This window comes from Oncorhynchus kisutch, linkage group LG14, assembly GCF_002021735.2.
Source record: "Oncorhynchus kisutch isolate 150728-3 linkage group LG14, Okis_V2, whole genome shotgun sequence".
In the NCBI taxonomy this organism is placed as follows: Eukaryota; Metazoa; Chordata; class Actinopteri; order Salmoniformes; family Salmonidae; genus Oncorhynchus; species Oncorhynchus kisutch.
The window spans coordinates 22,280,074-22,424,252 of record NC_034187.2 but is presented as its reverse complement, the minus strand read 5'-3'; the positions used below and the strand labels follow the sequence as shown (position 1 = coordinate 22,424,252).

General features: G+C 43.8%; 2 protein-coding genes and 2 pseudogenes across 3 annotated transcripts in view; 1 reads left to right on the top strand and 3 right to left on the bottom strand.

The window, feature by feature from the left end:
• LOC109903206 (gap junction delta-2 protein) overlaps nucleotides 1–3,423 on the bottom strand; it is a 3,914-nt gene extending 491 nt beyond the window's left edge. The window contains exons 1-2 of the mRNA XM_020499853.2: nucleotides 2,837–3,423; nucleotides 1–2,447 (exon numbers count right to left, since the gene is read on the bottom strand). The exon at nucleotides 1–2,447 is cut by the window's left edge and continues 491 nt beyond it. Of these exons, the coding sequence (XP_020355442.1) occupies nucleotides 1,601–2,447; nucleotides 2,837–2,907 (918 nt within the window). The 5' untranslated portion in view covers nucleotides 2,908–3,423 and the 3' untranslated portion in view covers nucleotides 1–1,600. The remainder of the gene's footprint in view (nucleotides 2,448–2,836) is intronic.
• Nucleotides 3,424–24,878: 21,455 nt separating this feature from the next.
• LOC109904178 (RNA helicase aquarius-like) lies at nucleotides 24,879–118,343 on the bottom strand. 2 transcript variants are annotated; one of them, XM_020501377.2, is made up of 9 exons: nucleotides 118,175–118,343; nucleotides 117,933–118,030; nucleotides 117,112–117,279; nucleotides 101,837–101,906; nucleotides 96,536–96,691; nucleotides 69,921–70,109; nucleotides 67,469–67,640; nucleotides 59,467–59,637; nucleotides 24,879–25,554 (listed from the first exon to the last, which is right to left on the bottom strand). In XM_020501377.2, the coding sequence occupies exons 5-9, from the start codon at nucleotides 96,682–96,684 to the stop codon at nucleotides 25,354–25,356; spliced, it is 882 nt and encodes a 293-aa protein (XP_020356966.2). In that variant the 5' UTR covers nucleotides 96,685–96,691; nucleotides 101,837–101,906; nucleotides 117,112–117,279; nucleotides 117,933–118,030; nucleotides 118,175–118,343; the 3' UTR covers nucleotides 24,879–25,353. The 2 variants fall into 2 exon arrangements, 1 of the variants encoding a protein (XP_020356966.2); XR_004202709.1 differs by lacking the exons at nucleotides 59,467–59,637; nucleotides 67,469–67,640; nucleotides 69,921–70,109; ... (3 more) ...; nucleotides 117,933–118,030; nucleotides 118,175–118,343 and adding an exon at nucleotides 34,106–34,349.
• Nucleotides 71,125–71,927, top strand: LOC109904177 (voltage-dependent anion-selective channel protein 2-like; annotated as a pseudogene).
• Nucleotides 118,344–118,802: 459 nt separating the features above from the next.
• Nucleotides 118,803–139,871, bottom strand: LOC109904565 (RNA helicase aquarius-like; annotated as a pseudogene).
• Between the last annotated feature and the right edge of the window lie 4,308 nt (nucleotides 139,872–144,179).

Here is a 144,179-nt window from a genome sequence, read left to right as displayed (position 1 = left end):
TGGTCAAGGTTACAAGGTCATTAACAGTATAGCAGCCATGTGAACAGTCACGGTCTGGTCAGCTCAGACTGGGAAGGAACAGTACATGCATGTTAGAATGCATTTCACATTAGGGCTTCCCAGGGCACACTGTAATGGGACATGCAGTATTCATGTTTGTCATGGAAGCATCATCCCCATTTAAATGAATTACAGCACACCCACATGGTAACAGATACTGATAGCATCAAAGGACGCTCTCATAGGGGTTTTCTCATTGGATGGAACAATAGACTCGTGGGTGTGGCAAACATTGTCATTTTCACTGAACCAAGCCATGGTCTAGACAAGGCAGCTATAGGATCTAACATTCTAACATTCCAGTTCAGCTTTCAGACAGAAAAGTACTGCACCTCACACGTTTCTGGTGTACATGATTCCCACTTTTATTTTCATCAGAAAGGGATGTTTCTTCTGGTTTATTTTGGTTACATTGAAAACCATTCTGTGAAAAACTGTAGCACCAGAGCAGATACTTATTGCCCATCCTTAGTTTGTTAAAAAGGTCCATTTGTGCTATTTTGAGTTGAGATCAATTGTGATTGTGGAGAAACATTTTCTTCCAGTATATAAAAAAGACTAGCACATTATTTATTTCCAGTCATTTTCTAAATAAAAAGACAGATGTAAATGTAATATATCCATTCCATTTAAATCACAACAAATACACTTAAAGCTAAAAAATTGGGCAGCATTTAGCATAATTCAAGCAGGGAATTATCTTTCATGTTGAATAATATTATATATTTATATATATATATATATATTTATATATATATATGTCTATGTACAAGTATGGCACTTGATTACACGAAAGCAAGAAAACACTTTTCACAAATAAAAGCAGTGGGCGCTTTGGTGTATTGTAAATTAAGGAAGTCACAGACGTTAGCGTTTGCAGCAAATCCACTAGATACTGTTTTGCAAGTCAGCCATATAGCAATGGAATGATTACATACGTTAAGGTCAGTGGTGCGAACACAGGCAACAAAAAACACGAATGAAGCTAATGTATTTCAACTAGGTCAATCTAGCCAAAATTGATTTATATATTTATCCCATATGCCTATATACATCTGGAGATAGGCATATGCCTATATAAATATGGATAATAGATTTTCCTTTGAACACATAGTCAACCGGTGTATTGTGATTCTTAAATAGGTTGTTGTCAAAAATCGGTTTGAAACTGTATTTGAAACACTGTCAATAGCACGTATCGGGTTAGGTTTGGCTCCCCGGTGTTCACCTCTTAGTGCAATTTGCATTTACACTCTTCAAGTACAGTAGAGTAAATGCGTGAACACGTCGACATGATCTAAATGTAGCGCTTTACATAGTATAAACGTCACTACAAAGTTGAATCAGTGCAATGTAATAAGTCAACAAACGTGGAATCCAGGCTTGCCATTGGAGTCCATAAAAGACAAACAAATAAAAAAATCTGCCCACTCGTTTAAGTCAAGAAACGGATGAGGTGTGAGGAGCTGTACATCCCGGGTTCATCTTGGTTTAATCTTTACACATCGCACATTGTCGCTTCGGTAACTCTCTCCATGTGCTACACATAAGCAGAGTCACTGGATTGAGTACGGCCGAAATTAGGCACACTCATTCGGGGCAAGTCCTTATTTCTGATTTCATAAATGGACTTCCGCCTCGCCTGCACTCCTCGCACCGCCGTTTTGATTTTCTTCCACCCCAAATGATTGAGTTCTGCCAGATTCAGCAACACACAAAAGCCACTGACCGCGAACATGAAGACTAGAAACACGGTCTTCTCTGTTGGTCTGGAAACATAGCACTCGACATCTTTTATGCATGGATATCGATCACATTCGTACACCGACGGGACGTTGAATCCATACAAGAAATATTGACCCACTAAAAACCCTATTTCCAGCGCGTTTCTGAAAACCACTTGAATTATGTAAAATCTCGAGATACCCTCTTGCCGACTCTTTTTAGACTTCCCAGTAGTTCTCATGGCTGAATTTGGGATCTCTTTGACTTCCAAACAGTCGGGTTCGGCTTCTTTGGTGGAGTTCTCTGTGTTCTGAAGTACTCCATTCACAATGGTGTTTTTAATCTTTTTGCTGTCATCTCGTTTCATTGAATCTTGATCCTTATCCAGGGACAGAAAGACAGTGGAGTACCGTCGCTCCTTCTGTTTCGCTGACTGATGCACCGAGTATGTGATAAAACAAAGACTCGGGGTGCAAACCATTATGATCTGGAAAACCCAAAATCGAATGTGTGAAATTGGGAATGCCTTGTCGTAGCAAGCCTGGTTGCAGCCAGGTTGTAAGGTATTACAAACAAACATGGTTTGCTCATCATCATAGACCGTCTCTCCAACTATTGCTACGATTAGAATCCGGAAGATCACCACCACAGTTAGTAGGATCCTAAAAAAAAAACAAAGTATTAATATAAGTCCGTAAATGATTTACAATGGCGCTCTAAACAGGCGTGTGTTTGGGAGCTGTCCAGTGCTGAAACCGAACGCTATTCGCTCTCAGCATGGAGTTTGGGATGCTATGTGTATTATGCGTTGTTGTCATTTGTGTTATATACTTTGTGTACTCTGAAGTATTTACTAATTGGCATTCATCTGTATTTGTGTTTTAAAATGTTTTGCCAGTGTTGGTTTGGTAATGTAAGCGGAGCAGGCAATAGTGCACGGTCTCTGCCTCTCAGTTAGTGCATGGCACAGGAACCCATCTATCCTCAACAACAGCCATTAAAACAGGCAGCTCTGTATTTACTGCAAATACAGTTGACATTTTGCTCTTACCTTCCTATCATAGTAGAGTGCTGCTGGACAGCAGCCTCCAGAAGCCTCTCTAGTATGGTCCATTCCCCCATTGTTGTTCATCCGGAGCAGGCGAGAGTCTACGGCACACTGCACGAACTTCTGCCGAATATGTGGAAAATATTTCCTTGGGTTTTTGGTCGTTGTCACTCTCCAGAGGCTGGGAGGTTATCTGACAAATGCATTGATCATGAGCCCGCAGCTGTCCTGCCCTCCTCTCTCGCGCGTCGTGCAATAGGGTTCTGTGCGTCTGCCCGAGCGCTCGCGTGACGCTGTCACTTTCTCGTTGTCTTGGGGAGTCCGAAAGGCTGATTACAATAAACCCTCCTATTGTCGATCTTAAGATCAGACTGATGAGTCGCGCGCTGTGTCTGGATGCAGGGAGGTTGGATTTAATGTCTTGCCAGCGTTAATCCGCCTTTAAGTAGTCCCCTCTCTGCGTCATGTGCAGACAGGTTGGCGGAACGCGGCCAAACGCTGCCAGGATTTCTCATTTTCAATATTCGACGAATGGAACCCGGGGCCGGCGTGAAAGATTAATCTGTGATAAAATGATTGGCGATAAACTCAGTGCACCCGGGGTGTTTCAAGTTTACAACACATACAAATTACTGAGCCAGACCGTATTGTCTCTGGTGCGCGTGCTCAGGGTCATAGAGGTAGAGGGATAAAGGGAGAGAGGTAAATGCGCTGTGTACTGAGCCCTCGGGTCAAGGTTTGGCGCCCAGATATTTTTTCGGATCCCTTTAAGGCAAACACTTGTTGATTTGTAACTGTAATCGTGACAATGCCTGCAATAAAGCAGGTTTTCTTGAGTGCACGTGGAATACCCCCGATTTCAGTACTCGTAGTAACGCCATAGTAAAGCAGGGAAAATAATAATGCTGTGGATACACTGTGACTAAGTGAAAGTACCATCCGAGTTGCTAATCGCTTTACAAGTTTGCCTGCCTGTGTGTGTGTGTGTGTCGATATGATCAACTCAACTACGGAGCAAGGGGCGTGACCTCATTCATTAATATTACTGTTTTAAGACCAAAGACTACACACAAATATTAGTAAATGTTAAGTGGTAGCCTTAATACATCGAGTAGCCTATATTGTATCTTTACATATAAATTAGATAATATAAAAACAAATATTATTTTCCCCCCAAAATGTAATGAAATTACAAGTGAAGGATTGGCCTTTGTTTGATGAGACTACTATGTAATATCAATATGTAAAATATTGATATTTCTGACCATTGTGTGGAAGAGAACAGATATTTACATATAGTAGACTATATGCAAAGGTACCTTCTACTACCTGATCTCAGGTGCATGGATTAGAGTGAGGATCATGTGACTTCATTTTTATTGAATGAAGGGGCGTGGTACAAGGGCTTATCTCTCCCTGCTGTAATCTTCCATAAACTCAAATCTTTTATAACCTTCCTATGAATCATCACGTGATGTGATAGATAAGGTGTGTGTGAGAGAGAAAGATGGGAGGATGCTCTCTAAACTACAGCACATGATCTTGAATAATACAATACATGGATGGCTTTGAGGTCATCAGGAATGCAAACACTGCGTACCAAAACAATTCATAAGACCTATGAAACATGGCATAAACACACCAATCCAAGTCCATAAGTTATGGATTGTGTTTTCCCACATACATCCACATATGAAAATTAAAAATATCAGAGGGGTATGCTCCCTGCACAGTCTTAACAGAACAAGGTATTTGAAAGTGCCATTCCTGTCACCTTTGTCATTGACAGGAGTCATATTGGCTTATAGGTTTAAGCTATCAGCTGTTGTGATTAAGGAACTTGTACAGATGCACCGTCGAGAGCATTCTGTTGGGCTGTATATCACTGCATCTTCACCGCTGGGTTCTCCAGAGGGTGGTGCGGTCAGCCCAGCACAGCACCGGGGACACACTGCCTGCCCTCCAGGACATCTACAGCACCCGGTGTCATAGGAACACCTAGAAGACCATGAAGGACCTTAGCCACCCGAGCCAGGGCCTGTTCACCCCGCTGCCATCTAGAAGGTGGAGACTGTACAGGCGCATCCAAGCTGGGACCGAAAAACAGCTTCCATCTCCAGGCCATCGGACAGTTAAACAGTCATCACTAGCTGACCTCCAGGGTTAGGGAGTAATGGATCACATAGTGGTTAGAGCGTTGGACTAGTAACCGGAAGGTTGCAAGTTCAAATCCCCGAACTGACAAGGTACAAATCTGTCGTTCTGCCCCTGAACAGGCAGTTAACCCACTGTTCCTAGGCCGTCATTGAAAATAAGAATTTGTTCTTAACTGACTTGCCTAGTAAAATAAAATAAATAAATGTAAGGGATTACAAAAAACTAACCCATTACCAGCAAAAACATTGTAATAAGATACTTTTGAAAAACTAGATTACTTCGAGGATTACTTTTAAATTCAGAAAGGATGTTCAGAAAATATCTTTAATGCTTCTGTTCTCAAGGACATTCAAATCAGCATTGAAAAAAGGCGCAAAAGTAATTTGTTCAACGTGAGTGAGTCTGACCACAAGTCAGAGACCACTACGATGACATCAAATGTGTTTGCGGGATCACGGGAAAATAGCAGGAATAGGCTTTTGTAGGCTACAGTCTAAGCTATGTCAGCATAGTCACAACCTGGCTCTTCGATGGTGACCAACAAGGGAGTCCACACATTGGCAGTTAAGGAGTAACAAAGACATTACATAACTAACAAAGTATAAAACTACTGAGGAAAACGAACCTGTGAAGTGTGAAAGTAGGCATGTGAGGGGTGTAATGGAGATGCATGGATGAAGGTCAAATGTGTGTAAGTGTTGACGCGTGCATCTAATCCCAAAACAGAACAATGGAGGGAGAGTGAGGCGGGCGTAACAACCCCTTACATAAAAATCAGGGCCTAACAAGGACCCGAAAACAAAACCCACAACCATACAAATACAACTGATAGCTGTTAAACTTTCAGGAGAAATAGCTAACAGGATGTTCCACACCATCATCTGCTTGAAGCAACACGGCACCTGTCCCACATTACTGGCATCCACATATAGGCTGAAAGGCTGTTCCAATCGTGGGGCAGCCAACACAGGGTCAGAGCTAAGAAGACATTTCATATTTTTAATAGCACTCTGACAGCAGGAAGACCAGATTAAATCAGCCCACTTCAACAGATCAATCAGAGGTGCTACAACCGTGGAGAACGTGCAGCAAAACCCCTGATAATACCCAACCATACCTAGGAAGCTTTGCAGCTCCTTCTTGGTGGTGGGCGGTGGCCACTTTAGCCTGCACTGGGAGAACATGACCCTGCCCAACCACTCTGCCGATGTAGGTCACTGTTGCCTGGGCAAACTCACATTTGGCTAAGTTCACCATGAGACAGGACTCAGCCAAATGCTCAAACAGAGTCTGTATCCGCACCAGATGTCGCTCCCAAGTGTCACTATAAACAACCACGTCATCTAGATGTACAGTCTTCAAGGCCAGAGATCACCCTATTCATAAGACGCTGAAATGTAGCAGGAGAATTGCATAGGCCCAAACTCATGACCGTATAGCAGTAAAGACCTGAAGGAGTAATAAAAGCTGATATTTCACAAGCTCTTGATGAAAAAGGCACCTGCCAGTAACCATTCAGCAACTCCAACTTGCTGACAAACTGGGCAACACCGACCTGGCCAAAACAATCTTCCATCCGTGGGAGTGGGTAATAGTCCTGTTGTCACACTATTAACCTTCCGGTAATCAGTGCAAAATCTAAGAGAACCATCTGGCTTGCTCTCCAAGAGACACGGGGAGGCCTAACTGGAGAATGATGGTACAGCGATATCATTAACTAGCATGTACTTAATCTGAGTCCATGTGACGTAGCTTTTCCAATGAGACGCGATAAAGTTTAGTGGGGACAGCATCCTCAACATAAATATCGTGCACTGCCAAATTAGTACGAGAAAGTGTCAGAAAACAAAGACTGAAAATCAGGGATCAAATCAGTTAACTCTGCTAGACAATCAGACAGGTGACCCAAACGCTCCATGTTTGCAAGAGACTCTGAATTCATCAACCTACCCTGCAAAATACAATCAGTGCCCGGCACCCCCTCTTCATCACATTGCCACTGATTGTGAAGGTGGTGTGGCTGACATACGATCAACAGATTCCACCAAAAGAACAGGACTAACCACATCAGTTTTAGCATGTAGTTCTGATTTAGCTAATTCAGAAGACAAACGAGCATAATAGGGCTTTAACAAATTGATATGGCAGAGCTTATTCATTTTCTGCACTCAGGGGTAGCAGTCAGCTAGTTTAAAAATCAGACAATTGGTAAACCAGTGTATGGGCTGCTGATTTTGGCTTGAAAAGGAGAACCAACATTGGTCAGCAGGGCCAGAACCTGGTCCCATGAACTAGTCAAGCAACCTTTTCATCCTCACCTGAGAGGATTCTAGTTTTTCCATTAGTCATTTCACAAGCTACATGCAACCTGTGTCAGAAACCACTAACATACCACACATTTGGGGGAGGCTCAACCACCTTCCAATCGTCCTTTAATACACAAGGGGACCACACACAGTATAACCAAAAACAAGGTCATTAGGACTGAACCCAGTGCTCTTGCTACTTTAACAGAGTAGCAACCAGGGTAACCCCTCTTCCCCGTCACGTTCTAATTCAGTGTAGTACGCACGTAACAGTGACTTCAAAGTCTGATGAAAACACTCAAGGGCCCCTTTACTCCGCATATGATAAGCACTGGCCTGATTATGTTATGCGCAATTGTCGCAAGACTTCCGCAAATATGCGCAACGAACCCTGATCGCTCTGAATCACCACAATCTCCATGTCTTGAATACCTAGCTGGGATTTAGTGGTAATGTTTTGAATACCCAACTTCAGACTTGGTGATAATATTGCAAGTGGATAGGCTGGAGGATATCTCGTAGCCTGACATCACAGCTAACATGTAGGTGCTAGCAGCTTCAGAACACAATCAATAAGCAAATGCTCAAATGGCTGGAATCCATTTCCTCACCAACAACTGATCTTGAATGTAGTGACCCTGGGCAGCACTCCTTACCTAAACCGGAAGTACTTGATCAAATAAACCTTAAGGTAGGATCAGAGGACTGCTCCATCACAAGAGTGCTACAGGACATAGGCAAAGGTAAATCATTTAATGGATTATCAAACCTGTCAGCTATGTGTTGTGTAAGTTCCGTTTTGACCATAGTGTCAGCACTACTCACAGCACGAGTCACAGCACATGCAGAGAATACCTCCGGGAATCTCTGTACATTTTCATTGATAATCCCTACATGGGATTGGGTATGAGAAATGACCAGAGGAGATGCATCACGCCAGACACGACTACTGGCTGAACATCGTCAATGGGCAGAAAGGGACGTACCACAAGGGAAACCTCACCTTGCACTAGGTCAGATTACAGTTTGACTTTGTGCAAGGGTAGAGCCAATGTATTCAGCCCTTGAGTCAGGACACTGGCTCCTGTATCTGTCTCCAGAGAAGGCAGAACAGACTCCAAAACATATGATTCAGTCTCACTGGATCTTTACTGGCACATCACTTCCCAATAGTGAAACATATCCTTCTGTGACAAACAGCGAATAATCAGTACTAAAAGTTTTGGACAATTCTTGAGCTTGCACAACAGGATTAACATGAGGAACAGGCCCAGCTAACGCAACAGGTTTTAAATTTGTGCTGGCCAAGCTGCTGCCCTTTTACCAAGGACAGGACATTCATTCTTCTAGTGGCCTTTACCGTGACAATAATTGCAGATTTGACTTACATCATTCTGTCCACATGAACCATGTTTGGATCTAGATGGAAATGTGTCATTACCAGAACCAAAGGAATGTACTGACTGAAATCCACTTCAACTGTTACTCTGTCTCCAATCTCACATACAGGACCCTCAAACTGTTTGTGGGTCAGTACATGCTCATCTGCCAAAACAGCAGCTTCAGATGCAGTCCATCCTTTATGTTCATTTATATAGGTAGCAAGACGATCAGGGATAGATTCTTTAAATTGTTAGAGGAACACTAGGTTGCACAAATCTTCAAAACTAGTGACTGCTGAAACAGTACACCAAATTTGAATTGAGTTTCCAAATCCTGTGAAACCTCAATGTGGGACTGTTTTTCACCTTTAACGTTCTGAAACGCTGTCGATACGCTTCAGGGACCAACTTGTAAGCATGCATGCCACAGTTTTAACCTTTACGTAATCATTGCTATCTGTAGCGCTAAAAGATAAGCCTCCTGAGCCCTACCGGTCAAAACACACTGTAGCATCAAAGTACAGTCTGCATCAGGCAAAGCCTGAGAGTCTGATACACTTTCAAATAACGTTTAAAATAGATCAGGATCCTTTTCAGTACATTTAGGCACCAACCAGAGATTACCAGTAACATCAGAAGGTGGAGAACGACCAAGAGAAGAACATTCCATTGGGGAGCTTGAGTCAATCGCAAAAGCAAATTCACCTGAAAGCTTGCCTTCTCTGACAAGTTCTAACCGCTGATGTTGCAACCACAGTTTAGCTTGTTCGTATCCTGCTTCAACCTTTACGGATCTTGGTCATGATTTAGTTGCCATAAAAGTGACTCATTTTTATGCTCAAATGTCAAACCAGCACTAGACACAACTGGTACATCCAATACAGCTGGACTACGTTCACTCAATTCTGCCTTCAAAATATCAGCTGAAAGCAAATTCGCTGACAGAATAGACCTCAGTATCCTTGAGATGTACTAATCTCAACATGATACTCAACCTCAAAAACTGTTCCTTCATAAACTGCATAAGCAACTCATCAGGGGCACAGACAAAATCCTCAATAGAAGCTATAATGCTACTACCAAGTGAACAGAATAGTAGCCCAAACTTTGAACTGCCCGAATGTGCACATCGACTACAGAACAAGTACATAGCTGACTTAAGTGCAAAAACATATGAGTATTACTTGAGATACCCCAAATCCTATTGCTAAACTTAACCCTAGTCTTCAGTGGCTTTGCGGTGGGTAATGATGCACTAGAGCCCGCTGGTACGAGGTAACCAACCCCGGATGTGCTCCCGAGACAACTGCTCTGACCACCATCACAAAAATAACGTCACTATACCTAACAGGGGGAAAGACCATAACTCTGGGCAATGAGTTGTCTGCCTCAACTTCACTGTCATACATTGCAAAGACAACTCACGTCCATAATCAGATGACCCAACAGGGAACATAGGTGTCTAGACAGTACAGGAAAAGAGACTTGTCATCTCTCCACCAAGTCATCAAATCGATATCTTAGAAGGCAATTTCTCTAAACCAATTGAAGTGTGATTAAACACAACTACAAAAAGTCAACATGTAACTCCCAATGTACAATAGCACATACAAATGGTGAAAAAGCCAAACAGGCTTCCGGGACATTACCAGAACTAAGCGAACCACAAGACCAACAAATTAGTGCTAACCAATTACCATATATACTAGGGATAACATCAAAATAGCCAAGGTAAGATCCTGGATGAGACCCCATTTGTCACAACCTGGCTCTTACATGGTGACAAACAAGGGAGTCCACACATTGGCAGTTAAGGAGTAACGCAAATATTTATTAAATAACTAGCAAACTAGAAAGGAAAGCTAACCTGTGAAGTGTGAAAGTAGGCATGTGAGGGGTGTAATGGAGATGCATGCATGGATGAATAGAAAATGTGTGTAAGTGTTGAAGGGTGCACCTAATCCAAAACCATGATCAACCAGATCACAAAACAAAATGGTGCTTGTGAAGAAAAAGAGCTATGACTAGGCACCAGGAACTTTTATCTCATAGTTGAACCCAAACCCAGGTGCAACTTGTCACCTTAACGACCCAATCAGCTCCACCTTTCCCCAATCTGCAAATACAAGCACAAACACAGAGATGGAGGCAGGGAGAGTTTAACAGCATCCAAAGATTATCCAACGTCACTAAATGCTTGGATGTAAGAGTGACAGCAGTGGTGTGGTCTATGGCGATATGGATATCACGTATTATTGATATCTACATAGTGCATTGATGTGAATCACACTACTGCTCTCTCCTTTAGATATTTTCACCTTACAGAATGTGGGTTTTGTGGATGGCTGTTCACACATCTAAATGTGTATTTGAACCCAATAGTGGTTGAATTCAAAAAATTGAAGCTGCCTATTAATCATTGTTTTTGAAACCAGTGGGCAGCCAGTGAAATATGCGCTCTTGAAACAGCTGCATTATTTTGTTGTATTTTTTATTGAACCTTTAGTTAGGCATTTAACAGTGAGGATCCCAGCCTATGGAATAAAAGTGAGGCTTTTATTGCTCAATCTAATTCATGCTGATAAATGGATATATAGGCCTAGTGGACATGCTCAAACTTGCACACTTTTGATAGACTTAAAGGGGAAATCTGTCGTTGCTATCTTAATTAATTAACATCTTGATGTCCTGATGCTGCATGTTTCCGGAACACTGCTATATTGATAATATTCTGGGGAAAATGTAGCAAATTATAGCATTGATTAATTGATTTGTTAATTGATTATATGAATGGAGAAACGTTTAATTACAGCTGATTAATGGACATGCTACAATTTCTATTGTGCATGGGATTTACAAAGAGGCCTACCATAAGGATCATCTTCATGTTTTCACAAGAAGCTTGTTATAGTAGTAACATTCTCAGACAATATCCGCTGGGCACACCATCTCATTTCAACATGGATAATTGGGTAATATTTGTTTGAGACTTTGATCAATGACAACCTATATTCACCCACTCAAAAAGACAGCCAAAAGTTAATTGAATTTCCAATGTGTTATCACTATGCTTTCAACCATCTAAAAGCACAACCAAATTCAAATGGAAAAACAATGTCTGATTTTTGGTTTAGTTGTCACACAAATATCACTATGCGTTCAACCATTCAAAAGCAGCACAGTTCAAATGGGAATACAATTATTTTTGTTTTTGTTTCACCTTTATTAAACCAGGTAGGCCAGTTGAGAACAAGTCCTTATATACAACTGCGACCTGGTCAAGATTAAGCAAAGCAGTGCGACAAAAACAACAACACAGAGTTACACATGGAATAAACAAGCATACTGTCAATAACAAAATCAAAAACATCTATATACAGTGCGAGCAAATGTAGTAAAATTAGGGAGGTAAGGCAAGAAATAGGCCATAGTGGTGAAATAAATACAATTTAGCATTAACACAAGTGATAGATGTGCAGATGATGATGTGCAAGTAGAAATAATGAGGTGTAAAAGAGCAAAAATAAATAACAATACAGGGATGAGGTAGTTGGGTGGGCTATTTACAGATGGGCTGTGTGCAGGTGCAGTGATCCGTAAGCTGCTCTGACAGCTGATGCTTAAAGTTAGTGAGGGAGATATAAGTCTCCAGCTTCAGTGATACAACAGATTAATGTGTTATCACTTTGCTTCATCTAATAGCGCAATTAAATGACCTGGATTGCAGTTGAGATTACATTAAAAGTACATGGTGCAAATGAGAAATGCTGTTCGAGATTTTGCACAGAGAATTACAGCAATTGTGAAGATCTCCACAGACCTCATACGACCTATGCATGTTATTATGAACATGCAGTCTTTGGGATGACATAAGAATACATTTATAGTTACAGTAATTTCAAAATGTGTCTATGGATGTGTTACTCATTTTAAGTTTGCAGTTTGTAAGATAGCCTTAACTGTAGGCTATTTATTGTATTTCAAAAGTAATATTTAATTGTGTTTGGTCGACAGTGCAACCAAATATCCACATATGAAGGAGATGAAACCACTGCTTGGATAGTTCCAGCTGTGCCACTGACTTAGTCTGGCTTTAATTCCAGTTTGTTTACTAATTAATAATTGATACAGTATATATTATGTAAATGTGATGTAACTTACAATGTATGTAATGAATCCAGTTTTTAAATAATGAGAGCCTAATTACTTTTTTAAAAAATACAAAAAAAGTCACAAAATAAGAAATGATGCAAACAACTAAATGTATCTCATGAAAGAGAAAATAAACGGAGAAAGATGTTTTTATAGCTTATCTTGTTTTAAACAACAACAGCAAAAAATGTCAAACCCTGGATGGGAGACCAAAGGGTAGCTGTAGATAGATCAGTTCTCCAGTAGATAGATCAGAAATCCTACTGGAGAATTGTCATGATGACATATCTTGTGGTTGAAATTTTACCCTCAAAACAACAGTTTATGTTGATGACTTCAAATCCAATGTATTTTCCATGTAAATGACTTTAAAACAACGTTGATACAGCCAGTTTCTGCCCGGTTGGTAGCGATTCAGACGGCGATGGGATGAAACAGTGGAGCAGCAAATGGGGAGACAACTTGTGCCACACAGCTGGCAATAGCAGCTGCTTGTCACTATTAGTTGTAGAAATTCCAAACCTGACCATTCTGGATTCTCTTTAAGCAGAGGAGTCAGGTCATTGAGGCATTTTGAAGCAACGGCAAGAAATTGTTGTGAAATATATGATTCAGTTGAATCTGTTTTCTTTGTATAGGCCTACATAGCCTGTGTAGTTTAAGGCAAAAGGTGGTTACTTTGAAGAATCTGAAATATAAATCTATTTTGATTTATTTAACACTTTTTTTTGGTTACTACTTTATTCCATGTGTTATTTCATAGTTTTGATGTCCTCACTATTATTCTACAATGTAGAAAATGGTAAAAATAAAGAAAAACCCTTGAATGAGTAGGTATGTCCAAACTTTTTTTAGGAACTCAGTCAATCTCAGTCAGTCTTGACTTACTATTGAGAGCAAGAATAGCAGAATACACCAGCTGCAATTTTGAAATTTGGTTGCATATCAGCTATTTTTCGCTTTTTATGTCAGTCACTGACAGTCACTCAGTTAGTCATGTCAGCTAAAAAAATGTAGATTGGTAGTTAGTCTAGCCAGCTATCTAAACTTGTAGCAAACATGGCCGAATAGTGACCAGGCACACAGGGGCCCTGACCCCATTGATTTTCAGTCATTCTCACCCAGATATCATATTAGCATGGCATAACTCATTACAACATGTGTAGAATTGCAGGAAAATAGCTGTAAACTGGAGAAAAAAAGATCTCTCTACCCCATGGCAAAATGAGTAGAATTGCGTAAAATTTGTTATAAAATTGCAGTATATGTAGAATTGCAAAAAAAAAGCTTTAAAATGGTCTAATGCAGACATTTTTATCTCAATATCAAATCATTTCTGGTAACTATTTATTCCCTTATTGTGATTGTTTTCAATGTTTTCAAGAATAAAAAATAGCTTATAAGCAAAGATCATTTACTCAATATAGAATTTATCTCGGACTGTCTGGGAGTGGTCTGAGTCAGGAGGGGAAAACTGAAAAATAGCTGTTATTGGCAGAGAGGTTTGGTCTATCAACTACTTTACCACATGGTGATGTCATCATGGAAGGCCAAAACTCCATCCCACTATCCCATCTTTTTAAACAGCCCTTACACTAAAATGGCGTTATCATCATGTTTACAATTTCACAGTATTATTCAAACCTCTTAGTGTGGAAATATATATAAAACAGAGTAAAATCACATTTTTGACTGCACTGGGGCTTAAAAACTGCAATAATTTCCATACTCCTCATAGCAAAATGTGTAGAATTGCAGGAAATGAACTAAAATGTTCTATGAAATTGCTAAATTCTCTCTGAGTGGGGCCACTGAAATATTTACCTGTGAGGTGGAGGGTCCCCCAACCAAATCTCGCTTAGGGCCTCCAAAAGGCAAGGGAACTCATACGGGTGATTCATTTAGCATAAATCAATATCCATGGTCATAACCGTAATGCATTATTTACTGTTATTGAGTAAAAAAATCTAAAATAGGCATTTGGATTATTATTGATAGCTATGATATAATGGCTATATGCCAACATGGACTCTAACATTTGCATTATGTTGTACTTATTCAGTCAGCAATTTCAATGCATATTTGAGGGAGATGTATTGATAATTCATTACCTTGGCAGCAAATACGTTTGTGGTGCCTTTGAATTTCCAAATTAGAATTAAACATAGAAGAATAGAATAAAAAAATCATTTCATGACTACCAGTTCCTGTGTGTGCGTGTGTTGAAATAGGATTTATTTTATTTTTCAATGATAAAAGGACAAGACATTACAGATGATACTGCCGGTGCTCTTGAAACAGAGAAAGAGCCAGTTGGTCTAAAATAACACAGGCTAAGAGCATTGGACGGGTCAACCACAAGCAAGAAAGACAAAAGGGCACAATGAGCCATGAATCATATGCTGCTGTCACCCGACCCCAAGCCATAACCGCATCCTTGTGACTCTTTGTTTTTACATTATGTAATGACTGCTAGCCTAGGCCTGCTTTCGTCATCATTCTGCCCCCATTTTCAAACATGGTTGTCTTCTAAAATATTTTCTGAGCAGAGAAGGGTATAACAACACACAAAATGTTGGGAGGATCGTACAAGCGGAGCACCCAAGGGTGTGCAAGATTCATGGCGGTGCCAGGGTGAGTGGAAGAGACACTTTGGAAGGAGCTCAAATATTCACATACTGAGATTTCCACATTAGCAGTAGTCATTGAGGCTAAATAAACATGACACTATCATATTTCCTGCGTCATCTCCTTAATCACACGCCCCAAAGAAGAAACAATAACACATTTTAGGACTGAAACCACAATCACAGCGGCAAAGCTGTCAGGCAAAAGTGAGTTGATTTGATTTTCATTGGGAATTAGAAATCATTTAAAACAAATGTAAAGGCCCCTATTCACACCCCTGAGGGACACCGTTCGCTTAATGCTTTACATGTGCATTTTCAGTAGATTGAGCAGGACTGGTTTCATAAGATGCAGCTCACTGTGTTTCAGTGCTTTAACGTTTAATCAAAACTGGTTCAATACAAATGATATTAGAGCATTTTGTCCTTTCCCACACTATGTCCTGTGGCGAACCTTAGGGGCCATTTTGAGTTCACATCAGAAAGGGGTCAAAAGCATTTAAACACATTGCACAGTGACATTTCTGTTGAATGCTTGCACATCAACTCTTAACTGAGGAACAACTGGATTGTCTTGAACATGTTTGTGCTTCAGGCCTTTTAACTTGGAGAAGCTATTGGATGATTTCAATACACGTTTATGTGGAAATTAAATCAATGACTTTGCATACATAGGCAGAGCACTGACTAAAATTAGTAACTGATTAGCTTGTGTTGCAAAGTTCATATTTGTATATAATGAAGAAAATAAATGTTTTTGTTGTTGTTGTTGCTTTGATCTCGGATCGATAGAAGGATATTCAGATTAGCAGGGCCGCAGGTAGCCCAGTGGTTAGAGCATTTCTACAGGGTGATAATGGCAGACCCTGGGCATGACCCCACTCTCCAAGGGTGTCTAAGGAGAGTTGAGATATACAAAATCCACATTACCAATTCCCACATGCATATTAATACATGTGTGAAATAGGACAAATATAAACTCCCACCAAATGATTATTATATCCTCATCCCAATGCAGCAGTTATTCATTATGAAAGAACTGACATGCCTACAACAGCATCCATATTAATCAAGTAAGAGAAAAGCAGGTTGTCAAGTTTGTCAAGGGAAATAAAATCAGACCAATAATGCATTGTATAATTCTTCACTCATTTCCATAAAGCATGTTTAATGCTCACACAGCTTGATGTGCTTCATACTTTGTAAACCTGCACCATCGGTCATTACACCTATAGTTTACATACAGTACTGCATGTATTATAATGGACAGTGACATGTGAGTCAGTTGCCCAAAGCTTCAGCAGAAGTCAGAGGCAGATTTAGCCCTTTGGTTAAAGAGACTGACAGAATGGCAAGATGTGGGACAGCACACATAGGAAGGGAAAGAAGGGGGAAAATCATCCTGCCTGGGAAGAACTGTATTAATGCCAAGCAAAACACCCTTTGGGTTGGAAACACATACACACACCAGTGGAGGCTGCTGAGGGGAGGGCGGCTCACAATAATGGCTGCAACGGAGCAAATGGAATTGCATCAAACACATGGAAAACATGTGTTTGATGTATTTGATACCATTCCACTGATTCCTCTCCAGCCATTACCACAAGCCCGTTCTCCTCAATAGAGGTGCCACCAACCTCCTGTGACCCACAGCCATCCACTCTGTCTTCACACAGACACCAACACAACCTCCTGTGACCCACAGCCATCCACTCTGTCTTCACACAGACACCAACACAACCTCCTGTGACCCACAGCCATCCACTCTGTCTTCACACAGACACCAACACAACCTCCTGTGACCCACAGCCATCCACTCTGTCTTCACACAGACACCAACACAACCTCCTGTGACCCACAGCCATCCACTCTGTCTTCACACAGACACCAACACAAAACCTCAAACAAACATACTGTACACAATACAACACAGGTTCCCAACACACATAATTAAAGTTTAAAGACCCCATACATACTTTTTGGTGCACTGTGTTTGTACGATCTTGTTGGTTTAATGCACAGACACAGGTTACCATACCAACCACTCTCTCCTTTTGAAAGACACAGGTTACCATACCACCCACTCTCCTCTCCCTTTGAAAGACACAGACACAGGTTACCATACCAACCACTCTCCTCTCCCTTTGAAAGACACAGACACAGGTTACCATACCACCCAATCTCCTCTCCCTTTGAAAGACACAGGTTACCATACCAACCACTCTCCTCTCCCTTTGAAAGACACAGGTTACCATACCACCCACTCTCCTCTCCCTTTGAAAGACACAGACACAGGTTACCATACCACCCACTCTCCTCTCCCTTTGAAAGACACAGGTTACCATACCAGCCACTGTCCTCTCCCTTTGCAAGACAGACACAGGTTACCATACCATACCACCCACTCTCCTCTCCCTTTGAAAGACACAGGTTACCATACCAACCACTCTCCTCTCCCTTTGAAAGACACAGGTTACCATACCACCCACTCTCCTCTCCCTTTGAAAGACACAGGTTACCATACCAGCCACTGTCCTCTCCCTTTGCAAGACAGACACAGGTTACCATACCATACCACCCACTCTCCTCTCCCTTTGAAAGACACAGACACAGGTTACCATACCACCCACTCTCCTCTCCCTTTGAAAGACACAGACACAGGTTACCATACCAACCACTCTCCTCTCCCTTTGAAAGACACAGGTTACCATACCAACCACTCTCCTCTCCCTTTGAAAGACACAGGTTACCATACCACCCACTCTCCTCTCCCTTTGAAAGACACAGACACAGGTTACCATACCACCCACTCTCCTCTCCCTTTGAAAGACACAGACACAGGTTACCATACCACCCACTCTCCTCTCGCTTTGAAAGACACAGACACAGGATACCATACCACCCAATCTCCTCTCCCTTTGAAAGACACAGGTTACCATACCAACCACTCTCCTCTCCCTTTGAAAGACACAGGTTACCATACCACCCACTCTCCTCTCCCTTTGAAAGACACAGACACAGGTTACCATACCACCCACTCTCCTCTCCCTTTGAAAGACACAGGTTACCATACCAGCCACTGTCCTCTCCCTTTGCAAGACAGACACAGGTTACCATACCATACCACCCACTCTCCTCTCCCTTTGAAAGACACAGACACAGGTTACCATACCACCCACTCTCCTCTCCCTTTGAAAGACACAGACACAGGTTACCATACCACCCACTCTCCTCTCCCTTTGAAAGACACAGACACAGGTTACCATACCACCCACTCTCCTCTCCCTTTGAAAGACACAGACACAGGTTACCATACCACCCACTCTCCTCTCCCTTTGAAAGACACAGACACAGGTTACCATACCAACCACTCTCCTCTCCCTTTGAAAGACACAGGTTACCATACCACCCACTCTCCTCTCCCTTTGAAAGACACAGACACAGGTTACCATACCACCCACTCTCCTCTCCCTTTGAAAGACACAGGTTACCATACCAGCCACTGTCCTCTCCCTTTGCAAGACAGACACAGGTTACCATACCATACCACCCACTCTCCTCTCCCTTTGAAAGACACAGACACAGGTTACCATACCACCCACTCTCCTCTCCCTTTGAAAGACACAGGTTACCATACCAGCCACTCTCCTCTCCCTTTGCAAGACAGACACAGGTTACCATACCACCCACTCTCCTCTCCCTTTGAAAGACACAGGTTACCATACCAGCCACTCTCCTCTCCCTTTGAAAGACACAGACACAGGTTACCATACCACCCACTCTCCTCTCCCTTTGAAAGACACAGACACAGGTTACCATACCAACCACTCTCCTCTCCCTTTGAAAGACACAGGTTACCATACCACCCACTCTCCTCTCCCTTTGAAAGACACAGACACAGGTTACCATACCACCCACTCTCCTCTCCCTTTGAAAGACACAGGTTACCATACCAGCCACTCTCCTCTCCCTTTGCAAGACAGACACAGGTTACCATACCATACCACCCACTCTCCTCTCCCTTTGAAAGACACAGACACAGGTTACCATACCACCCATTATCCTCTCCCTTTGAAAGACAGACACAGGTTACCATACCAACCACTCCCCTCTCCCTTTGAAAGACACAGACACAGGTTACCATACCAACCACTCTCCTCTCTCTTTGAAAGACACAGACGCAGGTTACCATACCACCCACTCTCCTCTCCCTTTGCAAGACACAGACACAGGTTACCATACCAACCACTCTCCTCTCCCTTTGAAAGACACAGACACAGGTTACCATACCAACCACTCTCCTCTCTCTTTGAAAGACACAGACACAGGTTATCATACCACCCACTCTCCTCTCCCTTTGAAAGACAGACACAGGTTACCATACCAACCACTCTCCTCTCCCTTTGCAAGACAAAGACACAGGTTACCATACCAACCACTCTCCTCTCCCTTTGAAAGACACAGACACAGGTTACCATACCAACCACTCTCCTCTCCCTTTGAAAGACACAGACACAGGTTACCATACCAACCACTCTCCTCTCCCTTTGAAAGACACAGACACAGGTTACCATACCACCCACTCTCCTCTCTATTTGAAAGACATACACAGGTTACCATACCAACCACTCTCCTCTCCCTTTGAAAGGTGGCAAACTTTAACATTCCCTGAGTTAGCAGTACAGTAGTATCCTCCTCACCATATGTGTGTGTACAGCGTTTGTGTGTGTACAGTGTGTGTCCTGTGTGTGTAAGGGTGAAATTACAAAGCAGTATGGGGTTAATTAGATGTTGAGCCCTACATATCTTTCCTCTGAGCCCCCCAGGGTGAGGCACGTCTGCCTTTTTCTATCCCCAATCTCACATCCAAATAAAATGCTCTCCAGCCCTTCCGAATCTCTTCCCTCTCTCTTGCTTTCCCTTCTCTCACTCTCTCTTCTCACTCCCTCTCTTTCCATCTTCCACTTTCCTATATATCTCTTTCTTCCTTGCACTCTCTCTCACTTGCAGCCTCTCCGATGTTGGCTTCCATGCCTAGGCTGCTCCAGCCAACCAACAAATTTCAAATTTAAATCAGGCAATTTTTGGCAGAGATGTTTTCTGCCCCAGGATCAGAGTTGAGAGCAGAGTTGGAGAGACAAAGAAAGCTACCTAACTAGGTCTTATATGGCACTCACTACAATTTTGGGATGCATCCATCTTTTCTCAAATAAATTTAAAAAGTATTTAAATTTAAAAAGCATGAGAGAATTATTTTCACATTGTGTATCAGTAAATAGTGAGAACTAGAAAAATGAGGTTAAATAGTGCTTTGGAATGAATATGAAATATTCATGAATCAAATTTGAATTGTTTAATCTTCAAATGCATAGCTCCCCTGAATTTGGTAATGGCATAGGCTACACTCAGCAGTATTTTGGATAAATCTTAATAGGGATTTTAAACGACTGAAACCTGGGCTATATTTTGATGTTGTTGACAAGGCATTGTGTCAATCAAAACAGGAAATACTTTTTAGGAGACAAAGTATGCAAGCACCTCATCTAGCACAACAGAAGAACTTTCGGAATGTACCAAGCATTTGTAGTACTCATGCCTGCATAGCCCACTCTGTTTCAATTGGACTTTTACAGCACTGCAATACATTTGAATTCTTCTTCCTTCAGTGCGCATTTGCACTTACTATTATTCTCAAAGGGGAACATTTCCATGATGAATGGTTTGAACAGAACTCAAGTCTCCCCACAAGTTAACTTTCGGCTAGATATGCTTGGGAAATTGGAATATTCCACTATCTATTCCCTCTGACCTTGTGTTTTTCTTTGAACTGGAATTATATTTCAATGTTCACCTCTTCCATGTCTCAACCACTGTTCTGTGCCACAAGGAAAGTTACATATCACATAGTTTGAGAAAGAAGAACGATCATTGAAAGGTGACAAGGTCATTTGGAACTGCCAATATTCAATTGGAAGTGGCTGTCACACCCTGATCTGTTTCACCTGTCTTTGTGCTCGTCTCCACCCGCTCCCGGTGTCGTCCATCTTCCCTATTATCCCCAGTGTATTTATATCAGTGTTCTCTGTTGCCAGTTAGTTTTGTTCGTCAAGCCTACCAGCGTTTTTCCCCTTGCTCCTGTTTGTTTCCAGTTCCTGTTTTCTAGTTTTGACAATTCTGCCTGTCTAGAAACTGCCTGCCGTTCTGTACCTTTTGGACTGGATTAATGACCTCTGCATGCCCTTGACCTGTTGTTTTGCCTGCCCCTTTCTAGTAATAACTTTTGTTACTTTGACACTGTCTGCATCTGTGTCTTCCCTAAAAAGTGATAGCGTCAACCTGTCATATTTTTGAGTGGGTTATGCTCATTCTAACATGTGATTCTCAGAGTACTGTACCTGAAATGCACATTACCTTGTCATTCTCAATTTCTGCGTTGGACGGTAAGAGTCAAAGTTGTACCCCTATGATTGCTGATGAAGCCATAAATCTCAGCACTTTGAGGGAGAGCCTAGAAGAGTATTTCACATTCACTGTGCATCAAAACGTGTTAAGAACTTCAAGATTTCCACCTGTTCTCATCAGAATTTAATTTTTAAAAATGACACTAAAGCATTCCTTATAAGCAAGGAAACGCTGATGATTTCCCAATTACTTGTAATGGTTTTCTTCATCTGAAGAAGAGGTGGACCAAAGCGCAGCGTGGTGGTTATTCATATTCTTTTAATTTATAAAGAAACTACACATGAGATAACTAACAAAAACAACAAATGTGAGAAAACCTAAAACAGTCCCATCTGGTGCAAAACACAAAGACAGGAACAATCACCCACAAACACACAGTGAAACCCAGGCTACCTAAGTATGATTCTCAATCAGAGACAACTAATGACACCTGCCTCTGATTGAGAACCATACTAGGCCGAAACATAGAAATACCCAAATGATAGAAAAACAAACATAGACTGCCCACCCAACTCACGCCCTGACCATACTAAATAAATACAAAACAAAGGAAATAAAGGTCAGAACGTGACAGTACCCCCCCCCCAAAGGTGCGGACTCCGGCCGCAAAACCTTGACCTATAGGGGAGGGTCTGGGTGGGCGTCTGTCCGCGGTGGCGGCTCTGGCGCGGGACGCGGACCCCACTTAACCATTGTCTTAGTCCGCCTCATTGTCCGCCTCCGTGGCTTTCTAACCATGGCCACCCCTCTCAATGACCCCACTGGACAGAGGGGCAGCTCGGGACAGAGGGGCGGAAGCTCTGGACAGAGGGGCGGAAGCTCTGGACAGAGGGGCAGAAGCTCTGGACAGAGGGGCAGAAGCTCTGGACAGAGGGGCAGAAGCTCTGGACAGAGGGGCAGAAGCTCTGGACAGAGGGGCAGAAGCTCTGGCGCCTCTGGGCTGAGGGGCTCTGGCGCCTCAGACTCCGGCAGCGGCGCCGGACAGGCGGGAGGCTCCGGCAGCGGCGCCGGACAGGCGGGAGGCTCCGGACAGGCGGGAGGCTCCGGCAGCAGCGCCGGACAGGCGGGAGGCTCCGGACAGGCGGGAAGCTCCGGACAGGCGGGAAGCTCCGGACAGGCGGGAGGCTCCGGCAGCGGCGCCGGACAGGCGGGAGGCTCCGGACAGGCGGGAGGCTCCGGCAGCGGCGCCAGACAGGCGGGAGGCTCCGGCAGCACTGGAGAGGAGGGAGCCCCTGTAAGGATGGGCCGGAGAGACAGCCTGGTGCGGGGGGCTGCCACCGGAGGGCTGGTGCGTGGAGGTGGTGACGGATAGACCGGGCCGTGCAGGCGCACTGGAGCTCTTGAGCACCGAGCCTGCCCAACCTTACCCGGTTGAATGGTCCCGGTCGCCCTGCCAGTGCGGCGAGGTGGAATAGCCCGCACTGGGCTATGCAGGCAAACCGGGGACACCGTGCGCAAGGTTGGTGCCATGTAAGCCGGCCCAAGGAGACGCACTGGAGACCAGATGCGTAGAGCCGGCTTCATGGCACTTGGCTCGATGCCCACTCTAGCCCGGCCGATACGCGGAGCTGGAATGTACCGCACCGGGCTGTGCACCCGCACTGGGGACACCGTGCGCTCCACCGCATAACACGGTGCCTGCCCGGTCTCTCTTGCCCCCCGGTAACCACAGGGAGTTTGCACAGGTCTCCTACCTGGCATAGCCATACTCCCTGTGAGCCCCCCCCCCCCCCAATACATTTTTGGGGCTGACTCTCGGGCTTCCATCCGCTCTGCCGTGCTAGTTCCTCATAATGCCGCCTCTCTGCTTTTGTTGCCTCCAGCTCGGCCTTGGGGCGGCAATATTCTCCTGGCTCTGCCCAGGGTCCTTTACCGTCTAGAATCTCCTCCCAAGTCCATCTCTCCAAATAGTGCAGCCTCTCCCACTGCTGCTGCTCCTGCTGCTGCTGCCTCTGTTGCTTCTCCTGCTGCTGCTTTTGCCGTTGCCCGTTACCACGCCGCTTGGTCCTTGGTTGGTGGGTGATTCTGTAATGGTTTTCTTCATCTGAAGAAGAGGTGGACCAAAGCGCAGCGTGGTGGTTATTCATATTCTTTTAATTTATAAAGAAACTACACATGAGATAACTAACAAAAACAACAAATGTGAGAAAACCTAAAACAGTCCCATCTGGTGCAAAACACAAAGACAGGAACAATCACCCACAAACACACAGTGAAACCCAGGCTACCTAAGTATGATTCTCAATCAGAGACAACTAATGACACCTGCCTCTGATTGAGAACCATACTAGGCCGAAACATAGAAATACCCAAATGATAGAAAAACAAACATAGACTGCCCACCCAACTCACGCCCTGACCATACTAAATAAATACAAAACAAAGGAAATAAAGGTCAGAACGTGACATTACTGCATATGGTCTCCTCCTCTACAGTCTCCTCCTGTAAAGTCATTCACAGATGTGAAACTGGAGGTAGGTATCCTTCAGGTTAGAGAAGCAGCCAGGTCGTCTGTATTGCACAATAGATCTATTTTCTCTGTGGAGAAATAGAAAGCTTGCAAAGTTGCAAGAGAGCAACTTAAATCTTCCACTTCATTCAAAAGTTCTCTGAGGATTGACAATGCATGGAGATATAACTAGAAAGGATTTGGTTGATTGTTTTATCTGTGGATTAATTGTCAGAGTTGAGGACCTTGTGCATTTCAGGTAAAATAACAACACAATGTTTATATCCCAGGACAAATTAGCTAGCAACAGCAAGCTAACTAGCTAAATTGCCATAAGTGTTTAATGCTTTTTGACTTGTCCCCAAATTAATATCATTGGGTCAGAGTTTGTTTGATGTTTCAACCTGCGTGTCCTGATCGCGTCTGATGTGGGGGGACAAAATCAGCACATGCCTGTGTGGTCTGGTCAGCACGTCATGACAATTCAATCAGTGAACACATATGTTAGGCAAGTTCAAACATCATTTAATTGCATTAAGTTTAAATCCTAAAAAAGGAAGTCATAACTGCTCTATTGTTAAAGTTAAGCTGTTGAACATTCTTATCTGCCCTGTGCAGGGGGTCATTCTGAATTAAAAACAGCTAATACAGCTTATGAATACAAAGTATTTGTATTTCAAGTTGTAGAGTAGAATAACCCAAACAAAAAATAAGATCTATTGTTAATGACATGATTGATAGAGTGAGCATAATTATTTTGTTAAAAGTTTGGATAAGTGCAAGTTTTCCTAGTGTCTGGCTGACTTTGGAGTGTGAGATATTAACACCTCAATGTGTGACAAGACAAACAATAACACAATGGCCTTTGGCGTGAACAGTAACTGTTACACTGACTATTCCTCTTGCGACAGGATGAGAACCGGCAGGCACTTCCAGGACCAGCATCTGGTCCAGTCTGGTCTCAACACACTGCCTTGCTGTGTCTCATGTTCTGGGCGCAGGTCCGACCCAGGTTGGCCCCCTCCAGAAGCAAGTCTGACAGGCGGTCCAGGCCGACACAGGTGGTGAGGGGCTGATGAGTCCGTAGAGCCCCCCCAGCAAAATACTGACTGGCCAGGCTATGATCAGCAAAATCACCAGCCACACGATGCTCCAGAAACACGACCCACAACTGGCCATCCTAGTCTGGGAGAAAGAGAGAAGGGGGAAAAGTATTTCAATGTTTCAGTCAGTTAACAAATCAATCATGAATATAGACCATGTGCATTACACAAAGATAGAATTTGCTGAGTTGACAGAAAGAAGACATATTGTTAGGCAAACATATGTCTATTGTATTGATCTCTCATCAAAAATAATAAACAGTAGTATTTATACTGCCAAAGCTCTTCCCCTCCCCATGTGATCAGAATGGATTAATATTACTTCAGATCATTAGTCACAAAATCCTACCATCTATACAGTACCAGTCAGAAGTTAGGTTTTTCTTTATTTTTTAATATTTTCTACATTGTATAATAATAGTGAATACATCTCAACTATGAAATAACACATATGGAATCATGTAGTAACCAAAAAAGTGTTAAATATATATTTTATATTTGAGATTCTTCAAAGTAGCCACCATTTTCCTTGATGACAGCTTTGCACACACTTGGCATTCTCTCAACCAGCTTCACGAGGTAGTCATCTGGAAGGCATTTCAATTAACAGGTGTGCCTTGTTAAAAGTTCATTTGTGGAATTTCATTCTTAATGCATTTGAGCCAATCAGTTGTGTTGTGACAAGGTAGGGGTGGTATACAGGAGTCCATATTAAGGCAAGAACAGCTCAAATAAGCAAAGAGAAATGACAGAGGAAAGGTCAATTCTAAAAGTGTAAAGAACTTTGAAAGTTTATTTAAGTGCAGTTGCAAAAAACATCAAGCTCCATGATGAAAGTGGCTCTCATGAGGACGGCCACAGGAAAGGAAGATCCAGAGTTACCTCTGCTGCAATGATATGTTCATTAGAGTTACCAGCCTCAGAAAAAGGCAGCTCAAATAAATGCTTCACAGAGTTCAAGTAACAGACACATTTCAACATCAACTGTTCAGGGGAGACTGCTTGAAATCAGGCCTTCATGGTCGAATTGCTGCAAAGAAACCACTACTAAAGGACACCAATAAGAAGGAAAATCTTGCTTGGGCCAAGAAACACGAGCAATGGACATTAGGAAATCCGTCCTTTGGTCTGATGAGTCCAAATTTGATTTGGTTCCAACCGCCGTGTCTTTGTGGGACGCAGAGTAGGTGAACGGATGAGCTCTGCATGTGTGGTTCCCACCGTGAAGCATGGAGGAGGTGGTGTGATGGTGCTTTGCTGGTGACACTGTGATTCGATATGAGTTATTTCATAGTTTTGATGTCTTCCGTATTATTCTACAATGTAGGTAATGTAATAATATAGAAAAACCCATGAATGAGTAGGTGTGTCCAAACTTTTGACTGGTACTGTACATCGCCCATACAAATATCAATGGAGGTAAATCATCCAAAGATATTGACTCCATGGTCAGCATTGCCTCCCAGCCATCAGATCAGATGCCCAGTGTAGTGTGCTATTTATGGTGATTCAATCAGAGGATATAAACTCTCTAGCTGCGTTTACACAGGCAGCCAAATTCGGATCAAATGTTTTACACTACCCAACCCCTGTCCCTATAGGAGTGGAGGTGAACAGCAAGAACTAAGCACTCATTTGGGTTCAGTGTATATCAGACTCATTGATCTGTAACTGCAGATGCAAATAGTATAAACTTTATTCAATTCCATGGTCTTACCTAAAATCAATCCTTCCAAGAGCTCAGTAGCTGAAGTACAAACTGTCAGACTGGTGAGTGTAAAGCCAACAACCAGATATACTAGCATGACCGTTTAACCTTTATGAGGTGGGTTGTTCCACTAATCATGTGCCTTTTTGAGAAGTGTAATTTGGAGAATGTTTTTTTAAATATTCCATCCAATTTTAACATTCATAAAGAGCACATGTATGTTCAACTTCATAAAGAAACACATTTTCCCACCTCAAGAGGTTACGTAAAGAAAATAGTGTAGTAAGTGTCAAATAAAGATACAGGGGGAATCAGTAATACATCTCCTTGGGACAGGGGGAATCAGGAATACATCTCCTTGGGACAGGGGGAATCAGGAATACATCTCCTTGGGACAGGGGGAATCAGGAATACATCTCCTTGGGACAGGGGGAATCAGGAATACATCTCCTTGGGACAGGGGGAATCAGGAATACATCTCCTTGGGACAGGGGGTATCAGTAATACATCTCCTTGGGACAGGGGGAATCAGGAATACATCTCCTTGGGACAGGGGGAATCAGGAATACATCTCCTTGGGACAGGGGGAATCAGTAATACATCTCCTTGGGACAGGGGGAATCAGGAATACATCTCCTTGGGACAGGGGGAATCAGGATTTTTTATTTATTTTTATTTCACCTTTATTTAACCAGGTAGGCTAGTTGAGAACAAGTTCTCATTTGCAACTGCGACCTGGCCAAGATAAAGCATAGCAGTGTGAGCATACAACAAAGAGTTACACATGGAGTAAACAATTAACAAGTCAATAACACAGTAGAAAACGAAGGGGGGGTCTATATACAATGTGTGCAAAAGGCATGAGGAGGTAGGCAAATAATTACAATTTTGCAGATTAACACTGGAGTGATAAAAGATCAGATGGTCATGTACAGGTAGAGATATTGGTGTGCAGAAGAGCAGAAAAGTAAATAAATAAAAACAGTACGGGGATGAGGTAGGTGAAAAGGGTGGGCTATTTACCAATAGACTATGTACAGCTGCAGCGATCGGTTAGCTGCTCAGATAGCTGATGTTTGAAGTTGGTGAGGGAGATAAAAGTCTCCAACTTCAGCGATTTTTGCAATTCGTTCCAGTCACAGGCAGCAGAGTACTGGAACGAAAGGCGGCCAAATGAGGTGTTGGCTTTAGGGATGATCAGTGAGATACACCTGCTGGAGCGCGTGCTACGGATGGGTGTTGCCATCGTGACCAGTGAGCTGAGATAAGGCGGAGCTTTACCTAGCATATACTTGTAGATGACCTGGAGCCAGTGGGTCTGGCGACGAATATGTAGCGAGGGCCAGCCGACTAGAGCATACAAGTCGCAGTGGTGGGTAGTATAAGGTGCTTTAGTGACAAAACGGATGGCACTGTGATAGACTGCATCCAGTTTGCTGAGTAGAGTGTTGGAAGCCATTTTGTAGATGACATCGCCGAAGTCGAGGATCGGTAGGATAGTCAGTTTTACTAGGGTAAGCTTGGCGGCTTGAGTGAAGGAGGCTTTGTTGCGGAATAGAAAGCCGACTCTTGATTTGATTTTCGATTGGAGATGTTTGATATGAGTCTGGAAGGAGAGTTTGCAGTCTAGCCAGACACCTAGGTACTTATAGACGTCCACATATTCTAGGTCGGAACCATCCAGGGTGGTGATGCTAGTCGGGCATGCAGGTGCAGGCAGCGACCGGTTGAAAAGCATGCATTTGGTTTTACTAGCGTTTAAGAGCAGTTGGAGGCCACGGAAGGAGTGTTGTATGGCATTGAAGCTTGTTTGGAGGTTAGATAGCACAGTGTCCAAAGACGGGCCGAAAGTATATAGAATGGTGTCGTCTGCGTAGAGGTGGATCAGGGAATCGCCCGCAGCAAGAGCAACATCATTGATATACACAGAGAAAAGAGTCGGCCCGAGAATTGAACCCTGTGGCACCCCCATAGAGACTGCCAGAGGACCAGACAGCATGCCCTCCGATTTGACGCACTGAACTCTGTCTGCAAAGTAATTGGTGAACCAGGCAAGGCAGTCATCCGAAAAACCGAGGCTCCTGAGTCTGCCGATAAGAATATGGTGATTGACAGAGTCGAAAGCCTTGGCAAGGTCGATGAAGACGGCTGCACAGTACTGTCTTTTATCGATGGCGGTTATGATATCGTTGAGTACCTTGAGTGTGGCTGAGGTGCACCCATGACCGGCTCGGAAACCAGATTGCACAGCGGAGAAGGTACGGTGGGATTCGAGATGGTCAGTGACCTGTTTGTTGACTTGGCTTTCGAAGACCTTAGATAGGCAGGGCAGGATGGATATAGGTCTGTAACAGTTTGGGTCCAGGGTGTCTCCCCCTTTGAAGAGGGGGATGACTGCGGCAGCTTTCCAATCCTTGGGGATCTCAGACGAGATGAAAGAGAGGTTGAACAGGCTGGTAATAGGGGTTGCGACAATGGTGGCAGATAGTTTCAGAAATAGAGGGTCCAGATTGTCAAGCCCAGCTGATTTGTACGGGTCCAGGTTTTGCAGCTCTTTCAGAACATCTGCTATCTGGATTTGGGTAAAGGAGAACCTGGAGAGGCTTGGGCGAGGAGCTGCGGGGGGGGCGGAGCTGTTGGCCGAGGTTGAAGTAGCCAGGCGGAAGGCATGGCCAGCCGTTGAGAAATGCTTATTGAAGTTTTCGATAATCATGGATTTATCAGTGGTGACCGTGTTACCTAGCCTCAGTGCAGTGGGCAGCTGGGAGGAGGTGCTCTTGTTCTCCATGGACTTCACAGTGTCCCAGAACTTTTTGGAGTTGGAGCTACAGGATGCAAACTTCTGCCTGAAGAAGCTGGCCTTAGCTTTCCTGACTGACTGCGTGTATTGGTTCCGGACTTCCCTGAACAGTTGCATATCACGGGGACTATTCGATGCTATTGCAGTCCGCCACAGGATGTTTTTGTGCTGGTCGAGGGCAGTCAGGTCTGGGGTGAACCAAGGGCTGTATCTGTTCTTAGTTCTGCATTTTTTGAACGGAGCATGCTTATCTAAAATGGTGAGGAAGTTACTTTTAAAGAATGACCAGGCATCCTCAACTGACGGGATGAGGTCAATGTCCTTCCAGGATACCCGGGCCAGGTCGATTAGAAAGGCCTGCTCACAGAAGTGTTTTAGGGAGCGTTTGACAGTGATGAGGGGTGGTCGTTTGACTGCGGCTCCGTAGCGGATACAAGCAATGAGGCAGTGATCGCTGAGATCCTGGTTGAAGACAGCGGAGGTGTATTTGGAGGGCCAGTTGGTCAGGATGACGTCTATGAGGGTGCCCTTGTTTACAGAGTTAGGGTTGTACCTGGTGGGTTCCTTGATGATTTGTGTGAGATTGAGGGCATCTAGCTTAGATTGTAGGACTGGCGGGGTGTTAAGCATATCCCAGTTTAGGTCACCTAACAGAACAAACTCTGAAGCTAGATGGGGGGCGATCAATTCACAAATGGTGTCCAGGGCACAGCTGGGAGCTGAGGGGGGTCGGTAGCAGGCGGCAACCGTGAGAGACTTATTTCTGGAGAGAGTAATTTTCAAAATTAGTAGTTCGAACTGTTTGGGTATGGACCTGGAAAGTATGACATTACTTTGCAGGCCATCTCTGCAGTAAACTGCAACTCCTCCCCCTTTGGCAGTTCTATCTTGACGGAAGATGTTATAGTTGGGTATGGAAATCTCTGAATTTTTGGTGGCCTTCCTGAGCCAGGATTCAGACACAGCAAGGACATCAGGGTTAGCAGAGTGTGCTAAAGCAGTGAGTAAGACAAACTTAGGGAGGAGGCTTCTGATGTTGACATGCATGAAACCAAGGCTTTTTCGAACACAGAAGTCAACAAATGAGGGTGCCTGGGGACATGCAGGGCCTGGGTTTACCTCCACATCACCCGCGGAACAGAGAAGGAGTAGTATGAGGGTGCGGCTAAAGGCTATCAAAACTGGTCGCCTAGAGCGTTGGGGACAGAGAATAAGAGGAGCAGGTTTCTGGGCATGGTAGAATATATTCAGGGCATAATGCGCAGACAGGGGTATGGTGGGGTGCGGGTACAGCGGAGGTAAGCCCAGGCACTGGGTGATGATGAGAGAGGTTGTATCTCTGGACATGCTGGTAGTAATGGGTGAGGTCACCGCATGTGTGGGAGGTGGGACAAAGGAGTTATCAGGGGTATGAAGAGTGGAACTAGGGGCTCCATTGTGAACTAAAACAATGATAACTAACCTGAACAACAGTATACAAGGCATATTGACATTTGAGAGAGACATACAGCGAGGCATACAGTAATCACAGGTGTTGAATTGGGAAAGCTAGCTAAAACAGTAGGTGAGACAACAGCTAATCAGCTAGCACAACAACAGCAGGTAAAATGGCGTAGACTAGGCAACGGGGCCAACAGATAAAACAAACAAGCAGAATGGAGTACCGTGATTTATGGACAGTCCAGCGTGCATCAGCTATGTAGCCAAGAGATCAGTGTCCAGGGGGCAGCGGTGGATGGGGAAGGGAAGCTGGACTGGCGAGTGTTATCCAGGTTAAAAAAACGAACAATGACTAAATAGCTTGTAGCTAGTTAGCTGGTTAGCTTCTGGAGGTTCTTGAGTGTGTTCTAAAAATAAATAACAAATAATAGCGATTCCGTATCACATTGGGTGAGGCAGGTTTCCGGAAGGTATAAACAAATTAAAAGTCAAAAGAGATAGAAAGTAAATATGGGTCCGGTGGGCGTTTGGGACGCGGCGATTCAGGCGGTTAGCAGGCCTGTGCTAACAAGCTAACAGTTTGTAGGCCCGGGCTAGACAAGGTAGCAGTTAGCGGACCGGAGCTGGACAAGCTAGCAGTTAGCAGGCCGAATTAGCAAGCAGGGAGATAGCGAGGGCTAGAGAGTTAGCCTTTGGGGGACGTCGCGATGGGGTGAGTCTGTTTATTCCTCTTCATGCGGTGACATCGATAGACCGGTCGTGGGCCCGGGTATTGTAGCTCAGGAGTATGCTACGGTGGTAGCGCAGGCCGGGCTAGCTTCAAGCTAAGTGGGTGGAAACGCTAGCCAGGGGTAATCATCCAGGGTTGCGGTTTAGCTAGATAGCTAGTTGTGAAGATCCAGCGTATTTGGAAGCTTAGGTTTAGCAAAATGTTTTTAAAGGGATAGCTATGTAAAAAAAAAATATGTAAAAAACGAAAAATAAACAAAATATAAACAAAATATACAGGGACACGACACGACAGGACGACTTACTGCTACGCCATCTTGGATTATTGATGGAGAATACATCTCCTTGGGACAGGGGGAATCAGTAATACATCTCCTTGGGACAGGGGGAATCAGTAATACATCTCCTTGGGACAGGGGGAATCAGTAATACATCTCCTTGGGACAGGGGGAATCAGTAATACATCTCCTTGGGACAGGGGGAATCAGTAATACATCTCCTTGGGACAGGGGGAATCAGTAATACATCTCCTTGGGACAGGGGGAATCAGTAATACATCTCCTTGGGACAGGGGGAATCAGGAATACATCTCCTTGGGACAGGGGGAATCAGTAATACATCTCCTTGGGACAGGGGTAATCAGTAATACATCTCCTTGGGACAGGGGGAATCAGTAATACATCTCCTTGGGACAGGGGGAATCAGGAATACATCTCCTTGGGACAGGGGGAATGGAAGCTTGTTGTGTGTAACAAGGATTGGCAATGGAACGCAAGCTTCACCCCATAAAATGTATTATTGAAACATTTCTAGCCTGGCTAACAGGGTGGACGTGTTATACTCGAAACGAACATAACAAGAATAGGACAAGTTCACCTGCTTTTACAATATGATTGACTATTAGATGTTCAATTAAAACAATATTTTAAAAGGAGTAGTTTCACCACATTAAACGGAGAGTTATGTTCACATGCCCAGTGTAGGGTTGACCTTAAAATGAGGCACAGTTGTAAATGAATCACTATATCACACAAAATAAATAATCATATTCAGAAATGGCGTTCAAAACAACAAAATAACTAGTGCTTTAGAATATAAAAACGATCTTTTTGGTATTTGTTTCATTAGTCCATTGTTGAGTCTCAAAATGTTTTGCTTGTCACCAATCAAGTTTTAAAGATATATAACTTTCAAAATGTAGAAATCATCAACGTATGATACTGTGGTTTGAAGTCATGGAGGTGGCACGGAGGGACATGCCAAAATGCTCAATGCTCACACTTTAGCAAGTCTTTAATCATATAAAAAAAACAATTTATTGAATTCTCCATGTGGTCTATATTTAAGGGAAATTCAATTAGCCTAACAGGTTTTTAGACTTCAATATCGGTGCAGCATTTCTTTATGTGATACAACCGAGGTATTGCACACATTCCCGCCCACTTCCCGGTCTGTTCTGTGTAATATCCTGTTGTGATGGGGCAAACTGTGTGATGAGATCAGCTGCACTCGAGGTTCTCTCTTGCTTCAGGGAACGCCTCTTACATGAGACAATACTAGCATTCGGAAATACTCTACTACTTTCCCCCTGGATCCATTAAATATTTGGATTTAAAAGAGAAAAGTACGCAATAAAAAAAATACTTCCACACATTGAAGCAACATAATTTGTTTGACACGTGGAAAAAAAAAACATCTAGAGGATAAAACAAGAGAGAGAACAACTTCTTACAAAGACCCTTAAAAGATGTGGAGATAAAATGCAGTTATAATACTGCCTTTGCACATGATATACGAAAAGGAAAACAGTTATAGTTATACTGCATGTAGTTAGAGCTAGTGACACATCAACAAATGGCAACGGTTAGGAGGAAGTTAAAGCCATGCAAAGGAGAGAGCTATGTAAACCCATATTGAGGAGAGTACCTGCCGAGTGAGTATAAAAGACATGTTCACCTTCAGATGTAGCAAGTTTGAATTATTTGAGAAAGTGAGAGCCTGTTTCTCCTCTTCGTCCGTGGAATGGATATCCCCCTCAGTCTCAGTTTAGTTCCTGCTCGGAGCTGCCAAAGCCAAGTCAGTCTGTATGAGTGGCCTCCTCCTCCCAGTTAACGCACATTTTTTGCAACAAGGCAGTCTCTACTAGGGTAAACTGCATGCCAGGGAGGACAGCTGAACATACAGATAGTTGGTCATTTGTGGAGGGTTTTCTAGAGGGAGGATATTACACAATGTGTTGCTCAATAAAAAAGAAACATGGTTGTTGTAGGTTTAACAACAGTTTGTTGAACATGCAGAGAAGCATTATAGAGAAGAATCTGGGGATTTATAATCCAAGTTTTAAGGGATTATTTGTAATATGCATTACTTCCTGGGTTATGACTTATAACTGACACAAAATATACATACAGTATCTACTTTAAGCTGAGTAGAGTACATCTGCTTTAGCTTTGATGTCACAGAGGCTTTGAAAACAAACAAAACATTTTTACAGATTAAAACCAACGACTTCCAGTGGATTGACAATGGATCCCTGTTTAAAGTATACTCCTTTTTAAAAGAGTTGGTTACAATTTCAATTTCGTCCTCCAGAAGAGGCAGAAGAAATAGTACAGCAAATAATATGGCTAAACTCCAATGTACTGATAGAGGAAAGACCCATTTTCTTGGAGGAAATGTATAAGGAAGGTAAAATGCAATTAAGGTAAAATTACAATAGGTATACAAAAGTATGTGGACACCTTCAATTTAGTGGATTTGGCTATTTCAGCCACACCCGTTGCTGACAGGTATATACAATTGAGCACACAACCCTGCAATCTCCATAGTCCCAACATTGGCAGTAGAATGGCCTTACTGAAGAGCTCAGTGACTTTCAATATGGCACAGTCATAGGATGCCACCTTTCCAACAAGTCTGTTCATCAATTTTCCCCTGCTAGAGCTGCCTCGGTGAACACTAAGTGCTGTTATTGTATAGTGGAAACGTCTAGGAGCATCAACGGCTCAGCCGCGAAGTGGTAGGCCACACAAGCTCACATTACAGGACCGCGTGTAAAAGCGTGTAAAAGGTGTCTTCGGTTGCAACACTCACCACCGAGTTCCAAGCGGCCTCTGGAAGCAACGCCAGCACAAGACCTGTTCATCGGGAGCTTCATGAAATGGGTTTCCATGGCAAGATCACCATGTGCAATGCCAAGCATCGGCTGGAGTGGTGTAAAGCTAGCTGCAACTGGACTCTGGAACAGTGGAAACACGTTCTCTGGAGTGATGAATCACACTTCACCATCTGGCAGTCCGAAGGACGAATCTGGGTTTGGTAGATGCCAGGAGAACGCTACCTGCCCCAATGCATAGTGCCAACTGTGAAGTTTGGTGGATTTATTTTATTTTACATTTATTTAACTAGGCAAGTCAGTTAAGAACAAATTCTTATTTTCAATGACGGCCTAGGAACAGTGGGTTAACTGCCTGTTCAGGGGCAGAACGACAGATTTGTACCTTGTTAGCTCGGGGATATGAACTTGCAACCTTTCGGTTACTAGTCCAACCCTACCCTGCCGCCCCATGAGGTGGGGAATAATGGTCAGGTTCAGGCTTAGTTCAGTGAAGGGAAATCTTAACACTACAGCATACAATAAAACTTTAGACGATTCTGTGCTTCCAACTTTGTGGCGACAGTTTGGAGAAGGCCCTGTCCTGTTTCAGCATGACAATGCCCCCGTGCACAAAGCAAGGTCCATACAAAAATGGGTTCTCGAGATCGGTGTGGAAGAACTTGACTGGCCTACACAGACCCCTGACCTCAACTTCATTGAATACCCTTAGGATGAATTGGAACACCAACTGCGAGCCATGCCTAATCGTCCAACATCATTGCCCGACCTCACTAATGCTTGTGGCTGAAAGGAAGCAAGTCCCTGCAGCAATGTTCCAACATATAGTGGAAAGCCTTCCCAGAAGAGTGGAGGCTGTTGTAGCAGAAAAGGGGGGACCAACTCCATATTAATGCCCATGATTTTGCAATGAGATGTTTGACTTTTGGTCATGTAGTTAGTGTATGTCACACAAGCAATTAGCAAAATACCTCAGACTGGGGCAAAGGTACAGCTTCTAACATGTCAACGACCCTAAGCACACAGCCAAACCAACACGGGAGTATCTTCAGAATCTCCTTGAGTGGCCCAGACAGAGCCCAGACTTGAACCTGATCGAACATCTCTAGAGAGACCTGAAAATAGCTGTGCAGCGACGCTCCCCATCCAACCTCACAGAGCTTGAGAGGATCTGCAGGGAAGATTGGGAGAAACTCCCGAAATACAGGTGTGCTATGTTTGTAGCATCACACCCAAGAAGACTTGGTTATAATCGCTGCCAAAGGTGCTTCAACAAAGTACAGAGTAAAGGATCTGAATATTTATGTAAATGTGATATTTCCGTTTTTGCTGTGCAATTATGGGGCATTGTGTGTAGTTTGAGGGTGAAAAAACATCAATTTTAGAATAAGGCTGTAACGTAACAAAATGTGGAAAAAGTCAAGGGGTATGAATACTTTCCGAAGGCACTGTATATACTGCAGAGTACAATTCAAAAGTTGACACACCTACTCACTCCAGCTTTTTTTTTCTTTCTATTTTCTACATTGTAGAATAATAGTGAAGACATCAAAACTATTAAATGACACATATAGAATCATGTAGTCACCCCAAAAAGTGTTAAACAAATCAAAATATATTTTACATTTTAGATCATTCAAAGTAGCCACCCTTTGCCTTGATGACAGCTTTGCACACTCTTGGCATTTTCTTAACCAGCTTCATGAGGAATGCTTTTCCAACAGTCTTGAAGGAGTTCCCACATATGCTGGGCACTTCTTGAATGCTTTTCCTTCACTCTGCTGTCTAACTCCTCCCAAACCATTTCAATTGGGTTTAATGTTATTTGATAGACTTGATAGAATTAGATCTGCTAATTTCATAGCCCCCCCCCCCAAAAAGTTAGATGTCTAAACTGTATAATCGTGCAACATATTGCTCTCAATAATAGCCATTTCCCTGATTCCAAACCCGACTGGTTCTCTAGCTAGGCTGCGTACAGGTCTGTTGAATCACCACGACTGTACTGTGGCTTGTCCTTGAGCAGCTGTGGATGCGACCTCTCCTCTCAGACAGTGGGGTTGAAGTGTGGGGGAGGGTAATGGCATAGCCTGGTGTATGTAACAGCTAGTTAACCTCTGGTGCATGATAATGCCTAAATTCCCAGTGTGTGTTGTTAGCCTGCAGACTGTGGCCTCTACATGCTACCAGGACCAATGAGGCTACCCATGGGAGTCAGGTCAGGGTAGGCTCCAATCCACCACCACAATCTCAGTGAACTGTGTCACTGCGTACCTTTGTTTCCAAACACTGATATGGACACTTTGTTATAGAGTGGGGACGGGTATTAGTTTATCTGAAGTACCGGCTCCTCTCCAAACATGGCTTCATGTGCAGGGTGACTGACATGTAAATGCAGCTTAGCAGCAGCTCTTCCAACTGCTATTGGGTAAGCCAATCAGATTGACATATCCCAGTGTGTAACAGCTAGACCATACCGGCGGTCACGAGTCATGAAGTCAGTCAAATTCCACATGGCCATTTAGCCATGGTATTTAGGCTTCTGCAAGCTCTGATGCTGATCATTAGTAGTCTACCAAACTTGCTAACTGCCTGGTACTCAGCACTCTATTGTCCCTCTACTCACTCTGACATCAATGCAAACCTATTTGAAAATCTAATCAAACACTTTATGAGAGCCCATGAGCTCATGTTGCACAACATTTCTATAGGCTATGCAATTGCGGGTGATGGCCTCTAAAAAAGGAGGAGGATTCCATCAGCTTTCTATCAGCTAGGCCTACTATATTTATTTCTCAACTTTCCTAATAATAAGCACATTGCTAATATTTATAACAGGAGTATAGCCTACCTGGCTGGCATGAAAATAAACCACGGGGAAAAGTGTCCTCCATTTGCTATTTAAGCGCATAGATGACAGGTTTTCCGGCTATATATTATCACTTGTGAATGATGCCCAGCATAAGAAACAATGGCTTTTTTTGTGATTTGTTAAAATCATAGGTAGGGATAGGAAGGGAGAGAGAGAGCGAGAGACAGGGATAGGAAGAGAGAGTGAGAGAGAGAGAGAGAGAGAGAGAGGCAGGGATAGGAAGGGGGAGAGAGAGAGGTAGCTTTCACATGGCGGTGAATGAGCTGAGAGACAAAGCAAGAAGAGCATTCTATGCCATTACAAGGAACATCAAAATCGAAATTCCAATTAGAATCTGTCTCAAACTTTTTCAATCAGTTATAGAACCAATTGCTCTATATGGCAGTGAGGTATGGGGTCCAATCTCTAATAATGAATTTACCAAATGGGACAAAGATCCAATCGAAATACTGCATGCAGAGTTTTGCAAGACTGTATTGTAGAGCAGAATTGGGCCAATAACCCCTCCTCACTTGAATAGAAAAAAAGAGCCATCAAATTTTACAACCACCTAAAAACAAGTCACCCCAAAACATTCCATCACACAGCTCTACAATGCCAAGAGATGAAAAACGAGACGAGGCCCTTCAGCCAGCTGGTTCGGAAGCTCAGTTCACCAAACCAACCCCATAGAACCTCAGGACAGCACTCAGAAAATCTGGCCCAACCAAATCATCACAAAACAAAAATAAAAATATATCACCTATTGGAAAGACACCACAAAAAATGTAAGTAAACTTCAATGCTATTTGGCTCTAAACAGACAGTACATGGTGACAGACTATCTGACCACTGTGAGTGATAGAAAACTGAGGAAAACATTGACTAGGTACAGACTCAGTGAGCACAGTCTGGCTATAGAGACCGGTCGTCATAGACAAACCTGGCTGCCCAGAGAGGACAGGCTGTGCTCACTCTGCTCCAGGGGAGAGGTAGAGACAGAGCTGCATTTCCTATTACACTGTGACAAATACTCAGACCAAAGAGAATATTTTCTCCCCAAAATTATAATCCAATACAAAGAATTTGAAACTATAAAAGATGAAGAAAAAATCCAATATTTATTGGGTGAAAAGCCAAAATGTGCAGTTTTGGCAGCCAATATGTGTCCTCCTGCCACAACCTGAGGGACAGCCAGTGAAAAGTGCAAAGTAATGTCGATAATATTTCCCATCTTGTTTTGTATTGTCTTTCATACCACGTCATGTGTCTTCTCAGTCATGTTGACACTGGTCTACTACTATTGCTTTAATGTATTGTTATTCTCATTAATATTGTTGTTGTAGTTGTTGTTAATGGTAATCCCATGTCCACTACTATATGTACTACTATTATTATCGCTGTTGGTCCCACCATTTATTTATATATAAAAATATATATATTTTATATTTTATATATATATATATATTTTAATTGTATTTTTCGAAATGTATACTTTGACAATGTAAGTAAAAATGAACTTGCCATGTCAATAAAGTCAATTGAAATGAATTGCGAGAGAGACAGGGATAGGAAGGAGGATGCAAGAGAGAGGTAGGGATAGGAAGGGGGAGAGAGAGACAGGGATAGGAAGGGGGAGAGAGAGACAGGGATAGGAAGGGAGAGAGAGAGAGAGAGAGAGAGAGGGAGAGAGAGGGGGGGGGAGGTAGGGAGAGAGAGAGAGAGGTAGCGATAGGAAGGGGGAGAGAGAGAGACAGGGATAGGAAGGGGGAGAGAGAGAGTTAGGGATAGGGATAGGAAGGGGGAGATAGAGACAGGGATAGGAAGGGGTAGAGAGAGAGGTAGGGATAGGGATAGGAAGGGGGAGATAGAGACAGGGATAGGAAGGGGGAGAGAGATAGGTAGGGATAGGAAGGGGTAGAGAGAGATAGGTAGGGATAGGAAGGGGGAGAGAGAGAGTGGCAGGGATAGGAAGGGGAGAGAGAGAGAGAGGTAGAGATAGGAAAGGGGAGAGAGAGAGAGAGGTAGAGATAGGAAAGGGGAGAGAGAGAGGTAGGGATGGGAAGGGAAGGGAGAGAGAGAGGTTGGATATAAAGGGAGAGAGCGAGAGGTAGCGATAGGAAGGGAGAGAGAGAGGTGGGGATGGGAAGGGAGAGAGAGAGAGAGGTTGGGATAGAAAGGGAGAGAGAGAGAGAGGTTGGATAGAAAGGGAGAGATAGAGAGGTAGTGATATGGAGAGAGAGACAGAGGGGTAGGGAGAGAGAGAGAGGTGTAGGAATAGGAAGGGGGAGATAGAAAGAGAGTGGTAGGGCTAGGAAGGAGTGAGACATGGATAGGAAGGAGGGAGACAGGGAGACAGGGATAGGAAGGGGGAGAGAGAGGCAGGGATAGGAAGGGGCGAGAGAGGTAGGGATAGGAAGGGGGAGAGAGAGGTAGGGATAGGAAGGGGAGAGAGAGGTAGGGATAGGAAAGGGGAGAGAGAGGTAGGGATAGGAAGGGGGAGAGAGAGAGAGAGGGAGGGAGGGATATGAAGGGGGAGAGAGAGAGTGGTAGGGATTGGAAGGGGGAGAGAGAGAGAGAGGTAGGGATAGGAAGGGGGAGAGAGAGATGTAGGGATAGGAAGGCGAGAGAGAGAAAGGTAGGGATAGGAAGGGGGAGATAGAAAGAGAGAGGTAGGGCTAGGAAGGAGGGAGAGAGGGGTGACAAAGAAGAGTGGGAGAGAAAGAGAGAGAGAGAGGGATGACAAAGAAGAGTGGGAGAGAAAGAGAGAGAGAGAGAGAGAGAGAGAGAGGGGTGACAAAGAAGAGTGGGAGAGAAAGAGAGAGACAGAGGGGTGACAAAGAAGAGTGGGAGAGAAAGAGAGAGAGAGGGGTGACAAAGAAGAGTGGGAGAGAGAGATAGAGAGAGAGAGAGATAGAGAGAGAGAGAGAGAGAGAGAGAGAGAGAGAGAGAGAGGGGTGACAAAGAAGAGTGGGAGAGAAAGAGAGAGGTGACAAAGAAGAGTGGGAGAGAGAGAGAGAGAGAGAGAGAGGGGTGACAAAGAAGAGTGGGAGAGAGAGAGAGAGAGATAGAGAGAGAGGGGTGACAAAGAAGAGTGGGAGAGAAAGAGAGAGAGGTGACAAAGAAGAGTGGGAGAGAGAGAGAGAGAGAGAGAGAGAGGGGTGACAAAGAAGAGTGGGAGAAAGAGGGAGAGAGAGAGAGAGAGAGAGAGAGAGAGAGAGAGGGGTGACAAAGAAGAGTGGGAGAGAGAGAGAGAGAGGGGTGACAAAGAAGAGTGGGAGAGAAAGAGAGAGAGAGAGAGTGCCATCAGAAAGTATTCACATCCCTTGACTTATTCCACAGTTTTTGTTACAGACGGAATTGAAAATGGATTAAAAAGAGATCATCAATACATCCAGTCATTACCTAGATACTGGCGTTGTTTTATTATTATTATTAGGAATGACAAGACAGCCATCACTAACATAGAGAGGCTGCTGCCAACATACAGACTCAAATCTCTGGCAACTTGAATAAATGGATTTAATAAAGGTATTACTAGTCACTTTAAATAACGCCACTTTAAAGTAATATGTACATATCCTACATTACTCATCTCATATGTATATACTGTATTCTATACCATCTACTGCATCTTGCCTATCCCGGACGGCCATCACTCATCCATGTATGTACACATTCTTATTCATCCCTTTACATTTGTGTGTATAAGGTAGTTGTTGTGAAACTGTTAGATCACTTGTTAGATATTACTGCACGGTCGGAACTAGAAGCACAAGCATTTCACTACACTTGCAATAACATCTGCTTACCATGTACAAAATTTGATTTAAATATTTTGCTGCGCGAGAAAAAGGTAAGGATTCCAGCTTTAATATCTCCCATATTTTTATGCTCCTACATTTCTTTGTGTGTGCCCCCCAAAAATACCCTTGCTGTACCAGCATCTCCAGCTCTACGGGCACTGATCCTGTCAACATGGGCTGAGGTAAATGCTTTTTGTGGGAGAAGGAAGGAGACTTCTCTTGCTTATTCAAGGAGCTCTGGTGAAATACTAAACGATCTTTGGATCTGTGTGTAAAGCTCTGGAACAGACACAAATGTACATTCATACACAGACAAGATGTGGAATGTGAAATAGACAAATAAACTGTGTGTAGGCGTGTGTGAGCGTACTAGTGTGTGTGTATTTAGTACGTATTCAGTTAACAAGTCACAAGATTGTGGACAATGGAAAAGCTACCTAAAAACACATCACTGCCACAGAAACAAACAACAAGAGGAGTCCTCCAATCAGCAAAGAGCCTGACAAAAGAGAAGCCAATCAGAAGCAGTCTTTCCCTGGGGAAACAGCTCTGTGTGTAGGGGTAGGGGACATCCACCTGCGTTGTTTCCTAACATGCGGAGCCATGTAGAGGGGCAGTGTGCGTGTGTGTGTGTGCCTGTCAGGGTGTGTCTGTGTCTCCCTGAATGTCTTCACTTTGGTGTGTGTGTTAACGTTACTGTATACCAGCACGTGTGTGGTTGTGCACCTGTCAGAGTGTGTCTGCGTCTGAGTGTGACCCCGTGTGTGTGCTCCTGTCACAGTGTGTATGTCTCTGTATGTGTCCCTCCCTGTGTGTCTCTCAGTGGGAGGCCTTCTGCTAGGCTGTCAGATTGAGAGGTCAGCCGTCAGGGAGGGGTCAGCACGTCAGGGAGGGATCAGCCCGTCATATGGTCAGATGCACGGTAGCGGGTTGCTATTAGCGGAGTGGAATGTAACGAGGTAAAACCGCTGTACGGGAGCGAGAGAGCTCAGCGTGAGATAGACAGCAGGGTAATTTCCCACAAACCACTGCTTTCCCACCCATCCAGAAAGGCAACCAAGATTTTTATGAAGTTAGAATAGTCACATTTACTCGCATGGAGATCCCCTCTAGTTTGATGTATTTCTATGCTCAAAACACACAAGTAGACAGTGTTGTTATTGACTTGGCCAACAGTTGAACAGCGGTTTAATGTCTATCATATTATCAAGTAACACAGCCATTCAAAAATAAAACTTACAATGTGAAACCATTGATAAAACACTCATGTCTTTCAGTGCAGTTACAATACAGTATCTCCTTTCCCATTCAGTGAATCACAGACTCTTGTTTTAAAACCCACTTCACGTATAAAGAGAGCGAGAAAATGTAATGTGAATTAGGCAGAAGGGTGTAATCTCCTGTGTGAGATTAAAGGGGCGATAGGCGAGACGAGGGCAGGCCAGGGTGCTGACAACAAGATAAACGTGTGACTCTCCCTGGCCCCTCCGCACCACTTCACTGCCAGCCCATCAATCCTCTCCTTTATGAAACACAGAGTAAAGGGAGTTGACGTGTTTTTTGGGCCCTGGTTAAACCACTAAGCTAGAAGAGGCTTCAAAACAGAGGATGACTTATTCCTCCAGCCAAAGCTCCATTTGTAGACTTCAATTTCAGTCAGCCGCGTTGCGGTTCTAATGGGGTATAGGCCTATCTGCAAAAACATGTTACACCAGCGCAGCCATCATACTAGATCACACGGCGGGTCAGTGTGTGTGCACGTGTCCTGGTACAGAGAGCTAAAATGCTGTAACAGTGTTTTGCCTGGTGTTTAATATGCAGCATATTAAGGAAGAGGGGCCATTACACAGGTGCACCTTGTACAGGGGACAATAAAAGGTCACTAAAATGTGCAGTTTTGTAACAAAGCATAATGCCACAGATGTCTCAAGTTGAGGGAGCGTGCAATTGGCATGCTGACTGCAGGAATGTCTACCAGAGCTGTTGCCAGAGAATTTAATGTGAATTGCTCTACAATAAGCAGCCTACAACATCGTTTTACAGAATTTGGCAGTACGTCACAACTTCAGACCACGTGTAACTACACCAGCCCAGTACCTCCACACCCGGCTTCTTCACCTGCGGGATTGTCTCAGACCAGCCACCCGGACAGCTGATGAAACTGTGGGTTTGCACAAGCAAATCATTTCTGCACAAACTGTCAGAAACCATTAGCGTGTGTGGGCAAGCGGTTTGCTGATGTCAATGTTTTGAACAGAGTGCCCTATGGTGGCGGTTGGGTTATGGACAGGCATAAGCTACGGACAAGGAACACAGTTGCAAATTATTAAACGCAATTTGAAAGCACAGAGATACCGTGCAATTCATCCGCCGTCATTACAGCATGTTTCGGCATGATAATGCACGACCCCACGTTGCAAGGATCTGTACATTATTCTTCCATGGCCTGCACACTCGCCAGAAATGTCACCCATTGAGCACGTTTGAGATGCTTTCGATCGACGTGTACGACAGCGTGCTTCAGTTCCCGCCAATATCAAGCAACTTCACACAGCCATTGAAGGGGAGTGGGACAACATTCCACAGGCCACAATCAACAGCCTGATCAACTCTATGAGGAAGAGATGCATCGTGGCAAATGCTGGTCACAACAGATACTGACTGGTTTTCTGATCCACGCACCTACCTTTTTTTGAAGGTACAGTCTCTGTGACTAACAGATGCCAGTCATGTGAAATCCATAGATTAGGGCCTAATGATTTTGTTTCAATTGACTGATTTCCTTATATGAACTGGAACTCATTAATGCCTTTGAAATCCTTGCATGTTACATTTATATTTTGGTTCAGTGTATTTTCTTTGAGGGAAACTAAAGTTTCACCCCCTGATCAATCTACTGAAGCAACAATGTTTGCTAATTTATGAATACAATTTAAAAAACATTTACATAAGTACTCAGTACATTACTTTGTTGAAGCACCTTTGGCAGCGATTACAGCCTAGCTTCTTGGGTATGACGCTACAAGCGAGTTTCTCCCATTCTTCTCTGCAGATCCTCTCAAGTGCTGTCATGTTGGATGGGGTGCCTTTTCAGGTCTTTCTAGAGATGTTCGATCGGGTTCAAGTCCGGGCTCTGGCTGGGCCACTCAAGGACATTCAGAGACTTGTCCCAAAGTCCCTCCTGCATTTTATTGGCTGTGTGCTTAGCGTTATTGTCCTGTTGGAAGGTGAACCTTCGCCCCAGAGGTCCTGAGCGCTACTTGGAGCAGGTTTTCATCAAGGATCTCTCTGTACTTTACTCCATTCATCTTGCCTCAATCCTGACTAGTCTCCCAGTCCCTGCCGCTGATAAACATCCCCATAGCATGATGATGCCACCACCAAGCGGGCTGTCATGTACCTTTTACTTAGGAGTGGCTTTCATCTGGCCACTCCACCATAAAGGCCTGATTGGTGGAGTGCCGCAGAGATGGTTGTACTTCTGGAAGTTTCTCCCATCTCCACAGAGGAACTCTAGAGCTCTGTCAGTGACCATCTTGTTCAGGAAGAAGTCATACTTCTTCCATTTAATGATGGAGGCCACTGTGTTCTTGGGGACCTTCAATGCTGCAGACATTTTTTGGTACCCATCCCCAAATCTGTGCCTCGACACAATCCTGTCTCGGAGCGCTACGGACAATTCCTTCAACCTCATGGCTTGGTTTTTGCTCTGACATGCACTGTCAACTGTGGGACCTTATATGGACAGGTGTGTGCCTTTCCAAATCATGTCCAATGAATTGAATTTACCACAGGTGGACTCCAATCAAGTTGTAGAAACTTCTCAAGGATGACAAATGGAAACAGGATGCACCAGAGCTCAATTTTGAGTATCATAGCAAAGGGTCTGAATACTTATGTAAATAATTTTTTATTTTTAACACATGCTAACATAAAATAATTATGGGGTATTGTGTGTAGATTGCTGAGGAGAACATGTATTTAATACATTCTAGAATAAGGTTGTAATGTAACAAAATGTGGAAAAAGTCAAGGGGTCTGAATACTTTCTGAAGGCACTGTACGCAGCTCATTAAGGAAGAGGGGTTAGGCTTGTCTGGTGTTTATTTTGCAGAGTATTATGGAAGAGGGGTTAGGGTTACTTGGTGTTTAATATACAGCATATTAAGGAAGAGGGGTTAGGGTTGTCTGGTGTTCATTTCGCAGAAAATTAAGGAAGAGGGGCTCGTGAGTTTCGCAATTCAGCCTGGAAATTCAAGGTATTTTCACTATGCATCAATTCAGAAAGGGGAGTGAGGGAGGGAAAAGGAGATCGAGAAGAAGAGAGAGAAACAGGACAAGTAATAGAGAAAAAGAAAATCGTAAAAGTAGGAAAGAAAATTAGAGTGAAAGAGCAGGAGAGAAAGAGAGAGAGAGAGAAACAGATCAAAAAAAGGGTAAGAGATTAAGAGAGGGAAAGACCTCAAACTTAACCCAGGCGAGTGGTTTCCAAGAGGCCTCTCGAAATCTTGTTTTACAAAAACTCTGATGGTGAATATGCTTTTTTCGATACTCTCACCCCAATAATCTTTACACAATGCTGCAGCTGAACTTAACAAAAAATATGTAGTTATTATTTTCTACCTAATCCTAAAAAGTTGACTTTATCCACCCTGTGCGTGACATGGGTGGATAAGTCTGTAAAGACAAACTTTTCAGCAACCTTTTCAGTACACTTTTATTCACACAAAGAGGCTCTCTAAAATGAGATACTTAAAAAGAGCTCTCTGGGGGTAAAGAGACTGTTTTTGGTGTTCTGTATTTCCATTTAGTGTGTGTGTAAAGTGCCTAACTCAGGTGTCTGACAGCCCTGGTGCGGACCAGTGAGAGGATGATGTAGCCACCATCGTCACCTGGAGACAAATGCACACATTATTTAACACACACACACACACACACACACACACACACGGATTTAGTTAAAACGTTCACGAGTGAGACTGAGCTGAGATTCTTGAGCTTCCTCGAAATTCAGAAGGCAGTGGATCTCTTTAGGGAGGGGGCTTTGGTGTTGTTCCTGCCGTTATCCTGGTGGGCCACATGGAGAAGCAGGGGGGTGTAATACGGCTTAGAGGGGCCCAGCCCAGGGTATTTACTTAGAGTACCCAGGCTACTTACCAGGTCCTCACTGACTCAGGGCCACAACACATCACAGGCCACACACACACAGACTATATTTAGGGCTTTTTTTAGAGAGATGGAGGAGAGTGGAGAGAAATGGATTGGGCTTTCAGAAGCAGAGGAATCGCGTGTCAGGCAAGTTGATTTATTTCCTGGTAATCCTGCCCTTATAAGAAGCACATTTCAAAGACTTCATTTTCCTTGCAGTGAAGAAAAGAGCTGATTTTGGGATGCTTTATTGTTGACCTTATGCAATAGTGTTGCATACAGTATGCAATAGGTTGAGCTGTCTACTAAAGTGACGACTTCAGTTGAAATACCACTATCCATCCTCATCCTATGCTTTGTAAATGTACATTTTTTATTTGGGGCTATGGCAGTCAATTTAAAAACATTGTAACAGTATTTCTGATTTTCGTTACTCATCATCACATACTTTAATGTGGGACTATGACAGTCAATTGCAAATTAGTCTGACATTTGCCAAGTTCAAAACAACTGGGAACTCGGAAATCTCTGACATCTGACTACAGACAACTGAGAACTCCAGCTTTGACTAGGAAAAAATCGTTTTGAAAGGTCATACAACTCGGAATTCCAACTTGGGAACTCGGGTCTCTTTCTAGAGCTCCGACTTTCCGACCTGAAGATCGGATTTGACCTAGTATTTTTGAGTTTCCAGTTGTCTTGAACGCACCAATAATGCATCTTATCTCACCACCACTAATGAGATGGGTGTGCTCAATGCATGTCATGTCGGAGTTTCTCAAAGTCAGGGGACGTGGTCGACAGTGCGCACCTCATCTCTGCTGTCACATCCAACCTGGATCAATATTTGGTTTTAATGCAGACAAAAGCACTGAATCGAGCTTCACACATATGAGCTGGCAAAGGGTACCATGAGTTTATTGGTGCTTCCAAGACTGGGAACTTGGTAAAACATGTGGTCAATTCATGACATCAGTGATCTTCAGGTCGGAAAGTTGGAGCTCTAGAAAGAGGACCGAGTTCCCGAGATGGAATTCCGAGTTCGATGACCTATCAAAAACATTCTCCCAGTCAGAGCTTGTTTTTTTCCCCAGTTGCCAGTTGTCTTGAACGCACTAAAGTCAGAAGTCTGAGATTTGAATGAGTGCCCAGTTCCCAGTTGTTTTGAACGCAGCATTAAATCTCAGAGGGAGATGGCAGGGTGTTCCCTATGAGTCATGAACCAAAACTCATCTGTAGTGACCCGTGAATGCGTTGGCTGCAGCATTCGGTCACGTCAGCTAGATCAGCTGTTCAGTTTCACTTTCCGGCATGTCAACTCAGCCAGGATCACAGTCAAATGGATTGGGAAGTAGGTCCCAAAGTGCTCTTCCAAGCATTGGAGGTGAGCAGTCGTCACTCGTGTGGGACACTTACAGTGCACAGCTGAGGGAAGGGGGTATGTTTCACTGTTAAAATACTTTCTCCATCTGAATCCACTGATTCGGTCACTCATCTGTAGATTGATTTTGTATTTCCCAAATATGTCTGTTACACTGTCAAGGTGGCATTTTTTTATTACATCCATTATGAATGACAACAGTTCCTCTCTCAATGCAAAAAATCTATCCAAAACACTCTCTCCATAACCACCAGACCTTGACAATGTTCTGGGTGAAACAGGCATGCACGCAGTGTAACAATCGAAGTTACCTGCCACAGTATATATATATTTTGTTTCACATTTTTAAAATTTATTTAACCTTTATTTATCTAGGCAAGTCAGCAAGTCAACAAATTCTTATTTACAATGACGGCCTACCCCGGCCAAACCCGGACGACGATGGGCCAATTATGCGCCGCCTTATGGGACTCCCAATCACGTCCGGTTTTGATACAGCCTGGAATTGAACCAGGGTCTGTAGTGACGCCTCTAGCACTGAGATGCAGTGCCTTAGGGCTCGAGTGGCGCAGCGGTCTATCTCCAAGTTCTGTCCTCAGCTCTTTTGCCGGCAGTTCCTCTCGGTGCATCATATCATGACTCCATATGGGGATACACATTCATCATTTAGATTTTTAAGGTTAACCACATTACAATGATTGAGATATAAAAGACATTGCTCAAATATATTTTTTAAGTCTCCCGCAACCCCATTTTCATATCAGGCAACCCCACATGGGGTTGCGACCCCAAGTTTGGGAACAGCTGGTCTAGGAGATGGAGCATGCCAGATATGTATCCCAGTACTAAGAGACTGGCTTCTTCCATTCTCCTGAGTGGATGAATCGGCCAGAGGGAAGAGAAGCGCCATAGAGACAGCTTTAAATAAATCATCCTATCTAGCCTAGTCCCCTTGGTCTAATGCACTATTCATTGACTTGAGTCCCACAAGCCAAACCCCCTCCAAGTCGCCTTATGGGCTAAGGGAAGGCAGGGGAAGGAGGTAGAGAGGGTTGGAAAAACCAGGAAGCGGACCAATATTTATTTAGGTCACCCTGCTGCTATATAGAACAGGTGCAGCATCAGAAGCAACAATATGTTGCTTTTACAACAACGTGAGATGTCCAGAGCTGTCTGTTCAGACACTATGGCCAGTCGCTCTCAGGACCTCTTGACCCCGTAGTGGCCTACTACTACCCCACAACAGCCAACACCCATCCCTGACATGGACATACGCAGGCACACACACCTCAAATGCACCCACCCAATGGCATAGCCTAGTGGAAACTGAAGGGGCAAATATGCTGTGCAATTTCAGCCAAAATGTTTCACCTTATTTTCCAGAGCAAAACACGGCAGAAGCCTTTTATTTTTAGAGAATGAGAGAGAGAGGGCTCTATAGAGCCCTGGGGCTTAGCATTTTGCATTGTGTTAAGTTATGTATGTGAAATCTTCCAGGGAGGGAGTTGCAGAGGTCAGGACTTCATGGCAGGCACACATCTATGGGCAGTGGGATCTGCTGTAGTGTGTACGCACACGCCCGATCGCCCACTCACACACATGCTCTTCTTTTTCCCTGTTATATCACTGTCATACTGGATCTCAGCGATGGTCACCTGATTGAAATATGCATTGCTGTATCTCTGCTCTCTCCCTCCTACTTATGAGTCTGTAGGTAGCTCCTGAAGACAGCATGCCTTTGTTAGATTCTGGGTTCAACTTGTAAGCCATTGAGTCAATCTATAAAAGTGTCCCGGTGTGTCGCAGGGTTCCTTTTGATTTCCTGTTGTATTGACTGTCCTACCACTGTTCTCAGGAAATGGGAAAGAAAGAGAGATTGATTTCCATCCCCTCTGTCGCTGTACCCCCCTCCCTTCATAATTCTCTCTCTCGCTTCATTCCTCCGTGACACCACTGCGTTGCAGTGAATACCAACTTGGTGAAGACTGATTAACCTTATTGCTTTGGCTACGGATTCTATCAATGTCAATCTAATTTAGCCCTGACCTGCTTGTGTATGTGTGTGCACGCATGCGTGTCATCGCTCTAAATCCAGTTTGCATGAATGTGATTGTGTGCATTAATCAAATGACCCCTTAACTCAGTTAAAGTAGTAGGTTAAATGTAGTAAATGACTTCTGTGTTTATAAAACATTGATTGGTCTACATTCTAAAGATAGACCACCCACAACACTTATAATTTGCACATTAACTACAAAAACACCTTCTTAAAAATGCATAGTAAGCCAAAAAATGTGAGATTGGTTCAACTTGATCCCTGTGCATTGGTCTGTGAACCGTGCATTGGTCTGTGAACCGTGCATTGGTCTGTGAACCGTGCATTGGTCTGTGAACCGTGCATTGGTCTGTGAACCGTGCATTGGTCTGTGAACCGTGCATTGGTCTGTGAACCGTGCATTGGTCTGTGAACCGTGCATAGGTCTGTGAACCGTGCATTGGTCTGTGAACCGTGCATTGGTCTGTGAACCGTGCATTGGTCTGTGCACCGTGCATTGGTCTGTGAACCGTGCATTGGTCTGTGCACCGTGCATTGGTCTGTGAACCGTGCATTGGTCTGTGAACCGTGCATAGGTCTGTGAACCGTGCATTGGTCTGTGCACCGTGCATTGGTCTGTGAACCGTGCATTGGTCTGTGAACCGTGCATAGGTCTGTGAACCGTGCATTGGTCTGTGCACCGTGCATAGGTCTGTGAACCGTGCATAGGTCTGTGCACCGTGCATAGGTCTGTGAACCGTGCATAGGTCTGTGAACCGTGCATTGGTCTGTGAACCGTGCATAGGTCTGTGCACCGTGCATAGGTCTGTGAACCGTGCATAGGTCTGTGAACCGTGCATTGGTCTGTGAACCGTGCATTGGTCTGTGAACCGTGCATTGGTCTGTGAACCGTGCATTGGTCTGTGAACCGTGCATTGGTCTGTGAACCGTGCATTGGTCTGTGAACCGTGCATAGGTCTGTGAACCGTGCATTGGTCTGTGCACCGTGCATTGGTCTGTGAACCGTGCATTGGTCTGTGAACCGTGCATTGGTCTGTGAACCGTGCATTGGTCTGTGAACCGTGCATTGGTCTGTGAACCGTGCATTGGTCTGTGAACCGTGCATAGGTCTGTGAACCGTGCATTGGTCTGTGAACCGTGCATAGGTCTGTGAACCGTGCATTGGTCTGTGAACCGTGCATTGGTCTGTGAACCGTGCATTGGTCTGTGAACCGTGCATAGGTCTGTGAACCGTGCATTGGTCTGTGAACCGTGCATAGGTCTGTGAACCGTGCATTGGTCTGTGCACCGTGCATTGGTCTGTGAACCGTGCATTGGTCTGTGAACCGTGCATTGGTCTGTGAACCGTGCATAGGTCTGTGCACCGGTTCCAGTATCTCAGAAACGGCAGACTCCTGGGGTTCACGCACAACAGTGTCTAGGGTTTACAGAGAATGGTCTACAAACAAAAACATCCAGTCAGCGGCAGTCGTTTGGATGAAAACAGCTTGTTGATAATTTATTTTAATTTTATTTAAATTTTACTAGGCAAGTCAGTTAAGAACAAATTCTTATTTTCAATGACGTCCTAGGAACAGTGGGTTAACTGCCTGTTCAGGGGCAGAACGACAGATTTTGTACCTTGTCAGCTCGGGGATTTGAACTTGCAACCTTTCGGTTACTAGTCCAATGCTCTAACCACTAGGCTACCCTGCCGCCCCCTAAGAGGTTGAAGGAAAATGGCAAGAATTGTGCAAGCTAACAGGCAGGCCACAAACAGGAAAATAACGGCGCAGTACAACAGCGTTGTGCAGAACTCGCAATGCACAACTCTTTGGTCCTTGTCACGGATGAGCTATTGCAGCAGACGACCTCACTGGGTTCCACTCCTATCAGTTAAAAACAAGAAGAAGTGGCTCCAGTGGGCACGCGAACACCAACACTGGACAATTGAGGAGAGGAAAAACATCACCTGGTCCTACAAATCCCAGTTCCTGTTGCGTCACGCAACAAGGGTGCCCAGTCCGGGGCCAGCAGCGAGGGTGCCCAGGCCGGTTCCCGCAATGAGGGTGCCCAGTCTGGGTTCGGCGGCGAGGGTCCCCACACCAGAGGAGCCACCAAAGCGGGGTGAGCCAGAAGTGGAGAGGGGTCTACGTCCCGCACCAGAGCCGCCACCGTGGATAGCTGCCCACCCGGACCCTCCCCTATCGGTTCAGGTTTTGCGGCCGGAGTCCGCACCTTTGGGGGGGGGGGGGTGTACTGTCACGCCCTGACCTTATAGAGCCGTTTTATTTCTCTATTTAGTTAGGCCAGGTTGTGATGTGGGGTGGGCATTCTATTTTTTGTTTTCTAGATTTCTTTATTTCTATATTTTGGCAGGGTATGGTTCACAATCAGGGACAGCTGTCTATCGTTGTCTCTGATTGGGAATCATACTTAGGTAGCAATATTTCCCTCCTTTCAGTGTGGGTAGTTAACTTTGTTTGTGGCACTTAGCCCTGTAAGTTTCACGGTTGTTTCTTTCATTTGTTGTTTTGTTGACGACATTTTAAAATAAAATAAAATATACGCTCATAACACTGCACTTTGGTCTACTTCCAACGACACCCGTGACACCAACGCTCTTCACCGATAGGCTACCTGCCACCCTATGTAGCTTAAGTACTGTGTGTCTAATGAGACAATGGACTGAACTGGAGGGCTGCTGGTGACATTTGGTGCGTTTTAGCCATTATGACATGTCAACACTCTCCCTCTGGCCAAAACGCAGACCTGCCGGCTTGACCTTTCCAGCGGCTCAGCAGTTTCCCCATAGACAGTCATTATTTCATTTCTCCTTCCTCTATTATTCTCTCTCTCCCCTCCCTGCAGTTTGTCACCCCAGAGAGGTCAGCTCTCCATCTGAGAGGCACACCTAATGAGAGAGAGAGAAGGAGAGAATGAAAAAATAAGGAAAAGCTGGAAGGGATGAGCTCCCAGTAATAGTGCTAAAGACTGAGAGATAGCACCAGAGAGTCACAGAGCCAGCCTACACTGATAGAGATGCAGAAAGAAGAGAGAATTCTCTGGACACCGTGGGCCAGTGAAGGGGGCTCCCCTAGGGTCATGATAGGGACTGTACCAAATGTTTGATGTATTATAATAATTGATTATGCTTATGTTGTATTAATAGAGGGGAGGGGTTATAAGACCCTGCCCTCCTTACATTTATAGGGTCCTAGACTGCAGATTCACAATATATATTCATTATAAAGGTTTAGTATTGTTCCACGGTTGTTTTCTGGTCTCTTTGCTCTTATAAAAGAGACCCCACTGAGAAATATGTGACTGAAGACAGAACTCTGCAGGGGAGTGTAAGAGATAAGAGATTAGTCAGACATTCCACTATAAATCAACTTGGACATTTACTGCTAAGCTTTTAGATAGCTATATAAACAAGAGTTTTAGTGTAGAGTAGGGATGGTTTTGGTCTCATGAGTAAAAGATAATGGCGTAGGCAGTGACATCACCAGAGCTGGACTTCGGGTTTAATAAATAACTTGGGACTTTTTATTTGATGCAGAACTTACTGGGAAACACGCGTTATGTTCCTGTTGTCAACTTCTGTTTGCAATTGCATTAATAAAGTTTTTTGAATGATTTAATTAAAAGATAATATCATAATGCTAATTTTTGTTGTGTGTGTAATTGTTTTCATGTCAAGCGATGTTCTTTAGCGCTTTACTTTATGGTTCCGTGTTTTTGAGCGCGTTTGTTTTGTTGTGCTCCCGGTTTGGAACTATAATAAAGTGCGCTTTATTTATCACACTCTGCTCTCTGTAACGGTTTTCGTTGGTGGAAGAAGGAGAGGACCAAGGTGCAGTGTGGTAAGTGTTCATGTTGTAAATTTAATCAAAACTGAACACGAAACAAAATAACAACGAGGAATAATGAGAACGAAACAGTTCGGTCATGTGATACACACAAAACAGAAAACAACTACCCACAGCTCAAGGGTGAAACCAGGCTGCCTAAGTATGGTTCTCAATCAGAGACAACGATTGACAGCTGCCTCTGATTGGGAACCATACCAGGCCATACACAAAGAAATACAAACATAGAATGCCCACCCCAACTCACACCCTTACCAACCTAAAATAGAGACATAAAAAAAGGAACTAAGGTCAGGACGTGACACTCTCCTGCACCTGACTTCACCTTTATACACACCTTGACACAACCCTTATCATGACCCCTAGTTGAACCCGACACTGGAAGGCTTATATGCTGAGCACAGCCAACAAGTGCTCAGCATATGTGGAAACTCCTTCAAGACGGTTGGAAAAGCATTCCAGGTGAAGCTGGTTGAGTGCCAAGAGTGTGCAAAGATGTCATCAAGGCAAAGGGTGGCTACTTTGAAGAATCTCAAATATAAAATATATTTAGATTTGTTTAACACATTTTTGGTTACTACATGATTCCATATATGTTATGTCATAGTTTTGATGCCTTCACTATTATTCTACACTACAGAAAATAGCAAAAATAAAGAAAAACCCTTGAATGAGTAGGTGTGTCCAAACTTTTGACTGGTACTGTATATCGTGAATCGCCCATCACTTTGAAAAAAATGGAAATATGATTTTTAGGCCATATCGCCCAGCCCAAACCAAGAGGTACAGACACTGAACTGATGGGCTGGTGGCCATTTTACAGCTTAGAGGAAAGATTTAACTGCGTAGAAGCCACAGAGAGAGTGAGAAAGAGCAAGACAGAGCCAGAGAGAGAGCGAGACAGAGCCAGAGCCAGAGCCAGAGAGAGAGACAGAGCCAGAGAGAGAGCGAGACAGAGCCAGAGCCAGAGAGAGAGACAGAGCCAGAGAGAGAGAGACAGAGCTAAAGAGAGAGTGAGACAGAGCTAAAGAGAGAGTGAGACAGAGCCAGAGAGAGAGAGACAGAGCCAGAGAGAGAGAGACAGAGCCAGAGAGAGAGACAGAGCCAGAGAGAGCCAGAGAGAGCGAGACAGAGCTAAAGAGAGAGCGAGACAGAGCTAAAGAGAGAGAGAGACAGAGCCAGAGAGCCAGAGAGAGGGAGAGAGCCAGAGAGAGCGAGACAGAGCTAGAGAGAGCCAGAGAGCCAGAGAGAGGGAGAGAGCCAGAGCTAGAGAGAGCGAGACAGAGCTAGAGAGAGCGAGACAGAGCTAGAGAGAGCGAGACAGAGCTAGAGAGAGCGAGACAGAGCCAGAGAGAGCGAGACAGAAAAGGGCAACTGTGTAACATAAACACCTTTGTAAATACAATCCAAATGTATCTGTTTATTTATCTTCTCTTGCCATTCACACAATACCTAGTTGCACAATGTTACACTACTGTAAATAGATAATAAAACATTTGAGATGTCTATATATTTTTTATGCTTATTTTTTACATTTCTGATTGCTTATTTCACTTTTGTTTGTATTTCACTTGCTTTGGCAAAGTAAACATACGTTTCCCATGCCAATAAAGCGCCTTTGAATTTTAGAGAGAGAGGAGAGCGAGAGAAAGAGAGAGTGAGACAGGGCGAGAGTGTGCTGTGATGCTCACAGCGGATAGTTAAGGACTACAGGTTTCAGAGGGACTTGGTGATAAAAGCTAACAGAGTGTGAAGTGCATGTGGAGGGTGTTAAAGACAAGTACAGCTGAAGAGTAAACATAACAGCAAATAGGTGTTTTGTTATTGGGAGCTGAGAAGCCACCTGCCCCTGACAGGTTGTGAAAATTTGGAGGTGTGTGTGTGTGTGTGTGTACCTTCAAACTTTGTTGAAGAGGCAGAGAAGTAGGCTTGGACAATATACCGCATATCGGGGTATCTGGAAATAACCACGGGATGTTTTTTCAATACTGTCAAAACTATTTTTTATATATTTTTTAATACATTTGAATATTTGTGCCTACTTTTTAAGTAAGTACCTGCAGTCAACTTGTGAAATATGTTAGGAGATAGAGGACTGCGTTCTTCATTTCACTGGACAAATATTGTTTCATTATGAAGTTTACCGGTTGTCCCCAGTCACATGGTGTTTGTTTACAAGCACACAAGACCGGAACCTTGTAAGTCACTCAATGTTGTGCAGCACGAGCCAGGTGATCGAGTTAAATGTTTGTGAGCTAGATAGCTTAGAACTATTATATAACTGTCTAAATGTGCTAAATGCTCTGGAGTTGTGCATTTGGATAGCTACGCTATCTAGCTGAGTGGTTACCTTCTTCCAAAATCAAGCTTCACTTGGTAACAGCAGAGAATCCCCTCCTGGATTAAGAGCCTTGATGTCTAATAGTTGTTTTTGTGCGTGCAGCAAACTGTGAATACCATTTTTTAGTACTTGTACAGTGCAAAAAAATATATATTCAGAAGCCATTTTGTTACGTTATAGCCTTATTCTAAAATTGATCAAATTTAAATAAAATCATCAATCTCCACACAATACCTGATAATGACAAAGCGAAAACGTGTTTTCAATTTTTTTTCCAAATGTATTAACAAATAAAAAACAGAAATATCTTATTTACATAAGTTTTCAGACCCTTCGCTATGAGACTCTAAATTGAGCTTGGGTGCATCCTGTTTCCATTGATCATCCTTGAGATGTTTCTACAACTTGATTGGAGTCCACCTGTGGTTAATTCATTTGATTGGACATGATTTGGAAAAGCACAACCTGTCTATATAAGGTCTCACAGTTGACAGTGCATGTCAGAGCAATAACCAAGGTTGAAGGAATTGTCCATAGAGCTCTAAGACAGGATTGTGTCGAGGCACAAAAAAAAATATATACAGTGGGGAGAACAAGTATTTGATATACTGCCGATTTTGCAGGTTTTCCTACTTACAAAGCATGTAGAGGTCTGTAACGTTTATCATAGGTAGACTTCAACTGTGAGAGACGGAATCTAAAACAAAATTCCAGAAAATCACATTGTATGATTTTTAAGTAATTAATTTGCATTTTATTGCATGACATAAGTATTTGATACATCAAAAAAGCATAACTTAATATTTGGTACAGAAACCTTTGTTTGCAATTACCTGTAGTTCTTTGCACACACCGCAGCAGGGATTTTGGCCCACTCCTCCATACAGACCTTCTCCAGATCCTTCAGGTTTCGGGGCTGTCGCTGGGCAATACGGACTTTCAGCTCCCTCCAAAGATTTGGGTTCAGGTCTGGAGACTGGCTAGGCCACTCCAGGACCTTGAGATGCTTCTTACGGAGCAACTCCTTAGTTGCCCTGGCTGTGTGTTTCGGGTCGTTGCCATGCTGGAAGACCCAGCCACGACCCATCTTCAATGCTCTTACTGAGGGAAGGAGGTTGTTGGCCAAGATCTCGCGATACATGGCCCCATCCATCCTCCCCTTAATACGGTGCAGTCATCCTGTCCCCTTTGCAGAAAAGCATCCCCAAAGAATGATGTTTCCACCACCATGCTTCACAGTTGGGATAGTGTTCTTGGGGTTGTACTCATCCTTCTTCATACTCCAAACACGGCAAGTGGAGTTTAGACCAAAAAGCTCTATTTTTGACTCATCAGACCATATGACCTTCTCACATTCCTCCTCTGGATCATCCAGATGGTCATTGGCAAACTTCAGACGGGTCTGGACATGCGCTGGCTTGAGCAGGGGGACCTTGCGTGCGCTGCAGGATTTTAATCCATGACGGCATAGTGTGTTACTAATGGTTTTCTTTGAGACTGTGGTCCCAGCTCTCTTCAGGTCATTGACCAGGTCCTGCCGTGTAGTTCTGTGCTGATCCCTCACCTTCCTCATGATCATTGATGCCCCACGAGGTGAGATCTTGCATGGAGCCCCAGACTGAGGGTTATTGACAGTCATCTTGAACTTCATCCATTTTCTAATAATTGCGCCAACAGCTGTTGCCTTCTCACCAAGCAGCTTGCCTATTGTCCTGTAGCCCATCCCAGCCTTGTGCAGGTCTACAATTTTATCCCTGATGTCACAGCTGTCTGGTCTTGGCCATTGTGGAGAGGTTGGAGTCTGTTTGATTGAGTGTGTGGACAGGTGTCTTTTATACAGGTAACGAGTTCAAACAGGTGCAGTTAATACAGGTAATGAGTGGAGAACAGGAGGGCTTCTTAAAGAAAAGCTAACAGGTCTGTGAGAGCCGTAATTCTTACTGGTTGGTAGGTGATCAAATACTTATGCCGTGCAATTAAATGCAAATTAATTACTTAAAAATCATACAATGTGATTTTCTGGATTTTTGTTTTAGATTCCGTCTCTCACAGTTGAAGTGTACCTATGATAAAAATTACAGACCTCTACATGCTTTGTAAGTAGGAAAACCTGCAAAATCGTCAGTGTATCAAATACTTGTTCTCCCCACTGTATACATTTGGGGAAGGGTACCAAAAAATGTCTAAAGCATTGAAGGTCCCCAAGAACACAGTGGTCTCCATCAATCTTAAAAGGACGAAGTTTGGAACCACCAAGACTCTTCCTAGAGCTGGCCGTCCGGACAAACTGAGCAATCGGGGGAGAAGGGCCTTGGTCAGGGAAGTGACCAAGAACCTGGTGGTCACTCTGACAGATCTCCCAGAGTTCCTCTGTGGAGATGGGAGAACCTTCCAGAAAGACAAACATCTCTGCAGCACTCCACCAATCAGGCCTTTATGGTAGTGTATACCATGCACTGTCAACCTATACACAGGTACACAGGTCATGTCCAATCAAGTTAGAAAACATCTCAAGGATGATCAATGGAAACAGGATGCACTTGAGCCCAATTTCGAGTCTCATAGCAAAGGGTCTGAATACTTACGTAAATAAGACATTTCAGGTTTTTTTTTTTTTCATATTTGCTAAAATTGTGAAAAAATCTGTTTTTGGGTTCTCATTATGAAGCATTATGTGTAGATTGATGAGGTATGCGTCTATCTTTTTTGGATAGCAAAGGGCAGGGTTTCTGCTTGTGTGCAGTTTATATAGTGGTGTATGTCCTTACCTTGTCGGGCTGTCCAACGAAGGGGTTCCCAGCACAGTGTTGGTTGATGACATCTCTTATGAGGTATTTCTGTCTATTGTAGGTGGTGAGGATGCTGATCCTGTCGGCAGGGTAACCCAGCAGAAGCATGTACATGAACAGAGCCACACAGTACTCTGCCTCACCCAGCTTCTACAGAGAGAGAGGGAGGAAGGGTTGAGAGAGAGGGTGTTGAGGGGGGTGAGAGAAAGAGAGGGCAGGTAAGGCAACAAAAAGGTTTGCACACAGGGGAAATCAAACAAAAACTATTACTAAAACAGATACAAAAACGACTTTCCCAGTGTATTAGAATGTTTTCCCCTACTCGTTTGACAATAAGCGAGATGATTGCAAAAGTCTTCATGTTTTTAATACACATTTCCACACTAATTCCAAGCTCTTTTAGTACCCAGAGGGCACTGTAAACCAGTCTGTGTGTGTGTGTTTGTTTTAATACATGAAATCTTTGCCCGTGCCCCTGTGCTGGTTGGTGTGCCACGCAGAGAGGGGTCTGATGGGGGTGAGGTTAGGCTGGCTGGGGTTTATGTCCCGCCAGGCTGGTAGGCGGCATGACGGGGTGTGAGGCTCAAGTTCATTGGCCTGCTGCTGAACCAGACTGGGACTGGGATATGCTTTACTTTCACTCTCACTAAACTAAAACACAGGATCGGGTGGCAGGCCTCATGCACACAGATGTTCACTTACAGATACACGAAGAAATGCACGTAAAGTTGCACGCATGATAAAAAAAAGACAGACACCATCTTACATACGACCCACAAATACACACGGACAGGCACGCACACACACGTGCACGCCAATGCATACACACACACACACAATGTGCATTCAGCAGGCCTCTCAGTGCCTCGATTCTGTCTGCAGTGCAGTGAACAAAGGGGGTTTGGAGGATCATGACAAAAGTAGAACATCACGCTTCTCTTTCTCCTCCCAAATACAGACAGGTCACAGCTGTTCAACAGCAGCTGGCCAGCCTCTCTCTCCATCCCCCTCTCTCCGACTCTCGCTCCCTTTCTCTCTCGCTCACCCTCTTTTCCTTCATCTCTTTCTGCCTTCATCTCTTTCTCCATCCAAGTGTTTGATCCCTCCCCCACACTCATTAATACGTAGACATCTCTATAAAAACTCAAAAGGCAGTTATATATGTTTTTTTTGTATACATTTGCAGCCTCAAGCTGCAGTGGCCTTACTATCACTGATTCTCACCATCTATGTTCTAATTAGCGACCAGAAGCGTTTCAGTTAATCCGCTGTTTTCAGATTAAGACCCCTATTAAAGGGGACTGGATAGATTTGATAAACCACTTACCCGTCTCACTATTACCAAATTGTTATCGGTTTCAGTGACTTTTAACCAGGGCTGAAAGGCTATAATATACCACAAGCACACGGAGACGCACACACACACACACACGGAGACTGAGATACGCACGCATACACACACTGAAACGCACCCTGGAGGCAGTGCTTCCACAACGGAGAATGATCTGCCCTCCAAATGTCGCCAAAATGATATTACAAATTTCCAACAGTATGCATTATTCATCCAGTTTCAATTAAGGCTGGGCACGGTGGAATAACAGGGTGGAATAACAGAGCAGTGTGAGGTGGAATAACTCACACAGCCTGGACCTTTGCTCGACAACCAGCCATGGAATCCCATCAAAACACTGCACCACGTCTGTTTCTGTTCCCCTGACATGGCTCAAATGATATGGACCCTGTTAATATGACTACCGCCAGATTTTCCTGACCATATGATCTGACCAGGAAACACTCTGGGCCCCAAGTTGTAGCCCAGAGACACACAGACACGCTGTAAGACACACATAAGCACCAATGGACACACACATCCACCCACCAGAGCAGACACCTGTGTGTGCGCGCGCCAGGGTTTGCATTAGGAAAATGTGATACCGGACAATGTGACCTGGAAGATTTGAATTTACCGGACCCAGATGCATTGGGTGCATAACACATTATTGAGTTGCGGCTGTCAGTGAGAGCAGTGAGATAAAATATGTGTTAAGATGTCTTGAGTAGGACTATAATTTTAAACATTGAGACAAGAAAGGGAAGGGTCTGTGGCGAAGATATAGATGAGTCTCTCCAGAATTGCTCAGCTGTCCCCCGCCAAACTTAGCACATTCATTGTTTCATTGTGTGAATTATTTTCCCTTTTTTGTATTTTGTATTTTTTTTTATCAACTCCCCATTACATACACTATATGACCAAAAGTATGTAGACACCTGCTCGTCGAACATCTCATTCCAAAATCATGGCAATATGGAGTAGGTTCCCCTTTGCTGCTTTAACAGCCTCCCCTTCTCTGGGAAGGCTTTCCACTAGATGTTGGAGCATGGAACATTGAACTGATGTTAGGCGATTAGTCATGACACACAGTTGGTGTTCCAAATCATCCCAAAGGTTTTCAATGGGGTTGAGGTCAGGGCTCTGTGCAGGCCAGTCAAGTTCTTCCACACCGATCTCGACAAACCATTTCTGTATGGACCTCGCTTTGTGCACGGGGGCATTGCCATTCTGAAACAGGACAGGGCCTTCTCCAAACTGTTGCCACAAAGTTGGAAGCACAGAATCATCTAGAATTAAGGATTCCATGCACTCACTTACATTGTATACTGTAGGGTTAAGATTTCCCTTCACTGGAACCAAGGGGCCTAGCCCGAATCATGATAAACAGCCCCAGACCATTATTCCTCCTCAACAAAACTTTACAGTTGGCACTATGAATTGGGGCAGGTAGTGTACTCCAGGCATCCGCCAAACCCAGATTCGTCCTTCGGACTGCCAGATGGTGAAGCGTGATTCATCACTCCAGCGAATGTGTTTCCACTGCCCCAGAGTCCAATGGCAGAGAGCTTTACACCACTCCAGCCGACGCTTGGCATTTGCTCAAGGCTTGTGTGCGGCTGCTCGGCCATGGAAACCCATTTCATGAAGCTCCTGCCGAACAGTTCTTGTGCTGATGTTGCTTCTGGAGGCAGTTTGGAACTCGTTAGTGACTGTTGCAACCGAGGACAGACAATTTTTACACGCTGTGTGCTTTAGCACCCGGTGGTCCTGTTCTGTGAGCTTGTAAGGCCTACCGCTTCCCGGCTGAGCCGTTGTTGCTCCTAGACGTTTTCACTTCACAATAACTGCACTTACAGTTGACCGGGGCAGCTCTAGCAGGGCAACAATTTGATGAACTGACTTATTGGAAAGGTGGCATCCTATTACGGTGCCACAATGAAAGTCACTGAGATCTTCAGTAAGGCCATTCTACTGCCAATGTTTGTCTATGGAGATTGCATGGCTGTGTGCTCGATTTTATACACCTGTCAGCAATGGGTGCGGCTGAAATAGCTAAATCCACTAGGTTCAAGGGGTGTCCACATAAACTATATATAGAAGTATGTCACCAATAGGCCTACTGCTGCATTGGTCTATAGGCTATGAGTTCCATGCACTAACTTCTTTAGCCACCAATGGATCACGGTGCATCAATGTGTCCATATGGCAGAGGTTGGTGATCTCACATTAATTGACCTTTAAATTTGAGATTTTTGTCATCTTAATTCACATTTTTATGATTAACCAGGTGACAATAATTTTGAGAAATTAAAAAGTTATTATTGAAATGAAACTGTTCCACGAAAATGATCATGTGAAAATCATAACTGGCTGGCAGAATGGTAGGATAAATTGTAAGCTTCCCCAAACTTGAAACTCACGGCGCGCCTTTGAAGTCTTTATAAAATAATTGCCTCCACGTTTCCATGGTGGGATTTTGCCTATAGACTACTTTAAAGCAAGGTAAAATATGCATCACAATATGAAATACAACACTCAGGTTTCGAACAATTAGGTATGTTTTCAAAATGCATAGTGCCTCCAGCTTACATTGTAAAGTGGTGGATGACGCGCTGATAGCCTGTTGCCTGCATCTGAATGGTGAATGGGAGGAGCGCCTTCAATTACCAGTTGAGAAATAAATATAGTAACTCTTCAAATCGTGCACCAAAACATTTTGGGACATGCGTTTGCCTTTAGAATTGTTTCACAATGAATGGGCTTATAAAAGCACATTTTACTACAGCAGAAACCAACTGAGGAGCTGCAGGAGAAATCCCACTTAAAATAGGCTCTGTATGCTGTGCATAATTGTGTTGGATAAATAAGATACATGATGACTAAGAAAAATATGCACAGGCCAATTGAATTACATTAAAATTGAAAATGAACCCATAGACAGATAAGCATGACTGTCAAATGTCATTTCCATCAATGAATAAAAACGTATTTTGCAATGGGATTTTTTGTCTTCACCGGTCGTTTTATTTAAAATGGGGGGGGGGATTGCAGACTAATGGAAACCCTGGTGTGTGTGTGATGTCTCCAGTCTGCTTGTCTCTCTCATGTCTCTGCTTGATACAAATGTGATCTTATGTGCCCAAATGCAAGCAAGAGAACTCAGTAACCATGGCAACAGCTGCAACAGCTGCCTCAGCCCATTGCCTCAGGTTGAGTGTAACGGCCCAGGACTGGCACGTGGCTGAGTAAAATGAGGGAGATGTGAAGTAAAGAGGGAATACAATTGGGGAAGGAGTGAAAGAGCGTGCGGCTGTGGCACACTACCCCCAAAAGGAAAAGGAGAGTTAAGACCTCAGTTGAGCTACTGTAGAATCAGGGCTGAGTGAAACATACTGAGAATGTAATGTACTGGTAAATAAACACATGCTAACATAATCCATCTAATGTTAACCTTTTCAAATGACCAGTGATTTCAATCTTCCCCTGGGTCCCATCAGTGATCTACTGAATATTATAAACCAGGTAGTTGGGGTCCTGGATGCTGATTGGCTCGAACAGCATTTCAGCCATGTGTACAGTATATCAGCCATTATACAATGGCTGGGTCTAATCCTGAATGCTGATTGGTTAAAAGTGCATTCCAGCCAGTGTCTGTTCCACAAGTTACCACCAGCTAAATCTACGACGTTAAAATGCCTATTTAGTCTGTTCCATCAGCCTGTCTCATCAATGGGCTCCCGAGTGGCGCAGCGGTCTAAGGCACTGCATCTCAGTGCTAGAGGCGTCACTACAGATCCTGGTTCAATTCCAGGCTGAATCACAACCGGAGCCCTGAGTGTATGGCAATGGAACATTTAGAACGAAAGACTGGATTGCTTACATAGATACAGAACAAAAAGACTGAATGACTGGTTGCGTCTCTGGCAACCGAATCAATAGAATGAACGACCAGCTGGCTTGGTTAGCAATACTAGATTTGTTTCGGGGCTATTTCTTGTGGATGGATGAAATAGTATGAATAAATTCATCAAAATAACATTGATAAAAATATGTCAATCATTATTTGAGTATGTTGGTAACCCGTTGTATAAAAGTGATAATGCCCTCGAAGCCGGTGTTTGGAGGATATATTAGCACAGTTTGCCGGCCCTCTACGAATATATCCTCCAAACACCGGCTTCTCGGGCACTATCACTTAACTATACCATGGGTATGACACCGAAATACCGGTTTACTGTTACATTTATGTTGGTAACCAGTTTATAATAACAATATTATAATATTATCATTTGTGGTATACGGCCAATATAGCTAAGGGCTGTACTTAAGCACAACGCAACACTGAGTGCCTGGATACAGCCCTTAGGCCTTGGTATATTGGCTATATACCACAAACCCCTGAGGTGCCTTATTGCTATTATAAACGGGTTACCAACGTAATTAGAAAAGTAAAAATAAATGTTTAGTCATACCCGTGGTATACGGTCTGATATTCCATGGCTTTCAGCCAATCAGCAGTCAGGGCTCAAATCACCCAGTCTATAATGGTCAAAATACCACACCCCCTCTGGCTTTGTTGCTTAAATTAAGGGTGTCTACTTCACATCCCAACCATACAACGTGTATGATGTGACGCACGTCATTTTCCAACTATCCGAGATGTGGATAAATAAGAGAAACCATTTTCCTTTATGACTCATTTCAGAACAGTGCAAGTGCAGAGCAGGGGCACCAACAATGAGCTTGAGGGGTTGGAGTATTAACGCACATGTACTTTAGCAAATGAGCCATGCCAAAGAGAAAGGGGGATAGATTGCTGCTGGCTAGGTCTCATGTTGCTAGTGCTCAATGGAGTGCCTTGAGCTGGAGTGTGTGCTTGTGGCACAGGGGAAAGATGGCCGTTTGTGTACTGCTGTGACAGGTTTTCACCAAACACTGGCACTATCGCCTCTCCAGTGTCCAATTCACCCCTCTGATCAAGTGTGTGTGTGTGTGTGTGTGTGTAGAGGAGGGTATGTGGTGGCGGCCACTTTACCCCTCTGGTCTCGGGACAAGTGTGTGTAAGGGGCTGAGATTTGAGAGAGTTGTGGTCAGTTCCCTTGAGGCGTCTGAAAATGGCAACAGCCAAACGGAGAGGAGAAACCGAGACACACATGCTCCTCATTTAACATGTCCAGACCGAGACACATGCTCCTCATTTAACATGTCCAGACCGAGACACATGCTCCTCATTTAACATGTCCAGACCGAGACACATGCTCCTCATTTAACATGTCCAGACCGAGACACATGCTCCTCATTTAACATGTCCAGACCGAGACACATGCTCCTCATTTAACATGTCCAGACCGAGACACATGCTCCTCATTTAACATGTCCAGACCGAGACACATGCTCCTCATTTAACATGTCCAGACCGAGACACATGCTCCTCATTTAACATGTCCAGACCAAGACACATGCTCCTCATTTAACATGTCCAGACCGAGACACATGCTCCTCATTTAACATGTCCAGACCGAGAGATATATGCTCCTCATTTAACATGTCCAGACCGAGAGATATATGCTCCTCATTTAACATGTCCAGACCGAGAGATACATGCTCCTCATTTAACATGTCCAGACCGAGACACATGCTCCTCATTTAACATGTCCAGACCGAGACACATGCTCCTCATTTAACATGTCCAGACCGAGACACATGCTCCTCATTTAACATGTCCAGACCGAGAGATACATGCTCCTCATTAACATGTCCAGACCGAGAGACATGGTCCTTATTTAACCAACAATGAGCAACTTCAGGACACTCCTGAGTGAGCCACTCTATAAGGAAAGACAATCTGGCTGCTAGTCCAGAGGACAAATCACTAGCCTGTCCTGAGTGGATCCAGTGTTAGCGGTGCGCTAGGTAATGAATATATCAACTGGACTGGCCCTGGATCCATTATGGTTTAAATGAATGAACCATTGAACAATATCCTCTGCTACTCTGCGGAGTGTGTGTGTATGTGGAATGATTGTGTGTGTGTTCCTGTGTACTTGTGTGTGTTGCTGTGTACGTGTGCGTGTGTTGCTGTGTACGTGTGCGTGTGTTGCTGTATACGTGTGCATGTGTTGCTGTGTATAGTACCAGTCAAAAGTTTGAACTCATCTACTCATTGGAGGGTTTTTCTTTACTTTTACTATTTTCTACATTGTAGAATAATAGTGAAGACATCAAAACTATGAAATAACACATATGGAATCATATAGTGATAGGAGATATGGATATAATTTTATTTAATTGTATTATTATATGTAGTAGAAAGTGATGGGTTAGAAGAAGCCTACATAACCAACCCATATATGGCCAGCTATGTAAACTTTAATATTGATTTATACTGCAAAAGATGTCGGTCAATTGGTAACATACATTTTTGTCATCTTCTAATGCCCCTTAAGGGCAAAGTAATCTAAATGTAGCTGAACGTAATCAGATTACGTTACTGAGTATGGATAATCCAAAAGTTACTGATTACAATTTTGGACAGGTAACTAGTAAATGTAACACATCACATTTAGAAAGTAACCTACCCAACCCTGTTGGTACTGTGCGTGTGTTCCTGTTTATACGTGTGTGTTTCTGTGTGTATGTGCTATTAACCTGGTAGAAATAAGGGTTGGGCTCTGACTCTCCCACTCCACTGAAGTCCTCCACGTTGAGGAGCTGGAAGTTGAAGGTCAGGCCAGGGTTAGGGGCCTGGAACTGGGGCAGCATCTGTACGTGGGGCAGGTTCTCCAGCTGCTTATTGCGGCAGTTATATAGATTACACAGACTGGAGAAGAGATGGAGAACCATGCTAGCATTAGCATCAGAGAAAGATTCACCATTCATTCCTATGGTTAGGGAGAGCCAACATAGTATTAGCATTAAAGAGATTCACCATTCACCACTTTAGCTTAGCGTCCATGTTAGTTAGTATACATAGAGGGCACCAGAGGTAATATAAACTCAAGTGACTATCCACTCAACTGACTAGACAATTAGCCAGGGAGACATGACCATATTCACATGTATCAACTGGTACAGTGCCTTGCGAAAGTATTCGGGCCCCCTTGAACTTTGCGAACTTTTGCCACATTTCAGGCTTCAAACATAAAGATATAAAACTGTATTTTTTTGTGAAGAATCAACAACAAGTGGGACACAATCATGAAGTGGAACGACATTTATTGGATATTTCAAACTTTTTTAACAAATCAAAAACTGAAAAATTGGGCGTGCAAAATTATTCAGCCCCTTTACTTTCAGTGCAGCAAACTCTCTCCAGAAGTTCAGTGAGGATCTCTGAATGATCCAATGTTGACCTAAATTACTAATGATGATAAATACAATCCAACTGTGTGTAATCAAGTCTCCGTATAAATGCACCTGCACTGTGATAGTCTCAGAGGTCCGTTAAAAGCGCAGAGGGCATCATGAAGAACAAGGAACACACCAGGTTGGTCCGAGATACTGTTGTGAAGAAGTTTAAAGCCGGATTTGGATACAAAAAGATTTCCCAAGCTTTAAACATCCCAAGGAGCACTGTGCAAGCGATAATATTGAAATGGAAGGAGTATCAGACCACTGCAAATCTACCAAGACCTGGCCGTCCCTCTAAACTTTCAGCTCATACAAGGAGAAGACTGATCAGAGATGCAGCCAAGAGGCCCGTGATCACTCTGGATGAACTGCAGAGATCTACAGCTGAGGTGGGAGACTCTGTCCATAGGACAACAATCAGTCGTATATTGCACAAATCTGGCCTTTATGGAAGAGTGGCAAGAAGAAAGCCATTTCTTAAAGATATCCATAAAAAGTGTCATTTAAAGTTTGCCACAAGCCACCTGGGAGACACACCAAACATGTGGAAGAAGGTGCTCTGGTCAGATGAAACCAAAATTGAACTTTTTGGCAACAATGCAAAACTTTATGTTTGGCGTAAAAGCAACACAGCTCATCACCCTGAACACACCATCCCCACTGTCAAACATGGTGGTGGCAGCATCATGGTTGGGGCCTGCTTTTCTTCAGCAGGGACAGGGAAGATGGTTAAAATTGATGGGAAGATGGATGGAGCCAAATACAGGACTATTCTGGAAGAAAACCTGATGGAGTCTGCAAAAGACCTGAGACTGGGACGGAGATTTGTCTTCCAACAAGACAATGATCCAAAACATAAAGCAAAATCTACAATGGAATGGTTCAAAAATAAACATATCCAGGTGTTAGAATGGCCAAGTCAAAGTCCAGACCTGAATCCAATCGAGAATCTGTGGAAAAGAACTGAAAACTGCTGTTCACAAATGCTCTCCATCCAACCTCACTGAGCTCGAGCTGTTTTGCAAGGAGGAATGGGAAAATTTTGCACGCCCAACACATACCCCAAGCGACTTACAGCTGTAATCGCAGCAAAAGGTGGCGCTACAAAGTATTAACTTAAGGGGGCTGAATAATTTTGCACGCCCAATTTTTCAGTTTTTGATTTGTTAAAAAAGTTTGAAATATCCAATAAATGTCGTTCCACTTCATGATTGTGTCCCACTTGTTGTTGATTCTTTACAAAAAAATACAGTTTTATATCTTTATGTTTGAAGCCAAGAAATGTGGCAAAAGGTCGCAAAGTTCAAGGGGGCCGAATACTTTCGCAAGGCACTGTATTTAGCAACTATTGGATCATGGACGTAGCAAGGGTTTTTTAATTGGCTAACAGAGTAGTTATTTTCGTCTCATCTTGTGTTTAAAAGGATTAAAAGACGTCATACCCACTAAACAAATATTGTGTTGATATTTTTGCACGAATGTTTGATGATCAAAAACAGCATGATAAAGTATTTTCACATTTCAAAATGATTTTGTACATGTTCAGGCATGTTTGTTTGATTATAGATAATAAAAAAATATAAAATCAAATGTTTTTATTTATAAATCCCTTTTTACATCAGCAAATGTCAAAGTGCTTAAAAAGAAACCCAGCTTAAAACCCCAAACATCAAGCAATGCAATGCAATATGTAGTGAGCATTTCTGTTTGGACCATATTCACTGTTATGTCCCCAGTGCGTCTAACCCACCTGGTACAGGCACGTCCCTGGTCATCCAGGTCAACGGTGGGTACCCCCAGGTGTACGAAGCGGGAGAACAGGGACTGCTCCATGTTGGAGTACTTCTGGAAGGCCATGATCTTAATGACAGGGGGCAACTGCTGGTGGTCTCCTATCATGATCCAACGCTTCCAACCTGCTGTAACCGTCCTCTGGGTTCTAGAGAGGAAATATAGTGTAGGTCAGTGTCAAGGTTCAAGGCCAGTTCAGTTCTTCTCCACAGAGACCATAGAGTGTTTGAGGGAAAATGACTGCCCATGCATTACCAGTCAAAAAAAAAAAAAACGTTTTGATTGTAAAAGAAAGGTTTGCTTAAAGCTGCAATATGTACATTTTTGGGCGACCCGACCAAGCAGTAGATCTGTTCTATGTGCCCCATTGCTATGCTTTCTGTGCTTTGTTTTTGAGGCTTACATTCGGTTTTGTACACCAGATTCAAACAGCTGAAAATACAATATTTTTGGTTATGGAAAATATATTTCACAGCGATTTAGATGGTACAATGATTCTCAACACTACACCTGCTTGTTTTGTCACAAACTGAAATTAGGCAAACTATTAGAATTTTAGCAACCAGGAAATGGCAGAGTGATTTATGCATAGTGCATCTTTAATTATGGAAATGTCTTTCTTTAGAATGATTAGATCTGATTGTATGGTGGTGATTAGCTAGTTAATCTCTGTGTCAGTGTTGCTTTAGTTTAGCGCTCCCTCCTACAGTGTACAAGCGTTCCACTAGGACAGCTCATAGACTGATGTTCAAGGGGAGACATATTGCAGCATTAGTGTGTGTTGGTGGTGAACATGTGTTGGGTGCTGACGTTCTTTGCATTTGTCTGCTGCCTCACAAAAGCACAGACCCCTGGAGAATAGCTGTACGCCTTCTCTCCCTGTTTCCTTATCCCTACATTCTTTCTCTTTTCACAAGCAGCGAAAACATTCATTCGGCCTGCCTTGCATTTCAAACACCCCTCATCACCTTTCGTTCTCTCCATTCTCACCCCTCTCTGCCTGTTAACTGAGTGGTGAACTCTACGCTCCTTCATCGCCCTCCAGCTGGACCACAGGACCGTGTCGCGGTGTCAGATACAACCTGGAAACAACTATCTGCACCAATGCAAAGCTCCAAGCAACTGAAGCAAAGTTACAATATTCCTGCAAAACTTCCAGAAGTATGTCTGTCCCTCCATCATATCTGCAAAGGACATCTTCAACAAAGTATATGGTTTTGGATAAGTGAATCTTGATGTCAAGACCAAGTCTTCAAATGGAGTAGAATTCAAAACCTCTGGCTCGTCCAACACTGACACTAGCAAAGTCAATGGCAACTTGGAGACAAATGGGGTGAATACGAGAAGAGAAGTGGACCACAGACCACACTCTGGGGACTGAGATCACCATTGAAGATCAGGCAACCAAAGGACCCGGAACTTATGTTCAACACACAATTCTCACTAAATTCTGGCAAGAAGAGTGGGAAGGTGAAAACTGACTATAAGTGTGAATACGTCAACCTGGGAGTGGATGTAGACTGACTTTGCAGGCCCGGCCATGCACAGGGCAGCGGTGGCCGGGTATGAGGGATGGCTGGCTGGCTACCAGATGATCTTCGACACAACCAAGTCCAAAATGACCCAGAGCAACGTTGCTGTCAGCTACAAGACAGGAGACTAACAGCTACACACCAATGTTAGCGATGGCGAGAGAGTCCATCTACCAGAAGGTGAATGACAAGCTGGAGACAGCTGTGAACCTTGTCTGGACAGCAGGCAGCAACAGCATCTGCTTTGGCATCGCTGCCAAGTACCAGCTGGACTCCAGTGCCTCATATCCGCTAAAGTTAACAGGTTCGTAGGAGTTAGCTACACCCAGACACTGCGGCCAGGTATGAAAATCACCCTGTCTAGAATGGTCGATGGCAAGTACATCAACACCGGTGGCCACAAACTGGGAATGGGCCTGGAGCTAGAGGCATAAGTATCTAGCTAACCTGTCTAGTGAAGTCGTCATATTTAATATTTGACAGAATAGCAGAATAATCTGGCCTGATGTATTTCCAGCCAAACAACCCTTAAGGGATGTCTCAAAGGAAAGGGATGAATCTAATCTAAAGCAACAACATACATAACATAGCCCTCAGTTCTGTCAGTTAGATGGATCCCCAAACCATTAGCCACTGTCATTTCCTTTCAGTTGGTTTGTAGTCAGTCATCCTGTGTGTTCTACAGTAGCCAAGTACTACTAGGTCTGCTATTTATTCAGTCATGTAGCCCTATACTGTGTTGTACCACTAGTGAAAAACATCCTCCTCAAATAGAGCATTCCTTCTGCATCTTTTACATATGCTTTAGTGGTTTGGCTCATTGGATTGGACAATACTCATTGGGCAATACGAAGAGGGTTACATGAAGACACACTACATATACACAGAAGTATGTATGTGGACAACCCTTCAAATGTGTGGATTCGGCTATTTCAGCCACACCCATTGTTGACAGGTGTACAAAGCACACCGCCACGCAATCTCCATAAAAAACATTGGCAGTAGAATGGCCTTAGTGAAGAGCTCAGTGACTGTGAACGTCACTGTCTGTTCAGTCGCGAAGTTGTAGGTCACACAAGCTCACAGAACGGGACCGCCGAGTGCTGAAGCGCGTAAAAATCGTCTGTCCTCGGTTGCAACACTCACTAGAGTTCCAAATTGCCTCTGGAAGCAATGTCGGCACAAGAACTGGTCATCCGGAGCTTCATGAAATGGATTTCCATAGCCGAGCAGCCACACATAAGCCTAAGATCACCATTTTTTATTTATTTTATTTTACCTTTATTTAACTAGGCAAGTCAGTTAAGAACAAATTATTATTTTCAATGATGGCCTAGGAACAGTGGGTTCAGGGGCAGAACGACAGAATTGTACCTTGTCAGCTCGGGGGTTTGACCTTGCAACGCTCTAACCACTAGGCTACCCTGCCGCCCCATGAGCAAAGTCAAGTGTTGGCTGGAGTGGTGTAAAGCTTGATGCCATTGGACTCTGGCACAGTGGAAAAGCATTCTCTGGAGTGATGAATTATGCTTCACCATCTGGCAGTCTGACGGATTAATGTGGGTTTGGCTGATGCCAGGAGAACACTACCTGCCGAATGCATAGTGTCAACTGTAAAGTTTGAGACAGAGACATACCCCAAGCGACTTACAGCTGTAATCGCAGCAAAAGGTGGTGCTACAAAGTATTAACTTAAGGGGGCTGAATAATTTTGCACGCCCAATTTTTCAGTTTTTGATTTGTTAAAAAAGTTTGAAATATCCAATAAATGTCGTTCCACTTCATGATTGTGTCCCACTTGTTGTTGATTCTTCACAAAAAAATACAGTTTTATATCTTTACAACAGTGGTAGGCTTGATTACCAACAACGACGAGACGGCCTACAGGGAGGAGGTGAGGGCCCTTGGAGTGTGGTGTCAGGAAAATAACCTCACACTCAACGTCAACAAAACTAAGGAGATGATTGTGGACTTCAGGAAACAGCAGAGGGAACACCCCCCCATCCACATCGATGGAACAGTAGTGGAGAGGGTAGCAAGTTTTAAGTTCCTCGGCATACACATCACAGACAAACTGAATTGGTCCACTCACACAGACAGCATCGTGAAGAAGGCGCAGCAGCGCCTCTTCAACCTCAGGAGGCTGAAGAACTTCGGCTTGTCACCAAAAGCACTCACAAACTTCTACAGATGCACAATCGAGAGCATTCTGGCGGGCTGTATCACCGCCTGGTACGGCAACTGCACCGCCCTCAACCGTAAGGCTCTCCAGAGGGTAGTGAGGTCTGCTCAACGCATCACCGGGGGCAAACTACCTGCCCTCCAGGACACCTACACCACCCGATGCTACAGGAAGGCCATAAAGATCATCAAGGACATCAACCACCCGAGCCACTGCCTGTTCACCCCGCTGTCATCCAGAAGGCGAGGTCAGTACAGGTGCATCAAAGCTGGGACCGAGAGACTGAAAAACAGCTTCTATCTCAAGGCCATCAGACTGTTAAACAGCCACCACTAACATTGAGTGGCTGCTGCCAACACACTGTCAATGACACTGACTCAACTCCAGCCACTTTAATAATGGGAATTGATGGGAAATGATGTAAATATATCACTAGCCACTTTAAACAATGCTACCTTATATAATGTTACTTACCCTACATTATTCATCTCATATGCATACGTATATACTGTACTCTATATCATCGACTGCATCCTTATGTAATACATGTATCACTAGCCACTTTAACTATGCCACTTTGTTTACATACTCATCTCATATGTATATACTGTACTCGATATCATCTACTGTATCTTGCCTATGCTGCTCTGTACCATCACTCATTCATATATCCTTATGTACATATTCTTTATCCCCTTACACTGTGTATAAGACAGTAGTTTTTTGGAATTGTTAGTTAGATTACTTGTTCGTTATTACTGCATTGTCGGAACTAGAAGCACAAGCATTTCGCTACACTCGCATTAACATCTGCTAACCATGTGTATGTGACAAATAAAATTTGATATGATTTGATTTATGTTTGAAGCCTGAAATGTGGCAAAAGGTCGCAAAGTTCAAGGGGGCCGAATACTTTCGCAAGGCACTGTATATATGAACAAAAATTTCTACGCAACCTGTAAAGTGTTGGTCCCATGTTTCATGAAATAAAAGATCCCAGAAATGCATTTCTCCTTTGCCTTTTCTCCTTTGTGTGGCATATCAAGAAGCTGATTAAACGACATGATCATTACACAGGTGTACCTTGTGCTGGGGACAATAAAAGGCCACTAAAATGTGCAGTTTTGTCACACAACACAATGCCACAGATATGTCAAGTTTTGAGGGAAAGTGCAATTAGCATGCTGACTGCAGGATTTTCTACCAGAGCTAATGCCAGATAGAAAATGTTTTATTTCTCTACCATAAGCCACCTTCAAGAGAATTTGAGAGTACATCCAACCGGCCTCACAACCACAGAACAGGTGTAACCACGCCAGCCCTGAACCTCCACATCCATCCATTTTCTGAGACCAGCCACCCAGACAGTTGATGAAACTGAGGAGTATTTCTGTCTGTAATAAAGCCCTTTTGTGGGGAAAAACTCATTCTGATTGGCTGGGTCTGGCTCCCCAGTAGGTGGGGCTATGCCCTCCCAGGACCACCCATAGCTGCACCCCTGCCTAGTCATTGTTCAGTATATTTAGCTAATATTCTTCAGGATATGTTAATTATGCTTATTGAACAATTAACATATCCTGGCAGTCATTGGCAGACCCGTACTATCTTGATTACCCAACCTGCTTCCTGGTTGAACATGGTAATATAAATAGCACGACAACGCCAAATGTGATTTTCTGGGTGTGATTAGAAAGGAAAAGATGACCTATTATAACTGAGTGTATCCTCCAGGTCCCCTTCCCATAGCTGTGTATAAATTATATGACTGGGACAATGATCAGAAACCAAGTCCACTTGTGTATGTCTACCTTTACAATAAAGTCCTTAATTAAACAAGTAAAATATATACAGTACCAGTCAAAAGTTTGGACACACCTACTCATTCCAAGGTTTTACTTCATTCTTAATATTTGCAACATTGTAGAATAATCGTGAACTATGAGCGTGCAAAGCTGTCATCAAGGCAAATGGTTGCTTCTTTGAAGAATCAAATATAAAATATATTTAGACTTGTTTCACACTTTTTTGGTTACTACATGATTCCATATGTGTTATTTCATAGTTTTGATGTCTTCACTATTATTATACAATGTAGAAAATAGTACAAATAAAGAAAAAGTAGGTGTGTCCAAAAACGTTTGACTGGTTTTTACACAAAATAAAATGCAACAAAACATTGTGCTCTATATATCTGCCTGGTACACTGAATGTAGGAGAGTAGGATAGAGACTGATGAGTTAGCTCAGCTGCTGCTGATTAAGGAGGGAGAGTTTAATAAGTACTTGCCCCAGACAAACTTAATCTTACCAAGGCTTGTAAGTCAAACCTGATTCAATCACCGATAGGGATGCAATGGAAAGAAAACGAGGGGGGATATGGGGAAGGTGGATTCTCGTTACCATGCGTAGCGTATACTACAACAGAAGGCATCATGGGCTGGATGTTATAGCATTGGATAGAGCGAGAGGAGACTAAGAGGTCATTGGTCAGGTTGATGTGGCTTAATGGTCTCCTCTAAACAGACCCTTGTGTAATCTGAGGATATTATGCCCCAGCATTGACATCCCAATAGAGTACCCCAGTATGAGTCATAATACCCATAAAACATAGAGGCCAAACAGGGAAATGGTGGCAATCTTTTTTCCCCCCATTCATTTTTCCCATAGGGGATTGTAGAAACACATACAATAAGGGCTGTGTTTTGTGTTTTGATAACCGTGTACATCTCTAGGACAAGGTGACTGATCAACATATTTGCCTGTATTAACCCCCCAAAAATGAAATGCTAATGTGGCTATCAAAAAGAACTACAAATACCATGATGATCTGGACAAGACTGCCGAATCGAGGCAAAGGTAAGATTCTCTGGATTAACTATCTAATGTTAGCTAAATGTAGTAATGTCCTTTAGTAGCAGCTTCTTTAAATAGGCTAGAATTCTATAATCAAATCTAATTTTATTTGTCACATACACATGGTTAGCAGATGTTAATGCGAGTGTAGCGAAATGCTTGTGCTTGTAGATCCGACCATGTAGTAATATCTAACATGTAATCTAACAATTTCACAACAACTACCTTATACACACAAGTGTAAAGGAATGAATAAGAATATGTACGTAAAAACATGGATGAGTGATGGTCGAATGGCATAGGCAAGATGCAGTAGATGGTATAGAGTACAGTATATACATATGAGATGAGTAGTGTAGGGTATGTAAACATTATATAAAGTGGCATAGTTTAAAGTGACTAGCGATACATTTATTACATCCACATTTTAATTATTAAAGTTTCTAGAGATTGAGTCAGTATGTTGGCAGCAGCCACTCAATGTTAGTGATGGCCTTGAGATAGAAGCTGTTTTTCAGTCTCTCGGTCCCAACTTTGATGCACCTGTACTGACCTCGCATTCTGGATGATAGTGGGGTGAACAGGCAATGGCTTGGGTGGTTGTTGTACTTGATGATCTTTTTAGCCTTCCTGTGACATCGGGTGGTGTAGGTGTCCTGGAGGGCAGGTAGTTTTCCCGCGGTGATGCGTTGTGCAGACCTCACTACCCTCTGGAGAGCCTTATGGTTGTGGGCGGAGCAGTTGCCGTACCAGGCGGTGATACAGCCTGACAGGATGCATCTCGATTGTGCATCTGTAAAAGTTTGTGAGTGTTTTTGGTGATAAGCCAAATTTCTTCAGTCTCCTGAGGTTGAAGAGGCACTGTTGCACCTTCTTCACCACACTGTCTATGTGGGTGGACCATTTCAGTTTGTCCGTGATGTGTACGCCGAGGAACCTAAAACTTTCCACCTTCTCCACTACTGTCCCGTCGAGGTGGATAGGGGGGTGCTTCCTCTGTTGTTTCCTGAAGTCCACGATCATCTCCTTTGTTTTGTTGACGTTGACGTTGAGTGTGAGGTTATTTTCCTGACATCACACTCCGAAGGCCCTCACCTCCTCCCTGTAGGCCGTCTTGTTAATCAAGCCTGCCACTGTAGTGTGGTCTGCAAAATTTATGATTGAGTTGGAGGCGTGCATGGCCTCGCATTCATGGGTGAACATGGAGTACAGGAGAGGGCTGAGGACGCACCCTTGTGGGGCCCCAGTGTTGAGGATCAGTGGGGTGGAGATGTTGTTTCCTACCCTCACCACCTGGGGGCAGCCCGTCAGGAAGTCCAGGACCCAGTTGCACAGGGCGGGGTCGAGACCCAGAGTCTCGAGCTTAATGACGAGATTGGAGAGTACTATGGTGTTAAATGTTGAGCTGTAGTCGATGAACAGCATTCTTACATAGGTATTCCTCTTGTCCAGATGGGTTAGGGCAGTGTGCAGTGTGATTGCGTCGTCTGTGGATCTATTGGGGCGGCAAGCAAATTGGAGTGGGTCTAGGGTGTCAGGTAGGGTGGAGGTGATATGATCCTTGACTAGTCTCTCAAAGCCCCTCATGACGACGGAGGTGAGTGCTACGGGGCGATAGTCATTTAGCTCAGTTGCCTTAGCTTTCTTGGGAACTGAAACAATAGTGGCCCTCTTGAAGCATGTGGGAACAGCAGACTGGGATAAGGATTGACAAACCAGCTGGTTTGCGCATGCTCTCAGGACGCGGCTAAGGATGCCGTCTGGGCCAGCAGCTTTACGAGGATTAACACGTTTAAATGCTTTTCTCACATTAGCTGCGGTGCAGGTTTTGGTAGCGGACCGTATCGTTGGCACTGTATTGTCCTCAAAGCGATGGGGCTGGTTTTCTTTTTGTAGTCCGTGATTGACTGTAGACCCTGCCACATACCTCTCATGTCTGAGCCGTTGAATTGAGACTCTACCTTGCCTCTATACAGATGCTTAGCTTGTTTGATTGCCTTGATGAGGGAATAGCTACACTGTTTGTATTCGTTCATGTTTCCGGTTGCCTTGCCCTGGTTAAAAGCAGTGGTTCGCGCTTTCAGTTTTGCACGAATGCTGCCATCAATCCACGGTTTCTGGTTGGGGAAGGTTTTAATAGTTGCTGTGGGTACAACATCACCTATGCACTTGCTAATAAACTCACTCACCGAATCAGCGTATTCATCAATGTAATTGTCCAACACTATGCGGAACATATCCCAGTTCAAGTGATCGAAGCAATCTTGAAATGTGGAACCAGATTTGTCGGACCAGCGTTGAACAGACCTGAGCATGGGCGTTTCCTGTTTTAGTTTCTGGCTGGGAGCAACAAAATGGAGTCGTGGTCAGATTTTCCGAAAGGAGGGCGGGGCAGGGCTTTGTATGCGTCGCGGAAGTTAGAGTAACAATGGTCCAGGATTCTTTCCGCCCGGGTAGCACATTTGATATGCTGATAACATTTTGGGAGTCTTGTTTTCAGATTAGCCTTGTCAAAATCCCCAGCAACAATGAATGCAGCCTCAGGATATGTGGCTTCCAGTTTACATAGAGTTCAATGAAGTTCATTCAGGGCCATTGATGTGTCTGCTTGGGGGGATATAGACGGTTGTGATTATAATTGAAGAGAATTCTCTTGGTAGATAATGCGATCGACATTTGATTGTAAGGGATTCTAGGTCAGGTGAGCAGGTTCCTGAGTTCCTGTATGCTATTATGATCATACCAAGTCTCGTTAATCATAAGGCATACCCCCCCACCCTTCTTACCAGAGAGATGATTGTTTCTGTTGGCGCGATACATGAAGAAACCAGGTGGCTGTACAGACTCCGATACCGTGTCTCGAGTGAGCCATGTTTCCGTGAAACAAAGAACGTTAGTCTCTGATGTCTCTCTGGAAGTCAACCTTTGCTCTGATTTCATCTCTGTTGTCAAGAGACTGGACGTTGGCGAGTAGTAAACTTGGGAGCAGATGCGATGTGCCCATCTATGGAGCCTGACCAGAAGACTGCTTCTTCTGCCCCTCCTGCGGCTCCGTTGTTTTGGGTCGCCGGCTGGGATCTGATCCATTGTCCTGGGTGGTGGACCAGAGGATCCGCTTCGGGAAAGGCGTATTCCTGGTCGTAATGTTGGTTAAGTTGACGTTGCGCTTATATCTGATAGTTCCTCCCGGCTGTATGTAATAAAACATAAGATTTCCCGGGGTAACAATGTAGGAAATAATGCATAAAAAACGAAATACTGCATAGTTTCCTGTGAACGCGAAGCGAGGCGGCTATCTCTGTCGGCGCCAGAAACATGGACAATTCTGTGAACTGTCTTGTGCAAGTTTTAAATGGACGCAATACCTGTTAGCAAAGGTATCAGCTAGAGCTGATGTGCAGGAGTTTGAAGGGATTTGTAGTTTTTCATGTCTACTTTGATGCCAATTAGCATTTACGAATCCGAGGATAAATAGAGCAGAATACAGTGCATTCGAAAGTATTCAGACCCCTTCCCTTTATGCACATTTTGTTCCGTTCCAGCCTTCTTTTAAATTGGATTATATAAAAATTTTCCTCAACCTACACACAATACACCATAATGACAAATGTATTAAAAATAACAAACAGAAATACCTTATTTACATAAGTATTCAGACCCTTTGCTATGACACTCGAAATTGAGCTCGGGTGCATTCTGTTTCTATTAATCATCCTTGAGATGTTTCCACAACTCATGGGTGAACAGGGAGTACAGGAGAGGGCTGAGGACGCACCCTTGTGGGGCCCCAGTGTTGAGGATCAGTGGGGTGGAGATGTTGTTTCCTACCCTCTGGGGGCAGCCCGTCAGGAAGTCCAGGACCCAGTTGCACAGGGCGGGGTCGAGACCCAGAGTCTCGAGCTTAATGACGAGATTGGAGAGTACTATGGTGTTAAATGTTGAGCTGTAGTCGATGAACAGCATTCTTACATAGGTATTCCTCTTGTCCAGATGGGTTAGGGCAGTGTGCAGTGTGATTGCGTCGTCTGTGGATCTATTGGGGCGGCAAGCAAATTGGAGTGGGTCTAGGGTGTCAGGTAGGGTGGAGGTGATATGATCCTTGACTAGTCTCTCAAAGCCCCTCATGACGACGGAGGTGAGTGCTACGGGGCGATAGTCATTTAGCTCAGTTGCCTTAGCTTTCTTGGGAACTGAAACAATAGTGGCCCTCTTGAAGCATGTGGGAACAGCAGACTGGGATAAGGATTGACAAACCAGCTGGTTTGCGCATGCTCTCAGGACGCGGCTAAGGATGCCGTCTGGGCCAGCAGCTTTACGAGGATTAACACGTTTAAATGCTTTTCTCACATTAGCTGCGGTGCAGGTTTTGGTAGCGGACCGTATCGTTGGCACTGTATTGTCCTCAAAGCGATGGGGCTGGTTTTCTTTTTGTAGTCCGTGATTGACTGTAGACCCTGCCACATACCTCTCATGTCTGAGCCGTTGAATTGAGACTCTACCTTGCCTCTATACAGATGCTTAGCTTGTTTGATTGCCTTGATGAGGGAATAGCTACACTGTTTGTATTCGTTCATGTTTCCGGTTGCCTTGCCCTGGTTAAAAGCAGTGGTTCGCGCTTTCAGTTTTGCACGAATGCTGCCATCAATCCACGGTTTCTGGTTGGGGAAGGTTTTAATAGTTGCTGTGGGTACAACATCACCTATGCACTTGCTAATAAACTCACTCACCGAATCAGCGTATTCATCAATGTAATTGTCCAACACTATGCGGAACATATCCCAGTTCAAGTGATCGAAGCAATCTTGAAATGTGGAACCAGATTTGTCGGACCAGCGTTGAACAGACCTGAGCATGGGCGTTTCCTGTTTTAGTTTCTGGCTGGGAGCAACAAAATGGAGTCGTGGTCAGATTTTCCGAAAGGAGGGCGGGGCAGGGCTTTGTATGCGTCGCGGAAGTTAGAGTAACAATGGTCCAGGATTCTTTCCGCCCGGGTAGCACATTTGATATGCTGATAACATTTTGGGAGTCTTGTTTTCAGATTAGCCTTGTCAAAATCCCCAGCAACAATGAATGCAGCCTCAGGATATGTGGCTTCCAGTTTACATAGAGTTCAATGAAGTTCATTCAGGGCCATTGATGTGTCTGCTTGGGGGGATATAGACGGTTGTGATTATAATTGAAGAGAATTCTCTTGGTAGATAATGCGATCGACATTTGATTGTAAGGGATTCTAGGTCAGGTGAGCAGGTTCCTGAGTTCCTGTATGCTATTATGATCATACCAAGTCTCGTTAATCATAAGGCATACCCCCCCACCCTTCTTACCAGAGAGATGATTGTTTCTGTTGGCGCGATACATGAAGAAACCAGGTGGCTGTACAGACTCCGATACCGTGTCTCGAGTGAGCCATGTTTCCGTGAAACAAAGAACGTTAGTCTCTGATGTCTCTCTGGAAGTCAACCTTTGCTCTGATTTCATCTCTGTTGTCAAGAGACTGGACGTTGGCGAGTAGTAAACTTGGGAGCAGATGCGATGTGCCCATCTATGGAGCCTGACCAGAAGACTGCTTCTTCTGCCCCTCCTGCGGCTCCGTTGTTTTGGGTCGCCGGCTGGGATCTGATCCATTGTCCTGGGTGGTGGACCAGAGGATCCGCTTCGGGAAAGGCGTATTCCTGGTCGTAATGTTGGTTAAGTTGACGTTGCGCTTATATCTGATAGTTCCTCCCGGCTGTATGTAATAAAACATAAGATTTCCCGGGGTAACAATGTAGGAAATAATGCATAAAAAACGAAATACTGCATAGTTTCCTGTGAACGCGAAGCGAGGCGGCTATCTCTGTCGGCGCCAGAAACATGGACAATTCTGTGAACTGTCTTGTGCAAGTTTTAAATGGACGCAATACCTGTTAGCAAAGGTATCAGCTAGAGCTGATGTGCAGGAGTTTGAAGGGATTTGTAGTTTTTCATGTCTACTTTGATGCCAATTAGCATTTACGAATCCGAGGATAAATAGAGCAGAATACAGTGCATTCGAAAGTATTCAGACCCCTTCCCTTTATGCACATTTTGTTCCGTTCCAGCCTTCTTTTAAATTGGATTATATAAAAATTTTCCTCAACCTACACACAATACACCATAATGACAAATGTATTAAAAATAACAAACAGAAATACCTTATTTACATAAGTATTCAGACCCTTTGCTATGACACTCGAAATTGAGCTCGGGTGCATTCTGTTTCTATTAATCATCCTTGAGATGTTTCCACAACTCATGGGTGAACAGGGAGTACAGGAGAGGGCTGAGGACGCACCCTTGTGGGGCCCCAGTGTTGAGGATCAGTGGGGTGGAGATGTTGTTTCCTACCCTCTGGGGGCAGCCCGTCAGGAAGTCCAGGACCCAGTTGCACAGGGCGGGGTCGAGACCCAGAGTCTCGAGCTTAATGACGAGATTGGAGAGTACTATGGTGTTAAATGTTGAGCTGTAGTCGATGAACAGCATTCTTACATAGGTATTCCTCTTGTCCAGATGGGTTAGGGCAGTGTGCAGTGTGATTGCGTCGTCTGTGGATCTATTGGGGCGGCAAGCAAATTGGAGTGGGTCTAGGGTGTCAGGTAGGGTGGAGGTGATATGATCCTTGACTAGTCTCTCAAAGCCCCTCATGACGACGGAGGTGAGTGCTACGGGGCGATAGTCATTTAGCTCAGTTGCCTTAGCTTTCTTGGGAACTGAAACAATAGTGGCCCTCTTGAAGCATGTGGGAACAGCAGACTGGGATAAGGATTGACAAACCAGCTGGTTTGCGCATGCTCTCAGGACGCGGCTAAGGATGCCGTCTGGGCCAGCAGCTTTACGAGGATTAACACGTTTAAATGCTTTTCTCACATTAGCTGCGGTGCAGGTTTTGGTAGCGGACCGTATCGTTGGCACTGTATTGTCCTCAAAGCGATGGGGCTGGTTTTCTTTTTGTAGTCCGTGATTGACTGTAGACCCTGCCACATACCTCTCATGTCTGAGCCGTTGAATTGAGACTCTACCTTGCCTCTATACAGATGCTTAGCTTGTTTGATTGCCTTGATGAGGGAATAGCTACACTGTTTGTATTCGTTCATGTTTCCGGTTGCCTTGCCCTGGTTAAAAGCAGTGGTTCGCGCTTTCAGTTTTGCACGAATGCTGCCATCAATCCACGGTTTCTGGTTGGGGAAGGTTTTAATAGTTGCTGTGGGTACAACATCACCTATGCACTTGCTAATAAACTCACTCACCGAATCAGCGTATTCATCAATGTAATTGTCCAACACTATGCGGAACATATCCCAGTTCAAGTGATCGAAGCAATCTTGAAATGTGGAACCAGATTTGTCGGACCAGCGTTGAACAGACCTGAGCATGGGCGTTTCCTGTTTTAGTTTCTGGCTGGGAGCAACAAAATGGAGTCGTGGTCAGATTTTCCGAAAGGAGGGTGGGGCAGGGCTTTGTATGCGTCGCGGAAGTTAGAGTAACAATGGTCCAGGATTCTTTCCGCCCGGGTAGCACATTTGATATGCTGATAACATTTTGGGAGTCTTGTTTTCAGATTAGCCTTGTCAAAATCCCCAGCAACAATGAATGCAGCCTCAGGATATGTGGCTTCCAGTTTACATAGAGTTCAATGAAGTTCATTCAGGGCCATTGATGTGTCTGCTTGGGGGGATATAGACGGTTGTGATTATAATTGAAGAGAATTCTCTTGGTAGATAATGCGATCGACATTTGATTGTAAGGGATTCTAGGTCAGGTGAGCAGGTTCCTGAGTTCCTGTATGCTATTATGATCATACCAAGTCTCGTTAATCATAAGGCATACCCCCCCACCCTTCTTACCAGAGAGATGATTGTTTCTGTTGGCGCGATACATGAAGAAACCAGGTGGCTGTACAGACTCCGATACCGTGTCTCGAGTGAGCCATGTTTCCGTGAAACAAAGAACGTTAGTCTCTGATGTCTCTCTGGAAGTCAACCTTTGCTCTGATTTCATCTCTGTTGTCAAGAGACTGGACGTTGGCGAGTAGTAAACTTGGGAGCAGATGCGATGTGCCCATCTATGGAGCCTGACCAGAAGACTGCTTCTTCTGCCCCTCCTGCGGCTCCGTTGTTTTGGGTCGCCGGCTGGGATCTGATCCATTGTCCTGGGTGGTGGACCAGAGGATCCGCTTCGGGAAAGGCGTATTCCTGGTCGTAATGTTGGTTAAGTTGACGTTGCGCTTATATCTGATAGTTCCTCCCGGCTGTATGTAATAAAACATAAGATTTCCCGGGGTAACAATGTAGGAAATAATGCATAAAAAACGAAATACTGCATAGTTTCCTGTGAACGCGAAGCGAGGCGGCTATCTCTGTCGGCGCCAGAAACATGGACAATTCTGTGAACTGTCTTGTGCAAGTTTTAAATGGACGCAATACCTGTTAGCAAAGGTATCAGCTAGAGCTGATGTGCAGGAGTTTGAAGGGATTTGTAGTTTTTCATGTCTACTTTGATGCCAATTAGCATTTACGAATCCGAGGATAAATAGAGCAGAATACAGTGCATTCGAAAGTATTCAGACCCCTTCCCTTTATGCACATTTTGTTCCGTTCCAGCCTTCTTTTAAATTGGATTATATAAAAATTTTCCTCAACCTACACACAATACACCATAATGACAAATGTATTAAAAATAACAAACAGAAATACCTTATTTACATAAGTATTCAGACCCTTTGCTATGACACTCGAAATTGAGCTCGGGTGCATTCTGTTTCTATTAATCATCCTTGAGATGTTTCCACAACTTGATTGGAGTCCACCTGTGGTAAATTCAATGGATTGGACATGAATTGGAAAGGCACACACTTGTCTATATAAGGTTGACAGTGCATGTCAGAGCAAAATCCAAGCCATGAGATCGGAGAAATTGTTCATAGAGCACCGAGACAGGATTGTGTTGAGGAACAGACCAGGGGAAGAGTACCAAAAAATGTCTGAAGCATTGAAGGTCCCAAAGAACAGTGGCCTCCATCATTCTTAAATGGAGGAAGTTTGGAACCACCAAGACTCTTCCTAGAGATGGCTGCCCGGCCAATCTGAGAAATCAGGGGACAAGGGCTTTGGTCAGAGAGACGACCAAGAACCCAATTGTCACTCTGACGGAGCTCCAGAGTTCTTCTGTGGAGATGGGAGAACCTTCCAAAAGGACATCCATCTCCGCAGCACTCCACCAATCAGGCCTTTATGGTAGTGGCCAGACGGAAGCCACAGCTCAGTAAAATGCACGACAGCCCGCTTGGAGTTTGCCAGATTCTCTGGTCTGATGAAACCAATATTTAACCATTTGGCCTGCATGCTAAGCGTCACATCTGGAAGAAACCTGGCATCATCCCTACGGTGAAGCATGGTGGTGGCAGCGGGGATGTTTTTCAGTGGCAGCGACTGGGAGACTAGTCAGGATCAAGGGAAAGCTGAACGGAGAGATCCTTGATGAAAACCTGCTCCAGAGTGCTCAGACTAGGTCAAAGGCTCACCTTCCAACAGGACAATGACCCTAAGCACACAGCCAAGACAACGCAGGAGTGGCTTCAGGACAAGTCTCTGAATGTCCTTGAGTGGCCAAGTCAGATCCCGGACTTGAACCCAATCTAACATCTCTGAAAAAAGACCTGAAAAAAGCTGTGCAGCGACGCTCCCCATCCAACAGAGAACGGACAGAGAATGAGAGGATCTGCAGAGAAGAATGGGATAAACACGTCAGATACAGGTTTGCCAAGCTTGTAGCATCATACCCAGGAAGACTCGAGGCTGTAATCGTTGCCAAAGGTGCTTCAACAAAGTACTGAGTAAAGGGTCTGGATACTTATGTAAATGTAATATTTCAGTTTCTTAATTTTAATACATTTTCAAACATTTCTAAAAAAAAAACGTTTTTGCTTTGTCAATATGTGTAGATTGATGAGGGGAAATGTTTTAGAATAAGGCTGTAACAAAATATGGAAAAGGTCAAGGGGTCTGAATACTTTCCGAATGCACTGTATATTGGTAAAAGTCCCCTTGTCCGAGAGAGATTTACAAGGTTATCAAAACGTCACACCAGAGTAAGCCTAGAAAAAACACAGCCCTTATTTGAAGTGTTTCTAATATCCCCCATGGGAAGAATGAATGGAACCATTTCCCTGTTTGACCGTAAGGTTTTATGGCTATTACGACACCTTCACTGTGGGGCTCTATAAAGACTGGATGGACCTATTCATCCTGAGTGACAGGGAATTCTCTTTTCAGGTATAGACCTGAAGATGGGCTTTAGGCCTGAATAAAGGGGTTTAGCTCTGTTGGGTTTTCAGGTCTGGCTGTAGTAATTTACCTGTAGCAGGAGGGATGAAGGTCTCAATCGCCAGGATCTGAGCTGTGTCCTCCATCAGGATGTTGTCATATTGAAAACAGAAGATAAGAAGTGTAACTGTCGAGTTGCCTCTGACTCGATTTATTCTGGATCAAAAAGGGAGTTAGTGGGGGTGGCAGGGGGTGGCAGGGGGCGTATCTGCATTTTAAATAACATTTTAGAGGCCCCACCTCCTACACCAGCAGGTACTTGGAACAGTCCAGTCCGCTCATCAACAGCTCAAAGGCACAGAACTCCTGATTGGGGGATGGGACGGGACCAACCACCCACACTAGTAAGATGACTGCTCAGAGGTCTGGGGTTAGGTTTAGAGCTTAAATTGTCAGCATGGACAGGTAGTGACAACTGGTTCTAAGGGCTGCACCACAGTGAGCAAATGTTTGTCATTAGATGATACATGATGGAAGACAATCATCCTTGGACGTAAAAGTGAAGAGTAGTATAATTAAGCAATAAGGCCCGAGTGGGTGCCTCAGAGGCAGGCTGGGTGAGAATTTAAAGGGTATGGGTTAGTGTTCAATAGAAGCTTAGTGAGCAGCGAAGCACTTCACAACAGATTCTCTTCCAAGGCCTGGTCTGAATAGGAAAAGCACGATTGGGGGCGTTTTCCTGAAAGAAAAAGCGGAGCCTTTGAGTGCACTCTAGAGAATACTCATATTAGATGCTTTACTATTTTAACATTAATATTAAACCCAATCAAAACATGCAATATTAAATTAGCTCTAGTTTTAATGCCTGTGGTTCCTCAGCGGTTGAAGGGTGAAATGAAGCCGGATTTCTTCCCTCAGACTGAAAGGAGCGAAAGAGTGGAGGAAAAAAATAGGAAAAACGGCATAGGGATGGATGTCGAGCAATCCAAGCGGTCGATGTCTGTACATGCTGAGTTCATTTAGGGAAACTGAGCGTGTGCGTGTATGCGTGGGTTCGTGCGTATGATGGCATCGTCTGCTTAGATGGCATCTCATAAACACAACCTTAATCTTTAAACACTCCTTGTAGGCAACAGACACCGAGGCGGATCACTTTCCTTCTCCTGTGATTCTAGAGGGAGAGTCTAACATCTCTGAGCGGGGGGAGACAGACATATCTCTGCAGCACCATAATGGAAGAGGCTGAGCTGAGGTAACACAGTAAAGTACTCCAGTCTGATGTGATGCAGCCAGTGATACGGGGGATGCCAGATAAATCAAGACCACACATGTTAGGATATTACCTCCATCCAATAACTTCTTTATTGCTTCTACAAGGCCTTCGTATGGCTCCCATAAATCTCTAATGTTATTGTTATCTCTATATAAAGACTGGATGCAACCAGGAGGGGCTGAATACGAGTGTGCTTATATGTCAGCGTTTCCGTTAGCCGGTAATAGCCGGCTTTTGGCCGCTAAAAAATGTAAAAGCTGATAAATAAAATCACAGCCGGCCCATTGTCCTGGAGAATAAGAAAAAATACCATTGCGAAATAATGCTTTTAAGCCTATTCATTAATGGAAATACCAATCGATGTAAATACATTTGACTGGTCATAATCATCGGTCTATTGGTTAATTTGCATAATTATGTTGAATTAAATGAGCAAATGTACACTATATTCATTATGCATCTAATTTATTACATGCATATAGAAACAGAGCCATTGAGTGGAAAATCTGCCAGACAGTGTGAGAGCTGCTGCTACAGCATCTCAAACAGAAAATGTATAGGCAACGGAAGGCAGGCCTCATCAGCACATCACACACCACTTTGCAATGAGCTGGAGGCAGTATGCATTTTGAAAACATATACTTGTGATTGTTTTGATCACGAGTACTGGAATATGTTCCGGTCAGCCTCAGGGAACAACATTGACTTATTCGCTGACTCGGTGAGTGCGTTTATGAAGAAGATGTTGTACCCACTGTGACTGTTAAAACCTACATTAACTAGAAACCGTGGATGGATGGTGCTATTCGTGCAAATCTGAAAGCGCGATCCACCGTAATTAACCATGGAAAGAGGTCTGGGAATATGTCTGAATATAAAGAGTGTAGCTATTCCCGCCCAAAGGCAATCAAACAAGCGAAATGCCAGTACAGGGACAAGGTGGAGTCGCAATTCAACGGCTCAGACACAGTATTTATATGGCAGGGTCTACAGGAAATCACGGACTACAAAAATAAATCCAGCCATGTCACGGACACCAACGTCACGCATCCAGACGAACTAAACAGCTTCTTTGCCCGCTTTGAGGATAATACAATGCCACCATCACGGCTCGCTAACAAGGACTGCGCCCCCCCCCCCCCCTTCTCCTTGGCTGACGTGAGTAAAACATTTAAACATGTTAACCCTCGCAATGCTGCTGGAACAGAAGGCATCCCTAGCCACATCCTCAAAGCATGTGCAGACCAGCTGTCTGGTGTGTTTACGGACATATTCAATTGCTCCCTATCCCAGTCTGTTGTCCCCACATGCTTCAATATGGCTACCATTGTTCCTATACCCAAGAAGGCAAAGATAACTGAACTAAATGACTACAGTTGCACTCACTTCTGTCATCATGAAGTGCTTTGAGAGACCTCCACTGTACCGGCCACCCTAGACCCACTTCAGTTTGCATACCGCCCCAACAGGTCCACAGACAACACAATCACCATCACACTGCCCTATACCATCTGGACAAAAGGAAGACCTATGTAAGAATGCTGTTCATTGACTACAGCTCAGCATTCAACGCCATAGTACCATCCGAGCTCATCATCAAACTGGAGGCCCTGGGTCTCAACCCCGCTCTGTGCAATTGGGTCCTGGACTTTGACGGGCCGCCCCCAGGTGGTGAAGGTAGGAAACAACATCTCCACTTCGCTGACGCTCAACACTGGGGCCCCACAAAGGTTCATGCTCAGCCCCCTCCTGTATTCCCTGCCCACTCATGACTGCATGGCCATGCAAGCCTCCAACTCAATCATCAAGTCTGCAGATGACAACAGTAGTGAGCTTGATTACCAACAATGACAAAACAGCCTACAGGGAGGAGTTGAGGGCACTCGGAGTGCGGTGTCAGGAAAACAATCTCTCACTCAACGTCAACAAAACAAAGGAGATGATCGTGGACTTCAGGAAACAGCAGAGGGAGCACTCCTATATCCACATCGAAGGGACATCAGTGGAGAAGGTGGAAAGTTTTAAGTTCCCTCTGTGTACACATCATTGACAAACTGAAATGGTCCACACACACAGACAATGTGGTGAAGGCGGCGCAACAGCGCCTCTTCAAACTCAGGAGGCTGAAAAAATGTGGCTTGTCACCCAAAACCCTGACAAACTTTTACAGATGCACAATCAAGAGCATCCTGTCGGGGTGCATCACCACCTGGTACGGTAGCTGCACCGCCCTCAACCGCAAGGCTCTCCAGAGGGTGGTGCGGTCTGCATAACGCATCACTGGCGACAAACTATCTGCCCTCCATGACACCTACAGCACCTGATGTCACAGGAAGGCCAAAAAGATCATCAAGGACATCAACCACTCGAGCCACTGCCTGTTCACACCATTACCATCCAGAAGGCAAGGTCAGTACAGGTGCATCAAAGCTGGGACCGAGAGACTGAAAAACAGCTTCTATCTCAAGGCCATCAGACTGCTAAACAGCAATCACTAACTCAGAGAGGCTGCTGCCTACATTGAGAACCAATCACTGGCCACTTTAATAAATGGATCACTAGTCACTTTATACAATGCACTCTAAATAATGCCACTTTAATAATGTTTACATATCTTACATTACTCATGTCACATGTATATACTGTACTTTATACCATCTATTGCACCAAGCCTATGCGCTCGGCCATCGCTCATCCATATACTTACATGTACATATTCTCATTCACCCCTTTAGATTTGTGTGTATTAGATAGTTGTTGGGGAACTGTTCGATTATTTGTTTGATATTACTGCACTGTCGGAATTAGAAGCACAAGTACTTCGCTACACTTGCATTAACATCTGCTAAGCATGTGTATGTGACAAAACACATTTCATTTGATTTACTTAATTGTTTGAAACCTGAACGTTTACTACATATTATGAGGCATGTCTTATGAGGCATAGCCTAGCCAAAATTAGACCATTACCGTGGAGGCAATTATTTTATATAAAAATTATTTAATTGTCCAGTAGCCAAAGGCATAATCCTAGTCATATTAGCAACCCATGCTAGATGTTGCATATTATATTTCTCGTCTTTCAAAAAAAAGAAAAAAAAAATTCTCCCGAATTTCATCATATCAAATTACGATCTTGTCTCATCACTGCAACTCCTCAACGGGCTTGGGAGAGGCTGTCAGGTTCTTAATAAAGAGAGTAAAAAACAAACGGACGACTACGAAAAGCTCCAACCAAGTTTATTCACCCACTGGGTCAAACGGCTGCAAAGACAAAGACATAATTACACAAGCACATATATTTATACCTTCCTCCTAATGCTGAGTCTCCTCCTCACACATCTGGACAGCCAATACATCTCTGTTCTAGACAGGACTTTAGTGATGCCTGTTCTTTCTCACTTTATCTTACACCTCCCCAACTCACGGCTGTCCTATTGACTTGAACCAGACTGTCGCTCTTCTGCTCTCCATAGAATAGCTGATATCTAACAATAACATGTTCTGGCAGAATGTAAACTTTCTCACTCAGTAGATTTCAATACCCTCAGTTCTGATATGATGAATAAGGATATTTCATATTTCAAGTTAAGAACTCAGTACTCAGTATGAAGGTCGAGTCATGCGTTCTCTAAAACATGACCCGCCAAACCGCGCACCTTAACACCCGCCCACTTTTTTAAAAGTGTTTTATTTTTTTACCCCTTTTTCGTGGTATCCAATTGTTTTTAGTAGCTACTATCTTGTCTCATCTCTACAACTCCCGTACGGGCTCGGGAGAGACGAAGGTTGAAAGTCATGCATCCTCCGATACACAACCCAACCAAGCCGCACAGCGCGCAATCCAACCCGGAAGCCAGCCGCACATGTTCTTTTAATATGAATTAGCATAATCTAAATGTGATTTCTGTCATTCTGAGCTCGGTGGGTGGACACCCAGATCAGGTTACGTACCCAATGCATATGGGTCCGGTAAATTTCTCAAATGTCCGGTAAATTATGTGTAGGGAGTGCAGGGTGAGTGAAAGGCCCTATAACCTTCCATCCGCATCTGGGGAGACAGACAGCAGGTCCTGTGTCACTGCCAATGGGGTCAGGGGAGGAGGGGGAGGGGGCACGGGGTGACATGTCACCAAATCACCATGTAATTCCAACCAATGTCTCACAGAACACACTCAAACAGAGGGAATGAGTGAGTGAGTGAGTGTGTGAAAGAGAGATTTAACAAAGAGGGTGGAAAAGAATGAAAAGGAAGAAACTCACTATATCCCCATCACATTACAAACTCCTAATATCACAACAGAAACACAAAAAAAACTGTTGAAATGTGATGCAGTGCGATGTCACAGTGGCTACTTCTCCAGTAGGAGTGGGAGAGAGAGCCTGGGCAGACCTGTCATGGCATCAGTTGTAGAAAGAGAATCACGTGTTCAGCGTTCCAACTCCCACTTCACCACACACACAAAGATGGCTAACGACCTGTGAGCAACATCCGAACTGCTGACATGGTGTGTGTGTGTGTGACATAATTAACCGCTGACTGGGATGAATATGGTATGTGTGTGTTTGTTCAAGAGCCTGTTTGTTTGTGACATGTTTATCTCTGACAGAGTGAGGATCTTCATGGTGTATGTCCCTTTAGCTAGGTAAACATGTGATGTGTGTGTGGCCTGCCTCCAGCTGGGTAAATCTATTCTTGATGTGTTGGTAGCAACCCTCAGCGAAGTCCATGTCTTCATCATAGGAGCGACCGTGGAACACAGGCTGGGGGGCGTTGGAGAAGTACTTGTGGAAGGGGAAGTGTGTGGCCATGGCTTCGGCCTTCACCCTGCTTAGACCTGACCTTGAAAATGTACTCTTCCCAGTGAGACATCACCTGCAGCGGGGAGAGAGAGGACAGCAGCAGACAGACCCCCTGGATGTTACAGGTCTGGCTCTTTTTGGTATGCCGCACACGTGCATTCTCACTCAAAGACAAACACAGTTGCATACCACTGCTGGCTTGCATCTGAAGCTAAACAGGGTTGGTACTGGTCAGTTCCTGGATGGGAGACCAGATGCTGCTGGAAGTGGTGTTGGAGGGCCAGGAGGCAATCTTTCCTCTGGTCTAAAAAAAAATGTCCCAATGTCCCATGGCAATGATTGGGGACACTACCCTATGTAGGGTGCTGTCTTTCGGATGGGACATTAAACGGGTGTCCTGACTCTCTGAGGTCATTAAAGATCCCATGGCACTTATTGTAAGAGTAGGGGTGTTAACGTCAGTGTTCTGGCTAAATTCCCATTCTGGCCCTTAAACCATCACAGTCACCAAATAATCCCCAGTTTACAATTGGCTCATTCATCCCCCTCCTCTCCCCTGTAACTATTCAACTGTTCTACCCTCTAAGCTAGCAAATAGATCCAAGTTGGCTAAACAAAGATATTTGTAAAGTGTTGATATTTTGGTTTTGCAATAAAATCAAATTAATTACTTAAAAATCATACAATGTGATTTTCTGGATTTTTGTTTTAGATTCCATCTCTCACAGTTGAAGTGTACCTATGATAAAAATTACAGACCTCTACATGCTTTGTAAGTAGGAAAACCTGCAAAATCAGCATTGTATCAAATACTTGTTCTCCCCACTGTATATGCACACACACACACACACACACACACACACACAAAACATTAGGAACACCTTCCTAATATTGAGTTGCACCCCTCCTCCTTTTGCCCTCAGAACAGCCTCAATTCGTCAGGACATGGACTCTACAAGGTGTCGAAAGCGTTCCACAGGGATGCTGGCCCATATTGACTCCAATGCTTCCCACAGTTGTGTCAAGTTGCCTGGATGTCCTTTGGGTTGTGGACCATTCTTGATACACAGGGGAAACTGTAGAGCATGATAAACCCAACAGCGGTGCAATTCTTGACACCTACTACCATACCCCGTTCAAAGGCACTCAAATCTTGTCTTGCTCATTCACCCTGAGAATGGCATACATACACAATCCATGTCTCAAGGCTTAAAAATCTTTATTTAACCGGTCTCCTCCCCTTCATCTACATTGATTGAAGTGAATTTAACAAGTTACACAATAAGGGATCATTGCTTTCACCTGGATTCACCTTGTCAGTCTATGTCATGGAAAGAGCAGATTTCCTTAATGTTTTGTACACTGATGTGTAGATAGATGTCTTAGCCTACCTCTTTCAGGTAATACATTCAATGCAGTATTAGTCTTATATTTAGCTAATGAATGATGGGTTATGCATTAGCCTCTACTTATAGCCTCTGTCTCTTGCGCAATACACACTTGCACTCCGCTGGCCTCTCTCCTTAAATATCTTTCCTTAGCTCGTGTAGTCCCATGAAAAGAAATACTAGAATAGCATGCTCTACATTTTTATTGTTTCTTATACTAATAGATCAGTCGAAGAGGGATGCAAGCTCTTGTTTGCAGCATGTTAAATGCAGCATGTTAAATGCAGCATGTTAAATACAGCAGCCAATTGAACTCACAGGGAGTTTGAAAGAGAACTCGATGGCGGTAGGCTATAGCAGTTATTTGTTCATAACCATTCAATATCCGTGAAGAGAAATGACAGCCGTCTGCATCTTATTCTAGTCCTATATTATTCAAGCATGTCATTACAATGATGAACATGAGGACAACTAAACTGATTTCATTTAAACTCAAATTCGCAAGTCTATAATTGTATCTTTGTAGGCCGCATGTCCTGCACTAGCATCACGTTCTTTCCCAGCTTCATGGTTTGAATGAGGTGTGTAATTCCAGTATATATATTACAGTATAATACAATAAAGGACAGTAATACGGTCCATACAAAAAGATTAGCCTACTGGAGCTAGTTTAATTTATTTACCCAAGAGAGCATAGCTACATCTATGGGCTTTTATGTCGTGTGTAATGTGCGGTAGCTTATATATGATAGGCTATGTATTGGATAACGGCGCAATCATTTGGGCTTTTTTTGGGCTTGGGCTCGGGCTCATTAAAGGTCTTTAATGTAGGGCCCATAAAATGTCTAAAATGTCATGTATAGGTCATCAGGCTCAGGTAGCATCAGGCTTGAATTTTAATGACGATCAAAGCTCTTACCAAATACAGACATATTTATATGTTTTAAACTGAACATTTGTCAAATACAATATTCAACCCTACTCTCCCCTCTACACCCCACTGCCAGCTTCCCTCTTCTGTATCCCCTCTACACCCTACTGCCAGCCTCCCTGCTGTGTCTTCCAGTCTCCTCTTACTGACAGGATGCCGCCTCAGTGAGATATCCACTCCACTCTTCTTGATTTTAGATCTGGGCTATTTTATGAGCTCTCTCAGGTCCTCTTAAGATGACAGTTGCCTTGGGTTGTCTCCTCTTTGTTAAAAAGGCTCTGTTGTCTATTCTGGGCCTTTCTGCTGATGCATGCTGCCACAATCGAGATGCATCCTGTCGGGCTGTATAACCGCCTGGTACGGCAACTGCTCCGCCCACAACCGTAAGGCTCTCCAGAGGGTAGTGAGGTCTGCACAACGCATCACCGGGGGCAAACTACCTGCCCTCCAGGCCACCTACACCACCCGATGTCACAGGAAGGCCAAAAAGATCATCACGATCATCAACCACCTTGAGCCACTGCCTGTTCACCCCGCTATCATCCAGAAGGTGAGGTTAGTACAGGTGCATCAAAGCTGGGACCGAGGGACTAAAAAAACAGCTTCTATCTCAAGGCCATCATGTTAAACATCCATCCCTAAAATTGAGTGGCTGCTGCCAACATACTGACTCAAATCTCTAGCCACTAGCTCTCACTAGTCACTTTAAACAATGCCACTTTATATCATGTTTACATACCCTACATTACTCATCTCATATGTATATACTGTACTCTATACCATCTACTGCATCTTGCCTATGCCGCACGGCCATCGCGCATCCATATATTTATATGTACATATTCTTATTCATTCCTTTTTCCTTTACACTTGTGTGTAAAAGGTAGTTGTTGTGAAATTGTTAGATTACTTGTTAGATATTACTGCATGGTCAGAACTAGAAGCACAAGCATTTCACTACACTAGCATTACCATCTGCTAACCATGTGTATGTGACCAATAACATTTGACTTGATCTTGACAGACTTGGTCTGTTGTGGCATTTCTTTTGGCAATTAGGTGACAGAAATAAATGGAGGATATGGTATAATATTTTGGTATTTGCCGTCGAAGCGGATTTGAAGAGGAAGAAAGATAAGGACACTTATTGCACTGGGATGAGATCGGCAGCATCTCACCTCCTTTCATTTTTATTTTAGTGACACATTTTATTACCAACTTTTGCAGGTCGGGATATCAGGAATGACTAATTAATCTGGAAAATGCCTTACCTTTAGTCTAATGTCACACACATTCACATCTATTATCCGCAAACCCCCCCTCCTGTACTGACCTGGTAGAGGTAGAAGTGTCTGTCGGTCTCACAGGTGTAGGTCCAGACTCTCTTGCAGACTGCCCACCTCTCTGAGCAGCTCCAGCCTCCTGGCCAGTACGTCGTTCACACGCCCATACCAGAACACAACATATACCACATCCATCCATAGTTTACCTTGAGAAAGCAAACAGTATCAGGTCCCTTTCAGTCAGTTGAATTGGACCATAGAAGAGCGGTTATATTCCTGGAACTCATTCCAACAACGAACCATTCTCTCATCGTACCTGGAGGCCTGGTACAGTATCAAACTAGTAACAACAACCCTATACAAACACTGTTATGCCATATTCCTACGATGATAATAGCCTCAACCTTCCCTGAACATTGCCTGCCTGTCCATAGCCAGATAATATCAGTGTCGTGATCTGAGGGTCATATCAAGTCATTCCGAGGAGAAATGTTAATGTAGCGAGGAGAACTGAAGCCTAAACCTGTGACATCACAGCCTAGGGAAAATAGTTTCAAACCCTTCATGCACAAATCAGTATCAGCTGCAAGCAACAAGCCAGTAGGCTTGAAGTGAATAATCAAATCTAAAGTTTAAGAACCCAAACTCAAAGCTGGCTATTAATAGTTTTGGTTGCTGAGACGATGGAAGCTAATAGCCAGAAGGACCAAATTGCAGTCTTCTCTAATACATGTAATAACATTGACAAGGTATAACAGGAATTGGAGCTGCATTGGTCAATATAAAGTTGTCAGTTTCAATGGCTTAAAATATTCACATACAAAAAAATATTGAATTTCCATATTTTTAAACAAGACATAAGTTACCTACACTTGTCAAACAAAGAGTGTAAAATAAACACAATAGTTTGCTTTAAAAAAAAAAAAAGACAAAAATACAGAAAACCGAGTCATCTTTTGTCTAGTCAGGCATCCCGGTGTGCCACCACAACAAACCAGAAAGACGAGTTGTGGGTGGCAGTGGCACCTGGCCATGCTATCATCCATGTCACCCAGACACTGTTGTGCGTGTGTGTCAGAGTGAAACTTTAACTCTTAAATAGGTCTCTTGCTAAGCCTCACAGCAGATGATTCGTAAACAGAACTACACCTGTTGATGACGATCAAATTAAAAAGTGGTGAACTTGTTTCCCTCGTCACAAAAGCAGCCCTCTGCTCTCCCGTCCCAGGAGACTGCCAAAGAGAGAGAGACAGAGACAGAACTGACCCATTTAGTCATAAAGTGCTTTCAACTTCCACAAAAGCACTCTATATACCTCTGTCCTTCATATACACAGTATTTCAATATCTAATTAAGGGGGAGGTTTATATTTTTTTAAATTAAAAGGCAATGTAATGTATATTAATGTCACTGTAAACTACCCTTGGTTGACCATTGAGAAAAGATAATAATTGTTCATCCTATTGCCTATACAGTACAGTGTTAATTAGTTTCCCCAGGTTTCTCATTCCTCGTCATTGGACCGGGAGGAAGGAAGAAAGGGGTGAATGTTGATTCAGTCAGCGTGCATGTTGTAGACAGCCTCTCGTCCTGGTACTGTAGCTAGCTTTAGCTGATCTGCAGAATGCAGTTGTGCTATTCCAGAGTCGACACATCCACTCCTCATACTTCAAACTCACGCCATTCTCACTGGCTCTGCTCTACGCAACAAGGGCCTGTGTTCAGTCGGCACGAAACAGGAGAAAACTGGTCTGTTTTTAAACAGAAGATGACCATATCTGCATCCTTCAGTGAGCTAAGGGTAGGTAGGGCCAGAATCAAGGTTTTTACAGCAATATCTGCCCATTTAATCAACACAACTGAATCTACCCATGTACTGTATATTTTGTATCACTAGGCCTATTTGTTGTGGTTTCCATTGACATTCTTTGAGCTAAGATGGTTACCAGTGGCTAAAGAATACGTATCTGCAGACTCCTTGAGGCTCCTGCTCTGACGTATGGCCTGAGGCTATTCATACTGATATAATCTCTCATTGACAGACTTCATAAATGGTACCGTAGATGCGGGATGCGTGAGATAACGGGCGGCATTAGCTCCGGTTCTTGGGTTTTTCCATCACTGGTTATATGCACAAATCATGATTTTGCACGCATCTTTAGAATTGCGGATGGGAGGGGAAATTTGGCCCATAGACCGTAACTTGCAAAGAGAAAGTGTGGAGTTCTTCGTTCCGTTTCCGATCCTCGTTCTCTCTCTTCTCTTAACACTTATGGACCAAGAACTTAATCAAGCATCTGACCACTTACGCAAGCCTTTGGTTCTGTGTTAACTGAGATTTGTACTTATATAGCCTGAGTCTCAAAGCTATAGTTAGTTATTCTGACAGCAAGATCAGAGCTAGTGAAAACGGCTGCTGCATGAGCACTGAATAAATATTTAATGAAGTTGGAACTATTTTAGACCAAGGGGTCTATTTTGGTCTTTAACGCAGACTGACAATAATAAATAACACATTTGAGGTGGTTCATAAAGTCATGAAAAAAATAGCACAAGTTATATAACTCTACATATTTTTAACATATCATTCCAAAATCATGGGCAATAAAATTTGGAGTTAGTCCCCCTTTGCTGCTATAACAGCCTCCACTCCTCTGTAAAGGCTTACCCCTAGATGTTGGAACTTTGTTGCGGGGACTTGCCTCAATTCAGCACCAACAGCATTAGTGAGGTCAGGCAAAGATGTTGGGTGATTATGCCTGGCTTGCAGTCGGCGTTCCAATTCAAAGATTTCCCTTCACTGGAACTAAGGGGCCTGAACCATGAAAAACAGCACCAGACCATTATTACTCATCCACCAAACTTTACAGTTGGCACTATGCATTGGGACAGGTAGTGTTATCCTGGCATCTGCCAAACCCAGATTCGTCCGTCGGACTACCAAATGGTGAAAAATGATTCATCACTCCAGAGAACGCGTTTCCACTACTTCAGAGTCCAATGGCGGCGAGCTTCATACCACTCCAGCCGACGCCTGTCATTGCGCATGCCGATCTTAGGCTTGTGTGCAGCTGCTTGGCCATGGAAACCCATTTCATGAAGCTCCCAACGTACAGTTCTTGTGCTGACGTTGCTTCCAGAGGTATTTTGGAACTCGGTAGTGAGTGTTGCAGCCGAGGACAATATTTGTGCTACGTGCATCAGCACCCGGCGGTCCCATTCTGTGAGCTTGCTACCACTTCCCGGCTGAGCCGTCGTTGCTCGTAGACGTTTTCACTTCACAATATCATCACTTACAGTTGACCGTGGCAGCTCTAGCGAGGCAGAAATTTGACGCACTGACTTGTTGGAAAGGTGGCATCCTATTACAGTGCCACAATGAAAGTCACTGAGATCTTCAGTAAGGCTATTCTACTGCCAATGTTTGGCTATGGAGTTATACACCTGTCAGCGACGGGAGTGGCTGAAATAGCCGAACCCACTAATTTGAAGGGGTGTCCACATACCTTTGTATATACAGTTCCAGTCAAAGGTTTCGGACATACCTAGTCATTCAAGGGTTTTTCTTTGTTTTACTATTTTCTTCAAGACATCAGAACTATGAAATAAAACATGGAATAATGCAGTAACCAAAAAAGTGTAAGAATATATTTTAGATTTTTCAAAGTAGCCACCCTTTGCCTTAATGACAACTTTGCACACTCTTGGTAATCTCTCAACCAGCTTCTCCTGGAATGCTTTTCCAAAAGCCTTGAAGGAGTTCCCACATATGCTGAGCACTTGTTGGCTGCTTTTCCTTCACTCTGCGGTCCAACTCATCCCAAACCATCTCAATTGGGTTGAGATCGGGTGATTGTAGAGGCCAGATCAGCCTGGAGGTGTGTTGGGTCAAAACAAATGATAGTTCCACTAAGTGCAAACCAGATGGGATGGTGTATTGCTGCGAATGTGGTAGCCATGCTGGTTAAGTGTCTTTGAATTCTAAATAAATCACAGACAGTGTCACCAGCAATTAATGCTGTAGGGGTCATTGGGTCTAGTTAAGGCTGTACGGGTCATTGGGTCTAGTTAAGGCTGTAGGGGTCATTGGGTCTAGTTAAGGCTGTAGGGGTCATTGGGTCTAGTTAAGGCTGTCGGGGTCATTGGGTCTAGTTAAGGCTGTCGGGGTCATTGGGTCTAGTTAAGGCTGTCGGGGTCATTGGGTCTAGTTAAGTCTGTAGGGGTCAATGGGTCTAGTTAAGGCTGAGGGGTCATTGGGTGTGGTCTAGATAAAACACCACTACACACGTTGGAAAGACTCAAACTATTTTTATTTCCATTTTCATCAGTGCTTTTCCAGGGCAGAAGTTGCTCACAGACTAGTGGAGGCTAAAACTTGGAATGGAGTTTACTTGATGGTATATTCATTTAGCCACATCACACCTCAGGTAAGTCTCAAAAGCCAGTCCACTTTATACACTACAGACCCAAACACAGAATAACACATATAAACAGCTCAAGACGATAGGAGAAGCCTGGGACTGGGAGGCTGCCTTGGCTGCTAACGATTGTCCCGACACATGCCAGTGAGTGGTTTGTGTGTGTGTGTAGAGTTGTTTTACGACTGTGCTGATAGCCATGCTGCCATATTTACTCCCCAGCAGTCACCCAATAAATAACAGACAGATCCCTCTGCCAGCTACGAGTCACCAGGCCAGGAATGAGCTTCATCAAAGCAAGGCAGCTGTGTGTGTGTTAGTGAATGTGTGTGTTTCTGTGGATGAGAGGCTGTGTGTTTGCGAGGCAGTTGTGTGTGTGTGTGTGTGTGTGTGTGTGTGTGTGTGTGTGTGTGTGTGTGTGTGCGCGCTCCATCGTCACCATTTAATTTAGTGGAGGGGCTTTCAGGGCAGTAATTCACTAAGAGGGCCTGACTGAGATCTGCAGGAGTGAGGAGGAATGGAATGCTAAATAACTCCACATTACTAGTGTCTGAGGGAAGGTCCTAGCCAGTCCCCTGCGTCAGAAAGAGTAGTTACAAATCCTCAGCTCTTCAAGAAGCCAGGGCCAATAATACACCTGTCATAGGTAGCCAACAACCCACTCTGGGCTATGAGTGATTGAAAAGCACAGTATAACTAACGAGCCAATGGATAGGAGACTTCAGCTGTGGCTCAAACTTTTAATGCTGTCCGTAGTCAAAAAACATTTAAATGTTTTTTTACCAGACAAGATGTTTGATCTTGACCACATCTTAAATAATGAAAATCAATATCGTCAATGGTTCTATGGCCAGTATGAGTTCAGTTTATTGTATTAGCATAAAAATGTAAGTAGCAGACAAGAGGTAAACATAAGACAGTAAATGTTCTTACCATAGTGGGTTCAGGCTGCATCCCAGCATGGATGGCCTCAATCTGAGTTGGTGTAAACTGGATGGTATTTCTGTTCAAACACACAAAGTTATCACTCATGGTTAGAGAATTTTAAGGAACATGTTGAAAGCTTGAGAAGCAAAACAATAGCTGTTTTCAACAATATTTCGATACTTTGACTCCAAGTATCAATCTGTATTTGTTTATTTATATATATATATATATATATATATATATATATATATACAGTGCCTTGCGAAAGTATTCCACCCCCTTGAACTTTGCGACCTTTTGCCACATTTCAGGCTTCAAACATAAAGATATAAAACTATTTTTTTGTGAAGAATCAACAACAAGTGGGACACAATCATGAAGTGGAAGGACATTTATTGGATATTTCAAACTTTTTTAACAAATCAAAAACTGAAAAATTGGGCGTGCAAAATTATTCAGCCCCCTTAATTAAGTTAATACTTTGTAGCGCCACCTTTTGCTGCGATTACAGCTGTAAGTCGCTTGGGGTATGTCTCTATCAGTTTTTCACATCAAGAGACTGACATTTTTTCCCATTCCTCCTTGCAAAACAGCTCGAGCTCAGTGAGGTTGGATGGAGAGCATTTGTAAACAGCAGTTTTCAGTTCTTTCCACAGATTCTCGATTGGATTCAGGTCTGGACTTTGACTTGGCCATTCTAACACCTGGATATGTTTATTTTTGAACCATTCCATTGTAGATTTTGCTTTATGTTTTGGATCATTGTCTTGTTGGAAGACAAATCTCCGTCCCAGTCTCAGGTCTTTTGTAGACTCCATCAGGTTTTCTTCCAGAATGGTCCTGTATTTGGCTCCATCCATCTTCCCATCAATTTTAACCATCTTCCCTGTCCCTGCTGAAGAAAAGCAGGCCCAAACCATGATGCTGCCACCACCATGTTTGACAGTGGGGATGGTGTGTTCAGGGTGATGAGCTGTGTTGCTTTTACGCCAAACATAACGTTTTGCATTGTTGCCAAAAAGTTCAATTTTGGTTTCATCTGACCAGAGCACCTTCTTCCACATGTTTGGTGTGTCTCCCAGGTGGCTTGTGGCAAACTTTAAATGACACTTTTTATGGATATCTTTAAGAAATGGCTTTCTTCTTTCCACTCTTCCATAAAGGCCAGATTTGTGCAATATACGACTGATTGTTGTCCTATGGACAGAGTCTCCCACCTCAGCTGTAGATCTCTGCAGTTCATCCAGAGTGATCATGGGCCTCTTGGCTGCATCTCTGATCAGTCTTCTCCTTGTATGAGCTGAAAGTTTAGAGGGACGGCCAGGTCTTGGTAGATTTGCAGTTGTCTGATATTCCTTCCATTTCAATATTATCGCTTGCACAGTGCTCCTTGGGATGTTTAAAGCTTGGGAAATCTTTTTGTATCCAAATCCGGCTTTAAACTTCTTCACAACAGTATCTCGGACCTGCCTGGTGTGTTCCTTGTTCTACATGATGCTCTCTGCGCTTTTAACGGACCTCTGAGACTATCACAGTGCAGGTGCATTTATACGGAGACTTGATTACACACAGGTGGATTGTATTTATCATCATTAGTCATTTAGGTCAACATTGGATCATTCAGAGATCGTCACTGAACTTCTGAAGAGAGTTTGCTGCACTGAAAGTAAAGGGGCTGAATAATTTTGCACGCCCAATTTTTCAGTTTTTGATTTGTTAAAAAAGTTTGAAATAGCCAATAAATGTCGTTCCACTTCATGATTGTGTCCCACTTGTTGTTGATTCTTCACAAAAAAATACAGTTTTATATCTTTATGTTTGAAGCCTGAAATGTGGCAAAAGGTCGCAAAGTTCAAGGGGGCCGAATACTTTCGCAAGGTACTGTATATGGGAAATAAAACACTGAAGCTAAGTGATCAGGGCTGGTAGGAAACAACATGTCTACAGGCAGACACTAGGCTAGAGGGGGGGGGGGGGGGTTCACAGGTCAAGGTATAGCAGGTTTGGACAGATAGTCTGGATCGACAGACTTCATGGAGACATACAGTGGGGCAAAAAAGTATTTAGTCAGTATTTAGTTAGTTAAGTTCTCCCACTTAAAAAGATGAGAGAGGCCTGTAATTTGTCATAGGTACACTTCAACTGTGACAGAAAAATTTAATTTATTTGCAAATTATGGTGGAAAATAAGTATTTGGTCACCTACAAACAAGCAAGATTTCTGGCTCTCACAGACCTGTAACTTCTTCTTTAAGAGGCTCCTCTGTCCTCCACTCATTACCTGTATTAATGGCACCTGTTTGAACTTGTTATCAGTATTGAAGACACCTGTCCACAACCTCAAACAGTCACACTCCAAACTCCACTATGGCCAAGACCAAAGAGCTGTCAAAGACACCAGAAACAAAATTGAAGACCTGCATCAGGCTGGGAAGACTGAATCTGCAATAGGTAAGCAGCTTGGTTTGAAGAAATCAACTGTGGGAGCAAATATTAGGAAATGGAAGACATACAAGACCACTGATAATCTACCTCGATCTGGGGCTCCACGCAAGATCTCACCCCGTGGGGTCAAAATAATCACAAGAACGGTGAGCAAAAATCCCAGAACCACACGGGGGGACCTAGTGAATGACCTGCAGAGAGCTGGGACCAAAGTAACAAAGCCTACCATCAGCAAGGGCATTGAGGATGAAATGTGGCTGGGTCTTTCAGCATGACAATGATCCCAAACACAACGCCCGGGCAACAAAGGAGTGGCTTCGTCAGAAGCATTAAGGTCCTGGAGTGGCCTAGCCAGTCTCAAGATCTCAACCCCATAGAAAATCTTTGGAGGGAGTTGAAAGTCCGTGTTGCCCAGCAACATCCACAAAACATCACTGCTCTAGAGGAGATCTGCATGGAGGAATGGGCCAAAATACCAGCAACAGTGTGTGAAAACCTTGTGAAGACTTACAGAAAACGTTTGACCTCTGTCATTGCCAATAAAGGGTATATAACAAAGTATTGAGATAAACTTTTGTTATTGACCAAATACTTATTTACCACCATAATTTGCAAATAAATTCATTAAAAATCCTACAATGTGATTTTCTGGATTTCTTTTTCTCATTTTGTCATTCATAGTTGAAGTGTACCTATGATGAAATTACAGGCCTCTCTCATCTTTTTAAGTGGGAGAACTTGCACAATAGATGGCTGAGAATAGTTTCTTGCCCCACTGTATATATATATATATCTAGTGGAAGCCCTAGGAACTGCAATCTGGGAGGTATTGCTTTCATATTAAAAATGACAGCCATAGGAATCAATGGTGGGCTGAACATTTTTAGAAACTTGAGTGTTTTCTATCCAATACTACCATGCATATACATATCCTAACATGCGGTTTACAGGCGTAAACGTAACAGGCGTTTACGGCGTAACAAACGCAACAGGCGGTTTACTTTGGGCAACTCAGTCACGCAAACTTCTGAATACTGCCCCCTAGTCTTAAGAAGTTTTAATATGTACCAAAATCTGATCAAATGTGAAAAGAGGGACTTGCCTACATGTCAATCACATTTTAATGAGTGTTGAACTATGTGATATCCTTCCTGTGTGTCAAATTCTTGAGCAACATCTTCCTTTTCATTTAATTTTGTGAAATGTAAAACAAAACATATTTCTTCAAGCATTGATGTAATTTTGAAATGACAGTAAGGAGCTTGTGTTAGGACTGCACAATATGGGAAAACATCTAATTGTGTGTTTTTTACTGCGATTGTGATTTGCAATATTTTCAAACCACTTGGGTGATCGGTGGAAAAATAGAAATATAATGATTATTCTAATGATATAGTTGAAATACAGTGTTTGGCATAACAACAGATTAAAAAGCCAGGGAGGAGTTTGTTGTGACAGGGTAGGAACCAAAATGTTGGTCTGTGTTTCCCGGGCACAACAGCTAGAATTGAATAGGTGTTATATTAGGTCAACAACTTTAGAATATGCTTAGTTATTCCTCTCTGATTCAGAACATGCCATAGTACAAACAAAATCAAATCAAATTTTATTTGTCACATACACATGGTTAGCAGATGTTAATGCGAGTGTAGCGAAATGCTTGTGCTTCTAGTTCCGACAATGCAGTAATAACCAACAAGTAATCTAGCTAACAATTCCAAAACTACTACCTTATAGACACAAGTGTAAGGGGATAAAGAATATGTACATAAAGATATATGAATGAGTGATGGTACAGAGCGGCATATGCAAGATACAGTAGATGGTATTGAGTACAGTATATACATATGAGATGAGTATGTAAACAAGTGGCATAGTTAAAGTGGCTAGTGATACATGTATTACATAAAGATGCAGTAGATGATATAGAGTACAGTCTATACATATACATATGAGATGAATAATGTAGGGTATGTAAACATTATATTAGGTAGCATTGTTTAAAGTGGCTACTCAGCAAACTGGATGCAGTTTATCACAGTGCCATCCGTTTTGTCACTAAAGCACCTTATACCACCCACCACTGCGACTTGTATGCTCTAGTCGGCTGGCCCTCGCTACATATTCGTCGCCAGACCCACTGGCTCCAGGTCATCTACAAGTCCATGCTAGGTAAAGCTCCGCCTTATCTCAGCTCACTGGTCACGATGGCAACACCCATCCGTAGCACGCGCTCCAGCAGGTGTATCTCACTGATCATCCCTAAAGCCAACACCTCATTTGGCCGCCTTTCGTTCCAGTACTCTGCTGCCTGTGACTGGAACGAATTGCAAAAATTGCTGAAGTTGGAGACTTTTATCTCCCTCACCAACTTCAAACATCTGCTATCTGAGCAGCTAACCGATCGCTGCAGCTGTACATAGTCTATTGGTAAATAGCCCACCCTTTTTCACCTACCTCATCCCCATACTGTTTTTATTTATTTACTTTTCTGCTCTTTTGCACACCAATATCTCTACCTGTACATGACCATCTGATCATTCATCACTCCAGTGTTAATCTGCAAAATTGTAATTATTTGCCTACCTCCTCATGCCTTTTGCACACATTGTATATAGACTCCCCCTTTGTTTTCTACTGTGTTATTGACTGTTTACTCCATGTGTAACTCTTTGTTGTCTGCTCACACTGCTATGCTTTATCTTGGCCAGGTCGCAGTTGCAAATGAGAACTTGTTCTCAACTAGCCTACCTGGTTAAATAAAGGTGAAAAAAAAAAAAAAAATGGCTAGTGATATATTTTACATCATTTTCCCATCAATTCCCACATTCCCACCTGTGGCGGCAGGGTTGCCTAGTGGATAGAGCGTTGGACTAGTAACCGAAAGGTTGCAAGTTCGAATCCCCAAGCTGACAAGGTACAAATCTGTCATTCTGCCCCTGAACAGGCAGTTAACCCACTGTTCCTAGGCCATCATTGAAAATAAGAATTTGTTCTTAACTGACTTGCCTAGTAAACATTTTTTTTAAATTAAAGTGGCTGGAGTTGAGTCAGTGTGTTGGCAGCAGCCACTCAATGGTCCACAGACATGATGATATATATAGTGCATTCGGAAAGTATTCAGACCCCTTGACTTTTTCCACATTTTGTTACGTTACAGCCTTATTTTAAAATTGATTCAATTGTTTTTTCCCCCCCTCATCAACCTACACAGTTTGCTAGCCAGATTTGCCCTCTCAGTTAGCTAGTTAGCATTAGTGGCTAATGCAAACATTCTTGGACATGTGCAGCTTGCTAAGACTAACACGCATTTTGCAGATAGCAAGATAAAATAATAGTATAATAAAGAAAACATTGATTTATATTAGGAAGCAAAGTGGAAAGTAGAATCGTTATTGTTTACAGTTGACTGTACATGTATTATATGCAGAGTGAATTTACAGTGATAACCGCTGCCATGCTTGAATGAGTGACAGGGGGCGGGACTTGGTGTGCGTGGGGAAGCAGCCTGTAGGAGAAAGGCAGAGAGACAGCAAGAGGAGTAAACTATGAAAACGGACGTTACACGTTTTAAAATATCGCAAAAATATGTATCTCTTGCGATATGGATATTTCACATAGAGCAAATGTACAAAACATTAGGAAAACCTGCTTTTTCCATGACAGACTGACAAGGTGAAAGCTATGATCCCTTACTGATGTAACCTGTTAAATCCACTTCAATCAGTGTAGATGAAGGGGAGGAGACAGGTTAAAGAAGGATTTTTAAGCCTTGAGACAATTGAGACATGGATTGTGTGTGTGCCATTCAGAGGGTGAATGGGCAAAACAAAAGATTGAAGTGCCTTTGAACGGGGTATGGTAGTAGGTGCCAGGTTTGAGTGTGTCAAGAATGCTGCAGGGGGTTTTCCATTCTCAACAGTTTATATCAAGTGTATATCAAGAATGCTGCAGGGGGTTTTCCATTCTCAACAGTTTATATCAAGTGTATATCAAGAATGGTCCACCAACCAAGAGACATCCAGCCAACATGACAACTGTGGGAAGCAATGGAGTCAGCCTTGTGGAACTTGTAGAGTCCACGCCCTGATGAATTGAGGCTGTTCTGAAAGCAAAAAAAAGAAAGTGTTCCTAATGTTTTGGACACTCAATGTATATGTTTTGTACACTCAACGCAATTCCAATGCACATTCAATAAATTGTGCAGCCCTAGCTTGTTTGCACATGAAATCGACGGCAAGGGTGGGGGGGGAAATCAGGGGCCTTGAGCTGGTGGTAATCCTAGATCACCCCAAGGCTCTCAGCTCCCAGACCCAGCGGGACCAGTCAGTGATTGATCACCCAGGGGTGGGGTGGAGTAGGGAAAATCGAAGCCTGGGGGCTGTGCTCAAATAAAGGGAGGAATGAGGGAAGGGAAAGAGGAAGGAAACAAAGGATGGGTGGAAGGTGAGAGGTAGTATGAAAAGGAAGAAGGGATGGAGGTAGGGATATAGCGAGAGGGAGTGTAAATACCAAACTGGGCCATGTTTAATGTGCAGTAATACAGTCCCCCCACTAGCCTTGAAGTTGTTCTCCTTGGGTTTGCGTCTCATGATGATGTTGAAGGACTCATAGGGGTCCTCAGTGCCGTTCTGGATGCTGTCGGTCATGTCCTACTGGTACTGGTTAGGGTTCAGCCACACTCTGAACGTCCTGGTCAAGGATTGTAGTACACTATGGTAAAGATTGCACAAAGGCAAATTGTACCTCTTCATTTCCAGCAGGAATAGGATAGTAGATAAAAAGTGTTTTCAACAAAAATATGACACGATTGTTAATTTTAAAGGTTTAATATTTGAAGCTATTGATTTTAGTCCTCATTCAAAAAAAATTTTAAGCATTTTTTAAGAACTACTTACACCGACTGTACAAGACACCTGCCATGACAGACTGACCAGGTGAATGCTATGATCCCTTATTGATGTCACCTGTTAAATCCACTTCAAATCAGCGTAGATGAAGGGGAGGAGATCGTTTTTTATGAAGGATTTTCAAGCCTTGAGACATGGATTGTATGTGTGTGCCATTCAGAGGGTGAATGTGCAAAACAAAATATTGTTGTCAAAGTGCCTTTGAACAGGTTATGGTAGTAGGTGCCAGCAAAACAGCTGGGTTTTTCACACTTAACAGTTTCCCATTGATATCAAGAATGGTTCACCTCCCAAAAGGACATCCAGCCAACTTGACACATCTGCGGGAAGCATGGGCCAGCACCCCTTTGGAATGGTTATAACACCTTGTAGTCTATGCCCCGACGAATTGAGGCTTTTCTGAGGGCAAAGGGGGGTGCAATTCAATATTAGGAAGGGGTTTTACACACTCCGTGTATATAATCACTCGGTATCTACAGTCAGCCAGTGTTATATGGTTTGGGGGGAATGCAAAGCAGAATCTGTTATGCTACGTTTCCACAAGAGATCCACATAGAACATTGGGGGTGATGAAACAACGGAAGTGCATTCATGAAGAACGCAAAGTGGGCGGGGGGACCGTTGGGCGATGCAACCATTGGGCGATGCGAGCATGGGTGAGGGACTTGAACAGGGAAGCTGAACTTAAGCTGAACTTAATTCAATACTCTGCGACATCATGTTGTGATTGACCAAATCGAAGCACACTATAGTTTTCAGCCCCTACTGGATTGGCTGTTGATACACTTCCGGCGCCGACAGAGATGGCCGCCTCGCTTCGCGTTCTCAGGAAACTATGCAGTATTTAGTTTTTTTAATGTATTATTTCTTACACTGTTACCCCAGGAAATCTTAAGTTTTATTACACACAGCCGGTAGGAACTATTGGATATAAGAGCAATGTCAACTCACCAACATTTCAACCAGGAATACGACTTTCCCGAAGCGGATCCTCTGTTTGGTCCACCACCCAGGACAATGGATCGGATCCCAACCGGCGACCCAAAACAACGGCGCCGCAGAAGGTGTCTTTGGGTCATGCTCCGTAGACGGGCATATCGCGCAGCACTCCTGAACATACTACTCGCCAATGTCGAGTCTCGTGACATCAAGTGTTCATCTGACCTAGAATTCCTTACAATCAAATGCCGACCGCATTATCTACCAAGAGAATTCTCTTTGATTATAATCAGAGTTGTGCATTTCCCACCATAAGCAGACACATCGACGGCCCTGAAAGAACTTCATTGGACTCTATGTAAACTGGAAACCACATATCCTGAGGCTGCATTTATTGTAGCTGTGGATTTTGACAAGGCTAATCTGAAAACAAGGATCCCTAAATGTTATCAGCATATCGAATGCACGACCCGGACTGGCAAAACTTTGGATCATTGTTATTCTAACTTCCACGATGCATACAAAGCCCTCCCACACCCTCCTTTCGGAAAATCTGACCACGACTCCATTCGGTTGCTCCCAGCCTATAGCCAGAAACTAAAACAGGAAACGCCCGTGCTCAGGTCTGTTCAACGCTGGTCCGACCAATCGGATTCCCTGTTTCAAGATTGCTTCGATCATGTGGACTGGGATCTGTTCCGCATAGCGTCGGACAATAACATTGATGAATACGCTGATTCAGTGAGCGAGTTTATTAGCAAGTGCATCAGTGATGTTGGACCCACAGCGACTATTAAAACCTTCCAACCAGAAACCGTGGATTGATGGCAGCATTCACGCAAAACTGAAAGCGAACCACTGCTTTTAAATCAGGGCAAGGCGACCGGGAACAGGACCGAATACAAACAGTTTAGCTATTCCCTCAGCAAGGCAATCAAACAAGCTATGCGTCAGTATAGAGACAAAGTAGAGTCGCAAATCAACGGCTCAGACAAGATTTATGTTGCAGGGTCTAAAGTCAATCAGGGATTACAAAAAGAAAACCAGCCTCATCGCGGACCACAAAGTTTTGCTCACAGACAAACTAAACAACTTCTTTGCTCGCTTTGAGGACAATACAGTGCCACCGACACGGTCCGCTACCAAAACTGCTTACTTTTCTTCTCTTTTGCACACCAATATCTCTACCTGTACATGACCATCTGATCATTTATCACTCCAGTGTTAATCTGCAAAATTTTAATTATTTGCCTACCTCCTCATGCCTTTTGCACACAATGTGTTATTGACTTGTTAATTGTTTACTCCATGTGTAACTCTGTGTTGTTGTCGGTTCACACTGCTATGCTTTATCTTGGCCAGGTCGCAGTTGCAAATGAGAACTTTTTAACTCAACTAGCCTACCTGGTTAAATAAAGGTGAAATAAAAAAACTAAAAACATGCATCTCCTTCACTGCAGACAACGTGAGTAAAACATTTAAATGTGTTAACCCTAGCAAGGCTGCCGGCCCAGGCGGCATCTCTAGCCGCGTCCTCAGAGCATGCACACACCAGCTGACTGGTGTGTTTATGGACATATTCAATCAATCCTTATCCCAGTCTGCTGTTCCCACATGCTTCAAGATGGCCACCATTGTTCCTGTTCCCAAGAAAGCTAAGGTAACTGAGCTAAATGACTATCGCCCTGTAGCAGTCACTTCAGTCATCACGAAGTGCTTTTAGAGACAAGTCAAGGACCATATCACCTCCACCCTACCTGACACCCTATACCCACTCCAATTTGCATACCGCCCCAATAGGTCCACAGACGACGCAATCGGGGCGACAGGGTAGCCTAGTGGTTAGAACGTTGGACTAGTAACCGAAAGGTTGCAAGTTCAAATCCCCAAGCTGACGAGGTACAAATCTGTCGTTCTGCCCCTGAACAGTCAGTTAACCCACTGTTCCTAGGCCGTCATTGAAAATAAGAATTAGTTCTTAACTGACTTGCCTAGTTAAATAAAGGTAAATATATATATTTTTTTTAAATCACACTGCACACTGCCCTGGACTGGGATATGGACAAGAGGAATACCTATGTAAGAATGCTGTTCATCAACTGCAGCTCAGCATTTAACACCATAGTACCCTCCACACTCATCATTAAGCTCGAGACCCTGGGTCTCGACCCCACCCTGTGCAACTGGGTTCTGGACTTCCTGACGGGCTGCCCCTAAATGGTGAGGGTAGGAAACAACATCTCCACCCCGCTGATCCTCAACACTGGGGCCCCACAAGGGTGCGTTCTCAGCCCTCTCCTGTATTCCCTGTTCACCCAGGACTGAGTGGCCATGCACGCCTCCAACTCAATCATGAAGTTTGCAGACTACACTACAGTGGTAGGCTTGATTACCAACAACGACGAGACGGCATACAGGGAGGAGGTGAGGGCCCTCGGAGTGTGGTGTCAGGAAAATAACCTCCCACTCAATGCCAACGAATCAAAGGAGATGATCGTGGACTTCAGGAAGCAGCAGAGGGAGCACCCCCCCATCCACATCGAGGGGACAGTAGTGGAGAAGGTGGAAAGTTTTAAGTTCCTTGGCTTACACATCACAGAAAAACTGAAATGGTCCACCCACACAGACAGCATGGTGAAGAAGGCGCAGCAGCACCTCGTCAACCTCAGGAGGCTGAAGAAATTCGTATTGTCACCGAAAATACTCAAACTTTTACAGATGCACAATCGAGAGCATCCTGTCGGGCTGCATCACCGCCTGGTACGGCAACTGCTCCGCCCTCAAATGCAAGGCTTTCCAGAGGGTAGTGAGGTCTGCACAACACATCACCGGGGGCAAACTACCTGCCCTCCGGGACAACCTACACCACCCGATGTCACAGGAAGGCCATAAAGATCATCAAGGACAACAACCACCCGAGCCACTGCCTGTTCACCCCGCTATCTCCATAGCGCATCAAAGCGGGACTGAGAGACTGAAAAACAGCTTCTATCTCAAGGCCATGAGACTGTTAAACAGCCATCACTAACATTGAGTTGCTGCTGCCAACATACTGACTCAAATCTCTAGCCACTTTAATAATTAAAAATTGGATGTAATAAATGTATCACTTGCCACTTTAAACAATGCCACTTTATATAATGTTTACATACCCTACATTACTCATCTAATATGTATATACTGTACTCTATATCATCTACTGCATCTTGCCTATGCCATTCTGCCATCGCTCATCCATATATATTTGTATGTAAATATTCTTATTCATTCCTTTATACTTGTGTGTATAAGGTAGTTGTGGTGAAATTGTTTGATTACTTGTTAGATATTACTGCATGGTCGGAACTAGAAGCACAAGCATTTTGCTATCCTTGCATTAACATCTGCTAACCATGTGTATGTGACAAATACAATTTTATTTGATATATAGCACTACCTAGCCTGCTTGCTAGCACCAACATGAAGCAAGCGTGCTTATCCAAATGTACGTGTCAAAAGGATTATGTCCGTTAGTGATCGTGTGACATGCAACTCAACTAACGGCAGAATATAAATACAATGAGGTTGAATTCATTCTCAAGAATAGTGTATACTACCCAATAGACCACTAGTAGATACTAAAGATGTGTGGTGGGTATATGAGCCTGGGAATGTTCATTGCTTATATAACAACCAAGGACACGAACATACAGAGAGTGATAGAGGAGTGCAAAAGAGGGAGCAAGAGAGACAAAATAAATGAGAGAAACATTAGCTACATTGGCCAGCCCCCCCCCCCCCCCCCCAAAAGCCAGCCCATTTTAGAAGACATTATATGCCTCTAATTTCATAAATCCTAGGGCATCTTCCCTGGTCCCCAAGACAGCTAAGCTCTCAAATCCTGGTCCAGACAACGCATCTCCCATCTCAGCACCAAGACGCATTACATTCTCATGCCTCTCACACACACAGGCCAGAGGCTTTAGACTGATTCCCATTGGAAGCCTCTGAAGCACCTGTGTGTGAGTCTCGCGTTTCACAAACATTTAAAATGGGGTTCTCGCATGATGCCATTGTGCAGTGCCCTGGTGGTGAAACTCAAGCCAGGTGGCTCTTGTCCCATGCATTTCCTTTAAATCTGCTCTGCTAAAACGAGTGTGGTGCGATTGACGGATGAGTGGGTTGAAGAAGGGCACTAAACCTACTGGGATAAAGGGCTGAGGACAGCTGTCTGTGAAGAGCTAAGCAGGTAGGTAGCCAGGCAGGCAAGTTGGCAGGTAGCGAGGCAGCTGGGTAGGTAGCCAGGCAGGTAACCAGGCATGCAGGTAGCCAGGCAGGTAACCAGTAGAGAAAAGTAGCCAAAATCAGATTGAGGTGTTTGTTTCTTTGAGCTCAATCCAGCTTTACTTTATCTAGTTTCACAGCTTATAACAAGTATGGCCAGGCCAAAAGAAAACTTTATATAATAGCTTTTAAATCTCAATGGGGTTGCTGAGTAAATGGAGGATGAATAAATACATCGAAATCGTGCCACTTCACACAAAGCGCCTGGCGATACAGGTGACATGATCGTCTCTGGCTCGGCCCTGTGGGCATCAAAGTTTAAACAGCGCTAGACAACAGAGTTAGATTCATTACTACATACACCCTGGTCCAGTTAGCACCACTTGCTACATTTTTAATAACGTGGGAATATGGAGAGGAGAAGCGAGGGGACATAGTGCTTTGGTAGAGGTACACACTGCCACATGTTCACATAGGGGGAAGGAACACTTAGTATACCATGTCTGGAGGTTAACCTGATATTATATCCATGCCAATAAACGTCTCTGAGCTCTGCTGGTGGAAGAGGAAGATTCTGGGTACAAGTTGCCTGTGCAGATGTAGGACCAGCTAACCCACTTACAGACCTAGGACCAGCTAACCCACCAAAATATCTAGGACCAGCTAACCCACCAACATATCTAGGACCAGCTAACCCACCAACAGATCCAGGACCAGCTAACCCACCTACAGATCCAGGACCAGCTAACCCACCAACATATCTAGGACCAGCTAACCCACCTACAAATCAAGGACCAGCTAACCCACCTACAGATCTAGGGCCAGCTGACCCCCCTACAGATCTAAGACTTGCTAACCCACCTACCGATCTAGGACCAGCTGACCCATACAGATCTACGACCAGCTAACCCATACAGATCTACAGTAGGACCAGCTAACCCACCTACAGATCTAGGACCAGCTAACCCACCTACATATCTAGGACCAGCTAACCCACCTACAGATCTAGGACCAGCTAACCCACCTACAGATCTAGGACCAGCTAACCCACCTACAGATCTAGGACCAGCTAACCCACCTACAATGACAGGGGAAATGCAAAACTGACCTTGGGATCCACATTGAGCAGTATCATGACTGAAAGTCTCATTTGAAAGCCAAACCACAGGGGATATAATTTTTTTATTTGACCTTTATTTAACTAGGTAGGCCAGTTGAGACCAAGTTCTCAAATTTCAAACTGCGAAATGGCCAAGATAAAGCAAAGCAGTGGGACACAAACACAGAGTTACACATGGGATAAACAAACGTACAGTCAATAACACAATAGAAAAGTCTAAATACAGTGTGTGCAAATGTAGTGGGGGGTAAGGCAATAAATAGGCCATAGTGGTGAAATTATTACAATTTAGCATTAACACTGGAGTGATATATGTGTAAGTAGAGATACTGGGGTGCAAAGGAGCAAAATAAATAAATAACAATATAGGAATGAGGTATTTGGGTGGGCTATTTACAGATAGGCTGTGGAGAGTTTACAGTCTAACCAGACACCTAGGTATTTGTAGTTGTCCACATATTCTAAGTCAGAACCGTCCAGAGTAGTGGTGCTAGACGGGCGCGGGCAGCGATTGGTTGAAGAGCATGCATTTAGTTTTACTTGCATTTAAGAGCAGTTGGAGGCAACGGAAGGATTGGCATTGAAGGGCCAGAAGTATACAGAATGGTGCAATAGAGGGAGAATGGTAGAGGTGGATCAGAGAATCACCAGCAGCAAGAGCAAGGTTAAAAGGTTAACCTTTTAACCTTTATTTAACTAGGCAAGTCAGTTAAGAACAAATTCTTATTTTCAATGACGGCCTAGGAACAGTGGGGTAACTGCCTGTTCAGGGGCAGAATGACAGATTTGTACCTTGTCAGCTCGGGGATTTGAACTTGCAACCTTCCGGTTACTAGTCCAACGCTCTAACTAGGCTACCCTGCCTAGGCTACCCTGCCGCCCCATCATTGATATATACAGAGAAAAGAGTCAGCCCGAGAATTGAACCCTGTGGCACCCCCATAGACTGCAAGAGGTCCAGACAACAGGCCCTCCGATTTGACACTGAACTCTATCTGAACCAGGCGAGGTAGTCATTTGAGAAACAAGGCTGTTGAGTCTGCCGATAAGAATGCGGTGATTGACAGAGTCGAAAGCCTTGGCCAGGTCAATGAATACGGCTGCACAGTACTTTTATCGGTGGCAGTTATGATATCGTTTAGGACATTGAGCGTGGCTGAGGTGCACCCATGACCAGCTCGGAAACCAGATTACATAGCGGAGAAGGTACGGTGGGATTTGCCATAACCATGGCAAGCCCAGTCACAGCTTCAATAGGATGAATTTGAGACTATGGCTGTCAAGGTATTCTGGAGTCTAGAGATGCCCGTCATGCCCTTCTACCACAGTAAATTCAAATAAATAAAACACTGAGAGGCATTCAGGTGTGATGGGTTTCCCTAAGGTTAATGGAACGTTAACGAGAACAGGTCAGGTCTCTGAGTGTCACCATGACAACCCCACTAGACCTCAAGGGCTGGAGGTTAAGGGGTCGGAGGAGGAGAATGGTGTGTGACATGAGTTTGTGAGTGTGTATAGGCGGGGTGTGGGTGTCTGTGTATGCATGCACTTCTTTGTGTGTGTACGCCTGTGTGTGTACTGATGTCCACGTGTGTACCAGCCTACCTTCCTCGATGACGCGGTCCTTGTCGTCCAGCATGCCCTGCACCTCGCAGCCACTCACGTAGGCCAGGCCTGTCTGCTCCACAAAGGGCTGGCGGCGGTCGAGGCGCGTGCCGAAGGGCAGATTGGGCCACACCGTGACCAGAAAGCAAACGTCGTGCTTCCGCAGCCCTGGGAGAAGGAGAGCGAAAACTCCCTGTCAGCGCTCGGCTGATCTTTAAAACATGAAGCTGTAATTATACAATGGGGAGGGGTGATGAGGGAGGCAGACAGGGAGAATCACATCACACACCTCTCAACTGAAAGACAAAAAGGAGAATGTGAACCCGTAAAAGAGGTATGGAGGTGGGAGAGAAAGGGAGGGTGATTCTGGTAGCACTAGACTATCCTGACATCCTCCTGCACTCTGAGGTTCGCTATGTGTTGAAGAGCAGACTCCTTTAGTAAATCTACAGATTAAAAAAATAATCAATCCACTAATGTGATTTTCTGGATTTTTTTTCTCATTTTGTCTGTCATAGTTGAAGTGTACCTATGATGAAAATTACAGGCCTCTCTCATCTTTTTAAGTGGGAGAACTTGCACAATTGGTGGCTGACTAAATACTTTTTTGCCCCACTGTAAAGGCTTTATTACTGGGAGGGAGTGGGATCCACGAAGAGAGAGGGAGGGAGATAGAGTGCATGAGAAAGGAGAACAAAAGACAGAAAACTAGACGGTATATAGAGGGAATGCTGAAAGGTAGAGAAGAGAGAGGGAGAGCAGGGGATTGAGAGATGGCACAGCCATGTGCCTTCCCACTCGTGTTTGATGTGGTCTCGTACATTGAGGTTGACAGCGATGGCTTAGCCACCTCCACGATGGAGAAGGCTGTGATGTCTGAAACTTCCTGGCTGGCCCCCAAACACCACACTCTGACTGCCTAATGGATGACAAGACAGCAGGTCAACCCACAAACACCACACTATCATACTACGAGCGCCTGAAAATGTCATAGAAATTGAGTTATGAGTGAGGCAAAAATGATCAATTCTAAGTAAACAGAAATGTGGGAACATTTTCTTACCATCAGTTATAGGTGTGTGTTCTCTGCTCACCATGGTTTCATGCGAGTCACAACATCCTCCACGTCATGTCTGATCTCGTAGGTGGACTCCAGACGGAACAGGTTGAAGTTTCTCAGCAGGCAGTCGTGGAGGGTCAGGAACTGCAGGTTCCGTTTAGGAAGAGCCAGACAAACTGGAACACAAGGATTAAACAGAGAGACATGACAAAAAAATCCTCTGTAATTGATGTCATTGGTATACATCTATTACCTACCTATTTCAGTGTAACATAAACAGGACCTCGAGTTTTCCCTGACCAGGAACAACTCGGTAGCTATGTGACAGGGACAATCCCTTCGATATAACAGCTGCAGAGTAGACTAGAATGCTAATTTACACCTGTAATCTCTTGGAAGGCTAAAACAGTTAAGATAGCCTTATAGACGTCGATAGGCTCATGGATTTCAATGGGATTACAGGGCTTGTAGGCATCTTAGCCTGTGAAGGTGCCCCTGCTAGCCTAAAGAGGATTGGCCATTAAGAGGGTGCCAGCTCATTGCCTCTGTGGTGTGGGATAACACAGCAGGGTGTGTGTGCGAGACGAGTTTGCGCAGAGACACAGTAGACAGACACACACCTTCACCAGAATAGTACTCATTCGGGACTATGTTCTCATCCAGATAATCTACTCCGTTGGCTAAAGAGGCATCTGGTTAAGTTGCTCGATCTGGGAGATTCGTCTCTCATGACGAGACACCTGTTAGTGTGAGAGAGGGAAGAAAGAGAGACAGAAAGAGAGCTGGAGAGAGAGAAAGAAAGACATTGGGTGAATGCACCATCCCCCCACTCTTACCCTCCCCTCACTCACTTGACAGTGGTATTAAAAACAAAGTTTTGTAAAAATAATCATGTCAGATGCATCACACTACTTCACCGTCTGTCATGACAACCCCTTCATTAGAGACCATCTCTCTCATACAGTTTGGCTTGTATCTCTTCAGTGAGCCTGCAGGCTGTTTTTTTTTTAGGTCAGGGGCCTAAATGTAGTAGCATCCCTGATGGTTGTGTGCCAAATATGATGCAGAAGTCTATATAATCCCTGTGTTTAATATGTGATCAGTCAGTCACTAGCCGCCATGCTAAACTAATCCTGTTATACTGCATGTTCCCTGCCAGTTACTACCTAACCCAGGGTTTTGTCACAGTCGTCCATCTTGTTACACCGCCGTGTTCCCTGCCAGTTACTACCTAACCCAGGGTTGTGTCACAGTCGTCCATCTTGTTACACCGCCGTGTTCCCTGCCAGTTACTACCTAACCCAGGGTTGTGTCACAGTCGTCCATCTTGTTACACCGCCGTTTTACCTGCCAGTTACTACCTAACCCAGGGTTTTGTCACAGTCGTCCATCTTGTTATACCGCCGTGTTCCCTGCCAGTTACTACCTAACCCAGGGTTGTGTCACAGTCGTCCATCTTGTTACACCGCCGTGTTCCCTGCCAGTTACTACCTAACCCAGGGTTGTGTCACAGTCGTCCATCTTGTTACACCGCCATGTTCCCTGCCAGTTACTACCTAACCCAGGGTTTTGTCACAGTCGTCCATCTTGTTATACCGCCGTGTTCCCTGCCAGTTATTATCTAACCCATGGTTTTGTCTTAGTCATCCATCCGGGACTGGTAGAGAGGTACATAGATCTAAAGACTGTAGAACCCTGATTGAGACTAATACCCATCGAGCCCATCTCGGACAGTTATTGCAAAACGAAGCAAAAATTCCATAATGATGGATAAAAAATCCACTGCAATGTCGGTAATATAAATAGGAAATGATTATTTCAAGAGTGGGTGGCTCATGGCTTTGAGGAATTATGTAAATAACCCCAAGAACAGTGATTGCTAGAAGCTCAGTAGCACTCTGACCAGCTCATCCTCTCATTCCCCAGGTTTAATTACAGACTTTCTCTGCAGTGTGTCTGTGGGACCTGCTCTGCTCCATCCTGCACAGCACAGCTCTACACAGCACATCTCTACACAGCACATCTCTACAAAGCACATCTCTACAAGCCTCTGGCACCGGCGACCAAACAAATAATGCATAATACCAAAGTGGAATCTGGAGATTTTCGGTTGCTCAGGGCAACCCGGGGCCACGCAAATGAGTCCCCTGACAATGGCTCTGGGAACAATCTAATCAGCTAATTATTGAAAAGCTTCTCTTCAGTGGCGGGCAGAGGAGAGGAGGACTAGAGAAGACTTGAAGTGGGTAATTACAGCAGTAGGGACAGAGCAGGTCAGTGGATGGACTGGTCGCATGGTGATGGAGGGTTATGGGGATGAGACTTGTTAACAACACACTGTATGCCTGTTTATAGGAGGGACTAAGGGTGGGTGGGTTTGGAGAGCAAATCAGATCAACAGTGGTGTTTTTTCCTAGGATAAGAGAAACCTTAGTGCTCTTTCCTCATTAGTCTCTTTCTACCTCCCTCTCCTCCACTTCACCCACTCCATCTCTATCACCAATGTTGAGCCCTAATTGGATTCAAAGGCAAATTCAAGGGCGGAGAGGAGTGTGTGTGGGGGGTTGCATACTGTATGTACTCCAAAAGCATAAATGAATGTATTTTAAACTAGCCACGCCAACCCTATTATGATGCTATACTCTCTGGGCGGTTATTGTTCCGCAAGCCAACATATACGTCGCTTCGGTTTAGCCAAGCCGTAAATAGAGGAGGGGTTCTCTCATTCTTAAGCGCATCTTGGGGGGCATGTAAATATTCATTATCTTAGCATCCTCTCCTTGTCTCCTTCCCATCACCCCTAACCATAGATCTAGGATCAGATGAAACTTCCCCAATTCCCACATTTTAAGCATTAGAACGATGAAATACAGATCTGATCCCCTATCAGCGGTTAGGGACAACATCTCCCTGTTTCGAAATAGCACCTACCAGCAGCTCCAGGAGGACCTCTTTCTCAATGGTGGTGTCCTGTCCCTCTGCCAGCTCTGGTAACAGACATAGGTACGAGGCCACCCGGTGGAGAGTGTTGGGACTGTAGGGAGAAAAAAACTACTTCAGCATATTTTACATTATGAACTATGAACTTCCAAATCATGTGTATTTTCTTTGAGCATCATGGTTATATTTTTTGCAACGCTTTTCTATTGACATAAATATATGAAATGAAGACCCAAGGGTAGAAATGCACATTCAAGAGAATATATTACCATGCAGATTGTTTTTCTGAGGAAAATGATCCTATTTCAAAGTCGCTACCTTTCATCTGACAATATGAAAAGTGTCCCATTCACCTAAGACACAGATATTTCCTTAAGTCCTGTGCTTGTAAGCATTGCGATGTACTGTACGCTAGTCCTCGTGTTTTCCTACTCTGCCCTGCTAACTAAGGCCACTGCAGACCTGCACTGTCAGCATGGTGTGTACAGGGGCTGGGGCCGCATCAATGTGACGGGATTATGAAAAGCCAACCGCATCTCTATTTCTCAGAGCTGAAGCAGAGGGTTGAGAGGCTGCTGTCTGAATAGAAGGCTGTTTTAATCAGACAGATGTGACATGTGCCACCATGACACAGACAGGGGTTGGTATAGAGAGAGACACTGTCTGTGACAGAGTCCTATTCAGACAGACCGGGACATGTGCCACCATGACACAGACAGGGGTTGGTATAGAGAGAGACACTGTCTGTGACAGAGTCCTATTCAGACAGACCGGGACATGTGCCTCCATGACACAGACAGGGGTTGGTATAGAGAGAGACACTGTCTGTGACAGAGTCGCTATTCAGACAGACCGGGACATGTGTCATTGTAGGCAGCAGTGTGGCCATGTTTAGTTTGACCACATGGGTCTGGGGGTTTTGCTGACCATGCAGTTGGTCTGTCTAGGGACTGGCATGGGTCACGTTGCTGTACTGTACTCCATGACAAAGCTAAAATAGCTGCTTCCATTGAGTCATTAGGGAGATGAGGCTGGACGCAGGACAGATCTGAGAGCTGTTACTTTTTGTTAGGGCCATGAGCCCACTAGCCTGCCTAATTGTATTTTTATCTCCACCAAATCTCTAGCCAGACGACACGCAATGAGGAGTTCTTCAAAATGAAAGAGAAAAATACTGTGTGTGTGTGTGTGTGTGTGTGTGTGTGTGTGTGTGTAACGCCCTGCCTGTGAGGGTTTCCGTTAGGAAAATGTGGTGCCGGACATTTGACCGGCAGCATTTAAATTTACCGGACATTTTATACATTTACTGGACCCATATGCATTGGGTTCATAACCTGTCCACCCATGGTGCTCAGAATGACAGAGCTCACAGAACATGCCATTTGAGGATAAAAGGATACGCGGTCCTTCTTACCGAATTCTGATGCCCACTTTGAAGAAGTTAGAATAACTGTCCACACGTACTTTTCCTCAGCCAACATGACTAGTAATGAACAGCAAAATCACTAGTCTGTCAAATCTACTATCCCGCATAGCAGAAAAGTTTAACTAATTTATTGGTTAGCTTGTCAAGAAATAAATAGTCTATTTAAACTGACACTGGGACAGTTGTGGGACGATAGATCCCAAATTCATAAAACCAATAGGCCTAGGCTACATGAAAAAATGAATCAATGAGTCTGACGCAACAAATCAGAACGCATCGCTGGAAATGTTGATAAACTATTATTTCTTCACATTACACAGTGCATTCAGAACGTACCCTTAACCTTTTCACATTATTCTACGTTACAGCCTTGTTCTAAAATGGAGTAAATACAACTATTTCCTCATCAATCTACACACAATACTCCATAATGACAAAGCAAAACCAAGTTAAGAATTGTTTGAAAATGTATTACAAGTAAAAAACAGAAATACCTTATAAGTATTCAGATATTTTGCTATGAGACTGGAAATTGAGCTCAGGTGCATCCTGTTTCCAATGATCATCCTTGAAATGTTTTTACAACTTGGAGTCCATCTGTGGTAAATTCGATTGATCAAACATGATTTGGAAAGGCACACACCTGTCTATATCTGTCTATAAGGTTCCACCGTTAACAGTGGATGTCAGAGCAGAACCAAGCCATGAAGTCGAAGGAATTGTCCATAGAGCTCAGAGACAGTATTGTGACGAGGCACAGATCTGGGGAAGGGTATAAAAAAATCTGCAGCACTGAAGGTCCCTAAGAACACAGTGCCCTCAATCGTTCTTAAATGGAAGAAGTTTGGAACCGCCAAGACTCTTCCTAGAGCTCGCCGCTCGGCCAAACTGAGCAATCGGGGGAGAAGGGAGGTGACCAAGAACCCGATGGTCACTCTGACAGAGCTCCAGAGTGCCTCTGTGGAGATGGGAGAACCTTCCAGAAGGACAACCATCGCTGTAGCACCCCACCAATCAGGCCTTTATGATAAAGTGGCCAAATGAAGCCAGTCCTCAGTAAAACGCACATGACAGCTCGCTTGGAGTTTGACAAAAGGCTACCCAAAGGACTCTCAGACCATGAGAAACAAGATTCTCTGGTCTGATGAAACCAAGAATGAACTCTTTGGCCTAAATGCCAAGCGTCACATCTGGAAGAAACCTGGCACCATCCCTATGGTGAAGCATGGTGGGGCGGCAGGTAGCCTAGTGGTTATAGCATTGGACGAGTAACCGAAATGTTGCAAGATCAACTCCCCGAGCTGACAAGGTAAATATCTGTTGTTCTCCAACTGAACAAGGCAGTTAACCCACTGTTCCTAGGCCATCATTGAAAATAAGAATTTGTTCTTAACTGGGAAAGGTGAATGAAGAAAAGTACAGAGAGATTCTTGATGAAAACCTGCTCCAGAGCACTCAGGACCTCTGAGGTGAGGGTTCACTATTCAACAGGACAATGACCATAAGCACACAGCCAAGACAACGCAGGAGTGGCTTCGGGACAAGTCTCTGAATGTCCTTGAGTGGCCCAGTCAGAGACCGGACTTGAACCCTAATCTAATGTCTCTGGAGAGACCTGAAAATAGCTGTGCAGCGACGCTCCCCATCCAACCTGACAGAGCCTGAGAGTATTTGCAGAGAAAAATGGGAGAAACTCCTCAAACACAGGTGTGCCAAGCTCGTAGCGTCATACCCAAGAAGACCCGAGGCTGTAATCACTGCCAAAAGGTGCTTCAACAAAGTACTGAGTAAAGGGTTTGAATGCTTATGTAATTGTGATATCAGTTTTTTTATTTGTAATAAATTTGCTAACATTTCTAAAAACCTTTGTCATTATCGGGTATTATGGGGTATTGTGTGTAGATCGATGAAGGAAAAAAAGCTATTGAATTAATTTTAGAATAATGCTGTAATGTCACAAAATGTAGAAAAAGTCAAGAGGTCTGAATACTTTCCGAAGGCACTGTAAATGCAGCAATGTGCACAAAGCAGAAGGCTAGGCACGAAAGTTTGTCCCATAATGCAATTAACGGGAAAACACCATTGTCAAAGCACATGCGAGCGGTTTCATTTGGCAGATGAAAATATCAGCTAGAAATTTAGGAAGAGGGGAGATCTAATATGCAACAACTAGCATTGGTTGCTAATATGACTAGGATTGTGCCTTTGGCTACTGGACTATGAAAGAAAGTTGGTATAAAATAATTGCCTCCTAGGCTGTGGTCTGACTTTGGCTAGGCTAGACTTTGCTAGGCTAGACTTTGAAGCAAGTTAAGACATGCCTCATAATAAAAGTTGTAACAGTTCAGGTTTCAAACAATTTAAGTATGTTTTCAAAATGCATACTTGCCTCCAGCTCATTGCAAAGTGGTGTGTGATGTGCTGATGAGGCCTGCCTTCCGTTGCCTATACATTTGCTGTTTGAGATGCTGTAGCAGCAGTTCTCACACTGTCTGGCAGATTTTCCACTCAAAGGCTCTGCATGCTGTATGCATGTGATAAGATACATAACAAATAAGCTGTACAATATATTCCACAGAATTATGCAAATGAACCTATAGACCGATAAGCGTTACCAGAAAAATATATTTCCATCAACTGGTATTTCCATCAATGAATAGGCTAAAAAGCATTATTTCGCAAAGGGATTTTTTTCCAAGACAATCGGTTGGTGGCAATTTTATTTATCGGCTTTGTTCTTTGTTCTTTTTTCAGCTAAAAGCCGGTTATTACCGGCTAACGGAAACCCTGCTGCCCATGTGTGTTTTGGGGACTTAGCGAATCTATCTGGAATAATGGATGAGGGGCAGTTTAGCTTCTGGGTAGCACAGCTGGAATAGCTGGCAATAATAAGAGGGTTTTGTGGGTAAAAAGCGCCTTGTTAAAAGTGATGGAAGCCTTTAAAGCCAGGGGGGGGCTCGGTGACAATGCAGAGCCTGGCTTTATCCATGAGACAATAACACAGAGGGGAAAGAGGGTCTCAGCAGCACCTAGGACCAGGGTCACTAGGAAAGGAGGAAAGGATAGGAAGCACACACACACTAACAAGGCCCAGCCCCATGAAAGCGATGGAGGGGGGGGGGGGGGGGGGGGGGTTGGCAAGGCCACTTGCTAATATGATCTGACAAATACAGCTGTTCAAAGAGTTTATTCTCAAGCCCCTGCAAATTGCTGAAATTAATGAGGCGAGTCTCTCTCTCTTGCTGGTACCACACTACTCTGCACATTCAAGGACTCACATGCTGCCTGCCATTTGCGGTCAGGGGGGCAGCGGTTGGGATGTTAGCGATACGACAGTGACAATTCAGCATTTGTCATCATGGTAGCATAAAGGTTAGGGTGTGTATGGATGTTTTTTGGGGTTCACAATCCCAGATATGACTCCCCTCCCCACCCACACACTACCTGAGATGGCCAAACTGTTTGGTGAGGGATTCCTGGACAGGACAAAGTCCTGCAGCTCTGGGAAATGGGCAAAGGCTGCCTTCTGAAAGGCAAGACACAGCAAACATTTAGAGATCATAAGGTAACAACTCCTTACTCACACACCCCAGAGACCGTGTGATGTCAGGCACCTTTTTCATTTCCCTAATGTACTAATCCAACATCTGTGTTGGGCTAGAGAGAGGTAGGGGAAAGAGCGAGAGATGGACAGATGGAGAGAATATTAGGATGAACAGATGAACCAGCCTGCATATTTCTCTTTAAATGAATTTGATCATATCAAGTTGAGAGGTAAAAATGCATGTAAGACTGAAATCTAAAATATTGAGAATTCTCTCTAGGACTGACTTTGACTTGATATTCTTTCTTGTAAATGACATATGGAAGCTGTCACTAAATTATGAATGTTCCATATTCATACATGTACAACTCACAGCATGGGTTATGTCTCCCAGGTGCACACAGTACACTTAGGTAAACTTTTTCCTATCTTTAATGCTTAAATGTGCAAATGATGTTCAAAACTGATGCCTATCAACGATTTGAAAAATCTAGAATCATTTGTGATGTGGACAGGTCAAGTAAACAACCAAACAAAACAGAGTAACTCATCCATCCATCCTGGGTAGTACTGTATACAAGTACCTGCAGTGATGCGATTCTGTCGTAGTGGAGCGTGGTCATCTCCTTCTCTGTCAGGGCATTGCCTGTCTGGTCGTTGATCCCAAAGCCAGTGTAGAACAGCATGCCCAGTAACTGGCAGAAGAGGTGTCCCTCCTCCTCTCTCTGCATGAGGCTGGACACCAGGTGGGAGTCATCCAGCACCGTGTTGAACCAGCAATGTGTTAGGATCAGGGCCTGGGGACAGACATAGAAGGGAACCACACATTACACATCATGGTAAAACAATGAAACCGCTGCCCTTATACGAGACTATAGGCTCAATAAATATGATCTTAAAATGTTGTTTTTTAAACCTATACCTATAACTAGAAAAAGCATAATTTGGGTTCAATTGGGGCCAATCAGATCAATCCATCTACAAACCAGAATTCCCAGCATTTGAGGCCCAGAGAATAAATAGGGCCCTATTGATTCAGAGTCTATTTCAGCAGGATGGCTTGGACTATTTTTTGCATTTCATAGATGAGGGTTGGAAGTCAAATTTCAAAAAGTGGAAAAGAGAAAAACAATGACAACACCCTACACAGTGACCTCTACTCACAAAAAGAACAGCAAAAATTAATTGAAAAAATGCCATGTCTTCTACTGAGTTCACCTCTCTGCAGATGATACTACTCCCGCAACAAGACAGACAAGTTTTATCTATGGCCACAGCTTTGATCTCCACAGACCTGTCACAGATGGCTCAACCTAACAGACACACAAAATGTAGGATCTCTTTTTCCATACAGAGATTCACAGGGTCTTATCACGTCATCCCAGAGGGAAGCATGAGATTTCAACCATTCCTTTGTAAAAGGATACTGCTGAGGGGGAAAGGACTTCTCCGGAGGCAGCTTGCCTTGCCAGTGCCAGGAAAAGGATAGCATGTCATCGGATAGGGGGAAAATCAATCCATCCGATCCTCCCTCGGGGGGAACAGGAGAACCATGGCCACACAGCCCAGAGAGGGAAGGAAACATCTTGACTATGTGACATCCTCTCTGCGTGTCATGATGAAACCAAACCAGACCACAGAGAAGAAAGCACACTACACCATGACGTTAAAACTCAAATTTTCTACCCTATAAATAACCTGTATTTTATCAACGTCATCAAAAAACAATCATTCAAGGTTGCATACTCTACACATATCAAGATATAAATAGGTGTACAGGTATAGGTAGGTACAGCAACCTCAAATGTGTCTTTGCATGCAGATATTCAGTTGATTCTATATAAATGGATGCCTAGCACACTTCATACATATGCTACACAACACCACCATAGATTCCCGTATAAATAGTGTGTTTCTTACCTCCAGGTGAATCATGAGCTCGATGAACCTCGCGCAGGAGTGGACCTTCCCCCCAAGGGCCTGAGAGAGACAACACAGGGAGACATTCAGTTCAGGTAATAACATACACACACAACACACATGACCACCATCACACACACTCAAACACAGAGGGGGATATGGGAGATGAACGAGGGTTTTCAGCAAACAACTGTGGATGACACCATGGCGTGTGTGTGTGTGTGTATGTGAGAGAGAGGGAGGGAGAGGGAGAGAGAGAGAAAGAGAGAGTGCTGGGGCCAGGAAGTGGCCTGGCCGTGCACGAAGACCCCGGTATGTTTGTCTCTCCTCTGGGGCACTGCAATGTATGCTGGGAGATCAGCCATCATTAGGGGAGGTAGGTGTGTGTGTGTGCAGTAGCACATGTCCATTGTGCAACATACCACCGTGTGTGTGTGTGTACATCCCTGTGCTGTGTACCAATGCTCTGACAGGGAGGATTAGAGTCTGGGTCTCAGCAGGACTACCACCACCCAGCTACATGTTGGGAGAGATGCTATTCTGAGCACACAGGTTGGGCGTGTGGGGTGGGGGTCTGTGTGTCACCTTACATTACATCACCATACAGACTGTCACTGTGGGCGTCGCGGGGGGCAGCTGGACAGGGCTGCTCTTTCAGAGTGGGGGTCAAGTCAGGAGGAAAGGATGAACTTTGGGACTGATAAAAGGTTGGAAATTGTGCATCTCACACCAGTAATGAGGAACTTTTGGACTGTAGAAATGTCACGTATAAAGACTAGGAGGTAAAGGCATGTGCATGGGGTGGCCTAGTTTGCCTCTGGTACCCAAGTAAGATGTCTGTCTCTCTGCTAAAGCTTAAAATAAACAGCAGAGTATTTTTAAATTGGCACAATAAGTTGTGAAAACTTTTCAGCATGAGGAAAATGTCATTGAGCACCATTTTAAGCCTTGAAAATCTCATCTTTCTCCTCCAGTAAATGTGGCCTCCCCGCTGCAGCTGCTTACGGGAATACAACAAAGCTGCATTGTTCATAAATCACAGCTGTGTTGCTAAATGTTTACCGGCTGGGGAGACGGACATCAGAACCACCAAAAACTTCTTAATGAGCTCAGAAAGGAATGTCCTCTCCATCTTGCCTCTGGAAATAAAAGGCAGGAAATAATCATTAGCGACACGCAACACAACGCTGTGCCTTTGATTGAACTATTCTAATTTCTGAGACAAAAAGAAAATGTTGATTTTGGATGGGACTATTATATTTTTTTGATAGAACTACTATATTTCCGATGAGTACTATATTTCGAATGAGACTACTATATTTCAGATGGGACTATTATAATTGGACATGGCTATTATACTTTGGAGGGACCATTAGATTTAGGATGGGACTGTTTCTACAGCTGGTGCAGGCACATGGCAGAAGCTTTGCCATTCAGAAGCTTTGAAGCTTTGCCATCCAGCTTGTCAAAATGTTCTTGATCAGATTTAATAACTTTTGGCGCTTGCGAACATTCGTCAACTCGTGTTGGAGTCAAGACTGTACAGATGACAGACAGTGAGTCTAATGACGCTATAAAAAAAATAGCTAAACATTGAGCCAGTTTGTCTTTGGTTGACCGACCCTTTTCTACATAATAAATCCCTATTCAGTAATGTAAAAAATATTTTGGCATAATCTTAAACATTATGCATATCTAACAGTGTGACAGTTCTAAAGAAAGGAGCACTGCAGGATAAGGGAGAGAGGAGCTCTTACTGGTAAGAGACACATCCACCTGGGCAGTAAGATGAGCTGCTGCACCTGCTCTCTGATCAAATCCACCTCCTGAGAGACAGACAAACAGAAAGGAGCAGAGAGAAAGACAGAGAGAAAATGGGAGAGAGGGTCAGAGAGGGACATAAGGATATTTGAGAGTTGGTAGAATAATTGCACTGCACCAAATAGATTCTAACCATTGCATATGCTTCAGTAGAATCAGAGGGATAACAATCGAATTTCAGAGTGAGACTGGTGCAGTGGCCCATTGTTTTGAGCAGGACTGGGGAATACAGATATGCTTGGGTGGCACCTGAGTATAAAGTGTTTTGAAGTGTAATACTGCCACCTAGTGGAAGCTAAACCAAACTACTTTCATGGAAACCACATCCAGGATGTTTTCCCCTGACTTCTGCTCTTGTCTGCTCAGGTTTGTGGATCTGAGACTAGGGCTGTGGCAGTCATGGAATTTTGTCAGCCGCTGATTGTCAAGCAAATAACTGCTGGTCTCACTGTAATTGACCGTAAATGAACACAAACATTTAGCATGCAGCCCTTTGGAATGTCTACATTTTAAAAAGTCTAATAAATCCATGTAATATAGCCTACACCATCACAATATATCCATGATTTATTTTAGACAGGTCTAAAGAAACATGATATGAAGACAATGTAGTCTATTATAGAATAACATATTCTGAAGAGTCCTTATGTTAGGTCCTGATCTGGCTATGACATAAATGTTTGGCTGTGGGCTACACTAGTTGCCTTAGCAGACAAGATTTGATTAGAATTCTGTGACATTATTTTATAATATGAATTTCACAGCGGCATCCCCTTGTGTGAATGTAATGACCCCTAAAAAAACTGCTGCTTTATTAGAAAGGTGCATTTTTAAATGGTGAAAATGACCTTCCCCAATCTTGAAACTAACACGCCGACTATTTATGCCAGTTAGGCTCCACACCATTTGTAAAGCAGATGAATGTGCATTAGAGGACATTGATATAGAAGACATTGATCAATGCTCGCTGGAGACATTTGCCCTAAGTAGATGTATTGCTGGGGCTGTCCATGTACAGCCAACACACAACACCCACATTCACAACAATATAGCATGTACAACAACACACTCACTGATTGTTAACACAGCTAAGCATTTGCTATGTGAACCAAAAATCTACAACCAATGATGAACATTTCTGTTTGACAGGCCAGGGTATTCATTCTTACCTCACAGGCAGGGACGTTCTCTCTGATGATAAATTATTATCATTGATAAGGTATTGAGGCCAAAAGGGTCAAAATCCACCTGAACTCCAGTAACATGATCTTCCTAATGGCGAACCTGAAGATAAAATAGCAGACATGGAGGACTTGGTTAAACCATTTATTCAACTTGTGGTAAGAAGATTTAACATTACAAAATACTGATGCTATTCAAGAGTTGAGTTCACTCACACGGACTTTAGAATCACTTTCTCATAGACATCCTCCAAGACCTGAGTGGGTGACAAATACCGTTTATTAGAGCAAGCAGACCGTCTCCACTATATTCATAAATCAATGATATATCTAAGTAGGAGGCTAACCTTTGGGTCGAATGGTAGTTTATTCTTGGGGCACCCAGTATCTATTAGCCAACTTGAAAAAGAAAGTGAGAGAGGTTATTATAACAAAAACTATAATCTCGGCATCCCATAAGCAAATGTTGTGTGAGTGCACTGGATTTGTTTCTGGGAGTGATGGTAAGATGTCTGGCCCAAAGTGAGTGGAGGAACCAGGAGGGATTTGCTTTGGTAGAGAACACCAGCTCCTCTGAAATCATCTTGGCCAAGTCAAATGGGGGAAATGAACCCCTCCCGGAATTCAGAAGATGCCAGCCAGGGTTGCATTCAGTACAACAGAACGGTGTGCAATGTGGAATTCAACAGAAATGGAACTCAAATAAAATAAAAGTTCACTGGTCGCATACACATATTTGCAGAGGTTATCGCAGGTGCAGCAAAATGCTTGTTTCTAGCTCCAACAGTGAAAGAAAACTGTACTGAAAAACCAGTTGGAAAACATTGTGATTATGGTGGCCCAGAGGGCGATGACCTGGTGTGCTGCACAAGTTTTGCGATTTCAGATGGTCACATCCATATTGATCAGGCCACACCCACCAAATGTACCTCTAGCCAGCAGATCGGACCCGCTTGCTAACAGCTGCACTAGGGTCGGACAGCCTTCAGTCTGTAGATTTAGACACTGCATAGCTGGCGCGAGATATGGCTCAGAAAATGTACGTCAATCCAGAAATGAGAAATGCAATATACTTCCCATGAATTGTCCCATTATCCCAACTGTTACACCAGGAAGATTGTTTCTCCGGAAAACTGACCTTTTTGTCCTCATGCTAGGTCGCAAAAGCCACAGCAGCCATTTTGGCATGGCAGTGTCAGCCAATCACCTCCTTAGTTGATCAACACTGTGTGCCATTCCATAATGGCTGCTGTGGCTACTGCTAGCTAGCATGAGGATGAAAACGGCAGTTAACTTAAACTAGCAGTCTATAAAACTTCTTGGTGTAACAGTTGGGATAATGGGACAATTTGGGTACAACGCATTTCTCATCCTGGGATTGCAGGACAATTTCCAAGCCATATCTCACAACACCTCTGCTGTGTGTTAATCAACACAGGAAGCCTTCCTATCCCATTGCAACTGTAAGCAAGCGGGTCGGACCTGCTGGCTAACGTACCTCAAAGGCTGTTTAAGAACCGTCTGCACCAAAAACGTGTTGTTCAGCACAAACCGTCACGCAACCTTGCAAACGCACCACAGGTATACCCCGGTGACTGGACACCCCGCCAAATTGTGAATTCATTCAACTAATCAGTGATGTAAAAAACGCACACCTGTAGAATAGAGTACAACAGTATGAGCCATAACACCTAGCGGTTAAACAAGGAAATAGTTCCAATAGATTTTTTTTTTAACTTCAAATAAGGGCTGTGTTTGGTGTAGGCTTACCCTGGCATGACGTATTGATAACCATGTAAATCTCTCTAGGACTAGGTGACTTATCAATATATATATATATATTTTGTATTTACACCAATTTTCAATCTTGTGTCATCGCTACAACTCCCCAACGGGCTCAGGAGAGGCGAAGGTGGAGTCATACGTCCTCTGAAACAACACCCGCCAGCCTAACCCGGAAACCAGCAGCACCAATGTGTCAGAGGAAACACAGTCCAACTGGGACAGCCTGCCTGCAGGCACCTGGCCCGCCACAAGGAATCGCTAGACCGCAATGAGCCAAATGAAGCCCCACCGGCCTAACCCTCCCCGACGCTGGGCCAATTGTGCGCCTTCCTATGGGCCTCCCGGCCATGGCCGTTTGTGATACAGCCTAGGAATCAACCTGGGTCTGTAGTAACGCCTCTAACAGTGCGAGGCAGTGCCTTACACCACTGTGCCACTAGGGAAGCCCGGAAAATATTTAATTTAATAAATTGTAGAATAAGGGGTCTTAATACTTTCCGAATGCACTGTTCCTGGAGAGCTACCCTCCTGTAGGTTTTCACTCCAACCCCAGTTGTAACTAACCTGGTGTAACAGTATAGCTTCCGTCCCACTCCTCACCCCTACCTGGGCTCGAACCAGGGACCCTCTGCACACATCGACAACAGCCACCCTCGAAGCATCGTTACCCACCGCTCCACAAACGTCGTGGCCCTTGCAGAGCAAGGGGAACAATTACTTCAAGGTCTCAGAGCGAGTGACGTCACCGATTGAAACGCTATTAGCGCGCAACCCCGCTAACTAGCTAGCCATTTCACATCGGTTACACTGGTTCAGCTTATCAACATGCTAATTATTAGAATCAGGTGTTCTAGATTAGAGTTGGCATGAAAACCTAGAGGACGGTATTTCTTCATGAACCGGGTTTAATTGCCCTGATGTAGAACCACCAGAAAAAAATATGGATATTTTCTATCCATCTTTGAAATTTGTCTGCCCTTATGGATTCACAGAAGATATTTATATAAACTGTACAGGACTCTGTAGTTTCAAACAGATACTAGACAATTAGATATCAAAATCAAATTCAAAAATACAGGGGAGTATACACTATTTAAAGCTAACTCAAGAGAACTGGGTATTCAACAAGAATGTTATAAAGGAGCATTTTTTCAAATTGAAACCGACCCCCTGCAACTGGGCACGGACATTTTACGAGACTGTTTCCCCGAATCGAGAACGAAGACTGCATCGATAAGGTTGGTTAAATTCTCTGTGCTTGGTACGCCTTGTACTAACACACTGTAATCAGTTGCTGAAATGTTAGACAAAGGAAAAACACCCTCCAAAATGAAGGACTGGGCTGCCCCAGTGTCTCGCATTATCTTCATCGGCTGCTTAACAGCATCGCCACTCTGCAGAGACACAAACATGTATGAAACAAAGGGTTCATACACATCTGATCTAAAATCTTGTTTAGGAGATACGCCAATCCCAACCAGAGACTTAATGGGCTAATTGTCCCTAGAATTTCTAAGCAAACAGCTGGAGGCAGGGCTTTCTCCTATAGAGCTCCATTTTTATGGAATGGTCTGCATACCCATGTGAGAGACGCAGACTCTGTCTCAACCTTTAAGTCTTTACTGAAGACTCATCTCTTCAGTAGGTCCTATGATTGAGTGTAGTCTGGCGCAGGACTGTGAAGGTGAACGGAAAGGCTCTGGAGCAACGAAACGCCTTGCTGTCTCTGCCTGGCCGGTTCCCCTCTCTCCACTGGGATTCTCTGCCTCTAACCCTATTACAGGGGCTGAGTCACTGGGTTACTGGTGCTCTTTCATGCCGTCCCTAGGAGGGGTGCATCACTTGAGTGGGTTGAGTCACTGACGTGATCTTCCTGTCTGGGTTGGCGCCCCCCACCTTGGGTTGTGCCGTGGCGGAGATCTTTGTGGGCTATACTCGGGCCTTGTCTCATGATAGTAAGTTGGTGGTTGAAGATATCCCTCTAGTGGTGTGGGGGCTGTGCTTTGGCAAAGTGGGTGGGGTTATATCCTTCTTGTTGGGCCCTGTCCGGGCCTATCATCGGATGGGGCCACAGTGTCTCCTGACCCCTCCTGTCTCAGCCTCCAGTATTTATGCTACAGTAGTTTATGCGTCGGGGGGCTAGGGTCAGTTTGTTATATCTGGAGTACTTCTCCTGTCTTATCCAGTGTCCTGTGTGAATTTAAGTATGCTCTCTCTAATTCTCTCTTTCTTTCTCTCTCTCGGAGGACCTGAGCCCTAGGACCATGCCTCAGGACTACCTGGCATGATGACTCCTTGCTGTCCCCAGTCCAACTGGCCGTGCTGCTGCTCCAGTTTCAACTGTTCTGCCTGCGGCTATGGAACCCTGACCTGTTCACCGGACTTGCTACCTGTCCCAGACCTGCTGTTTTCAACTCTTTAGAGACAGCTGGGGCGGTAGAGATAATCTTAATGATCGGCTATGAAAAGCCAACTGACATTTACTCCTGAGGTGCTGACCTGTTGCACGACAACTGCTGTGATTATTATTATTTGACCATGCTGGTCATTTATGAACATTTGAACATCTTGGCCATGTTCTGTTATAATCTCCACCAGAAGAGAACTGGCCACCCCTCATAGCCTGGTTCCTCTCTAGGTTTCTTCCTAGGTTCTGGCCTTTCTAGGGAGTTTTTCCTAGCCACCGTGCTTCTACCCCTGCATTGCTTGCTGTTTGGGGCTTTAGGCTGGGTTTCTGTACAGCACTTTGAGATATCAGCTGACGTAAGAAGGGCTATATGAATAAATTTGATTTGAGTGCTCCCACACAAAAAAACTTCATTTTATCTCTCAAATGTTTGTTTCAACAGAGAAAATGTGTCCTTTCTCATGGCAGTAATGACAAGCTGACGGATATGAAAAATCTGTTCAGACAATCTTTATCTTTGGGCACTGTAGAAATGGACAAACCTTGCAGTAGGTGGTGACTTTTTCATAGGGATAACTACTATGTGCTATGTTTGTGAAGGTAGTTTTATGTGTCAACACAAACTCATCTGCAACAACTGCAGCCTTCTCAAGAGTGAGATCCATGTGCTCAAATGTAGGTAGCAACCCTTTTGTGAAGGCAATTCTTGAACTGCTCGAGAAGTATTAGTGTCTTTAAATCTTCAAGGTACTTGAAGGTCCTTCTCTTGAGAACCACACCACTGCTCAAAAAGACATGCTGTTCCCTTGCAGGTATGGAAATTCTTGAACTGCTCGAGAAGTATTAGTGTCTTTAAATCTTCAAGGTCCTTGAAGGTCCTTCTCTTGAGAACCACAACACTGCTCAAAAAGACATGCTGTTCCCTGCGGCTATGGAACCCTGACCTGTTCACCGGACTTGCTACCTGTCCCAGACCTGCTGTTTTCAACTCTCTAGAGACAGCTGGGGCGGTAGAGATAATCTTAATGATCGGCTATGAAAAGCCAACTGACATTTACTCCTGAGGTGCTGACCTGTTGCTCGACAACTGCTGTGATTATTATTATTTGACCATGCTGGTCATTTATGAACATTTGAACATCTTGGCCATGTTCTGTTATAATCTCCACCAGAAGAGAACTGGCCACCCCTCATAGCCTGGTTCCTCTCTAGGTTTCTTCCTAGGTTCTGGCCTTTCTAGGGAGTTTTTCCTAGCCACCGTGCTTCTACCCCTGCATTGCTTGCTGTTTGGGGCTTTAGGCTGGGTTTCTGTACAGCACTTTGAGATATCAGCTGACGTAAGAAGGGCTATATAAATAAATTTGATTTGAGTGCTCCCACACAAAAAAACTTCATTTTATCTCTCAAATGTTTGTTTCAACAGAGAAAATGTGTCCTTTCTCATGGCAGTAATGGCAAGCTGACGGACATGAAAAATCTGTTCAGACAATCTTTATCTTTGGGCACTGTAGAAATGGACAAACCTTGCAGTAGGTGGTGACTTTTTCATAGGGATAACTACTATGTGCTATGTTTGTGAAGGTAGTTTTATGTGTCAACACAAACTCATCTGCAACAACTGCAGCCTTCTCAAGAGTGAGATCCATGTGCTCAAATGTAGGTAGCAACCCTTTTGTGAAGGCAATTCTTGAACTGCTCGAGAAGTATTAGTGTCTTTAAATCTTCAAGGTCCTTGAAGGTCCTTCTCTTGAGAACCACACCACTGCTCAAAAAGACATGCTGTTCCCTTGCAAACTCAACATGCCTTTGTGATTCTGTCTTTGTAATTTACAGAAATGTTGTCTGTATGCCTCTGGGACCAACTCGTAAGCCAAAAGGATAGAAGCTTTAAGTGTCATAATCTGAACTCTGGTCAAGAGATAAAGCTCCCTACACTTATTGAGCCTTTCCCATAACACCACTTTGGAGGAGCAGTGACCAAATATCTCACAGCCATTTTAGGGATGTAGTGATCCGCTCAAACAGAGTAAAATATACATCCAACAATTGTTCATTGAAAGGCGGTACAAGTTGGCTGTTCTAACCAAGATCAAACTGAGGGTGTAGGATGGCTGGACTGGATTCAGAGTGCTTCCAGATCTATCGCTCTTCATCGAATGGCATGCTCACATTCCTGTTCCCTTTCCTTGTGCTCAAGGCCTAGTTTCTGTTGCTCCAATCTCTCCTCACTTTCTCTTTCCTCTTCCTGCTGCTCAAGTTCTAACTTCTGTTCCCATTTTGCCTTTAGTTCTAACTCTCGCAGTTGCACATCTACAGGACACACCCTACTACCAACAGGACCCTTTTCATCAACCTCCCTCTCCGAGAGGGTTTCCTCCTTTGACTTCTGCTTTTGGATTGCCAGATATCACCTTGATGTCATAATGCTTTGCGATGAGCAGATTTGCCTTTGTACTTTTATCTAGCATCTCCCATGTAAGATTTAACACAGATGCATCTAAGTCCATGGCTTTGTTTTATTAGCCTGTGTGATTATGAAACTCTCAAAATGATTCCCCCAAGCTTAGACTTTCAGGTGGATATCAATGACGGAAACTCTACCACAGAATTGTCTTATGAACACTCAAATATCTGGACACAGCAGAGCTTTAGAGTAGGTGATTAGAGTAATTACCATACTCATGGTAAACAAGAACCCGAACGAGTCCCAATTTGTTACGTTCCCCAGCAAGAAGCTTTAAGTGTCATAATCTGAACTCTGGTCAATAGATAAAGCTGCCTACACTTCTTGAGCCTTTCCCATAACAGCACTTTGGTGGAGCAGTTACCAAATATCTCGCAGCCATTTTAGGGATGAAATGTTAGCAATCCGTTCAAACCGAGTAAAATATACATCCACCTTTTTTTCATTGAAAGGCTGTACAAGTTGGCTGTTCTGAACAAGATCAAACTCTGAGAGTGCAGGATGGCTGGAATGGATTCAGAGTGCATCCAGATCTATCGCTTGAGACACTCATATAAAGCAATAAAAAATATAGTTTTGTTATAAACTCAGCAAAAAAATAAATGTCCCTTTTTCAGAATCCTGTCTTTCAAAGATAATTCGTAAAAATCCAAATAACTTCACAAATCTTCATTGTGAAGGGTTTAAACATTGTTTCCCATGCTTGTTCAATTAACCATAAACAATTACTGAACATGCACCTGTGGAACGGTCGTTAAGACACTAACAGCTTACAGACGGTAGGCAATTAAGGTCACAGTTATGAAAACTTAGGACACTAAAGAGGCCTTTCCACTGACTCTGAAAAACACCAAAAGAAAGAAGCCCAGGATCCCTGCTCATCTGCGTGAATGTGCCTTAAGCATGAGGATTGCAGATGTGGCCAGGGCAATAAATTGTAATGTCCGTACTGTGAGACGCCTAAGACAGCGCTACAGGGAGACAGGACGGACAGCTGATCATCCTCACAGTGGCAGACCACATGTAACAACACCTGCACAGGATCGGTACATCCGAACATCACACCTGCGGGACAGGTATAGGATGGCAACAACAACTGCCCGAGTTACACCAGGAACGAGCAGTATGGCTGGTGGCATTGTCTTGCTGGAGGGTCATGTCAGGATGAGCCAGCAGGAAGGGTACCACATGAGGGAGGAGGATGTCTCCCCATCACAATCTCTCCATCAGTGCTCAGACTGTCCGCAATAGGCTGAGAGAGGCTGGACTGAGGGCTTGTAGGCCTGTTGTAAGGCAGATCCTCACCAGACATCACCAGCAACAACATCGCCTATGGGCACAAACCCACCGTCGCTGGACCAGACAGGACTGGCAAAATGTGCTCTTCACTGACGAGTAACGGTTTTGTCTCACCAGGGATAATGGTTGGATTCGCGTTTATCATCGAAGGAATGAGCGTTACACCGAGGCCTGTACTCTGGAGGGTCAGTCATGGTCTGGGGCGGTGTGTCACAGCATCATCGGACTGAGCTTGTTGTCATTGCAGGCAATCTCAACGCTGTGTGTTACAGGGGAGACATCCTCCTCCCTCATGTGGTACCCTTCCTGCTGGCTCATCCTGACATGACCCTCCAGCAAGACAATGCCACCAGCCATACTGCTCGTTCTGTGCATGATTTCCTGCAAGAGAGGAATGTCCGTGTTCTGCCATGGCCAGCAAAGGGCCCGGATCTCAATCCCATTGAGCACTTCTGGGACCTGTTGGATCAGAGGTCTCCCCCCCCTTTGTTCAGGGACACATTATTCCATTTCTGTTAGTCACATGTCTGTGGAACTTGTTCAGTTTATGAAAAATATTTTAACCTTTATTGAACTAGGCAAGTCAGTTAAGAACAAATGTTTATATTCAATGACAGCCTAGGAACAGTGGGTTAACTGCCTTGTTCAGGGGCAGAATGACAGATTTTTACCTTGTCAGTTCTGGGATTCGATCTCGCAACCTTTCAGTTACTAGTCCAACGCTCTAACCTCTAGGCTACTTGTTATGTTCATACAAATATTTACACATGTTAAGTTTTCTGAAAATAAACGCAGTTGACAGTGCGATGACGTTCATTTTTTTCCAGAGTTTAGTTACCTGTGTGACATATTCTGCGTTGATTTGGGACACAATGGGCGCAGACGCTTTCCTCGCATGGGTTTGATTCTCCATGTCTGTCTATAGTTGGCTAGCTTACTTTCCTAATTAAAAATAGTAGCAGTATGTTAACAATACGATGGAAAACTACGTATCCCACTAACATTGCTCCTTTTAACACACCAGCATGTTAGCTACATTGGCAAAGTGGCAACTGAAGTTGACTTCGAAGTGCAGCCAAGTAACGTCAGCTAGCTAGCAAATTGTGAGCCAATGCTAACGTTAGCTATAGTAGTAGCCAACTAGCTGGCTATGGTATCAACTAATAATACCTAATAAAACAAATGGCTTGATTTTTTTTGTAAATGGCTATCAACAAGGCGAAACAATTGTGGAAACCAAACTTGGTGTTTCACATCTGTGTGATACCTACTACGCATGTACACAAGGAAACACGTTATGTGCGACACATTTCCGGGTTCGCCATGTTTAGATTCCTAGTGAAACAAGGGGTGTAAACGTAATGGCTCCTACTAGTAATGCGCAGGTTGACCGATAACCCAAGGACGGGGTTAAGGTCATTAAACATTGTGTGGCTCAAGGGCGGGTTGAATAAAGATACACAATACCTTAACAATCCATAAATGTATTATTACTCAGCAATTTATATGGGCTACATTGAGGTTCTTCTTTCACTGCCGTAGGCTATCTGGTATTACTGCATTAGCCTAAATTGTAGGGCTTAACTGTACGCGCGCCAAATAGCATACACAGACAATCCGCAGATTTTTTTTTAACGTCAATACACGGAGGCAAAAGTGATATTGTCGAAGTTTAATTCAATAAGACAAAAGCTGCGAACGAGAGTTGAAAATAAAGAGAAGGAAGGGAAAAGAAAAGAATGTTTGGAAAATATTTGTTGAAGTTGTAAAAGGATGATAGCAGTGCCGGACAGGTGTTGTGCAGAAAATCTCCCCCTGCCCGAATTCTTACCCCCCTTCTAATTTTCTTAATTTTGTGGCTAGAGTCAAATACTTTCTATAGAACAACCTTCGCCTCAGGATAGGAAACCGAAATTAATAATTCATGTATAGGTATTATATTAAACATAGAGGAGGGAGTAAAATGTTGGCAAGCAATAAACATTTCAGAACAACTATGGCTGAATTATTATCCTTACACTTTCAAAAATACTAGTCGAATAAGACATGGGAGAGACGACGAATTTTGACAAAGAGATTTATTTATAGACTAATACAAATCAGTAGCGGATTTAGGTACAGATCTGCACCTTGCCGGGTGCGGCACAAGGCGCCCACGAGTGGGGGCGAGCGCTGAAGGGGGGGTTCGCCCAGGGCGCCATATTGAAACAAATAGCCAAACCGAAAACTGCAGACAAAAATGCTTTCTGCTACCAAGATCAGTGAAATGTAGGCTAAACTGACAATGGAGTGAAAAGCAGAAATCTGAACTAGCATGCAAGCCGCAGCAATGAAGAACGTGAAGGGGGAGGGGATAATTCTGTCAGGGGGAGATTGTGAGGCTCTATACAAATTCGACTGAGGTAAAGTTGGTTTTATATTCACACATAAGGACATTCAACAGACATTCATCAGACATTCGCCAAAAGCCATTTAAAAATGTAAAAATCAATAACTAATTCACCGTTTGTCTCAGAATCAAGCTAGATATGATTTATTCTATAAATGTCTAGCATTTACAACCTTTTTTGAGTAGACATTCCAGTTTTGACTTCATAAAATCTATTAAATGCCATTTAAAGTGATATAAATCAATAACTAATGCACTGTTTGTCACAGAAACATCAAACTATGTATGATTTATTCTATACATGTCTAGCATACCTTTACAACCTTTGTTTTGAGGAAAAATTCCAGTTTTGATTTGATAGAGGGCATGTAGTCCGTCTAGAGGGCGTGGTCAATGTTCTAATGAGTCTGTTATACCCTATTAGAAGGGGCCTGGTAAAAATCTTGCATCTTCAGTCATATTAAATTAGATTACAGAAAAAAACTACATGATGAAGGGGTCAGGCCTGACTAACAAAGAAGACAAGTGGATGGATCAAGAGGACCAAGGTAACCAAGAAGATCAACATGGACAACATTCCACAGTGGAGATAAAGAAAACTCAGAGTGAACCATATCCATAACCATATATTAGCATGGGTATTGAACGATACCAGAGGGTGGAGAACATAAAAAAGCACTAATATAAGAAGTAGATGGTACATTGGTTTTTGGGCTGAATGTATACATTATGATTTGCCTCTGAACTGTATGTGAACTCCTCTACAATCTACTGGCACTAACCATTACTAGGACAAACTAGGACTTCAACCAGGCTGTCCCTATGCTATTTGCTCTCTTAAACTGCTAGCACAAAGCCTATGTGAAAATGTTTTTTCACAAAAGATCACGAAAAGAAATATCAACTGTCCCAAATCAGCTCTACATAATTCAGCAGGGAGGTGTGCAACTACCACACATTATACTCATTACACCAGTGTAGAAACTACGTCACCTACATAGGTATTACCAAATCCTTTTCAGTTCATATTCCTTGCAAAGAACAATTTGCAAACATTTTATAACGTCCAGAAAGACCGTTGTCTTAGAAGGGTATTTATACTTTAAAATACATATTTTATGTGAATGGATGTGAATTAAAGAATTCTGCCATTGTTTTAATGTCCTAGTTTCATATTTGTTTCTTGACCTCCAACTCTATATATCCAAGTGAGCCTATGAGGACCTTGGGGATCAGATTTACCATTATACCAGTATAAAGGATAGACATTGCTCAAAAGGAGTTGTTTGTGATATCTACACTCAGTTGCCACTTTATTAGGTTCACCACCCTATTCACAAAAATAAATTGCTCTTACATACACCAAGTGGTCTTGGCTTATTAGACACTAAAGCATGCAGAGAAGTATTCAGGTATTCTGTTACTGTTTGTTTGAACTTTAGTGCAAAATGACAGCAGTCTGTGATGGTCTTCTGTATCTCAGAAAAGTTCCAAAACTGTTTTTATTTATTTTTATAATTCCAACACTCAGCTTGTACTGACTATAATAAACTCCAACTGGACTTAAAAACGTGAACAGTCTATCTCCTTTCCCAGTTTCATCAACTGTTATGAATTCACGTTGTTCCAGATGCAAAAGGGGTTGTACCTAATAAAGTCATGACTGAATCTATAGACTTTCCAGAATGTGTTCTGGGAATACCCGGGTAAGAGTTACAGTCCTGTGTCATATCAACAGTAAAGCATCCTGAGACCATTCATGTGTGGGGTTGCTTCTCAGCCAAGGGAGTGGGCTCACTCACAATTTTTCCTAAGAACACAGCCATGAATAAAGAATGGTACCAACACATCCTCCGAGAGCAACTTCTCACAACCATCCAGGAACAGTTTGGTAACAAACAATGCCTTTTCCAGCATGATGGATCACCTTGCCATAAGGCAAAAGGGATAACTAAGTGGCTCAGGGAACAAAATATCAATATGCAATTGTAAAATTGCAATAAAAGCCTTTGACACTTATGAAATGCTTGTAATTATACTTCAATATTCCATAGTAACATCTGATAAAAATAGCTAGACACTGAAGCAGCAAACTTTGTGGAAATTAATATTTGTGTCATTCTCAAAACTTTTAGCCACGACTGTATGTAAACTTCCAACTTAACTGTATATACTATGACAGCAATTCACTGTAATAGGTACACGTATCTGGCACAAGTGACGATTAAACTGATTTGGATTTCAAAAACTGCCATTATTGTAATGTTTGATATAACAAAATTGATGTGTGATATAATTTTTTATCAACACATACGTTTTTTGCAAATGAATGCCTTTATTACTATACGATTTATATTGCCTGAATACAGTGCCTTGCGAAAGTATTCGGCCCCCTTGAACTTTGCGCCACATTTCAGGCTTCAAACATAAAGATATAAAACTGTATTTTTTTGTGAAGAATCAACAACAAGTGGGACACAATCATGAAGTGGAACGACATTTATGGGATATTTAAAACTTTTTTAACAAATCAAAAACTGAAAAATTGGGCGTGCAAAATTATTCAGCCCCTTTACTTTCAGTGCAGCAAACTCTCTCCAGAAGTTCAGTGAGGATCTCTGAATGATCCAATGTTGACCTAAATGACTAATGATGATAAATACAATCCACCTGTGTGTAATCAAGTCTCCGTATAAATGCACCTGCACTGTGATAGTCTCAGAGGTCCGTTAAAAGCGCAGAGAGCATCATGAAGAACAAGGAACACACCAGGCAGGTCCGAGATACTGTTGTGAAGAAGTTTAAAGCCGGATTTGGATACAAAAAGATTTC

Coding starts and splice junctions, on each gene's coding strand:
- LOC109904178 (XM_020501377.2), bottom strand. CDS start 96,684: ATGGATGGATGTGGTATATGTTGTGTTCTGGTATGGGCGTGTGAACGA. Junction 67,641..69,920: donor CAGGGACGTGCCTGTACCAG/GTGGGTTAGACG, acceptor TCTCTTCTCCAG/TCTGTGTAATCTATATAACT. Junction 59,638..67,468: donor CCAACCCTTATTTCTACCAG/GTTAATAGCACA, acceptor CTCTCTCTGTAG/AAGCTGGGTGAGGCAGAGTA.